Source organism: Hemitrygon akajei, chromosome 9 (genome assembly GCF_048418815.1).
Source record: "Hemitrygon akajei chromosome 9, sHemAka1.3, whole genome shotgun sequence".
Lineage (NCBI taxonomy): Eukaryota > Metazoa > Chordata > Chondrichthyes > Myliobatiformes > Dasyatidae > Hemitrygon > Hemitrygon akajei.
Window position 1 is genome coordinate 172,492,883 of NC_133132.1, and position 144,179 is coordinate 172,637,061.

Genomic DNA, 144,179 nt, shown 5'->3' on the forward strand with positions numbered 1-144,179 from the left:
ATTGAGCCAGAGATAACTCATGTGCATCCTTTGTTTTACTTTTAGCGGGGTACACACCACATGACATGGTGGCGGGACATAATGACGTTTGCCATTGATATACTTTTACATATAACCTGTAATGGATTACATAAACAACAAAGAATTCTTAATCAAACAACATATTTACAATATTACTCTAATATTACTGAAATATTGAATACGCAACAATTAGGCTATTGTTAAGCAGGCGGTAGGTGGTGGGGTGGATATACGTTTCTACAAAAGGAGGTGTAAGAAACTCCTTCCCTCCGTTAGCCTAGAGGTCACCTTTGGGCAAGGTGTAGCACCTGCTTAGCCCCATCCCCCCCAATCAGGGTCACTTGGAGCCATGGGGGCAGGTGGTGGATGCTCGTATGAGCAGCCGGTGCATATCACAAGTCCTGGTTATGCAACCATTGACGCCAGGCAGACAATCTCAGAAGAGTTTCAATAATGGTTGGAGTTACCCATCTTGTAAAGACACTGCCCAGAAAAAGACAATGGAAAACCATTAGAATTTGCCAAGAACAATCATGGTCATACAATACAGCTCATAATGATGATGATGATAAATCGATGGATTACTGGGTGGTGTGACTCGTTGGGCCTGAAGGCCCTGTTCCACACTACATCTCTAAATAAATAAAATAACTTGCATTTAGAAGAAGCAATGAAGTTGTTTTTACAAGTAAGATTCCCACTGGATATAAAACAAGATGGATGGTAATTTAAAATCAGGCCACGACCCTTAACTGGCATAAAGAATCATCAAACCTTAGTATGTCAATGAAAACAGGGTAGCAGTTAGCATCCTAGTCACAAATGAGAGGAAATCTGCAGACGCTGGAAATCCAAACAAGGACTCAGCAGGCCAGGCAGCATCTGTGGAAAAGAGTATAGTCGACGTTTTGGGCCAAGGCCCTTCATCAGGACTGCATTGATGATTGACACAAACAGCATATTTCACTGCATGTTTTGATGTACATGTGACAAATAAAGCTATTCTGAAAAATAATGAAGAAGCAGGGCCCAATCTGGCCTGTCACCAGAGACAACTTCTTTACATTCACTTTTGCAGTTATTTTCAAAGTGTGTAAACAATTGTATTTCTACATAACTAACATGAGCAAAATGGCAGCTTACAAAAACACAGCAGCTTCTCTGACTCACAAAAATAAAGCTAGTTTTAAATTTTTTGGCAGAGTTTCCACAAGCAGTAAAGCTAATTAACACCTTTACCCACTAACCCACCCCTCTCTCACCACCTGCCATCATTACTTGATCATTTCCTGTCAGTCACCTTACGTACAGACCTTCCTGTGCCTAGTGTCTGTTTAAGGACATACAAGCCATCCATGTATATAAGCTATCTAATGTCCTTATATTTATTGTGTTATTTGTTATTATTATTGTCTGTACATCCTTCCCACAGAATGCTTTTCCCCGGTGTTCCAGTTTCCTCTCACAGTTCAAAGGCATATGGTTTGGTAAAATAATTGGTCATGGTAAATCGTTCCGTGATTAGGTGAGGATTGAATGGGAGGGGTTGCTGGACAGAGTGGCTCAGAGGGCTATCGGGGCCTAGTAGTAGGCAGCCATCAATCTCAGGGGATCATGGGTTTGCGCCCCTGGTGGACTGTGTCCTCTCAGGGTACAAGCCTGGGTGGGAAGATTCGAAGAACTGGTTGTTGCCCATGCAGCGAGTTCCCCCCTCCACGTCACTGATGTAGTCCAAGGGAAGGGAAAATGTTGATACAGCTTGGCACCAGTGTCATCGCAGAGGTTGCCAGGGTGAAGTTGTAAACAACATCCAACTGCCTTAGGGGCCCCAGCTCTGGATTTCTTCCTCGGGGTTTACTCCCGAAGCCTCTCCCGTGAGTGGGTATGGCCGCAAGGCAGCGGAGGTTCAAAATCAGAGCTTTCCTTCTCCAAAGGGGCCTATTTTGTACTGTATCTCTAATGAAAAATGATATTATTGTGGGGGGGGGGGGGGGGTGCTGCATCAGGTCCGGCATAACAATTATTTCATTCTCCTTTACACAGGAAATGACATTAAACAATCCTGACTCTGGAATGTTAAATCTTGAATCAATACCAATACAGTGCTTTGAAGAATGTATACGAAACTCCTACTGACTTATGGTGTCCAGAATACTGAATTACTGCTGGTAGTTTGCAGAGAGCCATTGGCTGGCAGCAGTGTGCAGATTAACTCATGCCTGGCTTCCAAGCAAGGTGGAGATCAAATACCAGTGTATCTGACAAACTGTTGGAGAGACTCAGCCGCTCAGGCAGCATCTGCAGAGGGAAAAAGATTTTATTTTGCTCCAGATTCCAGTATCTGCCATCTCTTACAGTTAGCAATTCCGTGTTGCAGAGCTGGGACAAGTTTGGAACATGTTTCTGCAGAAAAGCACAGAACCAGCCCAGCTGCTATTTGTAATCAACAGATTGACTGATTGCTTCATTGTACAGAAAAGGAGACAATTGGAACTAGATCATAAACACAAGAGACTCTGCAAATGCTGGAAATCCCGAGCAACACACATAAAATGCTGGAGGACCTCAGCAGGTCAAGCAGCATTGATGGAGAGGAACAAAACAGGCGACATTTCGGGTCAAGACCCTTCAATAGGATTGAGAAGGAAGGGAGAAGGCATTGGAATAAAAAGTTTGGAATTGAAACAATATCAGTGGTTAGCTGTGGTCTCATTAAATGGCAGAATAACTAAAAGAGCCGAAACAGCTCACTCCAATCTTAGGTTCCTTCGCTGAGAATTCCCCTTGCAAATACAAAGCATCACTCTCCCAGTCGCCTCCTTTCTCTGCCAGTGCATTATGTGGATCAGATTTCTGAACAGTTTATGACCACTGTCTGACTAATCTTTTCTTGTACTATTTGTTTATTGATTTATCTATTTCGCTCCTTATTTTTTTTGTTTGTTTATTTCTTCCCACAACCTATGGGCTCACTTTCAAGGACTCTTCATCTGATGTTTTCGATATTTATTGCTTATGTTTTATTATTTTTGATATTATTTTGTATTTGTGCAATTTCTTGTCTTTTGCAATTAGTTGTTGGTCTGTCCTGCAGGGTGTGGTCTTTCATTAATTCTATTATATTTCTTTCTATTCATGCCCACAAGAAAATGAATCTCAGGGTAGCATATGGTGACATACATGTACTTCGATAATAAATGTATTGGAACTTTGAAATTTACTTTGAACTTTATTATTTACTGTTTACTTATTTTTATAACTTATGGTAATTTTCATGGTTTGCACAAAATTGCTGCCACAAACCAACAAATCTCATAAAAAATAGAACAGTGATTCCTGATGGGACAGTTATATGTTCTAAGGGATTATTAGGAGAAATAGAAATTGCTGGGGGGGGGGGGGGGGGTGCTAAGTGGCATGAGACCTGACTGATTGTTAGCAGAGCTGGCACTTCCAAAAAAAAGAGGATGAGGCACTTGTGGTGAACTACATATACCTGTCTGGACATGCCCCCCCGCTGACTGCTCCTGTGGCTCCTCCCACAGACCCCTGTATAAAGGCAGTTGGAGGCACTGCTCCCCCCTCAGTCTCCAGGATGTTGTGTGGTCGTTTCTTACAGCTAATAAAAGCCTGTCGTTTGCCTCCCGTCTCCGAGAGTTACTGATGGTGCATCAGCACTGGGACACAGGAAGAACCATGGCTCTGCAGGCGGTGGGCACTCATTGTCACAACGGGGCTGAAACTCGGCAATCTCATCCAACCTCACCAACCAAGCCAACATTATCGGGGATGCTTAAATTAGCAACCAGGGCGCCCAACAATTCTCCCTGACACACAACATGGAACGAGTTCTTACAGTTTATCAGTTGGTAAGTCAAGTACACCCTCTCAACTTTCTTTATAGATCTACGGAAAACGGTGAAATAGAGCCAATCAGTGAATCTACTGACCCCGAGGATCCCTCTTGAGATATTCAAAGTGACCTCGGCTTCAAATGTGTGGTCAAGAACCAGCTTGGGGATAAAGAAAGAGACCTTAAGTGATTGGTCAATTGCACTAAATGGAATAGTATAAAAGTAATTTGCCGAACACCAGCTCTATCTTGAGTGACATTCAGAAATGGAATACTGTACTCTGTAATGAAACCATGAAACCATCAAGATTGCAGGAACACTTCCATAAAACACATCCTGATAAGGCTTTTTATGGTATTACTCAGTTTCAGAAGATGAAAGAAGCATTTGTAAAGAATTGCAAACTCGAATAATTTGCCAAGAAAGCTAAAACTAACCTTGATTGTAGTCTCATTGCTTATAACATTTACAAGATGATATCTCATACAATTGGTGAGAGATTAATACAGTAATGCCTTGCCTATCAGAAGTGCTCACCAGTGTTCTGTAGTTTAAACTCAATTCCTCTGAGTAATAAGAACATAAGAAATCGGAGCAGGATTAGGCCATCTGGCCCGTTGAGCCTTCTCTGCCATCCAATAAGATCATGGCTAATCTGGCCATGGACTCATCTCCACCTACCTGCCTTTTTCCCATAAAGATTAATTCCCCTACTATGCAAAAATCTGTCCAACCTTGTCTTAAATATATTCACTGAGGTAGCCTCCACTGCTTCATCGGTCAGAGAATACCACAGATTCACCACTTTCTGGGAAAAGCAGTTCCTCCTCATCTCCATCCTGAACCTACACCTCTGAATCTTGGGGCTATGTCCCCTTGTTCCAGTCTCATTTATCAATGGAAACAACTTTTCTGCCTCTATCTTATCTATTCCTTTCATAATTTTATGTTTCTATAAGATCTCCTCTCATTCTTCTGAATTCCAGTGAGTCAGTCCCAGGCGACTCAATCTCTCTTCATAGTCTAAGCCCCTCATCTCTGGAATCAACCTGGTGAACCTCTTCTGTACCGCCCCCAAAGCCAGTATATGTTTCCTCAAGCAAGGAGACCAGAACTGCACACAGTACTCCAGGTGCAGCCTCACCAGTACCCTGTACAGTTGTAGCATAACCTCCCTGCTCTTAAATTCAGTCCCTCTAGCAATGAAGGCCAACATCCCATTTGCCTTCTTGATAGCCTGCTGCACCTGCAAACCAACCTTTTCTGATTCCTGCACAAACACTGCCAAGTCCCTCTGCACAGCAACATGCTGCATTTTTTAATTATTTAAATAATAATCTGCTCTTCCATTTTTCCTTCCAAAGTGGATGATCTCACATTTACCAACATTGTATTCCATCTGCCAGACCCTTGCCCACTCACTTAACCTATCTATATTTCTCTGCAGACTCTCTGTACCTTCTGCACAATTTGCTTTTCCACTCAATTAATTGTCATCAGCAAACTTAGATACACTACACTTGGTCTCCTCAGAAGAATCAGAATCAGAATCAGGTTTATTATCACCGGCACGTGACGTGAAATTTGTTCTTCTAGATTGTTAATGTATATCATGAACAGTTGCAGGTCCAGCACTGATCCCTGTGGCACACCGTTCACCACTGATTACCAACCAGTGTAACACCTATGTATCCCAACTCTCTGCTTTCTATCAGTTAACCAATCCTCTATCCATGCTAATACATCACTCCCAACTCTATGTATCCTTATCTTATGGATAAGTCTTTTATGTGGCACCTTATTAAAGGCCTTCTGGAAATCTAAGTAAATAACGTCCATCTGTTCCCCTCTATCCACTGAGTTTGTTATATCCTCAAAGAACTCCAGTAAGTTTGTCAAACAGGACCTGCCTTTGCTGAATCCACGCTGTGTCTGCCTGATGGATCCATTTCTTTCCAGAGGCCTCACTATTTCTTCTTTAATGATAGCTTCAAGCATTTTCCCAATGATAAATGTTAAACTAACTGGCCTATAGTTACCTGCCTTTTGCCTACATCCTTTTTTGAATAGTAGTGTGACATTCACTACCCTCCAATCCTTACCTTCCTGTCTATCCTTCAGTATTACCTGATATCCTTGGATATTTAATTCCCAATCCTCTCCACCCTGCAACCAAGTCTCTGTAGCTCATAGCGTTGATGAAATGAGTGAAGACATAAAGTATCAGAGATACAAAAACAGAATTTTGGATACAACTGGATGAGTCAACTGTGCGAGACGATGGGCATTGCTAATGACATGGTACAGTTTATCAAAAATGCAGAAGTTTATAAAGAGATTCTCCTTTGCAAAAAGTTTTTAAAAAATCAATGGATGATCAATCTACAATGAGCTCAACATATATATTCAAGATTAAAGTATTCTAATTAGGAACATGATCTATCTTGCAACAGATGGAGTACCATATATGACTGGTTGCCATGCTTGATTAGTGTCATTTTTGAAAAAAGAAATTCCAACTCTGTTTGCAATCCATTATGTAATTCATCATCAACATCTCACAGCCTAAAAGCTCAGCCAATGACTTTTTTCAAGCATGCCTCTTGTAATATGTGCTATCAATAAGATTAAAGCTCATCCATTAAATAGCAGAATATTTTACCAGTTATGCCAAGATAATGATGAAGCATTTGAACGCTTGCCTCTTCACACCAAAGTGTGTTGGCTGTCAAAATGCTGCTGCCTAAAATATTTCTTTCATCTTTTTGACGCTGTGGTTGAATTTTTCCTCAAAGTTGACAAGAGCTTGGGAAACAAGATTGAACTTGTTCAACATGGAGATGTGGCACTCCTAGCAATCTGTATGACAAAATGGACATTCTAAAATGTATAACTACAGGTGATAATTTCAATTTAATCCAGACAAAAAGAGTATTGCCAACTTGCATTGGAAAATTGGAAATATAGAAGCAAAACATTGGAAGAAGAATATTCTCACAGTTTCCCTACATGGAAAGTAAGGCACTCTCTTTCAAGAGGAGACTAAGCGTAGTGGATCTAAGTTTGCTGATGACACTAAACTGAGTGGAAAAGCAAATTATGCAGAAGATACGGAGAGTCTACAGATATATATATAGATAAGTGAATAGGCAAAGGTCTGGCAGATGGAGTACAATGTAGGTAAATATGAGGTAATCTGCTTTGGAAAGGAAAATGGAAGAGCAGATTATTATTTAAATGGTAAAACATTGTAGTATGCTGCTGTACAGAGGGACTTGGGAGTGCTTGTGCAGGAATCAGAAAGGTTGGTTTGCAAGTACAGCAGGCTATCAAGAAGGCAAATGGAATGTTGGCCTTCATTGCTAGAGGGACTGAATTTAAGAGCAGGGAGATTATGCTACAACTGTACAGGGTAGTGGTAAAGTCCGCACCTGGAATACAGCGTGAAGTTCTGATCTCCTTGAAGAAGGATATACTGGCTTTAAAGGCAGTTCAGAGGAGATTCATCAGGCTGATTGCAGAATTGAGGGGGTTAGACAATGAGGAGAAATTGAGTCACCTGGGACTGTATTTGCTGGAATTCAGAAGAATGAGAAGAGATCTTATAGAAACTTACAAATTATGGAAGGGATAATTATGATAGAGGCGGGAAAGTTGTTTCCACTGATAGTTGAGAATAGAACGAGGGGACAAAGCCTCAACATTCTGGAGAGTAGATTAGGATGGAGATGAGGAGGAACTGCTTTTTCTAGAGAGTGGTGAATCTGTGGAGTTCTCTGCCCATTGAAGCAATGGAGGCTACCTCAATGAATATATTCAAGACAAGGTTGGATAGATTTTTTCATAGTAGGGGAATTAAGGGTTATGGGGAAAAGGCAGGTAGATGGAGATGAGTCCATGATCAAATTATCCATGATCTTATTGAATGGCAGAGCAGATTCAATGGGCAAGATGGCCTACTCCTGCTCCTATTTCTTATGTTGTTATGTTCTTTCACAGACACTGAATTGTAAGAGTACTGCTTATACCTGCAGTCACTGAAGAAGGATTTTCAGAATCAATTCAAGGATTTGAATGATCTGGAAATTCCATACTGGGTAATTAACCCTTTTTTTTTTGCAAGGTGGAAGAACAGGAAGAGAGCTTACAGGAGGAAATTATTGAAATTCAGAATGATAAAGAAGTAAAAATGCTTTTCAAAAAATGTCAGCTTTTGTGGCTATACTGTCATATGAAGTTTCCTGGTCTTTGGAGAAGAGCCAGACTGCATTGCATTCCCATCCTCCTACCCTGTTGAAAAAGGCTTCCGTGGAGTGAGCCACACACTCAGAAAGAACAGAAACCACTCAGGACGTTGTTACTCAAGGGAACTTAAGACTTTTGCTGCCACACCTTGAACCAGATAGTTCAACTCTTGCTAAAAACCATCAAGCTTAAAGATCACATTGATATCAAAGCCCAGCACACAGGTACTGTGTAAGCTAGGTTTAAAGACAAATAATTTAAAGCAGGATCATTTTTCTCATGTTATCATATGGTAGACATGCTTTTACACGAAGGGGTGCTGGAAAGTATACTGGGCCGAAGAGGGAAGGAGACAAGCATGGAGGAACTTCAGGAGCAGCATTGGCAAGTACAAAAGTGCTTTGGGAGAGGTTTAAGACTAAAAAAAAATTGGGAAACACTAATTATAGAACATAGAAAATTACAGCACACTACAGGCCCTTTGACCCACAATGTTATGCCGAACTTTTAAGATCCTTCCCTTCCACATAGCCGTCAATATTTCCATCAGCATCTATGTGTGTATCTAAGAGACTCTTAAATTTCCCAATTGTATCTGCCTCTAGCACCACCCCCGGCAATGAGTTCCACTTACCCACCACTCTCTGTGTAAAACACTTACCTCTGACATCCCCCATACGTTCATCCACTCATCTTGAAATGATGCCCCCTCATATTAGCCACTCCCACCTCCCCTCGGAAAAGGTCTCTGCCTTTTATCATCTTGTACAGCTCTACAGGGGTGCATGGGAGGGGTAGCACCTCTAGATGGGGGGCTTGTCGCACTCCTTGGAGTGGCTCGTCATCTATTGGTCTCCACCAACGCCCAGCTCTCCCTGTGGCTCCTCATAGCTGTTTGCATGTGACAGCGGCCACACCCCGGGCAACGGCTTCGACAGGCCGGCTAAGCCAGGTGAGGGTGGCCAACTGGTCTGAAACCCTTGGTGAGATAGGAATTTGCTCATCCCAGCATGCGAAGACTGATTCGGCGGATCAGGCGGAGGAAACCCCGGGGGTTCAACGGCTGAGAAGGTGCTGCAGCAGCTCATTGTGGAATGTGTAGGGCGCGGCAGAGCACTTAAGAAGACACGGCCATCCAATGCAGCCAAGGAAGTTGCCAGACATAACGATTCTTCGTGCCACTGGATCCTGATTTCTGAGGCCGAGAGAGTGGGATTGTCTCTGTGCAAGGCTTTTCCACTTTAATATCTTTCATGCACTGGTTACATTGTGTAAAAGGTCGGCTGGTGGTGCAGTGAGATCTGCGCCGGGCTCGAGAATGGAGGTTCCCAAGTTCGGTCCAGTGACAGGCTACCCTGAACGTGCTGTCCATCCGTGCTGGGTTGATGTTGAGCTCACAACTCGGCCTCGTAAAAAACACAGCCACCCTGAACAACGTATGTCTTCCTCGGACGACGAGAAACAACCATTATTATTACTACAGCTCTAACAAGAAGCCTTTCATCCTCCTTCATTGAAAAGAGAAAAGCCCGAGCTCACTCAACCTATCCTCATGAGACATGCTCTCCAATCCAGGCAGCATCCTGGTAACATTTTCTCTGCACTCACTCTAAAGCAGGAGTTCCCAACCTTTTTTATGCCATGGTCCAATACCATTGAGCAAGGAGTCCATGGACCTCAAGTTGGGAACCCCAGCTCTAAAACTTCCACATCATTCCTGTAATAAGGCGATCAGAACGGATCACAATACTCCAAGTGTCCGAAATGTCAGTGAAATTATCTTGATTCTGATGCTGAATCACTTTGTACCTAAGTCTCTGGAACTCAGTGAGGTTACTCCAGATGTTCGGTGGAAGCAGATACTACGAGTAACCAAGTAATATGTACAAAATGCTGGAGGAACTGAGCAAGTTGGACAGCATCTATGGAAAGAAATAAACAATTTACATTTCAGACTGAGACACTTACAGGTGAAGTGCTACTCTGGATTTCCAGCATCTGCGGAATCACTTGTGTGTACAATGGTCCAGATAAATTGGCCCAAACATGAAGCATTCATGTGAGATCTCCTGAGGAGAACTGGTCATTACACCTTGAGCAACAATCTCAGCTAATTCAAAGTTTTAGGAATGTGGGCATCAGTAATCGTGTTATTAAAAAGTTATAATGACTAATTAGCCCCTAATTAGGTTCCAGCTTTTAAACCGGTCTTTTTTATTGAAGCAACATGTTGCTTGTAAGTTTCATCCTTCACCCCCGAAAAATCTCTGAAGATAGAGTCATAGAGAATTACCGCATAGAAACAGGCTCTTTGCTCCATCTAATCCATGCCAAAAGCCATTTAAACTGCCAAACAAATGACCTGCATAGGGACCATAGCCCTCTGTACCCCAACTATCCATGTACCTATCCAAACTTCTCTTAAACATTGAACTCAAGCTTGCATGCACCATTTATGCTGCCAGCTCATTCCACACTCTCACCACCCTCTGAGTGAAGAAGTTTCCCCTCATGTTTCCTTAAACTTCTCACCTTTCACCCTTAACCCATGTCCTCTGGTTGTAGTCTCACCCAGCCTCAGTGGAAAAAGCCTGCTTGCATTTATCCTATCTACACTCCTCATAATTTTGTATACCTCTAGTCTCGGCCCGAAAGGTCGACAGCGCTTCTCCCTATAGATGCTGCCTGGCCTGCTGTGTTCCACCAGCATTCTGTGTGTGTTGTTTAAATCTCCACTCAATGGTTTTGATGATACTACTCAGACTTCTGTTTAACTGCAGTTTCACTTAGAATCAGGGTCACATAACATTTACTAGGCAGAATGAGATCTTTCAGTTAACTGTCTGGGGCAGTTAAACGAAAACTTTCCGGGTTAATTCCAGCTTCTGATGGATCTATTTTGAAGTCTGGCTGTATTCATCTGAATTATATGCAGTGTGGTTCCTTAAGGTTGTCACATCCAGGGGAGGTAGTGGGGATAAGCTCCCACTACCTATTAAATACTCTCAATGGTGTGCATCTCCAATAGCCTCTGACATCCAAGTCCAAATCCAGGCTTCACTGTTGGCTTAGCTACTAAGCCAAGCAGAACCATTTCTGTAACTTACTTTGGGATCAATAAAGTATCTATCCATCTATCTTCTACTGACAAGAGAAGGGGAAAAGGTGGGTCACTTTGGGCAGATAGGACTAATAAGTCACGGCTGGCAGCTCATCTAGGAGAAGGAAAACTCTGATCTCAAACCTCACACTCATGGGGAAGCTTCAGGAGCAAATCCCCAAGGAAAAATATGGAGCTGGAGACGGTCCTATGTTGAGTTCATTGCTGACTGGCAACTCCTGTTGGTGCCAAATTGTATCAATCTCTGCTATTCCTTCGGATTCATCAGCTGCATTGAGAACGGGAGCTATTGTAGGGCCCTGGATTGCATATCACGTAGACGGCTGAGAAACAGTATCCAAGGTCGGCCTCGAGCACTGGAGGGCCTCCATATCCAGTGTTTAGAACCAGAATCAGCGTCAGGTTTATTATCACCGGCGTGTGACGTGAAATTTGTTAACTTAGCAGCAGCAGTTCAATGCAATACATAATCTAGCAGAGAGAAAAAAAAAATAAAACATAATAAATAAACAAGTAAATCAATTATGTACAGTATATTGAATAGGTTATTAAAAATGTGCAAAAACAGAAATACTGTATATTAAAAAAATGAATCGGATGGCAGAGCAGAAGCTGTTCCTGAATCACTGAGTGTGTGCCTTTCTGAGACACCGCTCCCTAAAGATGTCCTGGGTACTTTGTAGACTAGTGCCAAAGATGGAGCTGACTGGATTTACAACCTTCTGCAGTTTCTTTTAGTCCTGTGCAGTAACCCCTCCATACTAGACAGTGATGCAGCCTGTCAGAATGCTCTTCACGGTACAACTATAGAAGTTTATGAGCGTATTTGTTGAGATGCCAAATCGCTTCAAACTCCTAATAAAGTATAGGTTGTGCCTTACGAGCCTGATTGAATTTTTTGAGGATGTGACTAAACACATTGATGAAGGCAGAACAGTACATGTAGAATATATGGATTTCAGCAAGGTATTTGATAAGGTAACCCATGCAAGGCTTATTGAGAAAGTAAGGAGGCATGGGATACAAGGGGACATTGCTTTGTGGATCCAGAACTGGCTTGCCCACAGAAGGCAAAGAATGGTTGTAGATGGGCCATATTCTGCATGGAGTTCGGTGACCAGTGGTGTGCCTCAGGGATCTGATCTGGGATCCTTACTCTTCGTGATTTTTTATAAATGGCCTGGATGAGGAAGTGGAGGGGTAGGTTAGTAAGTTTGCTGATGACACAAATTTTGTAGGTGTTGTGGATAGTGTGGAGGGCTGTCAGAGATTACAAAGGGACATTGATAGGATGCAAAATTGGGCTGAGAGGTGGCAGATGGAGTTCAACCCAAGTAAGTGTGAGGTGGTTCATTTTGGTAGGTCAAATATGATGGCAGAATATAGTATTAATGGTAAGTCTCTTGGTAGTGTGGAGGATCAGAGTGATCTTGGGTTCTGAGTCCATAGGACACTCAAAGCTACAGCGCAGGTTGACTCTGTGGTTGAAAAGGCATATGATGCACTGGCCTTCATCAATCGTGGGATTGTGTTTAACAGCTGAGAGGTAGTGCTGCAGCTATATAGGACCCTGGTCAGACCCCACTTGGAGTACTGTGCTCAGTTCTGGTCACCTCACTACAGGAAGGATGTGGATACTATAGAAAGGATGCAGAGGAGATTTACCAGGATGTTGCCTGGATAGGGGAACATGCCTTATGAGAATAGGTTGAGTGAACTCGGCCTTTTCTCCTTTGGTGATGGAGGATGAGAGGTGACCTGATAAAGGTGTACAAGTTAATGAGAGGCATTGATCGTGTGGATAGTCAAGGGCTTTTCCCCAGGCTGAAGTGGCTAGCACGAGAGGGCATAGTTTTAAGGTGCTTGGAAGTAGGTACAGAGGAGATGTCAGGGGTAAGTTTTTTAACACAGAGAGTGGTGAGTGTGTGAAATGGTCTGCTGGCGACGGTGGTGGAGGTGGAAATGATAGGGTCTATTAAGAGACTCCCGGATGGGTACATGGAGTTTAGAAAAATAGAGGGCTATGGGTAAAGCCTAGGTAGTTCTGAGGTAGGGACATGTTCGGTACAGCTTTATGGGCCGAAGCACTGGTATTATGCCGAAGCAGCATTTAATGGAAAAGGGCCCGGTCGAAGTTTCTGACCGAAACGTCGACTGTATTCTTTTCCATAGATTCTGCCTGACCTGCTGAGTTCCTTCAGCAGCTTGTGTGTGATGCTTGGCTTTCCTGCAGCTGCAGATTTTCTGTTGTTTGTGATTATAACTCGGAAAGCAGCAGAATAGAGTTGAGAGAATTAATACATCCGCCATAATGGAATAGAGGAGCAGATACGATGGAGAACCAGCCTCTTAAAGAGAACTGCAGCTCCATGTCGGTGGTTGTGAAGGATGCGTGTGTGTCCACCCCCGACTGTCCGGTCCCAACCCCGGTGAAGTGGGCGCCGCGCAGCGTCGGACAGGTGCAGGACCAACCCCGGCCACAGGGGGCGCGGTGGAAGGCGCCGGCGGCCGATTGATTGACAGCAGGTGGGCGGCGCCGCCCCTTTCGCGGCTGCGCCAGTTCCTTTGCCCGCCACGTGACCGGATGTTTGTGGCGGCGACCTCAGCAGCAGGTTCGTCTGAGTGCTGACCTTTGCCGACTGAGGAGGTGAGAGTGAACCGGAGGCATGGGGGTGGGGTGAAATGAATCAGCGGGAAAGGGGAGGGGCAGGGCAGGGCAGGGGGTGTGAACCCGAGGGAGGTTGGTAGTGAACCTGAGATAGGGAGGAGGGGGCTAACGGGAGGGCATGGGGAAACGGGGAGTAGGAATAGTGGAAATAGTGGGAAGGTACCAGAGGAGAGCGAGGAGTAAAGGAGGGGGAGCACGGACCGAGGCTGAGTGAAAGAGCGGGGCAGAGTTGAAGAGGAGAGCGTCTAAGGGGAGGGAAGAGTGGTGTGAAAATAAATCCCTTCCCTTAGACGCCCTCCTCTCCAACTCTGCCCCGCTCTTTCGCTCAGCCTCAGTCCGTGCTGGAGCAGTACAGGTAGAGGTGGGGTGTGTGACGCACAGGAGCATTGTGTGTGGGTGGATGGGGTGTAACCTTGGGAACAGTGTGGGTGGGTTGTAACCCTGGGAGCAACGTGGGTTTTGATTGTTAACCTGTGAGTGGGGGATGATTCCCGGCACGTTGCAGTTGGGGAGAAGGACCCTGGAGCTGTGGGAGGTGGGGGGAGATCCGGGTACAGTGCAGAGTATAGAGATGGTGGAGGTTGTTGATCATTTAGTAGTCAAGGGGCTGGAATGATGTTACTTGAGGGACTGGCTGTTGGGTTTCTAAATGGTTGGGGATAGGTGTAGAAACTAAAATTGACATTGTTACATTCAAGATTGGAAGACTGGTGGACAGGAATAATTTCAATTGTGGCAGCAATTGGTTGGTTGAGATTGTTGGTTAAAGTTCAGAATCTTGGTTGGGGTAGTATCAAGGGAAGTTTGGAGCTGGTAGCTCTTTCTGGGGACTGGCATGAGAAGCTGTCAGACTATTAACCTTGGGACTGTTCACTGAGACATCGCTTCAGTCACATGGGTGTGATTTGGGTGGGTAACAGGCTAAGTGCACAGAGGTAAATGCTGCTGACCTCAGATACCACATTGGGTTTTTGTGTACATAACTGAATTCCTTTCTCTCTCTCTCTCTGCGGGATGTGATGAAACTGAGAATGAATAGAGTGCACTTTGGAATCTCTATGCCATGTCCACAAAATTTCTGTTCCTGACCTTAGAAGTGGGCATATTTAATGATAACACAGCACCCAATTGCATTTGGTTTGGTGCATCTGCGAAACCAAACCAACTCATGATTACGTTCAGGCTAGGGCTGATAAAGTCTGCTAAGTAGTAAGTTATATTTACGTCGCAAATACTAGATGTGACCAGCAGAGATGTCGGAGTATGTTTTTCACGCAGAGAGTGGTGAGTGCGTGGAATGGGCTGCCGATGGCGGAGGTGGAAACGATAAGGTCTTTTAAGAGACTTTTGGATAGGTACATGGAGATTAGCAAAATAGAGGGCTATGGGTAAGCCTAGGTAGTTCTAAGGTAAGGACTTGCTTGGCACAGCTTTGTGGGGAAAAGGGGCTGTGTTGTGCTGTAGGTTTTCTATGTTTTTAACCCCATACCTCTGCCTTCTCGCCATAACCTTTGATGCACTGATCAATCAGGAAACTATCAATTTTTGCTTTAAATATATCCACAGTTTTATCCTCCTCAGCTGTCTGTGGCAGAGCACTCCACAGATTCACTACTTTGGATAAAAATAATTCTCATTACCTCTGTTTGAAAGAGTCACCCCTCCATTTTGAGGCTATGTCCCCTAGTTCTGGACACCACCACCATAGAAAACATCCTCTCTACATCCACCTTACATAGTTCTTTCATCGTTTGATAGGTTTCAGTGAGATTCTTCTAAATTCTAGTTAGTACAGGCCCAAAGCTGCCGAACATTCCTCATATGTTAACCCCAGCATTCCTGGAATTATTCTCGTGAACCTCCTCTGGATTCTCTCCCATGACAACACATCCTTTCTGGGCCCAAAACTGTTGACAGTACTGCAAGTGCCGCCTGACTGTCTTACAGAGCCTCAGCATTGTCTCCTTGTCTTTGCATTCTATTCCCCTTGAAATGAACACCAAGATTGTATTTTTTGCCTTCTTTACCACAGATGCAACCTGGAAGTTAACCTTCTAGCAGCCTTACACAAGGTCTTTGATGTCCCTTTCCACCTCTATTGTTCCTTTTACCAAAATGTGTTATTGTACATTTCCCAACGCTTTATTCTATCTGCCACTTTTTTGCCCATTCTTCCAACTTGTCTAAATCCTGCTGCAATCTTATTGCTTCCTCAGCAGTAACTACCCCTCCATTTATCTTTGTATCATCTGCAAACTTTGCATCAATTCCATTATCTAAATCACTGACAAACAATGTGAAAAGTAGCAATCCTAATGCAGACCCCTTGAGGAACACCACTAGTCACAGGCAGCCAACCAGAAAAAGCCCCTCTTATTCTCATTCACTGCCTCCTGTCTGTCAGTTCCTCTGTCCATGCCAGTATTTTTGCTGTAATGCCATGGGATTTTAATCTTGTTAAACAGCCTCCTGTGTGGCACCTTATCAAACACCACCTTTAAATCCAAGTAAATGACATCCACTGCCTCGCCTTTGTCCACCCTGTTTGTTACTTCCTCAAAGAACTCTTAACAGATTTATCGGGCAAGATTTTTCTTTGCAGAAGCCATGTTAACTGTGTCTTATTTTATTATTGGTCTCCAATTAACCTGAAACCTCATCCTTAAAAATGGACTCCAGCACTTTCCCAACCACTGAGTTTAGGCTAACTAGCTTATAATTTCCTTTCTTTTGCCTTCCTCCCTTAAGGAGTGGAGTGACATTTGCAATTTTCCAGTTCTCTGGAACCATGCCAGAATCAAATGATTCTTGGAAGATCATGATCAATGCATCTGTTATCTCTTCAGCAGCTTCTTTCAGAACTCTGGGATGCAGTCCATCTGGTCCAGGTGACTTACCCACCTTAAGACCTTTGAGTTTGCCTAGCACTTTTTCCTCTGTAATTGCAATAGCACTCACTCCTGACACTCAAGGATCTCTGACACACTGCTAGTGTCTTCCACAGCAAAGCTGATGTGAAGTACTTGTACCATTTCTCTGTTCCCATTAATACTTCACCAGCTTCATTTTCTAGTGGTACAATATCAACTCTCACCTCCCTTTTACTCTTTATATAACTGAATAAACTTTTAGTATCCTGCTTTATAATATTGGCTAAAAACTTCTCAATCACTCAACTTCCCACTCACTTTTGCTACCTTTCTTTGGTTTTTATGTCGTCCTTAACTTTCCTTGTCAGCCGCGATTGCCTAGACCTGCCATTTGAGAACTCTTTCTACTCCTGCGCCTTGTAAACTTTTCCCAGAAACTTCAGCCATCTCTGCTCTGCCATCATCCCCACCAGTATCCTCCTCCAATCCACCTGGGCAAGCTCCTCTCTCATGCCTCTGTAGTTGCCTTGACAACAATTGTGATACTGATACATGTGACTTGTGCTTCACCCTCTCAAACTGCAGTATAAATTCAATCATATAATGTTCCTTTACATTAAGCTCCCTAATAAGATCTGGGTTATTACACAACACCCGATCTAAGACAACCTTTCCCTGAGTAGGCTCAAGCACAAGCTGCTCTAAAAAGCCATCTCGTAGGCAATCAATAAATTCCTTCTCTTGCGATCTGACACCAAACCCATTTTCCAAATTCCATTGCATATTGAAGTCCTCCATTACAGTTGTGTTATGATTCTTAGTTCATGCTTTTTCCAGTTATTTTGCAGTCTCAACCCCACATCTTGGCTGCTGTTTGGAGGCCTAATTATGATTCCCATAATGGTTTTATTTTACCCTTGCAGTTTATTAACTCCATCCATAAAGATTCAACATTCTCCGACCCTATGTCACCTCTTTCTCAAGATGTAATTCCATTGCTTACCAGCAGAGCCACACCACAGCCTATGCCTTCCATCTTGTCCTTTTGATACAAAGTATATCCTTTGATGTTAAACTCCCAAATATAACCTTCTTTCAGCCACAACTCAGTGATGCCCACAATGTGATATTGACCAATCTCTAATTGAGATACAAGCTTGTCCATCTTATTCCGAATACTGCGTGCATTTAAATACAGCACCTTCACACCTGCATTCTTCACCCTTATGAATCTTGCCTCTGTTGTATAATTTAACTCTGCTCTGTCTACAATTGTACCCAATCATTGGCTTCTCCTTCCTTATATTCATGTTACACCCATCATCTACCTGTAAACCTGCTGGCTCATCCTCAGCTCTATCCCCCGTCATATTAGTTTAAACAACTCTCAACAGCTCGAGTAAACCTGCCCGCCAGAATATTGGTCCCCCTTGGATTCAAGTGCAACCTGCCCCTTTTGTACAGGTCTCACTTGCCCCAGAAGAGGTCCCAATGATTCAAAAATCTGAATCCCGGCCCCCTTCTTCAATCCTTCAGCCACACATTTGTCTGTCACCTCATTCTATTCCTTTCCTTACTGTTGCGTGACATAGGCAGCAATCCTGAGATTACTACCCTTGAGCTCTTGCTTCTCAGCTTCCTTTCTAATGCCTTGTATTTTTTCAGGACCTCCCATTTTCTGTCCATGCCATTGGTACCAATATGTATCAAGATTTCTGGCTGCTTGCCCTTCCTTTTCAGGATATTGACACGGTCAGAAACATCATGGACCCTGGCACTTGGGAGGCACAGAATCACCTGTTTGTCCTCCTAATGATAGAGTCCCCTGTTCCTGTGATGTTCAGAGTTCTGTCCTCCAGTTTCTGATGCATCTTTGGTGTAGTTGCACTCAGGCCACAGTGTGGCTCATTTTGGCTGTAGAGTTTGTGGTGTCATTCACCTATTTTAATAGGGTTGGTGGTATTTTATGCCAGGCTCCCAGTTGAAAAGTTACTTTTACAACCCTGGGAAGGATATGCTGAGCAAAGTTGATCTTGAGTTAAGGGTGAAAGGTGAAATGTTTAAGGGGAACTTTGTCACTCAGCTAATGACGAGGGTAAAGCAGTGGATGTTGTCTATATGGACTTCAGTAAGGCCTTTGACAATGTTCCGCACCGAAGGTTAGTTAGGAAGGTTCAATGGTTAGGTATTAATATTGAAGTAGTAAAATGGATTCAACAGTGGCTAGATGGGAGATGCCAGAGAGTAGTGGTGGATAACTGTCAGGTTGGAGGCCGGTGACTAGTGGTATGCCTCAGGGATCTGTATTGGGTCCAATGTTGTTTGTCATATACATTAATGATCTGGATGATGGGGTGGTAAATTGGATTAGTAAGTATGCAGATGATACTAATGTAGGTGGCGTTGTGGATAATGAAGTAGGTTTTCAAAGCTTGCAGAGAGATTTAGGCCAGTTAGAAGAGAGGGCTGAACGATGGCAGATGGAGTTTAATGCTGATAAGTGTGAGGTGCTACATTTTGGTAGGAATAATCCAAATAGGACATACATGGTAAATGGTAGGGCATTGAGGAATGCAGTAGAACAGAGTGATCTAGGAATAATGGTGCATAGTTCCCTGAAGGTGGAATCTCATGTGGATAGGGTGGTGAAGAAAGCTTTTGGTATGCTGGCCTTTATAAATCAGAGCATTGAGTATAGGAGTTGGGATGTAATGTTAAAATTGTACAAGGCATTGGTAAAGCCGAATTTGGAGTATTGTGTACAGTTCTGGTTACCGAATTAGAGGAAAGATGTCAACAAAATAGAGAGAATACAGAGGAGATTTACTAGAATGTTACCTGGGTTTCAGCACCTAAGTTACAGGGAAAGGCTGAACAAGTTAGGTCTTTATTCTTTGGAGTGTAGAAGGTTGAGGGGAGACGATAGAGGTATTTAAAATAATGAGGGGGATAGAGTTGATGTGGATAGGCTTTTTCCATTGAGAGTAGGGGAGATTGAAACAGGAGGACATGATTTGAGAGTTAGGGGCAAAAGTTTAGGGAAATTTCTTTACTCAGAGTGGTAGCTGTGTGGAATGAGCTTCCAGTAGAAGTGGTAGAGGCAGGTTTGGTATTGTCATTAAAAGTAAAATTGGATAGGTATATGGACAAGAAAGGAATGGAGGGTTATGGGCTGAGTGCGGGCCAGTGGAACTAGGTGAGTGTAAGCGTCGGCACAGACTAGAAGGGCAGAGATGGCCTGTTTCCGTGCTGTAATTGTTATATGTTATATGACTCAATGATCACAAAATTTAATCAGAAGTTTGTGGATCTGTTTATTCTATTGCAAAATTATTAAGTAGTACGGTTGCTTCTAGTGAAAATGTAGTTTTGTTGATCTTTGTAACACCAAAATTATATTTGTGCTCATTTTAGAGTTTCTTCCAGAAGCAATAATGGATTTCTTTTCTTATGTATAGTTAATAGGTTTGTGTTTGTGTAAAATTATGCAATGTAAACCAACTACCAGTTGGTTAAAGTCCACTTAAAGTCCTATCTTCTAATCAGAATACAGTGGATTCTTGTTAATTGGGAGACATTTTGGCCCAATTAAGCATCTGTCCCAATTAGCCAAGGTTTCATGGAAATAGTTTGTTCATTCGTTATGTACCATGCCGGTGACGTAGGCGATCTTTCCATGACCATTCTTGGTGAATTCTTCCACAGAAGTGGTTTATCATTGCCTTCTTCTGGGTTGTGTCTTTACAGCTTGCCCAAGGGTGATCTGCAGGCTAGTGGAGGGAAGGAGTGCCTTACACCTCCTTTGGTAGAGAGGAAATAGTTAAAAATATATAAAAATGACAAACTATTGTTTAACTGATATAAAATTATGTATTTAAATGAAATTCAGAAAAATTAGAACACTACCAATATTAGATAGATAGATAGATACTTTATTCATCCCCATGGGGAAATTCAACATTTTTTCCAATGTCCCATACACTTGTTTTAGCAAAACTAATTACATACAATACTTAACTCAGTAAAAATATGATATGCATCTAAATCACTCTCTCAAAAAGCATTAATAATAGCTTTTAAAAAGTTCTTAAGTAGTTTACTTAGATACATTAAATACAATCAACCCCGGCACTTTAACATATCTTACTCCTGGCGGTTGAATTGTAAAGCCTAATGGCATTGGGGAGTATTGACCTCTTCATCCTGTCTGAGGAGCATTGCATCGATAGCAACCTGTCGCTGAAACTGCTTCTCTGTCTCTGGATGGTGCTATGTAGAGGATGTTCAGGGTTTTCCATAATTGACCGTAGTAGTATAAAAGTGTATATTAGTTCCTAATAGTTATAGAGAGATAAATTTATCAAGAGTATGCTGCCGTGTTCTTTTGATTGACTGTAAATGAATAAAATTGTGCAGACACCAAGTGTAGATAATACACTGCCTTCAAATAATTCTGTCGATAGTTGCATCCTACAAATCTTCATTTTCATTGCAACATTCAAGTTGATTTTTGATATCTTCAAATTCTTTGTTGTTCCTAACTTGAAGGAGCGAAATCGTTTTATTTTCACTCCTAGCTGTTTCTGGCATCTCCAAGCTTGAATGCTTAAAAGTACAGTGAACAATATGATTCCAAATTGTCTTCCTGTTTATTTCTCGCCAACTATCAGTGATTTAAAAAAAATGCTGTTGCACACTCAACTGACGCTATTTAAAAACTGTTCGCTCTAAGCACCTAGTGTGTAATAACCACACAAGTGCATGCGACTGATGCTAGTTAGAAATCGTTCAGCAGCAGTCTCCTTCAATTAAGTGACATAGTGTTCCAAATCCTGCAAGAAGACCACAATGGGTTTGGAGGCTTACATGCTTCAAGAATCCAAAGAGCTATGTTGGCTGGAGTCAGGGCTTTATGCTGTCACTCCTGCCAAACAGGTCAAAGAGTAGAGGCTTGACTACGAATAGTCCACCTGTTCTCCAAGTTCGGGGCTTCAGCTCAGGGCTAACAACTGGAAAAACAAAGTTGTTCCAGGAAACAGTACATCTGAGTGTGATTGTGTTCCCGAGTCTCCACAAGGGACTTGCATGATAGGCAGTAGTGAAAACTGCGAGGAAACCCTGAGTACCACCAGAGGTGGAGGACCTTCATTGCTGCCCTAAACACTATTTTCTTTCGTTTTTGTTCTTTATGAATTGTCCCAAATCAGCGGCTGCTCTGATTAACCAATGTCCCAATTAACTGGAATCCGCTGGACTTGTTTTAACTCCTCCTCCCTTTACTGTGGTTAGTTTCCACTTTGTTTCCAATAACAGATTCTTCATAATCTCTTCACACTCACAGTTGTCCATTTCATTCACATTCCCTGTGTTTTCTGAAAAGGCGTTCAATTTTGGGGCAAGAGAAGAAATGAACTTAAATTTATTTTTGTTTCATTGCAGGTTGTAAACCCATGAAATACATTTGCAGAGAGGCCATTTTAACTTGGATGTGATTTCTCCACTTTCAACCTCCACAAGCTTTAGCATGCATTCAAACAAATGCAGCATTAAACATTTCCAACATTGAACCTTCAAGAAGGTTTGTAAGAGGTAACTGGTAATCACTATGTTTTTAAGTGTACTGGAACTAATCATCAGGAAATAATCTATTCAAAAACCAGAACTTCATGTCATGTGTCTCAGTACAGCAAAACAGTTGCTTTGTTTCTTTAATAACTGGCTTTGGAGACAAAATACAAATTTTATAGATTTTCAGAAATATCTATATTTTTAATGTAATCATCAGAAAATTCCTCTTCCATTCCCTGATCTGTTGCTTGGTTTAAGAACTAATTTTTGTTCACCTATAAACCGATCCCTTAAAGTGCTTGTGAAACTCCAAGAAAGGTCATTTCTTTCCCTGTCATTTTTTCATGAACTCAATATATACTCGTGGATTTCATCAAAATTTGGAGCATGTCATCATGGCTAGATTTCGGAGGAAAATGTGGATCACCTTACTGCTCTTTCTTTTATTTGTTTTTGGTGTCATGATGGGCTTGAAGACCCTGAGACCTGAGGGCGCTGGATTTATAGATGGTGTAGGACTTGAACTATTGCCACAAATTCAACATCGAGCTGCAGTCAATAATTGGAAAGCAAATATCCCCAGTACTGAAAAGTCAGCGGAAAGTGGCCCTCTTCCTCGTCGTTCAAATATGGATGGACGGCAGCACGCGACTCGCAGTCCTGTGTCTGATGAAAAACGTGACCAGTTTCCTGCAGTGAATTATGATCTACATGCATTTTATTACTCGTGGTATGGTAATCAACAGATTGATGGTAAATACATACACTGGAATCATCCATTAGTTCCCCACTGGGATCCTAAAATAGCAAGCAGCTATCCCAAAGGAAGGCATAATCCTCCTGACGACATTAGCTCCAATTTCTATCCTGAATTAGGACCTTATAGTTCCAGGGATCCAGCAGTCCTCGATGAGCACATGAGACAATTTCGAGCGGCGGCAATAGGTAATGTAACTCTTACCATTACAGTTGAGTAATTTGTTGATGTATATATCTTTAATTTAAAGTAACTTATCAGTTCTCTTTCCCCACACTTGCCTTTTTGAATAGCTGGCAGATAAAATGTTGCTCATATTGTGAGAAAAGACAGCTTGTTAGAAAGATTAATATTTGTTGTGCTTCGAACACTGTTGACCAGCCTGCAGGCAAGACCCTATTAAGTGAAAAATAATTGAAAAATGGCAGAAGTAGCTCTGACCTTATTATTTTTGTGCATGGCCCAACTATTGAAATTGACACTTAAGCACAAGAGAACTAGGTAATTACAAAACAAACATCTCTGTACTTTAGAACATTGGAATTGGTTTATTATTATTGCATGTACCAAGATAAAGTGTGAAGCGTGTCTTGCATACTGTTCATACAGATCAAATCATTACACAGTGCATTGAGGTAGAACAAAGTAGCAAAGTGTAACGGCTGCAGGTGCAGGCACAGGGAAACAATAAGGTGCAAGTTCATAATGAGGTGGATTGTGAAATCAAGAATCCAACTTACTGTACAAGGGAACTACTTAATGGTCTTTTAACCATGGTGTACAAGGAAAAAGCAGTAACAGAATGCAGTACATATTGTTATGGTTACAGAGAAAGTGCAGTGGTATTGGGATTGATTTATTATTGTCACATGTACAGTGTCAAATCATTACCCAGTGCAGAGTACACAGAACATAGAAATTTACAGCACATTACAGGCCCTTCGGCCCACAATGTTGTAACCTACTCTGGAAACTGCCCAGAATTTCCCTAGTGCATGGCCCTCTATTTTTCTAAACACCTTGTATCTATCTAAGAGGCTCTTAAAAGACCCTACTGTATCCACTTCCACCACTGCCGACAGCAGTGCATTCCACGGTGTGGAAAAACTTACCCCTGACATCCCCTCGGTAGCTATTTCCAAGCACCTTAAAACTATGCCACCTCGTGAAAACCATTTCATCCCTGGGAGAAATCCTCTGGCTATCCACACGATCAGTCCCCCTCCTCATCTTATCATCTATCGGGTCACCTCTCATCCTCCAAGGAGAAAGGGCCAAGTACACTCAACCTATTCTCATAAGGTATGTCCTCCAATCCAGGCAACATCCTTGTAAATCTCCTCTGCACCCTTTCTACAGTTTCCACGTCCTTCCTGTAGTGAGGTGGCCAGAACTGAAACCAGTACTCCAAGTGGGGTCTGAGCAGGGTCCTATGTAGCTGTAGAAGAGTAAAGTGTAAAAGCTACCAAAAGAGTGGCATGCAGAGTGAAAGACCATAACGAGGCTGATTGTGAGGCCAGGGGTTCACCTTATCGTGCACAAATCTGGTAACAGTGGGATAGAAGCTGTCCTCGAGCTTGGTGGTATGTGTTTTCAGAGTTTTGTATTTCTGCCCGATGGGAGATGGGTGAGTGGAGATTGTGATTATGCTGGCCACTTCCTGGGGCAGCAAGAAGTATAGACAGAGCCCACAGAGAGCAAGGCAGGTTCCTGTGATGCACTAAGCTGTGTCCACAACTCTCAGCAGTTTCCTGTGGTCAGAGAGCTGTTATGTATTCAGTCAGAATGTTTTCTGTGGACATACTGTAAGAACAAAAGAAATAGGAACAGGAGTTGACCATCTTGACCCATCAAACCTGCTCTGCCATTCAATAAGATTGTCTGATTTGGCTGTGGCTAGCTCCACCTACCTGCCTACCTACCTTTTCACCATAACCCTTAATTCACCTGCTATGCAAAAAATGTACTTACCTATGTTTTAATTATATTTAAGTTGGCTTCCATTTCTTCCCCAGCCACAGAATTCCTCTCAGGCAAAAGTAGTTTCTCCTCATCTCTGAACTAAACCTATTCCCCTAAATCCTGAGGCTATATCCACTAGTTATATTCTTTCTTACCAGTGGAAATAAGGTCCCAGACTGTCTTATCAATTTCTTTTGTAATTTTAATGTTTTTTTTATGAGATCCCCTCTCATTTTTCCAGGGAGTATTGTCATAGGCAACTCAATTTCCCCATCAGAATCAGGTTTATTATCACCGGCATGTGACGTGAAATTTGTTTACTTAGCAGCAGCAGCAGGTTAATGCAATACGTAATCCAGAAGAAGAAAAAAAAATAAACAAATAAGTAAACCAATTATAGTATACGATAGGAAATAGTGAAGGGGGATGGAGGCATTACTAGAATTTTAAGAAATCGATGTTCAATCCCCCCTTTCACCATCTCCTATCATAGGAAACATCCTCTCTATATCCACTATATCAAGACCTTTCACTATTTGATAGGTTTCAGTGAGGTCACCCCTCAGTCTTCTGAAATCTAGTGAATACAGGACCAGAGCCATCAAACACTCTTCAAATGACATGCAGTATGATCCTGGAATCATTTTCATGAATATAGATTAAGGAAAAAGATTGGCAACTATCTCAACAACTTGTAGCTGTGTGATATTTAATTTCCGATTTGGAAAAGGGGAGGTGCAACGAGACCTGGGTGTCATTGTATGCCAGTCATTGAAGGTGGGCATGCAGGTACAGCAGGCGGTGAAAAAGGCAAATGGTATGTTGGCATTCATAGAAAAAGGATTTGAGTACAGGAGCAGGGAGGTTCTACTGCAGTTGTACAAGGCCTTGGTGAGACTGCACCTAGAGTATTGTGTGCAGTTTTGGTCCCCTAATCTGAGGAAAGACATTCTTGCCATAGAGGGAGTACAGAGAAGGTTCACCAGATTGGTTCCTGGGATGGCAGGACTTTCATATGAAGAAAGACTGGATCGACTAGGCTTATGCTCACTGGAATTTAGAAGATTGAGGGAGGATCTTATTGAAACGTATAAAATTCTAAAGGGATTGGACAGGCTAGATGCAGGAAGATTGTTTCCGATGTTGGAGAAGTCCAGAACGAGGGGTCACAGTTTAAGGATAAAGGGGAAGCCTTTTAGGACCGAGATGAGGAAAAACTTCTTCACACAGAGAGTGGTGAATCTGTGGAATTCTCTGCCACAGGAAACAGTTGAGGCCGGTTCATTGGCAGTATTTAAGAGGAAGTTAGATGTGGCCCTTGTGGCTAAAGGGTTCGGGGGTATGGAGAGAACGCAGGTACAGGGTTCTGAGTTGGATGATCAGCCATGATCATACTGAATGGCGGTGCAGGCTTGAAGGGCCGAATGGCCTACTCCTGCACCTATTTTCTATGTTTCTATATTGTGTTAGTGAAGCAGCATTGTAGCATAACGGTTAGTACCATGCTTTACAGCACTGGTGATGAGAATTCAATTCCCACCACTGTCTGTAAGGAGTTTGACCTCCCCATTACTGCATGCGTTTCCTCTGTATGTTCCATTTTCTTCCTGCATTCTAAAGGCGTATGGATTTGGGTTAGTAAGTTGTGGGCATGCTGTATTAGAAACACGGTGACACCTGCAGGCTACCCGCAGCACATCTTCAGATTCCTTCCTCTCCAGCCCTTTACATTTTATATCCACCTGGCTTCACCTGTCACCTTCTAGCTTTCCTCCTTCCCCTTGCCCCATCTTTTCATTCTGGTGTCTTCCCCTGTAGTTTCCAGTCCTGCTGAAGAGTGTTGGCCCAAAACATTGACTGTATTAATTTCCATAGATTCTGCCTGACTTGCTGAGTTCCTCCAGCATTTTGTGTGTGTTACTTTCGATCTCCAGTGTCTGCAGACTTCCTTGTGTTTGTGATTTGTCGCATCCTCGGACTGTATTAGTTGTTGACTGTAAAGACATATTTCATTATGTGCTTCCAAATTTTTCTTAAACCCATCACTCCTACTTGGCATCGACAGCCAACAGCAGCTCACAAGTGTCCTCTGTCCTGGGCCAACAGATGGTTGATTGACCCTGTGGCTTCTGACATGTGACAAATAGATTTAATCTTTAATCTTTGGAGAGAATGAGGTGGAGGTTCACATCAGAGAAATCAGTCCAAAGTGTGTCCATGTAATGCATTACAGAAAACTAGCTGAATGTTAGGTTCACTGATCACCCAGAATGCATATACTATGGGTGTTATACATGTTCCCTGACATATCCTTCACATCAAAGTTAAATTGTGCAAGTTGTGGGGAAGAATTCGGAGTTGGAAGTTTCATAACAATGACAAAGTTTTTTTTAGCTTTATTAAAGATGTAATGAGTTCTTGTTTGCTGTGTACATGCTACATTTGCCACTATGTTTTGTGATTCAGTTGTATCATTAACAAAAGCTTGCACTTGATCTCACCCATGGTCTCTCAGTCTCTCCTTTACTCCTTCATTCCTCTGAACCCCCATCTTCCTTCCACCCCACTTTCCCTCAACACTACTCTCTCCTCTACCCATCCAACCCTCTAAACTGCAAGTGCTTAATGGGAATATTAGTGTTTCTTCTTTACATAAACTGAACTGACCTAATGCAGAATTATTTGGTTTACATTATTATTCTTCAATATATTTAGCAGAGCTCCCACTGTGTCTGTTAAAACGGTACTGGTAAGGGTATCAATTCTGTTCCCTGCAACTATGTAGGTGTGTTGGCCCTGTCCTGGTATCCACCTGGATTGTCCGATGATAATGGAGAGCCCACCGACGATCTAGTGCCATTCATTCTGGAAGCTGCACATAAATATCAATTAAAGGTATTTTTAAAATGTATTTTTACACCTTAAGCTGAAAATAAAAGGCTTTATTACCCATGAGGGATGCACCTAGTGTAAAAACTCAAAAGAAGCAGAACTAGTCTTGTAAAACAGTTTGACAATGTAGCTCCAGTGATTTTGATGACTAATTCATGTGGCTACATTGTGTAATCTCATTTCAGTCAAGAAGGTGTCAAGCTGTGGTCTCTGCTGAGATCATACTCAGACCTAGATGGTTTTTAAGTTCATATGGATGGTTTTAGGGACAGAGAGGGGAGGTAGGAGTCAGGTTAATGTTTAAGGAACACTGATGTGGGGAGATAGAGGGAAGAATAGAATTCAGGAAAAGGGATGTAGAGGAGTTAGAGGTCAGGCCTCCACTCCTGAGAATGAAGGGCATCCATGGATGTCGGGTCTGTCGGTTCTGGGATTGGATGTCGGGTCTGTCGGTTCTGGGATTGGATGTCTGGTCGAGCAGTCAGAAGCAAGAGTTTGGCATCCTATCATCAGCTAGACCAGGAGTCCATAAGACTACAGTTAGGCCATTTGGCTCATCAGGTCTGCTCTGCCATTCCATCGTGGCTGATCCCAGATCCCACTCAACTCCATACATCTGCTGTCTCGCCATATCCTTTGAAGCCCTGACCGATCAGGAAACAATCAACTTACACCTTAAATATATGCACAGACTTTCCTCCACTGCAGACTGTGGTAGAGCATTCTACAGATTCACTACACTGTCTAAAACAGAATTCCTCCATACCTCTGTTCTAAAAGGTCACCCCTCAATTTTGAGTTTGTGCCCTCTAGCTCTGGATACCCCTACCACAGTAAACATCCTCTCCACAACCACCCTATCTAGTCCTTTCAACATTCAGTAGGTTTCAGTGAGGTCACCATGCATTCTTCTAAATTCCAGTGAGTACAGGCTCAAAGCTGCCAAAATGCCCCTCACATGTTTACCTCTTCATTCCCGGAATCATCCTCATGAACTTCCTCCGGACTCTCTCCAACGACAACACATCCTTTCTGAGGTATGAGGCCCAAAACTGTTAACAATACTCCAAGTGCAGTCTGACCAGTGTCTTATAAAGCCTCAGCATTATCTCTTTTATATTATATTCTCCTTGAAATAAATGCCAACATTGCATTTGCCTTCTTTACCTCAGATTCGACCTGTAAATTAACCTTCTGGGAGTCTTGCTGATGTTGGTACCATCTCCCCATTTAGATAATAGTCCACACTTGTTTTTTTTTACCAAAATACATTATCATACATTTTCCAACACTATTCAATCTGCCACTTTTTTGCCCATTCTTCCAATTTGTCCAAGTCCTGCTGCTTCCTCAGCATTACCTACCCCTTCACCTAACTTTGTATCATCCACAAACTGTTGCAAAAGCCATTAATTCCATTATCCAATTCACTGACAAACAATGAAATGTAGCAGTCCCAATACTGACCGTTGAGGGGCCCCACTATTCATTGGCAGCCAACTAGAAAAGTCCCCTTTTATTCCCACTCGCTGCCTCCTGCCAGTCAGCCATTCCCCTATCCGTGCCAGTACCTTTCCTGTAACGTTATAGAATTTTAAACATCCTTAAGAATGACACCTTATCATATGCCTCTGAAAATCCAAGTAAATGACATCCACTGCTTCTCCTTTGTCAATCAGAAGTCAGGAAGTTGCTTTGTTGCTTGTTCTGAGTATTGTGGGCATGATATATGATGGTAGTTGTAGGCTACCTTCTGCGCACCCTTTGGTGTGTTGGTTGTTAGCACAAATGATGCATTTCACTCTTTCCATGTACATGAGATAAATAAATGAATCTGAAACATGGTATTTCTGCAGGGCCAATTACACTGGTATGGCTTCCAAGATTTGTTTTGCAGTTTCTGATGAACTGCTGTTTGCTTCCCAACCCACAGAATGCCTCTGATATAGGACACGTTGACAGAGCACTTGCAGGCAAATTTGCAGTTTGGTGATTGGAAGTACAAAAGACAGTGGTGCGAAGTGGGCACCGATTGTGTATCAACAGGATGTTACCTGGGTTTCAGCACTTAAGTTACAGAGAAAGGTTGAACAAGTTAGGTCTCTATTCATTGGAGCGTAGAAGGTTGAGGGGGGATTTGATCGAGGTATTTAAAATGTTGAGAGGGATAGATAGAGTTGACGTGAATAGGCTGTTTCCATTGAGAGTAGGGGAGATTCAAACGAGAGGACATGATTTGAGAGTTAGGGGGCAAAAGTTTAAGGGAAACACGAGGGGGTATTTCTTTACTCAGAGAGTGATAGCTGTGTGGAATGAGCTTCCTGTAGAAGTAGTAGAGGCCAGTTCAGTTGTGTCATTTAAGGTAAAATTGGATAGGTATATTGGCAGGAAAGGAGTGGAGGGTTATGGGCTGAGTGCGGGTAGGTGGGACTAGGTGAGATTAAGAGTTCGGCATGGACTAGGAGGGCCGGAATGGCCTGTTTCCGTGCTGTGATTGTTATATGGTTATAACAGGTCTGACTACAGTGTGCAGGACTGTGGTCCAGAATAATCACTTAATAAAGACATTGATTGATTGTAGAATCTTGAAAGGGTCAATTACTTAAAAATATAAGGATCTTTATGAAGCCAATTTTCCTCCTTTAGTGGACTCTATGGAGTACTCATTTAGTAGATGGAGCCCACTTACATTTTCACTTGTTGATCGTATTCATGTAGTTAAAATGATTATTTTACCAAAATTTTTATATTTATTTCAGAATATTCCTGTTTTTTTGACTAAGACGTTTTTTGATCGGATTGATTCTATTATTCTATCTTTTATTTGGGATAATAAAAGACCAGGAATTAGTAAATGTCATTTACAAAAGTTGAAAAAGGACGGAGGTCTTGCTTTGCCTAATCTAAGAATGTGTTATTGGGCTGTTAATTTGCGATATTGGGGGGATAGGAATGATTGGCCAACTTGGGTAGACCTGGAACTGAGAGCTGTGAAACAGTTTTATTTAACTTCGTTATTAGGAGTTGCTCTGCCTATACAATTAGCTAAAGTTGCTAATTTAAACCTATATCCTGTGGTTAAGCACTCTTTACAAATTTGGCTCCAGTTCCGCAATTTTTTTAATCTTAAAAAATTTAAACTTTGTAGTATAATTTATCGTAATTACTTTTTTAAATCTTCCTGGAGTGATCCAATTTTTTTACTTTGGAAAAATAAAGGTATTAATTCTTTTTTGAATTTATTTAAAGAAGGCAGATTGATGTCTTTTGAACAATTAGTCGATAAATGTTCTCTCTCATAGTCACACTTTTTGCAATACCTTCAAGTTATACATTTTTTACAAAAATATTTAGGTAATTTTCCTTACATAGTGGAGGCTGACTTGTTAGATACTATTATGAATATGAACCCTTCGATGAAAGGTTCTATTGGAAGAATTTATAATTTATTATTACAATGGGATAAGCGTCCTTTACTTAAGATTAAACAAGATTGGGAGAAGGAACTCAATTTGACTTTTATATGGGAGGATTGGATGCGGATTCTGAAGCTGGTTAACTCTTCTTTGATCTGTGCTAGTCATTCACTGATTCAATTTAAAATTGTACATCGTTGCCATTTGACGAAGGAGAGACTTTCTAAAATATTTCCCAATGTTGACAAGTATTGTAATAGATGTAAAACTGAGATAGCTACACTGACACATATGTTCTGGTTATGTTTTATATTAAAACAGTTTTGGAAGTCAGTCTTTTTGACAATTTCTAAAGCACTCAATCAACTTACAATCTAATAAATTGACTGTGCTTTTTGGAATAATTCCTCAAAATATCCATGGTATTTCTGTGTCTGACCAACATTATTACATTATTTGTTACATTGATAGCTAGGAGAGCCATCTTGTTGAAATGGAAAGATATATCAGCTCCTACTTTGTCACAATGGTTCTCTCAAGTGATGTTGTGTCTTAGCTTGGAGAAAATTAGAAGTCGAACCTTTGAACCTTTATTTGATTTTGAGAAGAGATGGGGCTCATTTGCTCATTATTATCATTTAAGTTAACTGATAGATTTCCTCCGCGATCTAAGTGTAAATTTTTTTTATATATATATTTTTCTTTCTTGTTGGCGGTTTGATGTTTATTTTTAGAAGCTTTCTGTATGACGCATGGCGCCAAGATTGTACCTCCAATGAGTTTATTTTTTTTTCTCACTTTTCTTGCTTAGAAGGGTTTTTATTCACAAAAATTTTCAATCTTTAAGATCATTTTTTTTGAGGCATTGTAAGTGTTGCTACTTCGATGTACCTGTTATTTTTGAATAATAATAATAAAAAGATTTGAAAAGAAAGGGTCAATAGATAAACATGTGATAGTGTTAGAATGACTGGAGCTAATATTATACCTCTGTTACTATACAACATACAACAGTAAGATCAATCTAATACAGGGATTCCCAACTTGGGGTCCACAAACCCCTTGGTTATTGTTAAGGTTCCATGGCATAAATGTTGGGAACCCTGATCTAACACTTTTTCCGTTCTTATTTCATCCAAATGTTTCTTAAATTTTCCTAATGTATCTGCCTTCTCCCCCACCTCTGGCAGTGTGTTCCACACCACTGTGTTTAAAAAAATAAAATACCTCTGCCATCCCCCTGCACTTTCCTCCAGTCACCTTAAAATAATGCCTCCTCATATGAGGGAAAAAGTCTATAACCCTCATCATTCGTCCACACTATCACAGCACTATTAACTTTGGTGTCATCTGCGAGCCTTTCGACTTGCCATTTATGAAAATCGCAAAGAGCAGGGGTCCCAGAACAGACTCCTTTGGAACTCCATTGGTCACCCACCTCCAGGCAGAATGCACTACATCTACAACTACCCTCTCTTCTATGAGCAAGCCCATTTTGAATCCATACGGGAAAGTTCCCCTGGAAATCATTATAAATATTTGCTATTAAATATGTAATAGTAAAAAGCACTGAAAGGATCACTGGAGTCTCCCTCCCCCATTGTGACATTTACCAAGAGCGTTGCAGCCAAAGGGCTCAAAGCATTGTTCAAGATTCCTACCACCCAACCCACAATCTTTTTTGCCCATTCCCATCAGGACTAGGACTGCCAGAATGGGTAACAGCTTCTTTCCTTGGGCTGTAAAACTAATGAATATCAATAGGCAATAGACAGTAGGTGCAGGAGTAAGCCATTTGGCCCTTCTAGCCAGCACTGCCATTCACTGTGATCGTGGCTGATCATACACAATCAGTACCCCGTTCCTGCCCTCTCCCCATATCCCTTGACCCCGCTATCTACAAGAGCTCTATCTAACTTTCTCTTGAATGCATCCAGAGTCTTGGCCTCCACTGCCTTCTGGGGCAGAGCATTCCACATAGCCACCACTCTGTGGGTGAAAAAGTTTTTCCGCAGCTCTGTTCTAAATGACCTACCCCTTATTCTTAAACTGTGGCCTCTAGTTCTGGACTCACCCATCAACGAGAACATGTTTCCTGCCTCCAGTGTGTCCAATCCCTTAATAATCATATATGTTTCAATCAGATCCCCTCTCATTCTTCTAAATTCCAGTGTATACAAGCCCAGTCGCTCCAATCTTTCAACATATGACAGTCCTGCCATTCCGGGAATTAACCTTGTGAACCTACGCTGCACTCCCTCAATAGCAAAAATGTCCTTCCACAAATTTGGAGACCAGAACTGCACACAATACTCTAAGTGGGGTCTCACCAGGGCCCTGTACAGCTGCAGAAGGACCTCTTTACTCCTATACTCAATTCCTCTTGTTATAAAGGCCAACATGCCATTAGCTTTCTTCACTGCCTGCTGTACCTGCATGCTTGCTTTCATTGACTGATGTACAAGAACACCTAGATCTCGTTGTACTTCCCCTTTTCCTAACTTGACTCCATTTAGATAGTAATCCGCCTTCCTGTTCTTGCCACCAAATTGGATAACCTCACATTTATCCACATTAAACTGCATCTGCCATACATTTGCCCACTCACCCAACCTGTCCAAGTCACCCTGCATTCTCATAACATCCTCCTGACATTTCACACTGCCACCCAGCTTTGTGTCATCGGCAAATTTGCTAATGTTACTTTTAATCCCTTCATCTAAATATCTAAATATCCTGCCACCACTGCGGTCTCGTCACTAGGGCAGCATGCAGTTTACTGTACTGATACCTGTTTGCTGTTTATTTGTGCTGCGCATTACATGCATTTTGAATTATCTTGTAGACAGTAAGACATAGGAGCAGAATTAGTCCATTCGGCACATCATGCCTGTTCTACCATTTCATCATGGCTAAACCAATCTTCCTCTCAGCCCCAATCTTCTGCCTCCCCCCCCCCCCCCCCCATATCCTTTTATGCCCTGACCAATCAAGAATTTATTGCCCGCTGCCTTAAATAAACATTAAAAGCTTGGCTTCTATAGCTGCCTGTGGCAAAGAATTCCACAGTTTCACCACTCTCTGACTAAAGAAATGCTTCCTCATCTCCATTCTAAAAGGATACCCCTCTATTTTGATGCTGTATCCTGTGGTCTTACACTCTCCCATCACAGGAAACATCCTCTCCATATCCACTCCATCAAGACCTTTCACCATTCGATAACTTTCAGTGAGGTCACCTGTCATCCTTCTGAATTCTAGTGAATACAGACCCAGAGCTATTGAACACTCTTCATATGACAAGCCATTCAATCCTGGAATCATTTTCATGAACCTCCTTTGAACTCTGTCCAGTCTCAGCACATCCTTTCTAAGATGAGGGTCCCAAACCTTCTCACAATACTCCAAGTGAGGCCTGAACATTACCTCCTTGATTTTATATTCTAGTCCTCTTGAAATGACTGCTAACATTTTATTTGCCTTCCTCACCAGACTCAACCTTTAGAGAATCCGGCACAAGGACTCCTAGTCCCTTTGCACTCCAGTTTTTTGTATTTTCTCTCCATTTGAAAATAGTCAGCCCTTTCATTTCTTCTACCAAAGTGCATGACCATACACTTCCCAACACTGTATTCCATCTGCCATTTCTTAGCCCATTCTCCTAATCTAAGTCCTACTGTAGCTTCTCTACGTCCTCAAAACTACCTGCCCCTCCACCTATCTTCGTACGTCTGCAAACTTTGCAACAAAGCCATCAATTCCATGATCCAATGATCCAAATTATGGACATAAGATGTAAAAAGAATTGGTCCCAACACAGACACCTGTTGAACACCACAAGTCACCAGCGGCCAGGAAGAAAAGGCTCCCTTCATTCCCACTTTTGCCTCCTGCCAATCAGCCACTATTTTATCCATGCTGGAATCTTTCCAGTAATACCATGGGCAATCAGCATAACCAGAGACACCACACACCCCGGCCACTCCCTGTTTGACCCGCTTCTGTCCAGCAAAAAGTTCAGGACACTAAAAACCAGAACAAATAGACTGAGGAACAGCTTCTACCCCAGAGCTGTGGCCTCCATCACACCACTCCCACAGAACAATGACTGAAACTGTGAGCACACACAAGGACTCAAATACTTGCACTAATGGCACTTTGTGCATTACTGTGACATTCTGGTGCTGCTGTAAATTATTTTCTGCTACTTATCTATTTAATACCGTTTTTCTATTACTGTCTTGTTTTTATCTACCGCTTTGTTTGATTGCCTGAGAGGAAGCCAAACAGAGTTTCATTGTACCTATGTATAATGACAATAAAGATAATTTAATTCAGTTCAATTCTAGCTTGTTAAGCAGTCTTATGTGTGGCAACTTTTCAAAGGCCTTCTGAAAATCCAATTACAATTCTGAAAATCATATCAACTGATCCTCCTTTGTCTATCCTGTTTGTTACTTCAAAGAATTTCAACAGATTTGTCAGGCAAGATCTTCTCTTTAGGGAACTATGCTGACTACAGCCTATTTTATCATCTCCCTCCAAGTACCTTGAGACGTAATCCTTAATAATCAACTCGAACATCTTCCCAACCACTGAGCTCAGACTAACTGGCCTATAGTTTTCTTTCTTCTGCCTTTCTCCCTTCTTGAAGAGTGGAGTGACATTTGCGACTTTCCAGTCTTCTGGAACCATTCCAGAATCTAGTGATTCTTGAAAGATCAATACTAATACTGCCACAATCTCTTCAGCCACCTCTTTTAAATCTCTGGGTGTCCACCATCTCGTCTGGGTGACTTATCTACCTTCAGACCCTTCAATTTCCCAAGAATCTCTTCTCCAGTTATAGTGACTTCACATACTCAATGCCCCCGGCACCTGGAATTTCTTTCATAACTCTAGCGTCTTCCACAGTGAAGGCTGATGCAAAATGTGTATTCAGTTCATCCGCCATTTCTTTGTGCTCCATTGCTACCTTTTCAGCATCATTTTCCAGCTCTCACCTCTCTTTTACACTTTATGTATCTGAAGAAACTTCTGGTATCTCCTTTAATATTATTGGCTAGCTTACTTTCGTACTCCATCTTTCCCACCTTACCAATTTCTTTAGTTGCCTTCTGATGGTTTTTATAAGCTTCCCAATCCTCTAAGTTCCCACTAATTTTTGCTCTATTATATGCACTCTCTGGCTTTTATTTTGGCTTTGACTTCTCTTGTTAGCCACAGTTGTGTCATTTTTCTTCATTTTATTAACTTTAATTTATTTTATGTTCTGTGTGCAATAGATGTTTTGTGGGTGCACTGTGATCCAGGGAAACAGTGTTTCGTTTAGTTTTATATTTACAGTCAGATGGCAATAAACTTGAACATTTATGTATAGCACTGCTTCAGATATAGCTAAAACTGCTTGAAGTGCTAGCATGAGAGGGCATAGTTTTAAGATGCTTGGAAGTAGGTACAGAAAAGATGTCGGGGTAAGTTTTTACACAGAGAGTGGTGAGTGTGTGGAATGGGCTACTGGCGGCGGTGGTGGAGGTGGATATGATAGAGTCTTTTAAGAGACTCCTGGATGGATACATGGAGCTTAGAAAAATAGAGGGCTATAGGTAAGCCTAGGTAGTTCTAAGGTAAGGACATGTTCGGGACAGCTTTGTGGGCTGAAGGGCCTGTATTGTGCTGTAGGTTTTCTATGTTTCTATGTTCTAATTTGTTTATTGAAGAGAAGCGAAGACCCAAATGCTTTGCCCAGAACATCACTCACTGAATAATGAGCCAGATTATCTAATCTACCAACTGGCAATTATAGCTGTATCTATGGGAATAGAGCAATATTTTTATTTAGAATGTGTGAGTCACCAACCGCGTGACTTCCCTGGATATTTATATTTATTTGGAGAGACAGCGTGGAAAAGGCCCTTTGGGGCAAGTTCAAATTTAATTGTCTTTCAACCATTTGCTTGCTTGTTGCATACACTTATTAGGGTGCATTCTCCAGATACCCTATGAGGTAACCATAGCCTTCAGCCAGGAGCAGATGTCATCAGGTGGTTCCCAACCTTCACAGAGTGTTTCGACCCTTAACCACGACACTCTCCAGTTGGTGGGTCAGTAGTGGTGGCCAAATCACTGCCCATCTGCTCCTGGCTTCCAGCTTCCCTCCTCTCGCCTATTCCAAATCCATCAAGAGGCTCGTTCTGCCTCTTCCCCCATCCTACGAGCTGCTTGTTTTTTGCTCCTTTTGTCCAGGCCAAGAGCTGACAACAACCACCATGCTGATTTGGCTGGGAAACCTCTGCAGCTGATCTCCACAGTGAACAGGGCCTCTTCCCATCCCTCCTCCCATGGCACCATCAGCTCAACCAGAATTATTTTCCGGTCTTCAGTTGACCTCAATACAATGTCCAGACGGAGGGTTGTGTGCACCACCTCCGGGAACTGCAACCTCCTTCCCACATCGACCCTCATCTCCCAGGACCTGGCCGTTAGCAGCAGGTTTGGCTTTGGTTGTTTGGTTACGAAAGGCCTGGCTCCCTCTTTGATGAAGGTGATGGCCTTCCTCAAATCTGTGCCAGCCGTCCTCTTGCATTTCTCTCGCTCTAGTGTGTCAGCATGAGTCAGCAGCACCTTATCATGGCGCCACCTGTACCATCCTTGAATTACAGCTGTTTTACACCTGGACAGTATATGAGCCAGTGTCCCCTTCTGACCACAGAGCTTACAGTTCAGGTCCTCTCTCATCCCCCATGTGTACAGATGTAATGGCGAAGGAAGGGTGTCATACACGGATCGCAAGAGGAAGGAAATATGGAAGGGCTCCAGTCTCCATAACTGCCCATGAGATCTTGCACTTGGGCAGATCCCATTTTGTCCAGGCACCCTTGGACACTTGTTACACTGCCTTTGACATCTGCTTCTCTTCCTCACAGATCTGTACTTCTGTCTGTACCATGTCTCACCTGTTCCTTATGCTTGTGTTTCCCCACTGCTGGAAGTGAACTGAGCCAAGGCCTTGCCGCCCGATGCAGGGGTTGCCGATGATATCTCGCAGCTTCAGAGAACACACTGCCTGCCCTACTGCTGTGTTGGCTGCCCACTTGCGCCCAGATCTGGTTGTAACGCCTGCTTGCTTTACCAGATCGTCATTGGAATCTCTCAAGCTTAATAAGGCTCTGCCTTTAGCCACCTTGAATTCTTCCACGACAGACGACGGGAAGCTGCAGCTGCCGGGATTGAATATAGAGGCTCACTGAAGAGAAGCTTGGGGGAACTCCTAACCATCTCTGCAGGTGCTTCTTGGTTTTCCTCTCAATGCCCTCTACAGCGGTCATGGGGAACTCGTGAAGTGTGAAGAGCCAGAGAAGCCTGGGCAGAAGGCTGTATTGATACAGCCAGGTCTTGAATTTACCGGGAAGTCTGGATTTGTCGAGCTTCTTTAGGTATTCGTCTGTCTGCTTCACAACATTGGTGACATTGGCCCCATCTGTCAGTGAAGTATTAAACCATTCCCCCAAGCATTTTATCGGGTTATCTTCGATGGAAGGGATGACCTCACCCTGGACTTGGAGGCTAAACTTTCTAGTAACTTTGCCCTTTCTGATCACCATACACCTGGACTTCTTGGCCTTGAAGGACATCCTCGTCCAAGTGGCTACATTGTCCAGGGTTTCCAATACCCATCTTGGAGGGTAGTCATGTTTCCTGTCCTGGCTGTTGCCGGTATGTCCGTCCCATTGAGTCTCTCATCTTCCCCCCTCTCGGGAGACTCTGGGGGTATTGCTCTTTGTGTCCAATCGTAGCTTGAGTGGTGCCCTCTTGCGAGTGCTGCCCACAAGGTTGCTAGCCTTGTGAGCCCATGCCAGTCTTTCCTGGAGGTCAGCTGTCTCTCCAGCATCACTGACCTTCCTCAGTTGCCATCCAGTCTTTCCTGGGAGCCACTGGTAAAAACCAGAGATTATTTGTTACATACACCTGTTAGGGTGCATTCTTCAGATACCTTATGAGGTATCCGTAGCCTTCAGCCAGGAGCAGATGTCATCAGGTGGTTCCCAACCTTCACAGAGTGTTTCGACCCTTAACCACGACACTCTCCAGTTGGTGGGCCGGTAGTGGTGGTGTCCATCCGCTCCTGGCTTCCAGCTTCCCTCCTCTCGCCTACTCCAAATCCAACAAGAGGCTCGTTCTGCCTCTTCCCCCATCCTACCAGCTGCTTTTGTTTTTTGCTCCTTTCGTCCAGGCCAAGAGCTGACAACAACCGCCGTGATCTGGCTTTTATTTTGGCTTTGACTTCTCTTGTTAGCCACAGTTGTGTCATTTTTCTTCATTTTATTAACTTTAATAATTTATTGTATGTTGTGTGCAATAGATGTTTTGTGGGTGCACGGTGATCCAGGGAAACAGTGTTTCGTTTAGTTTTATATTTACAGTCAGATGGCAATAAATTTGAACTTTTATGTATAGCACTGCTTCAGATATCGCTAAAACTGCTTGAAATGGCTAGCATGAGAGGGCATAGTTTTAAGGTGCTTGGAAGTAGGTACAGAGGAGGTGTCGGGTAAGTTTTTTTATGCAGAGAGAGGTGAGTGCGTGAAATGGGCTACCGGTGGCGGTGATGGAGGCAGATACAATAGGGTCTTTCCTGGATGGCTACATGGAGCTTAGAAAAATAGAGGGCTACGGGTAAGCCTAGGTAGTTCTAAGGTAAGGACATGTTCGGGACAGTTTTGTGGGCTGAAGGGCCTGTATTGTGCTGTAGGTTTTCTGTGTTTCTATGTTCTAATTTGGTTATTGAAGAGGAAGCGAAGACCCAAATGCTTTGCCCAGAACATCACTCACTGAATAATGAGGCAGATCATCTAATCTACCAACTGGCAATTATAGCTGTATCTGTGGGAATAGAACAATATTTTTATTTAGAAGGTGTGAGTCACCAACCACATGACTTCCCTGGATATTTATATTTATCGGAGAGACAGCGTGGAAAAGGCCCTTTGGGGCAAGTTCAAATTTAATCACTCAGGAATACCCATGAATACAGCAGAGTGAAACAGTGTTACTTCATGCCCAAGGTGCAAAGCATAGTGCCAACAGTCACACACAGCGCAAGGCACCGAGAGCACACGTAAGACAGCATTAAGATACAAATAAATTAATCCAAATCCCTGAGATCGTGAATATTAAGACCATTAGACATAGGAGCAGAGTTAGGTTATTTGGCCTATCAAGTCTGCTCCGCTATTCAATCATGGCTGATTCTTTTATCTCCTCCTTAGCCCCACTCCCTGCCATTCTCCCCATAATCTTTGATGCCGTGTCCAACCAAGAACCTATCAAGCTCTGTATTAAATACACCCAATGACCTGTCCTTCACAGCTGCCACAACTTCCGTAAATTCACCACCCTCTGGCAAAAGGAATTTCACTGCATCTGTGTTTTAAATGGGCAACCCCTCTCGGTAGAGATCGTAAAGAGCACCAAATTTCTTGGTGTTCACCTGACGGAGAATCTCACCTGGTCCCTCAACACCAGCTCCATAGCAAAGAAAGCCCAGCAGCGTCTCTACTTTTTGCGAAGGCTGAGGAAAGTCCATCTCCCACCCCCCATCCTCATCACATTCTACAGAGATTGTATTGAGAGCATCCTGAGCAACTGCATCACTGCCTGGTTCGGAAATTGCACCATCTCAGATCGCAAGACCCTGCAGCGGATAGTGAGGTCAGCTGAGAAGATCATCGGGGTCTCTCTTCCCGCCATCACGGGCGTTTACACTACACGTTGCATCCGCAAAGGAAACAGCATTATGAAGGACCCCATGCATCCCTCATACAATCTCTTCTCCCTCCTGCCATCTGGGAAAAGGCTCCAAAGCATTCGGGCTCTTACGACCAGACTATATAACAGTTTCTTCCCCCAAGCTATCAGACTCCTCAATACCCGAAGCCTGGACTGACTCCTTGCCCTACTGTCCTGTTTATCATTTATTGTAATGTCTGCACTGTTTTTGTGCACTTTACGCAGTCCAGTGTAGGTCTGTAGTCTAGTATAGCTTTCTCTGTGTTTTTTTTATTACGTAGTTGTCTAGTTTTTTGTACTGTGTCATGTAAACCATGGTCCTGAAAAACATTGTCTCATTTTTACTATGCACTGTACCAGCAGTTATGGTCGAAATGACAATAAAAGTTGACTTGACTTGACTCAACTCTCTCCTGAGGCTATACTCTCTTGTCCTAGACTCCCCTACCATTGGAAACATCCTTTCCACATCTAATCTGTCCAGGCCTTTCAACATTGAAAAGGTTTCAATGAGATCCCCCTTTATCCTTCTGAATTCCAGCAAGTACAGACCCAGAGCTATCAAACGTTCCTCGTATGCTGACCCTTTCATTCCCGGATTGTCCTTGTGAACTTACTCTGAACCCTCTTCAATGACAGCATATCTTTTCTTAGATTAGGAGCACAAAATTGTTCCTGATATTCAAGGTGAGGCCTCACCATTGCCTTATAAAGCCTCAGCGTCACATCCTTGTTCTTGTATTCTAGTACACCCTAAATGAATTATAACTTTGCCTTCCTCACCACTGACTCTACCTGCAAGATAGCCTTTAGGCTGTTCTGCACAAGGACTCCCCAAGTCCCTTTGCATCTCAGATTTTTGAATTTTCTCCCCATTTAGAAAATAGTCTGCACATTTATTTATACTGCCGAAGTGCATGACCATGTATTTTCCAACATTATATGTCATTTGTCGCTGTCTTGCCCATTCTTCTAATCTGTCAAAGTCCTTCTGCAGCCTACCTGTTTCCTCAACATTACCAATCTTCATGTCATCTGTAAAATTAGCAATAAAGCCCTTATACAGCATAACAAGGAGCTTTCCCAGCACCAACCCCTGTGGAAGATCGGTAGTCACTGCCATCCAACCAGAAAAGGATCTTTTTAAACCCACATACCTCCTACCAATTAGTCAATGCTCTGATCATGCCAGTAACTTTCCTGTAATACCACACACTCTTAACTTGGTAAGCAACTTCATGTGGCACCTTGTCAAAAGCTTTCTGAAAGTCCAAATATACAACATCCACTACATCCCCTTTATCTATCCTACCCTTCAGGAAACCATGTTGACTTTGTCCTATCTTGTCCTCTGTCACTAAGTACTCCATAAGCTCACCCTTAACAGTTTTCTCCAACATCTTCCCAACCACTGAGGTCAAGCTAACTGGTCTATAATTTCCTTTCTGCTGGCTTCCTCTTTTCTTAAAGAGTGGAGTGTCATTTGCAATTTTCTAGTCCTCTGGCACTATGCCAGAATCCAATGATTTTTGAAAGATCATTACTAATGCCTCCACAAGTTCTGCCACTACCTCTTTCAGAACACCAGGATCATCTGGTCCGGGTGACTTATGTACCTTTAGGTCTTCCAGTTTTTTGAGCACCTTCCCCTTGTAGTCGTAACTGCACTGATTTCTCTTCCCTCACACCCTTCAACATCTGGCACACTGCTAGTGATTTCCACAGTGACGACTGATGCAAAGTACTCATTTAGTTCATCTGCCATTTCTTTGTCCCCCGTTATTATTTCTCCAGCCTTGTTTTCTAGCAGTCCTGTATCCACTCTCATCTCTATTTTTATATGCTTTAAAAAATTATACTATCCACTTTGATATTGTTTGCAAGCTCACTTTCATGTTTCATTTTTTCCCTCCTAATGACTCTTTTTGTTGCTCTCTGTAAATTTGTAAAAGCTTCCCAATCCTCTGTCTTCCACCTACTTTTTGCTTTTACATTAGCTTTGACTTCCCTTGTCAAACATGGTTTTCCATTTGAGTATTTCTTTGTTCTTGGAATATATCTATCCTGCACCTTCCTCATGTTTCCCAGAAACTCAATGCCATTGCTGCTCTGCTGTCATCCCTGCCAGCATCTCCTTCCAATTTACTTTGGCCAATTCTTCTTTCATACCACCATAATTTCCTTTACTCCACTGAAAACTGCTACATCAGACTTTACTTTCTCCCTATGAAATTTCAATTTGAACTCAATCATATTGTAATCATTGCCTCCTAAGGGTCCTTTTACCTTAATCTCCCTAATCACTTCCATTTCATTACATAAAACCCAATCCAGTATAACTGATCATCTAGTAGATTACTTTAAAAAACCATCTCGTAGCCATTCAACAAACTCAGTCTCTTGAAGTCCATTACCAACCTGAATTTCCCAATCAACCTGTATGTTGAAATCTCCCATAACTATCATAACATTGTCCTTTTGACATGCCTTTTCTATTTCCTGTTGTAATCTGTGGTCCACATCCCAGCTACTGTTTGAGGCCTGTATATTTCATTGTCATCAGAATCCTTTTACCTTGCTGTTTCTTAACTCAACCCAAAAAAATTTAACATCTAAAGATCCAATGTCACATCTTTCTACTGATTTGAAGCCATTCTTTACCAGAAGAGTCATGTCACCCTCTCTGCCTACCTTTCTATCCCTCCAATACAACCTTAGACATTTAGCTCCCAACTATAACCATCCTTCAGCTACGACTCAGTAATGAGTACAACATCATACCTGACTACAGGTGCCCCCCCGTTTTTCGAACGTTCGCTTTACGACAACTCAGTTACGAAAGACCTACATTAGTACCTGTTTTCGCTAACCAAAGAGGATTTTCGCTTTTACGAAAAAAAGACGCCTGCTTTATATGTGTGTTTACCCTGAGAAAGACTACAATGACCGTGAAACCTTGTGCGGGCAGTTGTTTGCACATGCGTGTACGTGCCGATTTTTTTTTTCTCCAAATCAATTTTGGCTCACTGTCTTCCCGATTTTGATAAGTGCAACTACACCGTATATAGAATATTTCTGCTTTATATAGGGTGTATATTTATCATATCATTCCTGCTTTTACTATTTATTAGTGTTATTTTAGGTTTTATGTATTATTTGGTTTGATTTGGTAGGTTTTTTTTTGGGTCTGGGAACGCGCAAAAATTTTTCCCGTATAAATTAATGGTAATTGCTATTTCGGTTTATAAACGGTTTCATAGGAACGCTCTACCTTCGGATTGGGGGGGGGAGCCTGTATAAGTAATAATGCAACAGCATCATACACCTTATTTCTTATACCTTGTGCAGTGAGATATAATACTTTGAGTATTATATTTGCTATCCTTTCTGATTCTGCATTTCTAATGCTCTGATACTCACCCTGCTGGCTGCATTTATATCCTTTTGTCCGCCTGCCCTTCCTGACATTCTGACTGTGCACTATATTTGCTTTTTTACCATCCGTCCTACCCTGAGTCCCTTCACTCTGGTTCCCACCTCCTTGTCAAATTAGTTCAAACCCTCCCCAACAGCTCTACCAAACTTACCCATGGGAATATTCGTTCCCCTATGGTTCAGTTGCAACCTGTCACTTTTGACCAGGTCATACCTTCCTCAGAAGAGATCCCAAGAACTTAAGAACCCCTGCATGTGCTTTTCAACCATGCATTAAATGTGATGACAGAATATAGTATCAATGCTAAGACTCATTGGTGAAGGAAGAGCAGTAGATGTAGTGTATATGGATTTCAGCAAGGCATTTGATAAGGTACCCATGCAAGGCTTATTGAGAAAGTAAGGAGGCATGGGATCCAGAACTGGCTTGCTCACAGAAGGCAAAGAATGGTTGTAGACGGGTCATATTCTGCATGGAAGTCGGTGACCAGTGGTGTGCCTCAGGGATCTGTTCTGGGACCCCTACTCTTCCTGATTTTTATAAATGACTTAGATGAGAAAGTGGAGGGATGGGTTAGTAAGTTTCTTGATGACACAAAGGTTGGAGATGTTGTGGATAGTGTGGAGGGCTGTCAGAGGTTACAGAAAGACATTGATAGGATGCAAAACTGGCCTGAGAAATGGCAGATGGAGTTCAACCCAGATAAGTGTGAAGTGGTTCATTTTGGTAGGTCAAATATGATGGCAGAATATAGTATTAACGGTAAGACTCTTGGCAGTGTGGAGGATCAGAGGGATCTTAGTATCTGAGTCCATAGACGCTCAAAGCAGCTGTGTAGGTTGACTCTGTGGTTATGAAGGCATACGGTGTATTGGCCTTCATCAATTGTGGAATTGAGTTTAGGAGCTGAGAGGTAAAGTTGCAGCTATATAGGACCCTGGTCAGTTCCCACTTGGAGTACTGTGCTCAGTTCTGGTCACTTCACTATTCTTCTTTGGCTGTCCATCGATTTTTTTTTGATGATGACTGAAGCCTGGGCAAGGTTGTATGGAAGACCTGCAGTTGCCCATGCTGCAAGTCTCCCCTCTCTATGCCACCGACATTGTCCAAGGGAAGAGCATTAGGACCCATACAGCTTGGCACTGGTGTCGTCGCAGAGCAATGTGTGGCTACGTGCCTTGCTCAAGGACACAACACGCTGCCTCAGTTAAGGCTCGAATTAGCGACCTTCAGATCACTAGATCGACGCCTTAACCACTTAACCACACTATAGGAAGGATGTGGAAACCATAGAAAAGGTGCAGTGAAGATTTACAAGGATTGAGGAGCATGCCTTATGAGAATAGGTTGAGTGAACTCGGTCTTTTCTCCTTGGAGTGACAGAGGATGAGAGCTGACCTGATGGAGGTGTGTATGATGATGAGAGGCATTCATCCTGTGGATAGTCAGAGGTTTTTTCCCAGGGCTGAAATGGCTAGCATGAGAGGGCACAGTTTTAAGGTGCTTGGAAGTAGGTATAGAGGAGATAACAGGTAAGTTTTTTATACAGAGTGGTGAGTGCGTGGAATGGGCTGCCGGCAACGGTGGTGGAGGCAGAAACGATAGGGTCTTTGAAGGGACTCCTGGACAGGTGTATGGAGCTCAGAAAAAATAGAGGGCTATGGGTAACCCGAGGTAATTTCTCAGGTAAGATGTTTGGCACAGCTTTGTGGGCCAAAGGGCTGTATTGTGCTGTAGGTTTTCTATGTTTCTATTAATTAGCCAAATCATCCTGTTTCTACCTCAATGGCACGTGACACAAACAGAAATCCAGAAATTACTGATCCTGTTTCTCAGCTCCTTGCCTTGCTCTCCAAATTCTCTCTTCAGGACCTCATTGCTTTTACTTCCTATATCATTAGTACTGTTATGTACCAAGACATCTGGCTGCTCACCCTCTCCCTTTAAAATATTGCAGCAGTCTTCATTCAAACATGATATAGCTTGTCTTCTGCCAAGCAAACACCAGAGGGCAGCACCAGCCCCGATACGTACACCACCTTCACTCTCAGGTGGAGTGCACCAACTCCCAACTCCTTCCCCGTAGGCGCCTGCAAACGAGCAATACCGCGGCCTGAGAACTAGTCCTCGCCACGACTGAGGCCACACAACTCCCTCCATCATCCACCCCAGCCATTCGCCAACAATTCAGTGAATTGGACTTGCAGCATTCCACATTAACAGTGTCCAGCAGGATTTTGTGATGACATAAAAAGTGAATATCACTTGCACACCAGTTTTGTGCACTGACTCCAAATCTCTGGCGTAGGCAGCAATGGCACGATCTGCACCATCCAGCTCCTTCAGTTTCTCCACCAACAAGCAACTCGCTGATCAAGTAGACCTGCAGTACTTGAAGTTTTTAATGTCCAGCATGATCTTGCAATCATAAAAACTAAGTTTTAAAAAATAAATCTTTTGTTGGCCCCATAGAAGCTGTTGCATTTCAATCCAGCAACCACTGATTTAACCCTAACGTCATCACAGAAAGGTCTACAATGATCTATTAACCAGTATGTCTTTGGACTTTGGGAGGAAACGGACACACTTCAGGGGGAAGACGTGCAGACTCCTGACAGAGGACCCTGGGATTGAACAATGCCCCAAGTGGTGTCCAGAACATCACTACTGTGCTTTTTCTTTAATTTTTAAATCTTTTTATTAATTTTCAAACAGAACATTAAGAAAAAACAACAAATACAGAGAGCTTGAGAGTACATAATTAATAAGGCCGGAATACAATAGACAGTAGGTGCAGGAGTAGGCCATTCGGCCCTTCTAGCCAGCACTGCCATTCACTGTGATCATGGCTGATCATACACAATCAGTACCCCGTTCCTGCCCTCTCTCCATATCCCATGACCCCGCTATCTATAAGAGCTCTATCTAACTCTCTCTTGAATGCATCCAGAGACTTGGCCTCCACTGCCTTCTGGGGCAGAGCATTCCACATATCCACCACTCTCTGGGTGAAAAAGTTTTTCCGCATCTCTGTTTTAAATGGCCTACCCCTTATTCTTAAACTGTGGCCTCTAGTTCTGGACTCACCCATCAGCGGGAACATGCTTCCTGCCTCCAGTGTGTCCAATCCCTTCATAATCTTATATGTTTCAATCAGATCCCCTCTCATCCTTCTAAATTCCAGTGTATACAAGCCCAGTCGCTCCAACCTTTCAACATATGACAGTCCCGCCATTCCGGGAATTAACCTTGTGAACCTATGCTGCACTCCCTCAATAGCAAGAATGTCCTTCCTCAAATTTGGAGACCAAAACTGCACACAATACTCCAGGTGGGGTCTCACCAGGGCCCTGTACAGCTGCAGAAGGACCTCTTTACTCCTATACTCAATTCCTCTTGTTATAAAGGCCAACATGCCATTAGCTTTCTTCACTGCCTGCTGTACCTGCATGCTTGCTTTCATTGACTGATGTACAAGAACACCTAGATCTCATTGTACTTCCCCTTTTCCTAACTTGACTCCATTTAGATAGTAATCTGCCTTCCTGTTCTTGCCACCAAAGTGAATAACCTCACATTTATCCACATTAAACTGCATCTGCCATACATTTGCCCACTCACCCAACCTGTCCAAGTCACCCAGCATTCTCATAACATCCTCCTGACATTTCACACTGCCACCCAGCTTTGTGTCATCGGCAAATTTGCTGATGTTACTTTTAATCCCTTCATCTAAATCATTTATGTATATTGTAAACAGCTGCGGTCCCAGCACCGAACCTTGTGGTACCTCACTGGTCACAGCCTGCTATTCCGAAAGGGACACGTTAATCGCTACTCCTTGTTTCCTGTCAGCCAGCCAATTTTTAATCCATGTCAGTACTCTGCCCCCAATACCATGTGCCCTAATTTTGCTCACTAATCTCCTATGTGGGACTTTTCTGGAAGTCCAGGTACACTACATCCTCTGGCTCTCCCTTGTCCATTTTCATAGTTACATCCTCAAAGAACTCCAGAAAATTAGTCAAGCATGATTTTCCCTTCGTAAATCCATGCTGACTCAGACTGATCCTTCTACTGCTATCCAAATGTGTCGTAATTTCCTCTTTTATAATTGACTCCAGCATCTTTCCCACTACTGACGTCAGGCTAACTGGTCTATAATTCCCTGTTTTCTCTCTCCCTCCTTTCTTGAAAAGTGGGACAACGTTAGCCACCCTCCAATCCGCAGGAACTGATCCTGAATCTATAGAACATTGGAAAATGATTACCAATGCGTCCACGGTTTCTAGAGCCACCTCCTTAAGTACCCTGGGATGCAGACCATCAGGTCCCGGGGACTTATTAGCCTTCAGACCCAACAGTCTATCCAATACCGTTACTTGCCTAATATAAATTTCCTTCAGTTCATCCATTACCCTAGTTCCTTTGGCCACTATTACATCTGGGAAGTTGTTTGTGTCTTTGCTAGTGAAGACAGATCCAAAGTACCTGTTCAACTCATCTGCCATTTCCTTGTTCCCCATAATAAATTCACCCATTTCTGTCTTCAGTGGCCCAATTTTGATCTTAACTATTTTTTTGCTTTTCACAAACCTAAAGAAGCTTACAAATACAAATACTAACAATTGATACCACGGATATAATATAATAACCTCCCAAACTCATACTGTATTTACCAAAACAAAACCCCCCCAAAAAAAAACTAACAGCAACTAACCTAACTAACATGGGCTGTTGTATCATATCAGGTATACACAGTAGTGAAATTAACTCCACACCTCTATCCAAATAACTAAAGATGATAAGAGAAAGTTAGATATAATAGAACTTGATAAAATGAACTTATTCAAACCAAAACATTTATTGAATTGAAACCATATTTGTAATGTATATTTAGCTATAGGGTTAAAAACACAAAATGCTGGCAGAACTCAGCAGGCCAGACAGCATCTATTGGAGGAGGTAGTGACGACATTTCAGGCCGAAACCCTTCATCAGGAGGGATAAATAACTATTATCCACCATTGGTAAGCCAAAAATTGCAGCAATAGGATGAGGTTGCAAATTAATACTCAAAACTATTGAAATGCTACCAAAAATATCTTTCCAGTATTTCTGCAAGCAAGGGCAAGACCAAAACGTGGGTCAAAGAGGTTACTTTTTGAGTGGCATCTATCACAGATCGGATTAACATGGGAATAAAATCGATTAAATTTATCCTTAGATATATGGGCTCTGTGTACCACCTTGAACGTGTTTGGCAATTATAGAAGAGGAGTTAACTAACTGTAAAATTGTAGGTAAAGGAAATTGAAGTTCTTTTTCCCATTCATTCTTAATTTTATCTGATATCCCTGGCTGTATTTTCATGATCATATTATAAATGACGGCTATTAAACCCTTCTGATAGGGATTTAAAACTAATTTTTTTTCCATAATATCAATTGGGTATGAATTTGGAAAGGACTGTAACATATTATTCAAAAAATTTCTAATTTGTAAATATCTAAATAAAGGCTCTAGGCAAATTATATTTATTAGACAACTGTTCAAAGGACATGAAACAATTACCTAAAAATAAGTCACGAAAACATGTTATACCCCCCGTTTTCCATAACACAAAGGCTTGGTCCATAACAGAGGGCTGAAAAAGAAAGTCAGATATAATAGGGCTTGATAAAATGAACTTATTCAAACCAAAACATTTACGGAATTGAAACCATATTCGTAATGTATATTTAACTATTGGCTAGTCATTTGTTTATTCATTTTAGAGAGGACAAAGAGGAGCAAGGACCTTAAGATAGAGACCAATGGAAAACCTTGTACATATTTACACTCCAGATTTACCCATTGTGGGCTTTGTATTGCCACCGAGTCCTGTGCCCAAAATATTAAATACCAGATATTAATCGCCCAATAATAAAGTCTTAGGTTTGGCAAAGCCAAACCACCTTCCTTATTAGACTTCTGTAAATATTTTTTACTTAATCTAGGATTTTTATTCTGTCATACATAGGAAGATATTTTAGAGTCAATAATGTCAAAGAAGGACTTAGAAATAAAAATTGGAAATGCTTGAAATAAGTATAAAAATTTAGGTAGAACTATCATCTTAATAGCATTGATTCGACCAGCCAATGACAGACAATGGGGACCATCTAGTAACGAGTTGCTTAATCTAGTCAATTAAAGGTAAAAAATTAACTTTGAATTAATCCTTATGTTTCTTGGTAATTTTAATACCCAAATAAGTAAAGTTATCTGTAATTACTTTAAATGGTAGATGTTTATAAATTAAAACTTGCGTATTTAATGGGAATAATTCACTCTTATTGAGGTTCAGTGTATAGCAAGAAAAGCTACTAAACTGAGCAAGCAGAGATAAAACAGCAGGAATAGATCTCTCAGGATCAGAGATATATAGTAACAAATCATCGGCGTATAATGATAACTTGTATGTCCCTTCCCCACGGGTAATACCAAAAATGTTAGGTGAATCACAAATAGCAATGGCTAAGGGTTCCAAAGCAATGTCAAATAGTAGAAGACTTAGAGGACAGCCTTGCCTCGTGCCGCGAAACAACTGAAAAAAGGAAGATCTTTGATTATTGGTAAGAACTGAAGCCAAAGGCGAATAACATATTAATTTAATCCACGATATGAATGCCAGACTAAAATTAAAATCCTGAAGCGTACTAAATAAATATGGCCATTCAACTCTGTCAAATGCATTCTCAGCGTCCAAAGAAACAACACATTCTGGGGTTCTAGATGAAGGAGTATAAGCTATATTAATTTCTAATGTTAAAAGATGAATAATGATTTTTAATAAATCTAGTTTGATCCACAGAAATGATTTGAGGTAGTATATTTTCCAATGTAGTGGCTAAAATGTTGGTAAAAATGTTGGAATCCATATTCAGCAAGGATACAGGCCGATATGATGCACATTATATGGTTATTCAATAGGGTCTTTGTCTTTTTTAAGAATTAGAGAAATGGAAGCTTCATAAAAAGATTGTGGTAATTTACCTACAGTTAATGCGTCCTTAAAAATTTTACATAACCAAGGAGAAAGTATAGAAGAAAAAGATTTTAAAAATTCCACAGTGTAACCATCTAGACCAGGGGCTTTACCTGAATTCATTGAAAAAATTGCCTCTTTTATTTCAGCTTCCGTAATGGGTGCATCTAATTGATACACAGTCCTCAGCTGATAACTTTGGAATATTTAAGTTTCCTTAAAAATGTATTCATTATGGAAGAATCGTCAGAAAATTCTGATTGATATAAAGAGTTATAAAATTTTTGAAAGACTTTGTTTAACTCTTTATGATCAACCGTCAGAGTACCATCTTGTTTACGGATCTTAATGATCTGATGTTTAACTGAAGCAGTTTTCATTTGATTAGCCAATAATTTAATAGATTTATCCCCATGTATATGAAACTGAGACCTAGTTTTAATTAATTGATTTTCAATCGAAGAAGATAATAGCAAACTGTGCTCCTTTCGAAGTTTAACACTTTTTATAAAGCTCCTTACTAGGAGTCACAGAGTATGTCTTATCAATTTCTTTAATCTTATCAACCAACATAAGTATTTCACTGTTAATTCGTTTTCTGATTCCAGCAGAGTATGAAATAATTTGTCCACGGATAAATGCTTTAAAGGTGTCCCAAAATATTCCACTAGAAATCTCTTCTGTAGAGTTTGTTGAAAAGAACAAATCAATTTGTTGTCTAATAAAGTTGAGAAAGTCTGAATCCAGAAGTAGAGTTGAACAGCCATGTTTCAACGCTTGAGGATGAATCTGTTGTTTTAATAGATAATTTCAAAGGTGCATGGTCAGGGATAGTAATAGAATCATAGTTACAGTCAACGGCTGTGAGTAAATGATGATCAATAAAGAAATAGTCAATTCTTGAGTAATTATGATAAACAGGAGAGAAATATGAAAATTCTTTATCCTTAGGATGTAAAAATCACCAAATTTCAGAAATTCCAGAATCAACCATAAAGGAGTTAATGAGAGAAGCTGATTTATTCGGAAGAGCCTGGTTAGGCTTAGATCTATCCATCAAGGGATTTAAACAGCAATTAAAATCCCCACTCATCATCAGCATGTACTCATTCAAATTAGGAAGGGATGTAAATAAACACCTAAAAAATTCAGGACAATCAATATTCGGGTCATAACCATTAACCGAAACAACTTTTAGGTTAAAAAGTAAGCCAGTAAGGAGCAAAAATCTACCTTGAGGGTCTGAAATTGTTTCATAATGAATGAAAGAGGTTGAAGAGTCTGTAAAAATAGAAACACCTCTCCCTTTAGCTTGGGAATTCGAATGGTACTGTTTTTCCTTCCAAAACCTAAAAAAACATTGACTATCCCCTTTCCTCACGAGTCTCTTGTGCAAAAATAATATTAGCATTCATTCTATGGAATACTTTAAATATATTTTTCTGTTTAATTGGATGGTTTAGACCATTTGTATTACAAGAGACAAAGTTAATAATCTTATCCATATTGCTAATGTTTATCATAATAAACACACAAAGTTAAACAGAAAGTAAAGTCATGAATCAGGAAGAAGAGAGCAGATTCAAAGAAGAACCGGAAGTTACGACACTTCAGACATTTTGGTAGTTTCAAGTCAGCCCACGAAGGAAAATCTAAGCGAAAAGCAAAAGAAAAAGAGAAACCTCCTCTCCCACCCGCAAAAACCCAAGAAAAAGCCAGAGGAGTGCCAGCAAGCAGACTAATACTAAATTTACCCCCATCTCTCAAGACGGCAGCTCAAAAAAAATGAAATGGCACAAACCACCCATATTTGAAAACAAAGGGTTACTGTAATGAGAAGACTGTAGTAATTAATATTAAAAAAGAGGGCAAATATTAGAAAAGAGGGAAAAAATCTAGACCGTTAGAGCATGAAACAGGGTAGCATTATATTAATATTTCGATAAAACAACAGCGCTCTTGTACAGACACACACAAACGGATGTGACGTGTCCAAGAAATTACGGTCTTATGGGAAGAAGAAACAACATCTTGAAAAAAAGTTTTAAAAAAAACTAAATGCTCCAGCATAAAAGATATAAAAAATAAATTCAAACTAAAAAAATTTAATTAATAACTTTCAAAATCAAAAGATTAATAATTTAAAAAAGAGTCTTGAAAAGAAACCAAAAACGAATGTTTACTTGGACATATAAAAAGTAGTTGCACTATCAATTGATACACACGGATCTTCAAATTATGAAAGGTCTGAGTCTATAAGCTAATTGTTAGCTTTAAAAAAAGAGCAAAAACAAAAAGAAAACTGTTAAAGACAGATAATAAAAATACAATACGTTAATCAGCTCGTAGCAGAAGGATGACGTTCTTTGAGAAACCTTTGGGCATCAGCTGGAGATTTAAACAGCCGGCGAGAATTATCGGGAAGAACGACTCTCAGATGCGCTGGGAATAACAGCGCTTGTTTGAAGCCTTTCTGAAAGAATTCTGACATCACTGATTAAAAGCCATTCTTTCCCTCAAAACTTCAGGACTAAAATCTTCCACGATACGAAATTTGAATTCTTGAAAGTTGATCATGCCCTTCTGTTGGGCAACTCGAATCAGATGATCTTTGATATGAGCATAGTGAAGATGGATGATGATTGGCCTTGGTTTTTCGCCTGGAGCTGGTTTTAAGTGAGAAATGTGATGTGCGCAGTCGATCACTGGAGCGGTATCCAGAACCTTTGAGCCGAACACCTACATTTAGAGAAAAATTCAACAGGATCGCCCTTCTCGACATCTTCCGGGAGCCCGATTATCCACAGGTTCTGTCTTCGAGATCAGTTTTCGAGATCGATAATTTTGGATTTGTAGCATTCCAACACTTGAGAAGTGGAAGACAAATTTTGTTCCAAAGTTTCAATTCTACGATCCCTCTGACAAGCGGCTTCGTTGAAATCTGAAATTCTTGATTGTTGTTGTTGGATTTCCGATGTAAGCGATTGGAGACTTATGTCGACCGTCTTTAAAGTTTCGTCAAGCAGGGAAAATTTTGGGTTAAGTTTTTCCTCCAGTCTCTCATCCAGAAGTTTCCTGATTGCATCCAGAGTTAACGGTTCCTTAGTTGCTTTGGCTTCTTTAGTTTCTCATGCTCTCCCAGCCATTTTAACAAATTAAAAGTAAAACTCAAAAAGTCAAAAAGTATATCTTAAGTATCAACCCCTTTGGTGTAGGTATAAGTAGGTCAGTTAGGGGGTGATTTGCAGGTAAGAGAAGAAAAAAGGATTGGAGCGAAGCCTAATTCAGCTTCATACCATGAGCGCCATCTTGAGAGTCACATCGCTACTGTGCTGAGATCCCATGGAATTCTACATTAATTCAGGTATTTTTGATGTTCCTGAATTCTTGGTCAGAGTTCTCACTGATTTAGATAGGAGAAGATGGAGTGTAGAATCTTCAATTTGAAGTTTTATTGAAATTGATCCACAAAACCTACTTTATTGACATAAGAACAAAACATTTCAATGGGCAAAGCACAAGGCTTCTACTGGCCGTTAGATTGATCCTGCATTGTAAAACCAGATGAGCTGAAGTGTAAATCTTAACAAAAACTGATGACTGTTTCAATCTATTGATAGACACTAAAATAACATTGAAGTTAAATGTCAGCTCTAAAAGGGATTTATGTAACTCAAGCCCAAATGTGCCATTTGAAAAAGTAACTGTGTAGGTAGTAATTTGCTAAGGTTAGTTTTAATTCTTGAATAGTACCAAATAACTTCAGGGAGGACCCTTTTGAAATTCGAATAAATATAGAAATGAGCATTACAGTGTTGACCAAATAGCAAGTCTGAAGGGCGCAAGAGTGCCCTGTCCTATTGAGCGCATGATGCCGAGGCACCTGGTGTATAAGGGAAGGGCTTTGATAGGTATTTAGAGTGGAAGAAATATGACTAATGCTGGACAGCGAGGAATCGGGTTCAGATTTATTTATCAAATGTATTAAGTTCAAATAAATGTTATTATCAAAGTACCATATACATGTAACCATATACAACTCTGAGATTCATTTTCTTTTGGGCATTCACTGCAATTCTATAGAATCCTAACTATAACAGTGGCCGTACGAGGGGCCGTTCAGGGTGATCAACAACAACGGGTCCATGTACGTTCTGGACATTGGGGGGAAAGAGGAGGTTTTCATGGTGGACCGACTCAAACCAGCCCATGTGGACTTGGCTCAGCCGGTCGAGATTCAGGCACTGCAGCGCAGAGGCAGACGGCCAAACAGAGACTGATCCAGACTGTGGACATTGGGGGGTGTATCGCCGGTTCTGGGGGGGGGGGGGGTTATGTGGCGACCCACTTACTGCGCAGGCAAACCGGCTCACAAATAGTCCGCGGGTGGGGAGAGACTTTGGTAATGCACCTCTTGACGTCATTTCCGCCCGGAGAGGACGGGTACTAGGGATTAAAAGCCAGCGCCGCGAAGTTTGAATAAGCTAGTCTCAAAACGACTTAACAACTGCGTGTCATTGTTTCTAGCTCTGTATGTAGTACATCGCTACATTGGTGACCCCGACGGTCCAAACGGGATTTCGACCAAAGATGACTGACTCTTCATCTGTTCACGCAGTTTCACTAAAACTGCCGACTTTCTGGACGCTGTGACCACGTGTGTGGTTTAGCCAAGCAGAAGCCCAGTTCTAGATTTGGCAGATCTCTTCTGATTCCACGCGTTACTATAACGTGGTGAGCTCCCTCGTCCAGGAGACGGCCTCCCAGGTTGTGGATTTCATACAGTCGCCCCCAGAAGAAGGCAAATATGAAGCATTCGAAGTGCTGCTCATTGGGACCTTTTGCCTCTCACGGCGTGAGCGGGGTGCCCGCCTGCTGCACCTAGACGGTTTGGGAGACAGGCCGGCGTCAGCATTGATGAACGAGATGCTGGCCCTGGCTGACAGACACAAGCCCTGCCTCATGTTTGAGCAAGCGTTCCTAGAGCAACTGCCCGAGGACATACATCTGCTGCTGGCCAACGCAGATTTCAGTGACCCCCGGAAGGTGGCAGCCCGGGCAGACGTGCTGTGGAAAGCCAAGAGGGAGAGCGGGGCATCCGTCAAACAGATTACCAAACCACACACCCAACAGCAGACCAGACCAGGCCCGGCAGCGGAACGCACACAACCCAGAGGCAGGAGTGAGGAGGCCAGTGAACAGTGGTGTTTCTACCACCAGCGGTGGGGCACAGAAGCCCGCCATTGTCGACTGCCCTGCAAGGGCCAGGGCCAGCTGCCACTAATGGCTATGACGGCTGGCCACCAGGACAGCCTCTTTTACGTCTGGGACAAACAGTCGGGACGCCACTTCTTGGTTGACACCGGAGCGGAAATCAGCGTCTTAACCCCCGACGGGGTACGACACCCGCAAAAGGAAGCCAGGACCCACCCTGACGGCCACAAATGGCAGCACGATATGGACCTACAGCACCTGCACAGTACAGCTGGAGTTCGGCGCCAGCCGGTTCACGTGGGACTTCACTCTGGCCACGGTGGCCCAACCATTCCTGGGGGCGGACTTCTTGCGAGCTCACAACCTGCTGGTCGACTTGCAAGGGAAAAGACTGGTACATGCCGAGACTTTCCAGATGTTCTCCCTGGGTGAAGCCCAGTTGCCGGCCCCACACCTGGACTCCATCACGCTGTCAGACAACGAATTCACCAGAATCCTGGCGGACTTCCCATCGATTCTGGCACAGCAGTTCACGGCAGCCATGCCCAGACATGGGGTACAGCACCACATCCCGACCCAGGGACCACCCCTCCACGCTCGCGCACGAAAGCTTCCCCCGGACAAGCTCTGCCTGGCGAAGAAGGAGTTCAAGAGGATGGAGGAATTGCGGATCGTACGGAGGTCCGACAGCCCATGGGCCTCCCTCCTGCACGTGGTGCCCAAAGCAGTCGGGGGCTGGAGACCACGTGGCGACTACCGCAGACTGAACGAGGCTACAACTCCAGACCGCTACCCCGTGCCGCACATACAGGACTTTGCAGCAAACCTGCATGGGGCTAGAATCTTTTCCAAAGTAGACCTCGTCCGGGGATACCATCAAATCCCGGTGCACCCTGAAGGCATCCCCAAAACAGCACTCATCACCCTGTTCGGCCTGTTCGAAATCCTCCGAATGCCGTTTGGCCTGAAGAATGCCGCACAGACATTCCAGCGGCTAATGGATGCGGTGGGATGCGACCTGGACTTTGCGTTCATCTATTTGGACGACATCCTCATAGCCAACAGTAGTCATCAGGACCATCTGTCCCACCTCCGCCAGCTCTACTCCCGCCTGAGTGATTTCGGCCTCACGATCAACCCGGCCAAATGCTAGTTTGAACTCGATACCATCGACTTCCTGGGCCACAGGATTACCAAAGACGGGGCAACACCTCTGCCTGCCAAGGTAGACGCGTTCCACCACTTCGCCCGGCCCAACACAGTCAAAGGCCTGCAGGAGTTCGTTGGTATGGTGAACTTCTACCACCGTTTCCTCCCCTCAGCAGCCCGTATCATGTGCCCTTTGTACACCCTGATGTCAGGTAAAGGCAAGGACATTACTTAGGACGAGGAGGCCGCGGCCGCTTTCGTTAAAGCCAAGGAAGCCTTGGCAGATGCCGCGATGCTGGTGCACCCCGGAACGGACGTTCCGACCGCCCTCACAGTGGACACATCCGACACAGCAGTCGGTGGGGTGCTGGAGCAACTCATCGAGGGGCGCTGGCAACCCCGGCGTTCTTCAGCAGGCACCTACGACCACCCGAACTCAAGTACAGTGCCTTCGACCAGGAGCTGTTGTCACTGTATCTGGCATTTCAGGTACTTCTTGGAAGGCAGGCCGTTTGCTGCGTTCTCGGACCACAAACTGTTGACCTTCACATTCATGAAGGTGTCCGATCCCTTGTCAGCCCGCCAGCAGCGACATCTGTCCTACATATCTGAGTACACGACAGACATCCAGCATGTCTCGGGGAAGGACAACGTCATGGCGGACGCACTCTCCAGACCAGCTGTCCGGGCCCTGTCCCTGGGGGTGGACTATGCAGCACTGGTGGAGGCGCAGCAGGCAGACGATGAGATGCCCAGCTACAGGACCGCAGTATCGGGTTTGCAGCTGCAAGACTTCCTCGTAGGCCCAGGTGAGAGGACCCTCCTGTGTGATGTGGCTACTGGCCAACCTCGCCCCATCGTCCCGGCAGCCTGGAGGCGGCGAGTTTTTGACTCCATACACAGCTTGGTGCACCCATCTATCAGGACAACCATCCGGATGGTCTCCAGCAAGTTCGCGTGGCACGGACTTTGCAAACAGGTCAGCGAATGGGACAGAACATGCACGCAGTGCCAAACAGCCAAGGTGCAGTGGTACACTAAAGCCCCGCCGCAGCAGTTCGAACCCACCCATCAGAGGTTCCACCACATTCATGTGGATATCGTGGGGCCCCTACCAGTGTCACGAGGAGCGCAGTACCTCCTAACTATGGTACACCGGTTCACGAGATGGCCAGAGGTGGTCTCGCTCATTGACACATCTGCCGATTCCTGCGCCCGAGCGCTGATTGCAACCTGGGTAGCACGCTTTAGGGTCTTGGCCCACGTGACCTCCGACTGAGGCGCCCATTTCTCCTCCAGCCTGTGGTCGGCTATGGCCAGCCTGTTGGGAACACAGCTACACCACACACAGTCGGACGGACTAGTGGAATGCTTGCACCGTCACTTGAAGTTGGCTCTCATGGCCCGCCTGAGAGGACCTAACTGGGTGATGAGCTTCCCCGGGTCCTGCTTGGAATTCGCACAGCGCCCAAAGAGGATCTGCACGTCTCGTCGGCCGAGTTGGTGTACGGCGCACCCCTGGTCGTCCCAGGAGAGTTCATACCAGCCCCAAGGGGGCAAGAGGAAGAACCCACAGCAGTCCTGGACAGACTACGCGAAAGGCTCGGCAACCTGGCCCCCGTACTGACTTCACAGCACGGACGGTCCCCGACCCATGTACCCAAAGACCTGCAGAACTGTAAGTTTGTGTATGTACGAAGGGGCGCACACCAGGCACCGCTACAGTGGCCGTACGAGGGGCCGTTCAAGGTGATCAACAACAACGGGTCCACGTACGTTCTGGACATTGGGGGGAGAGAGGAGGTTTTCATGGTGGACTGACTCAAACCAGCCCATGTGGATTTGGCGCAGCTGGTCGAGATTCAGGCACCGCGGTGCAGAGGCAGACCTCCCAAACAGAAGCTGATCCAGACTGTGGACATTGGGGGGTGTATCGCTGGTTCGGGGGGGGGGGGGGGGGGGGTTATGTGGCGACCCACTTTCTGCGCAGGCAAACCAGCTCACAAGTAGTCCGCGGGTGGGGAGAGACTTTGGTAATGCACCTCTGACGTCATTTCCGCCCGGAGAGGACGGGTACTAGGGATTAAATGCCAGTGTCGCGAAGTTTGAATAAACTAGTCTCAAAACGACTTACCGACTGCGTGTCGTTGTTTCTAGCACTGTATGTAGTACATCACTACAACAGGATCAATGCAAGATCATCCAGAGTGTAAGAAACTGTGAATGCAAAAATAAATAAATGGCAATAAATAATGGGAACACGAGGTAATAAGATTCTTAAAGTGAAATCATTGGTTATATGAACATTTCAATGATGGAGCAAGTGAGTGTAATTATCCCCTTTTATTCAATAGCCTGATGGTTGAGAGGTAGTAACTGTTCTTAAACCTGGTGGTAGGAGTCCTGAGGCTCTTGTACCTTTTACCTAATGATAACAGTGAGAAGAGAGCATGACCTGGGTGGTGGGGGTCCCTGTATGCTGCTTTCCAATAACAGGATAAATATGTCCCACATAAGTAGTTCTCAAATGGGCAGGGGTAGGCAAACGTGACTGACAAGAAAAATTAAGGACTGCATAAAAGCCAAGGATAGGGCATATAAGGTAGCAAAAGTGAGTGGGAAGTTGGATGATTAGGAAGCTTTTAAAATCCAACAAAAGTTAACTAAATCAGCTAAACGAAGGGAAAAGATGAAATACGAGGGCAAACTAGCCAATAATATAAAGCAGAATATCAAAAGTTATTTTTCAGTTAAGTAAAGAATAAAAGGGAGGTAAGAGTTGATATTGGACCACTGGAAAATGATGCTGGTGAGATAGTAATGGGGGCAAAGTAATGGGTGAACTTAAGGGTAGTTTGCATCAGTCTTCACCCAGGTAAGTGTGAAGTGGTTCATTTTGGTAGATTAAATATGATGGCAGAATATAGTATTAATGGTAAGACTCTTTGCAGGGTGGAGGATCAGAGGAATCTTAGAGTCCATAGATGTTCAAAGCAGCTGTGCATGTTGACTCTGTGGTTAAGAAGGCGTATGGTGTATCAGCCTTCATCATTCGTGGAATTGAGTTTAAGAGCCGAGAGGTAATGTTGCAGCTATATAGGACCCTGGTCAGACTCCACTTGGAGTACTGTGCTCAGTTCTGGTCACCTCACTACAAGAAGGATGTGGAAGCCATAGAAAGGGTGCAGAGAAGATTTACAAGGATGTTGCCTGGATTGGGGAGCATGCCTTATGAGACTAGGTTGAGTGAACTCGGACTTTTCTCCTTGGAGCGACAGAGGATGAGAGGTGACCTGATAGAGGTGTATAAGATGATGAGAGGCATTGATAGTGTGGATAGTCAGAGGCTTTTTCCCAGGGCTGAAATGGTTGCCACAAGAGGACACAGGTTTAAGATGCTGGGGAGTAGGTAGCGAGGAGATGTCAGAGGTAAGTATTTTACTCAAGAGAGTTGTGAGTGCGTGGAATGGGCTGCCAGCAACGGTGGTGGAGGCGGATACGATTGGGTCTTTTAAGAGACTTTTGGATAGGTACATGGAGCTTAGAAAAATAGAGAGCTATGGGTAAGCCTGTCATTTCTAAGATAGGGACATGTTCGGCATGTGGGCTGAAGGGCCTGTATTGTGCTGTAGGTTTTCTAAGTTTTTATGTAGCAGTGTGCTAGAGGTCCATAAGTGTCAGTGAGCAAGAGTGAGTGCCATTGTTATTACAAACGAAAAGGTACTAACCGACTCAAACAAGAGAAAATCTGCAGATGCTGGAAATCCAAGCAACACATGCAAAATGCTGGAGGAACTCAACAAGCCAGGCAGCATTGATGGAAAAGAATATTGTTGATGTTGCAGGCCAACAGCCATCGACAGGATAGGTGATGAAAAGCTGAGGAATAGATTTAAAAGGTGGGCAAGGGGAGAGAGAAAGATGATAAGTGAAACCAGAAGGCAGAGGGATAAAGTAAAGAGCTGGGAAGTTGATAGGTGAAAGAAGCAGAAGGCCAAGGAAGAAAGTAAAGGGGGAGTTGCACCAAAGGGAGGTGATGGGCAGGCAAAGAGATAAGGTGAGAGAAAGGGAAGGGATGGGAAATGAAGGAGAGTGGAGGGAGGGCATTTCTGGAAGTTCGAGAAATTGATGTTCATGCCATCTAGTTGGAGGCTACCCAGTCAGATTATAAGGTGTTGTGCCTCCAACCTGAGTGTGGCCTCATCACTACAGTGAAGGAGCCATGGACAGATGTATCAGAGTAGGAATGGGAAGTGGAATTAAAATGGATGGCCACTGGGAGATCCTGCTTTTTCTCATGGGTAAAGCGTAGGTGCGCGGCGAAGCGGTCTCCCAGTCTACGTCGGGTCTCACTGATAAGCAGGGGGTCACACCCAGACACAGTATATGACTCCAACAGACCCATAGGTGAAGTGTCGCCTCACCTGTTTGAGTGGTAGTAACAGAGGAGGTGTAGGGGCAGGTGCAAGAATAAATGCCAGGAGGGAGATCAGTGGGGAGGAATGAATAGACAAAGGAGTCGCATAGGGAGCGATCCCTGCAGAAAGCAGAGGGGGGGAGAATAACTTGGTGGTGGGTCCTGTTGGAGATGGCAGAAGTTTTGGAAATTACGTGCTGGACGCGGGAAGCTGGTAGATGGTAGGAGAGGACAAGAGGAGCCTTATCCCAGATAGGGTGGTGGGGGATGGGGTTAGAGCAGATGTACATATAATTGAAGAGACAAACTGAAAGGTCTTAAGGTGGATAAGTCACCTGGACCAAATGGACGACATACCAGAATCCTGAGGGAGGTTGCTGAAGAGATAGTGAATGCATTGGTCATGATCTTTCAAGAATCACTTCATCCTGGTGTCGTCCTAGAAGCCCATTCAACAGCACCAGGCTACAGCAGTGAGGTTTCTCACAGGTTGCCAATGCGTGTTTAAAGGAAAGAAGGGACAAGCAGGATGGCCATTGTCGGGAGCAGACCGGTGCTGAGAGTAGCAGTGTCAGGCTTTGACTCAAAGGAGACTTTGGCTCGAAAGAGACATTGGTTCTGGGTAAGCTTCTGTTAAGGTTCCCTTTATTTCCTCTTTACTGTACCTAGTGTAGTAAATGGCTGTTGTGTGTTCTTCATGCTGGATATTGGAGCCCTTGGGAGATCCAGAGTCTCCTGGAGAACTACATCTGTGTGAACTGCATCCAGCTGCAGCTCCCTGAAAACCGTGTTAGGCATCTGGAGCAACAGCTGGATGACATTCGGCTTGTACGGGAGAGTGAGGAGATAATTGATCAAAGTTACAGGGAAGTACCGGTAGTCAACCCGAAGTTGCAGGAGGCAAGTAGCTGGGTGACTGTCAGGAGAAATGGAAGTGTGAATAGCAATTAGCACAGAGCACCACTATAGCCATTCCCCTCAAGAATAAGTATAGCATTTTGGATACAATTATGGGGGATGACCTCGCAGGAGAATGCCACTGAGACTTGGGTATGGTAATGAGCATAGGTCTGTGGTGCAGAAGGGGAAGAGAGGAGTGGTAGTGATAGGGGACTCAATAGTGAGAGGAACAAACGGGAGATTATCTGGATGTGAATGGACACCTGGATGGTATGTTGCCTCCAAGGTTCTAGAATCAGGGTCATCTCAGATCGCATCCACAGCATTTTAGAGAGGAAGGGAGAGAAGCCAGATGTATTGGTACCAATGACATAGGAAGGAAAAGCAAAGAGGTCCTGAAGAGAGAATTTGGAGAGCTAGGCAGAAAGCTGAGGAGCAGGACCTCCAGGGCAGTAATTTCTGGATTGCTACCCTCACGTCAGTGAGGGTAGAAACAGGATGATTTGGCAGATAAATGTGTCGCTGAAAAGCTGATGCAGGGCACAGGACTTCAGGTTCTTAGATCATTAGGATCTCTTCTTGGGGAGGTTTGGCCTTTTCTAAAGTGATGGGTTGCACCTGCACCCAAGGGGAACCAACATTCTCATTGGCAGGTTTGTTGAGCTGTTGGAGGGTTTGAAATAATTTGGCAGGGGGTTGGGAACCAGAGTGAAGGGACTCAGGATAGGACGGATGGTAAAAAAGAAAATATAGCAGGCAGATGATAGGACATAATTGCAGCCAGCAGGGTGAGTGTCAGTGCATAACGGATGCAGAATCAAAAAGTGTAGCAAATACAGTGCTCAAAGTATTATATCTCTATGCATAGAGTATAAGAAATAAGTTGGATGATTTTGTTGTACTATTACAGATTGTTGGGTGTGATGTTGTGGCCATCACTGAATTGTGGCTGAAGGATGGTTGTAGTTGGAAGCTGAATGTCCAAAATTACACGTTGTGTCAGAGGGATAGGGAAGTACGCAAAGGGGGTGGTGTGTCTCTACTGGTAAAGACCATAAGATGATGATAAGACATAGGAGCAGAAATACACCATTTGGCCCAATCGAGTGTATTTTGCCATTCAATCATGGCAATCTTTTTTTTACCCTCCTCAGAATCACTCCTCAGCCTTCTGCCCCTAACCTTCCAAAGAAGAACATACCAAGTTCTGCCTTAAATACACCCAACAACCTGGCCTCCTCGGCTGCCTGTTGTAATAAATTCCACCAATTCACCGCCCTCCAGCGAAAGAAATTTCTCTGCATCTCTGTTTTAAATGTATGGCCTCTCTATCCTGAAGCTGTGCCCTCTTGTCCTAGACTCCCCCACCATAGGAAACATCCTTTCCACTCTGTCTAGGCCTTTCAACATTCAAAAGGTTTCAATGAGATTCCTCCCCCCATCCTAAATTCCAGCGATTACAGACCCAGAGCTATCAAACATTCCTTGTATGATCACCCTTTCATTCTTGGAATCATCCTTGTGAACCTCCTCTGAACACTCTCCAATGAAGGTGAGGACTCGCTAGTGCCTTACAAAGCCTCAGCATCACATCCCTGCTCTTGTATCGTCTGAGTCTCTTGAAATGAATGCCAACATGGCACTTGCCTTGACTCTACCTACAAGTTCATCTTTAAGGTGTCTGCACAAGAATTTCCTCTCCATTTAGATAAGCGTTTGCACATTTATTTACTACCAAAGTGCATGACCATGCATTTTCCAACATTGTATTTCATTTGCTACTTTCTTTCCCATTCTCCGAATCTGTGTAAATCCTTCTGCAGCCTACCTGTTTCCTCAACACTACCTGCCCCTACAGCAATCTTTTGTATCATCTGCAAACTTGGCATCAAAGCAATGCCTTCTATCATCTACAGTCATTGATATACAACGTAAAAATAAGCAGTCCCAACTTCCACCCCTGCAGAACACCACTAGTTATTGGCAGCCAACCAGAAAAGGATTCTTTTATTCCCATTTGCCGCTTCCTACCAATTAGCCAATGCTCTAACCATGCCAGTAGCTTTCTTGTAAAACCATTGACTCTTAACTTGTTAAGCAACCTCATGTGTAGCACCTCATTGAAGGCCTTCTGAAAATCTAAATATACAACATCCACTGCATCCCCTTTGTCTATTCTACTAGTAATCTCTTCAAAGAATTCCAACAGGTTTGTCAGGCAAGATATTCCCTTAAGGAAACCATGCTGACTTTGTCTTATCTTGTCCTGTGACACCAAGTATTCCATCACCTCATCCTTGACAATTGACTCCAACATCTTCCCAATCACAGAAGTCTGGGTAACTGGCCTATAATTTCGTCCTTTCTTAAAGAGTGGATGGTCATTTGCAATCTTCCTGTCCTCTAACAACATGCCAGATTCCAGTGATTCTGGTTTTAAAAAATTCAGATTTCAGGGGTTTTCAGATGAGTGGTACTCAACCTGTACTAGGCTGTCGAGGTGAGTGAGAACTTGAGTGTGCCATTCTGCATCAGGATTGCTCCGCCATTCCTTTGTGGCTGATTTATTATCCCTCTCAACCCCATTCTCCTGCCTTCTCCCTGTAACCTTTGATTCCCTGGCTAATCAAAACCTACCACCTCCACTTTGAATATACCCAATGACTTTGCCTCCACGGCCATCTATGACAATGAGTTCCACAGATTCTACTCCTCTGATCCAAAGGGACGCCCTTGTTTTGTGAGGTTGTGTCCTCTTATCCTAGACTCACCCACTATAGGAAACATACTCTCCACATCCACTCAATCTAGGCATTTCAACATCTGATAGAACAATGAGATCCTCACCTCCCCCATTCTTCTAAGCTCCAGTGAGTACAGGTCCAGAGACAACAAACACTCCTCATGCAGTAACCCTTTAATTCCCAGAATCATTCTTGTGAACCACCTCTGGACCTTCAATGCCAAATTATCAAAGTGCAGTTCCAATTGGTACATGAAAAAGGTGACAGAAATGCAAAATTAAAGGCTTTATTCAGTGCTAATTCAATTCAGATAACAAGCTGGGCGAATTGACATCAGAAATGGAAATAAATGATCATAGCCATTATGGATACCTTGGGGTAACACGAGTAAGGTTGATAAATGAAATCAGCAGAGATAATATTATGGACCCTCCCTGTGTTAATTCTTACCAACATGAAACATGCTTGTTTTCTTTTTCAATTCTGATAGTGTTTTCTCTTCAGATGCTACTGTGTTATTCCAGTGTTTCTTGCTTTTATTTTGGATTTCCAGCGTCTGAAAATTGCTATGAGGTAACAGTAATTATCCTGAAATGATGACTGCCAATGTTTCCGGTATTTTTCTTTTCAAAGGTCACCTTTCACATTGAGCCGTATGAAGGAAGAGAGCATACTTTCCACCGTAATCTGAAATACATCATTCACAAGTAAGTCTTTTACTCAATTTTAATTGAGTATTTACGTCTGAAAAAAAAGCAACTTTTTTGTTGCCATTTTTGTAAATCAAAATCAAAGTTGAGTTTGTTGTCATATGTACATATTTGCATTTGCATATGTGACAATAAATGGTGCAATGAAAAACCTTGTTTACTTGAGCAAGTGGCTTGTATGGTGCCACAGGTTAGCATAAGTGTATTGCAGCACCAGCAGTCTGGGTTCATTTCCTGCAACTGTCCGTAAGGAGCTCGTAACATTCATCCCATGACAGCATGGGTTTCGCCAGGTGCTCTGGTGTCCTCCCACAGTTCAAAGACATATGCGTGTAATTGGGACTGTTGGACCTGTTACCATGCTTTATCTCTAAACTAAATATAATTATAAGTCATATACAACTTTTACAAGTAAACACTTCTAGATGAAATAATGCCAAGCTGTTTAAGTGCAAAATGTTCATAGTGTTGCCAAACCGTAGTGATTAGGGTTTTGCCAATTGGATCAATATCGAATGCTTGAAGGGAAATAGTTCTTCTTGAACTTGTTAGTGTGGTACTTCAGACTTCTGTACCTGCTAGCTGCTGGTGGCTTTGAAAAGATGCCGTGGCCCAGTGGTGTATGTTGTTGCCATCTTGAGACAGTATCTCCTGTAGATTTAAACCAATGGTGACTCTGATTTATTAAGCAGACTCCAAACCTCTCTGCAGCCTCTTGTGTTCTTGCACTTTCAGATTGCTGTATCAGGCCATGGTGCAACTAGTCAGGATACTTACAACTTTGAAGTCCTTTGTGCAAGACTGTTCAAAACATAGTCAGTTCAAGAAAATTACACACATTTTAATTGGACCTCAGCTTTCTTCTGCAGGTGAGAGTCCCAGGTGTCCCCTGTTTCTCACATCACCTACATCTGTGGAGGTTTGTTAGCATGTTTGATGAACTTCGTAAGGAAGTAAAGACACTGCTGTAGCGGGGTGCTACGTGCAGCGCTGAAATTACGACATGGAGTCAATAAACTGCAGTCACAGAATCAGTTTATTTCAAAAACACAGACTTGCTTTAAAGCCTGTCTCCCCCACTCGATACTTCGAGAGGCACGTAACTGAAACCCCTTGAGGCTATCTCCCTTTGTCTCTGGCTCTGGCTAATTGTCAGCCGGTTCGAGTGAGCTAGTAATTGGGTCGCCACATAACCCCCCCCCAGAACTGGCGATACACCCCCCAATGTCCACAGTCTGGGCCGGACCCTGTTTGGGAGGTCGGCCTCTGCGCTGCGGTGCTGAAAACTCGACCAGTTGCGCCAAGTCCACATGGGCCAGTTTGAGTCGGTCCACCGTGAAAACCTCCTCTCTCCCCCCAACGTCCAGCACGAACGTGGACCCGTTGTTTCTGATCACCGTAAACGGCCCCTCGTAGGGCCGTTGCAGCGGTGGCCGATGCCCGCCCCGTCGTACAAGCACAAACTTACAGTTCTGCAGATCTTTGGGTACGCAGGTCGGGTGCTGCCCATGCTGCGAAGTGGGTATGGGGGCCAGGGCACCGAGTCTCTCACGTAGTCTGCCCAGGACCACTGCAGGTTCTTCCTCTCGCCCCCTTGGGGCTGGTATGAACTCCCCGGGAACGACCAGGGGCGCACCGTACACCAACTCGGCCGACGAAGCGTGCAGATCGTCTTAGGGCGCCGTGCGGACGCCGAGTAGGACCCAGGGAAGCTCGTCCGCCCAGTTAGCTCCTCGCAGGCGCGCCATGAGAGCCGACTTCAGGTGGCGGTGGAAACGCTCCACCAGTCCGTTCGACTGTGGGTGGTAGGCAGTGGTGTGGTGCAGCTGAGTCCCCAACAGGTTGTCCATCGCTGACCAGAGGCTGGAGGTGAACTGGGCGCCTCTGTCGGAGGTAATGTGGACCGGGACACCAAAGCGGAACACCCAGGTGGCGATCAGCGCCTGGGCGCAAGATGCGGAGGTGGTGTCGGAGAGTGGGACCGCCTCTGGCCATCTTGTGAACCGGTCCACGATAGTGAGGAGGTGCCGCGCCCCGCGCGACACTGGCAGGGGGCCCACGATATCCACATGAATGTGGTCGAAACGCCGGTGGGTGGGGTGGAACTGCTGCGGCGGGGCCTTGGTGTGTTGCTGCACCTTGGCCGTCTGGCAGTGCAGGCACTTTCTGGCCCAGTCACGGACCTGCTTGCGGAGTCCGTGCCAAACGAACCTGCTGGAGACCATCCGGACGGTAGTGCGGATGGAGGGGTGGGCCAAGTTATGAATGGAGTCGAAAACACATCGTCGCCAAGGTGCCGGGACGACGGGATGGGGCTGGCCGGTGGCGATGTCACAGAGTAGGGTCCTCTCACCTGGGCCTACGGGGAGGTCCTGGAGCTGCAAACCGGAGACTGCGGTTCTGTAACACGGGATCTCCTCATCTGCCAGCTGTGCCTCAGCCAGTGCCTCAAAGTCTGCCCCTTGGGAAAGGGTGTGAATGTTAGGGCAAGAGAGCGCATCCGCCACGACATTGTCCTTACCCGAGACATGCCGGACGTCCGTCGTGTATTCAGAGATGTAGGACATATGGCGCTGCTGGCGGGACGACCAGGGATCGGACACCTTTGTGAATGTAAAGGTAAGCGGTTTGTGGTCCGTGAACGCGGTGAAGGGCCTACCTTCTAAGAAGTACCTGAAATGCCGGATTGCCAGGTATAGCGCCAACAGCTCCCGGTCGAAAGCACTGTATTTGAGCTCGAGTGGCCGCAGGTGTTTGCTGAAAAACACCAGAGGTTGCCAGCGGCCCGCGATGAGCTGCTCCAGTACCCCACCGACTGCCGTATTAGATGCGTCCACTGTGAGGGCGGTAGGGACGTCCATTCTGGGGTGCACTAGCATCGTGGCGTTCGCCAAGGCATCCTTCGTTTGAATGAAAGTGGTGGCGGACACCTCGTCCCAGGTAATGTCCTTGCCTGGACCGGACAGCAAGGCGAACAGGGGGCGCATGATCCGGGCAGCTGAAGGGAGGAAGCGGTGGTAGAAATTGACCATACCTACGAATTCCTGGAGGCCTTTGATCGTGGTGGGTCGGGGGAAATGGCGGACCGCATCTACCTTAGCGGGCAGAGGGGTTGCCCCGTCTGTGGTAATCCTGTGGCCCAGGAAGTCAATGGTGTCGAGCCCGAACTGGCATTTGGCCAGGTTGATCGTTAGACCGTAGTCACTCAGCCGGGCAAAGAGTTGTCGGAGGTGGGACAGATGCTCCTGACGACAGCTGCTGGCTATGAGGATGTCGTCCAAATAGATGAATGCGAGGTCCAGGTCGCGTCCCACAGCGTCCATCAACCGCTGGAACGTCTGTGCTGCATTCTTCAGGCCGAACGGCATGCGGATGAACTCAAAAAGGCCGATCGAGGTGATGAGAGCCGTTTTGGGGACGTCGTCCGGATGCATCGGGATTTGATGGTATCCGCGGATGAGGTCTACCTTGGAGAAGATCCGTACGCCATGCAGGTTTGCTGCAAAGTCCTGAATGTGCGACACAGGGTAGCAGTCCGGTGTTGTAGCCTCGTTCAGCCTGCGGTAGTCGCCGCACGGTCTCCAGCCCCGTCGCCTTGGGCACCATGTGCAGGGGAGAGGCCCATGGGCTGTCGGACCGCCGAATGATCCCCAATTCCTCTTTCCGCTTGAACTCCTCCTTCGCCAGTCGGAGCTTGTCCGGGGGAAGCCGCCGAGCGCGGGCATGGAGGTGTGGTCCCTGGGTCAGGATGTGGTGCTGTACGCCTTGTCGGGGCATGGCTGCCGTGAACTGCGGTGCCAGAACCGATGGGAAATCCGCCAGGACCCTGGTGAAGTCATTGCCGGACAGCGTGATGGAGCCGAGGTGAGAGGCTGGCAACAGGGCTGCACCCAGGGGGAATGTCTGAAAGGTCTCGGTGTGAACCAGTCTCTTCCTGGGCAGGTCGACCAGTAGGCTGTGAGCCCGCAAGAAATCCGCACCCAGAAGCGGTTGGGCTACGGCGGCCAGTGTGAAGTCCCACGTAAACTTGCTGGAGTCGAACCGTAGCTGCACCGGACGGGTGCCATAAGTCTTTATAGTGCTGCCGTTCGCGGCCCGTAGGGGGGGACCCGGCGCCCTGCTGCGGGTGTCGTAACTCGTCGGAGGTAAGACGCTGATCTCGGCACCGGTGTCGACCAAAAACCGGCATCCCGACTGTTTGTCCCAGACATACAGGAGGCTATCCCGATGGCCAGCCGTCGTAGCCATCAGCGACGGCTGGCCCTGGCGTTTCCCGGGAACTGGCAGGGCAGGCGACAACGGCGGGCTTCTGCGCCCCACCGCTGGTGGTAGAAACACCATTGCTTGTTGGGCTCCACACCCCGGCCTCTGGGTTTAGCGGGCTTTGCGGCCGGGCCTGGACTGATTTGCTGCTGGGAGCGTGGCCGGGTGATCTGTGCGATGGACGCCCCACTCACCTCCTTGGCGTTCCACAGCAAGTCCGCCCGGGCTGCCACCTTCCGGGGCTCGCTGAAATCCGCGTTGGACAGCAGCAGGCGTATGTCCTCGGGCAGCTGCTCCAGGAATGCCTGCTCAAACATGAGGCAGGGTGTGTGTCCGTCGGCCAGAGACAACATCTCATTCATTAAAGCTGATGGAGGCCTGTCTCCCAAGCCATCCAGGTGCAGTAAACGGGCAGCTCGCTCGCGGCGGGAGATCCCAAAAATCACTATGAGCAGGGCTTTGAATTCCGTGTACTTGCCATCCGCCGGGGGAGACTGTACGAACTCCGCGACCTGGGCCGCTGTGTCCTGGTCGAGGGAGCTCACCACGTAGTAGTAACGGGTGTCCTCTGAGGTTATTTGCCGAACATGGAATTGGGCTTCTGCTTGCTGAAACTATAGGTGAGGTTGTAGCGTCCAGAAGCTTGGCAGCTTCAAGGAAACCGCATTAACAAACGCAGCGTCTGCCATCTCCGGTCCAAAAAAACGTTTGGACCGTCGGGGTCACCAATTGTAGCGGGGTGCTACGCGCAGCGCTGAAATTACGACACGGAGTCGATAAACTGCAGTCACAGAATCAGTTTATTTCAAAAACACAGTCTTGTAGCGGCGGGCTACGCGCAGCGCTGAAATTACGACACGGAGTCGGTAAACTGCAACCACGGAATAAGTTTATTTACAAACACAGTCTTGCTTAAAAGCCTGTCTCCCCCCACTCGATACTTGGAGAGGCACGTAACTGAAACTCCCTGAGGCTATGTAACTTTGTCTCTGGCTCTGGCTAATTGTCAGCCGGTTTGAGTGTGCTAGTAATTGGGTCGCCACATAACCCCCCCCAGAACCGGCGGTACACCCCCCAATGTCCACAGTCTGGGCCGGGCCCTGTTTGGGAGGTCGGCCTCTGCGCCGCGGTGCCGGAAACTCGACCGGTTGCGCCAAGTCCACGTGGGCCGGTTTGAGTCGGTCCACCGTGAAAACCTCCTCTCTCCCCCCAACGTCCAGCACGAACGTGGACCCGTCGTTTCTGATCACCGTAAACGGCCCCTCGTAGGGCCGTTGCAGCGGTGGCCGATGCCCGCCCCGGCGTACAAACACAAACTTACAGTTCTGCAGATCTTTGGGTACGCAGGTCGAGTGCTGCCCATGCTGCGAAGTGGGCATGGGGGCCAGGGCACCGAGTCTCTCGCGTAGTCTGCCCAGGACCGCTGCGGGTTCTTCCTCTCGCCCCCTTGGGGCTGGTATGAACTCCCCGGGAACGACCAGGGGCGCGCCGTACACCAACTCGGCCGACGAAGCGTGCAGATCGTCTTTGGGCGCCGTGCGGACGCCGAGCAGGACCCAGGGAAGCTCGTCCGCCCAGTTAGCTCCTCGCAGGCGGGCCATGAGAGCCGACTTCAGGTGGCGGTGGAAACGCTCCACCAGTCCGTTCGACTGTGGGTGGTAGGCAGTGGTGTGGTGCAGCTGAGTCCCCAACAGGTTGGCCATCGCTGACCAGAGGCTGGAGGTGAACTGGGCGCCTCTGTCGGAGGTAATGTGGGCCGGGACACCAAAGCGGGACACCCAGGTGGCGATCAGCGCCCGGGCGCAAGATTCGGAGGTGGTGTCGGTGAGCGGGACCGCCACTGGCCATCTTGTGAACCTGTCCACGATAGTCAGGAGGTGCCGCGCCCCGCGTGACACAGGCAGGGGGCCCACGATATCCACATGAATGTGGTTGAAACGCCGGTGGGTGGGGTGGAACTGCTGCGGCGGGGCCTTGGTGTGTCGCTGCACCTTGGCCGTCTGGCAGTGCAGGCACGTTCTGGCCCAGTCACGGACCTGCTTGTGGAGCCCGTGCCAAACGAACCTGCTGGAGACCATCCGGACGGTAGTGCGGATGGAGGGGTGGGCCAAGTTATGAATGGAGTCGAACACGCGTCGTCGCCAAGGTTCCGGGACGACGGGACGGGGCTGGCCGGTGGCGACGTCACAGAGGAGGGTCCTCTCACCTGGGCCTACGGGGAGGTCCTGGAGCTGCAAACCGGAGACTGCGGTTCTGTAACACGGGATCTCCTCATCTGCCAACTGTGCCTCAGCCAGTGCCTCAAAGTCTACCCCTTGGGAAAGGGCGTGAATGTTAGGGCGAGAGAGCGCATCCGCCACGACATTGTCCTTACCCGAGACGTGCCGGACGTCCGTCGTGTATTCAGAGATGTAGGACAGATGGCGCTGCTGGCGGGACGACCAGGGATCGGACACCTTCGTGAATGTAAAGGTAAGCGGTTTGTGGTCCGTGAACGCGGTGAAGGGCCTACCTTCTAAGAAGTACCTGAAATGCCGGATTGCCAGGTATAGCGCCAACAGCTCCCGGTCGAAAGCACTGTACTTGAGCTCGGGTGGCCGCAGGTGTTTGCTGAAAAACGCCAGGGGTTGCCAGCGGCCCGCGATGAGCTGCTCCAGTACCCCACCGACTGCCGTGTTAGAGGCGTCCACCGTGAGGGCGGTAGGGACGTCCATTCTGGGGTGCACTAGCATCGTGGCATTCGCCAAGGCATCCTTCGTTTGAATGAAAGCGGCGGCGGACACCTCGTCCCAGGTAATGTCCTTGCCCGGACCGGACAGCAAGGCGAACAGGGGGCGCATGATCCGGGCAGCTGAAGGGAGGAAGCGGTGGTAGAAATTGACCATACCTACGAATTCCTGGAGGCCTTTGACCGTGGTGGGTCGGGGGAAATGGCGGACCGCGTCTACCTTAGCGGGCAGAGGGGTTGCCCCGTCTTTAGTAATCCTGTGGCCCAGGAAGTCAATGGTGTCGAGCCCGAACTGGCATTTGGCCAGGTTGATCGTTAGACCATAGTCACTCAGCCGGGCAAAGAGCTGTCGGAGGTGGGACAGATGCTCCTGACGACAGCTGCTGGCTATGAGGATGTCGTCCAAATAGATGAATGCGAAGTCCAGGTCGCGTCCCACCGCGTCCATCAACCGCTGGATGTGCGGCACAGGGTAGCGGTCCGGTGTTGTAGCCTCGTTCAGCCTGCGGTAGTCGCCGCACGGTCTCCAGCCCCCTGTCGCCTTGGGCACCATGTGCAGGGGGGAGGCCCATGGGCTGTCGGACCGCCGAATTATCCCCAATTCCTCCATCCGCGTAAACTCCTCCTTCGCCAGTCGGAGCTTGTCCGGGGGAAGCCGCCGAGCGCGGGCATGGAGGGGTGGTCCCTGGGTCGGGATGTGATGCTGTACACCGTGTCGGGGCATGGCTGCCGTGAACTGTGGTGCCAGAACCGATGGGAAATCCGCCAGGACCCTGGTGAAGTCGTTGCCGGACAGCGTGATGGAGCCGAGGTGAGGGGCTGGCAACTGGGCTGCACCCAGGGGGAATGTCTGAAAGGTCTCGGCGTGAACCAGTCTCTTCCTGGGCAGGTCGACCAGTAGGCTGTGAGCCCGCAAGAAATCCGCACCCAGAAGCGGTTGGGCTACGGCGGCCAGTGTGAAGTCCCACGTAAACTTGCTGGAGTCGAGCCGTAGCTGCACCGTACGGGTGCCGTAGGTCCTTACTGTGCTGCCGTTCGCGGCCCGTAGGGGGGGACCTGGCGCCCTGCTGCGGGTGTCGTAACTCGTCGGAGGTAAGACGCTGATCTCGGCACCGGTGTCGACCAAAAACCGGCGTCCCGACTGTTTGTCCCAGACATACAGGAGGCTATCCCGAAGGCCAGCCGTCGTAGCCATCAGCGACGGCTGGCCCTGGCGTTTCCCGTGGAACTGGCAGGGCGGGCGACAGCGGCGGGCATCTGCGCCCCACCGCTGGTGGTAGAAACACCAGTGTTCGTTGGGCTCCACACCCCGGCCTCTGGGTTTAGCGGGCTCTGCGGCCGGGCCTGGACTGGTTTGCTGCTGGGAGCATGGCCTGGTGATCTGTGCGATGGACACCCCACTCACCTTCTTGGCGTTCCACAGCGCGTCCGCCTGGGCTGCCACCTTCCGGGGGTCGCTGAAATCCGCGTCGGACAGCAGCAGGCGTATGTCCTCGGGCAGCTGCTCCAGGAATGCCTGCTCAAACATGAGGCAGGGTTTGTGTCCGCCGGCCAGAGACAACATCTCATTCATCAAAGCCGATGGAGGCCTGTCTCCCAAGCCATCCAGGTGCAGTAAACGGGCAGCTCGCTCGCGGCGGGAGATCCCAAAAATCACTATGAGCAGGGCTTTGAATTCCGTGTACTTGCCGTCTGCCGGGGGAGACTGTACGAACTCTGCGACCTGGGCCGCTGTGTCCTGGTCGAGGGAGCTCACCACGTAGTAGTAACGGGTGTCCTCTGAGGTTATTTGCCGAACATGGAATTGGGCTTCTGCTTGCTGAAACCATAGGTGAGGTTGTAGCGTCCAGAAGCTTGGCAGCTCCAAGGAAACCGCGTTTACAAACGCAGCGTCTGCCATCTCCGGTCCAAAAAAACGGTTGGACCGTCGGGGTCACCAATGTAGCGGCGGGCTACGCGCAGCGCTGAAATTACGACACGGAGTCGGTAAACTGCAACCACGGAATAAGTTTATTTACAAACACAGTCTTGCTTAAAAGCCTGTCTCCCCCACTCGATACTTCGAGAGGCACGTAACTGAAACCCCTTGAGGCTATCTCCCTTTGTCTCTGGCTCTGGCTAATTGTCAGCCGGTTCGAGTGAGCTAGTAATTGGGTCGCCACACTGCCACATTTTCCTTATGATTGCTTCTGTGCTGCTAGGTCATCGGATAAGTTAACAGCCAGGAATTTAAAGCTGCTGACTCTCTCAACCTCTGATCCCACAGTGTAGATTGGCCTTTTCACTCTCCTTCCTCTTCCTGAATTCAATAATCAGTGGTTTATTCTCTTGCTATAATAAAATTAAAGATTTTGTTATGGTCGTCCATGTTTTCTTAGTTGCTTCTCTGGGTTTAGGGATAATCAGTCATGGTTGATGACATAGAGTGGAGCTGGCATAAATAATGAAAAGCACTAAAGAGAAAACTGATGTGGGAAACAGGGGACACCTGGAGATCTCACCTGCAGCAGACGTCAGACCGGTGAGGTCCCACAGACCTTAGCAGTCCAGTTAAAATATGTGCAAGTCTTCTGTCCTGCATATGCACTGAACAGACTTGCACAAAGGACTTCAAAGCATTTTATATGCAGTTTTGTGCCACTTTGCATAGAACGCCACAAAGCACAGTACAGGCCCTTCGGCCCACAGTGTTGTGCTGACCTATATAAGCTAAACCTTCCCTCCACTAGTACTCCATTTTTCTTGTGGTGACACCACTGGGAAGAGGATGTGAAAAGGCTCAGGAGTCTGATAGCAGTGGGGATAAAGCTGTTCTTGAGTCTTGCCATCCAAGCTTTCAAGTTGCTGTATGAAAAGGGAATGGCCAAGGTGGCAGGCCTCCCGGGCAATATTGTTAGCCATCCTGAAACAACACTACGTAACGTTAAGACATAAGATATAGGAGCAGAATTAGGCCATTTGGCTCTTCAAGTATGGTCCATCATTCAATCACAGTGGTTATTTTTTTCAACCCAATACCCCAGGCTTCCTTCTGTAACCCTCAAGCTAGTTAGCGACAGAGCCAGTGAGGAATGGAGAGATGGGTATGCTGCATTTTATTATGTATTTTTATTTAGAGATACGGTACAAAACAGGCCCAATGAGCTGTGTTGTCCAGCAACCCATCTGTTTAATCCTAGCTTAATCACAGGAAGCTCCTAACAAGAGAAGGGGCAAAGATGGATTACTGGCACCATAAAACCAATCATCTCAGACAGATGAGGCTCACCAGCCATGGTTGGCAGCTCATTTAGGAGAAGGAACACTCTGACCTCAAGCCTCTGCTGCCTTGCGGCTGTACGCACTCATGGGGAAGTAACCCCCCCCCCCCCAATGGAAAATTCCAGAGCTGGGGTTTCTAAGGCAGTCCTAAATTGAGTTCGACGCCGACCAGCAATTCCTGTGTCGCTTCTGGTACCACACTCTATCGGTCTCTGCCGTTCCTTTGGGTTCATCAGCTGCGTGGGGGTTGGTGGAGGAACAGTTCCATAATGTACTGCCCTGGTTTATATATCTAGACAGCTGGGATGCAATGTCCATGGTCAACTCTGACTGACGGAGGCCTCCTCCTCCTCCTCCGGTTTGTGCAATGACTTGTGTACTATGTACACAGCTGCACCACGACATCCATGGTCGACCCCGATCACAAGGCAGTTTATAATGACCAATTAATCTACTAGCAAGTACATCTTTGGACTGTGTGACAAAACTAGAGCATTCGAAGGAAACCTACATGGACACAGAGAATGTACAAATCCCTTAGAGGCTGATTCCTGTTTCGTACCCCGCAGAAATAGAAGAATCTGTTGGAGTCTGGTGGTACTCTAACCAAGGATGATTATTAGTAAAATAAGCAAAACAATACCAATAATACAAATATACATATAAAACAGGTTAGCAATAATAAACCTAGAAGTGTAGGAATAATAATAAGCAATAATAAACAAGCTCTATCAATGTCTAGGGGTAAATGAATGGTCATAGAAGAATATAAGCTTCAGTTCAGTTCATGTGTGCTGAGGTAGTTGCGGTTGCTGTATTGTAATTTGTTGGAGAGAGAGAGAGAGATTGAGCAGCTGCAGCCAGCAAACCTTCTGTTGTATTCTGATTCTGTTGTACCGTTGTGGTCATTCGGTTATGACCCCTCCGTCCTCGGCCAGACCGTTCTTCTGTGGTGGACTCGTCACTCTGGCATGAGTGGACATACACACAAGTCCCCACCGACCCTGCCGTCTCACTGTGAGCTTTGTTGACCGATCTCCTGATTCGGTCCTCGAAGCCCCCACCTTCCTGTGGGTGCACAACACTCGGTCAGTGTCCACTGGTGTGTCTGAGGGGTGTCTCCCCACACCTGTCTTTTATCCCCACTGACGGGGTATCAGCCATCCATCAACTCAAAATGACCATGTCCATCAAACTAGGTCACTCCTGCTGTCTCCTTAGGAATGTTAACGAGCAAAGTAATATCCTTGCAGCGAAAGGTAAACAATCCAGGAAGAAGACATAATACATAAATCAACTGTCTCTCTCTCTCTCTTATCTGTAGCAGATGCCTTTACCTCTGTTCTGTATCTCTCTCTCTCATTAGCAGCATAGCAACAGCAATAGTTCATAGTTCTCAAAGTGGGGGGGGGGGGAATGGTTAACTCTGCACCCCATTTCCATCAGGTCTGTTCAGCACTCATAACATTCCAAACTCCCATGTTCCAAGGTACAGTAGCCTCATGATAACTGCTACGCTACTGGGGTATTCCTACAAAAATGCATAACTTCACTGTTTCTGAATGAAATTTCACTGTCTTATTCTGAAACTTGTTCCTTTTTGCCTCACTGAGTTGTACATCCTCAAATTTCATATCATTAAAATCTAATGTAAACAGCAAAGACCCTAATGTAATTCATTGACCTGCCACACTTTACCTCCAGTCTGGGGGGGGGGGGGAGAGGAAAATCTGACCATGTTCTTCATCCCTTTTACCATGATCAAATGGTGGAGTATTCGATGGACCGAATGGCCTTATTCTTCTCCTGTCTCCAATGGTCTTATTCACCCAGTGCTTGGTGGCAGCAGGACAGAAATCCAGACGTGCCAGCCACCCAACAGTGTTTTGATTCGGATTGATTTATCACATATACAGTCCATTCAAACATACAACTGTGTCGTTTGTGTTATCAGCCAACACATGCAAGCATGCGCTGGGAGCAGCCCTTTTCCCACCTTCCCTATCCACCTACTCATACACACAGACCTCCAGGCCTTTGACTTCAGGCCTCCAACTTCAGACTTCACTCAAGGACATGGGTTTGACCTTTGGATCTCGATGCCCAGACTCAACGTGGGCAACTGACTCCAACAATCGGGGTTGTTGGGGCATGACCCTTAGTATCTCCTTCACATACTAGGGACTTGCTGCCCATATGGACCTCTTACCCAGATCCAGAACTCACCAGAGCTGGGGATTGCTGATCTTGTCAGTGCCTGCTGACCCTGTCTCCGAGATCACAAATTTTCGACCATGGATCAATACCACCTAAACTTGAACTCCTGCCCAGACTCTTGTTTACTGCCCTTAACCCTCCCTAAAGCCAACCTGACCCCTAACTCCCACACAGTCCCCAAAACCTTCCCTACGAACCTACAAATAAATAACAGCCTGAGCTACAACGTTGGCGAGTTGCTCATTGGCAGAGAAACTGCAGGAGTGGGCTTGGTGTGAATTGTGCTGCTACCTGCTACAGAGGAGTCAGTCAGCCAAGGCAGTGTACAGTTGAACAGTGGATGATCGTTTTATTAATTTTTCTGGTGGCCCTGTTGGACATTGCTAATATCGAAAACTACAAGTTTGATTCACTGTTTGTTAGTAGACAGCAGGGATGCTGCATAACCTTGGTCCTAGCAAAGATAGGCCTCAAACCACACTATCACCTGCTTGCAGCTGCCCAGGATGGACAAAGTGTTGCATGTGGTGTGGCACTGTGTCCATGCTAGAGTCAGTGCTGCCTCCAGTGTTTGCTCAGCAGAGGAAAACCTGTATTGTGTTTAACTGTAGACTTGCAACGTCCATAGACTCGGGGACATGGACTATATTTTGTGCTATGTGTGACTGTTGGTACTGTGTCAGCACCGTGGCCCTGGGTTAACACTATTCCATTTGGCTGTATTCATGGGTGTTTATGTATGGTTGAATGACAATCAAACTTGAAACTGAACTTAGTTTTCTTTCTTTTCCTTTTCACAGGTATGGATCCCACCCTGCATTTTATAGGCACAAAACTAACTCAGGGAAATCCCTTCCGATGTTCTACATTTATGATTCATATATCACTAGCCCAGGATCTTGGGCCAACCTTTTCTCTGCTTCAGGATCGAGTTCAGTTCGAAACACTCAATACGACGCACTATTCGTTGCCCTTATTGTCGAAGAACAACACAAAAATGACATTTTACAGGGTGGATTTGATGGCATGTATACATACTTTGCAACAAATGGATTCTCTCATGGTTCCTCTCATCAAAACTGGCAAGCAATAAAAGATTTCTGTGACAGCAATAACCTTATGTTTATCCCAAGTGTAGGACCTGGGTATATAGACACGAGCATTAGGGCTTGGAATAACCATAATACAAGAAACCGTGTCAATGGCAAATATTATGAGACTGCTTTAAGTACTGCCCTTCTAATTCGTCCAGAAATAATCACTATAACTTCATTTAACGAGTGGCATGAAGGAACTCAGATTGAGAAAGCTGTTCCCAAGAAGACAAGTCAGGCAGTTTATCTGGACTACCTGCCTCATAAGCCAGACATCTACCTGGAGATAACTCGGAAATGGGCTGAAAAGTTTCACAAAGAGAAAGAACAGTGGCTGATGTGAATGTTTTCAATCTTTCTTTCATAAAGGAATAAAGTGATATTGATCTGTGCAATCAAGAACTAAGATTTTTTTTCAGGTGAGGGGAGGGTTTATAGTGGTGGGAGAATGGAAGTCATTGCTCAATCTTGTAATTTAACAGTGTCAGCCAAGGTCAAAATTCAATGTTCAGTGACTAGATAAAATCATACTCGTACTGAGTTGAGGAAATGCTTGTATTCCTTATAGCATATCTCAGGATATTCCAGAGTGCATGACGTCCAAGTATTCCGAAATAGTGCAGGAAAATGTAGGAATTACTTGGATTATAGCAAGCTGATCCAAACAGCAATGTAGTAGTGACCAAGTAGTCTATTTTAGTAAATCAAGCAAGAGAAAACTATTAACCAGGATATTGCAGATAACTCTGCTTTTTAATCCCATTCCGATATGGCCACCTCTACTGCCACGATGAGGTAACAACACCTTACATTCCATCTGGGTAGCTCCAACCTGATGGCAATAACTTTGATTTCTCAAACTTCCTGTAATTGCCTACTCCCTCCCTCCTCTCCTTCACCATTCCCCATTCTTGTTACCTTCTTTCACCTTATCTCCTTACCTGCCCATCAGCTCCATCTGGTGCTCCCTTCCCTTCCTTCCATGATCTTCTGTCTTCTCCTATAAGATTCTCCCTTCTCCAGCCCTTTATCTCTTTCACCAAACAACTTCCCAGCTCTTCTCCCCACCCCCCTTTCCCCTCTTGCGGTTTCACCTATCATCTGCCAACTTGTACTTCTTCCTCCCCTCCCCCACCTTAAATGTAGCTCCGCCCCCTTCCTTTCCAGTCCTGATGAAGGGTCTCAGCCTGAAACGTCAATTGTTTACTTCTTTCCATAGATGCTGCCTGGTCTGCTGTGTTCCTCCAGCATTTTGTGTGTGTTGCTCTGGATTTCCAGCATCTGCAGGTTTTCTTGTGTTCCTGCTATTTAATAGTTCCATGGGATATTTTGCAAAGGTTCTATGGATGGAAATTAGGATATTTTTACAAAGCGTTATAAACTTAAAAGTTTCTCCAATGAAGTGGTATCATAAAACTAGGTCTAATAGATACCAACAGCCTTCCTTGAGTTACCATTAATATACACTCTTAATTGAGTGTTTGCAAATAGTTCAGCCATTGAGAGCAGGCTACAAGCACTTTTGCCTGTTAATGGTGTAATAATGATCTCAGTAATCCCTCCTACTCAGCACCCAGTTGTTCAGTACATCAGCACAATCCAAGTGTCCACTCTAGACTTCCCTGTATCATTTGATTATTGGTTCATACAACATGACTTTGAGCTATTTGTAAGCACTATCAAATTACTTGAATTATGAACATTTAATTAACAGTTTATTGTGACACTGAATTCCTTTGGGGATGATTAGACTATCAGTCACACAGTTAATATTGGAGAATTTCAGTATGTTTTCAGGGATGTAATGGATTGGGAAAAGAATCATTTAACTTTTGTTACAATGCAGATAATGTTACAGTTTTCTTGTGTTTCTTGTGGACGAGAATTTGAGAAAATGTTTATCTTGTAGTTTCAGCTGGGCAATGGAAACTACATGCCAGCTGCCTTGCATTTCTTAAGATGTTTCTCAAACTTGTAAAACTACTGTATATTGGCATTATTTAAACTTACTGTACTCTACTGTGTGGCTAAAATATAGACTTATAATTGGTAGGGCTACTACATGTGAGATTAACACTTGAAATTTTTCTTGTTATTACTTTTTCACTGTACCTGTGGATTTTCTTCATTTATTTGTTGGTAAAGGATTGATGACTGTCAGATTGTAAACTGAATGGTTCAAGTTGTTTTTTTGTTTAATGATGAATAAGGATATTTTCATCTTGTCTGTTGAATTGAGGTAACAGTGTGTTCTAGCACACCAGCATACATAATTGTCTAAGGGTTGAATCTACTTTTCACAAGGCCCAGTTCTCTGCTGATGTGCTTTAACAGTAAAAGCTACAGTACGTAGTGGTTATATTTTACAATTTAAATTCATTTAGTAAAACTAAAGATAAACACATTTTTTTGTTATTAGATAACCTTTTGTATTAACCTCAATGCCCACATACTGAATTTACTGAATATACACTGAATAAAACATTCTGAACATTTGGAATTATACCTCTACTAATGCATGCCAAAGGACAGCCGTTAATTGCACTTGGGTGAACTAGTTCAGTATAATTTTGTTTTATTTTTTTCCCCCCCAAGTTTCATTTTGAAAGTGTAGTGACTGGAGTGGAACTGTACTGTGGAGTGGAAATTTCTGGTAATTTTCACCTGTAACCTCCAGGTTCTAGGGGCAGACAGTCGCTGCCCCTGCGAAACTGATGAAATCTCATTTGGGCGGATGCTGCATGATGTGTTCCCCTGTTAGAACTCAGTACCACGAAAGATCAGATGGTACACCAGATGCAATTAAACAATTGAGCTTTATAATTCGTAAGTTAGTACAGAAACAAAGAGGAAAAAGGTCCATTTTAATGAAACAGTCTATTGTGCACTTTGGAGCTCACGTATTTCCATCCTTCAATTTTCCGTCCATCGATTTCCTCCGAGTGTCATCAACTCCTGGACCCTCACTCCAAGCCCACTCCATCCTGCAGTCTACCAGCTCGCTCCTCTCAAGTCCTCTTTCTCCCCGACAAAGGACTGCGAATTCCTCCTCTCAGACACACAAAAGAAACAACACGCCTCTCATTGGGCAGCACACATTCCAAAGCCCTCGTTATCTCTAGTCATAACCCAAACACTGCTGCTACAGAGAAACCATTACATTAGCAGTGAAACCTTACAGAGCATTACACACCCTTCCCTTTTCAGTTCCCCACTCTGACTCCCTTACCTCTTATCTGCGCAGTTGCCTATCAGCTTCCCCTGTTGGTCACACTCCTTTCTCCCATGGTTCACTGTCCTCTTATCAGGTTTCTCCTTCTCCAGCCCTTTAGCTTTCCACCTATTACCTCCCAGTTTTTTACTTGCCCCACATGGCTTCACCTATCACCTTCTAGCCTGTATTTCTTCCCCTCCCTTCACTTTATTCGGACATCTTTTCCCTTCCTTTCTAGTCCTGATGAAGGGTCTCGGCCCAAAACGTCGACAGTGCTTCTCCTTATAGATGCTGCCTGACCTGCTGAGTTTCTCCAGTATTTTGAGTGTGTTGCTCTGGAAACGTACCGATCATATTTTGTATTGATGGTTAACATTGAAAGCTTGTGAAATTCCAGTTTATGCTTAACTTTACATAACTATCGTCTGGTATTCCAGTCTTTATAGATGTTTTTGCGGGTTTTAATTATGAGGAAAGGCTCGCGTGTGGGTAGTAAATGTAGTGGAGCTTCAAATATTTTAACACAAGCAAGTACACTTGATCATAAATTATTTCATTTCTATACCATTACTTACAATCCAAGTTATTGTTGGATAAAATATTGCTAAAGTGGTCAGATATGTAAAGAAAAATGTTTATTGTCACGGTATGTGTCAAAGGGGTAAATGCCTTGGGCTTTAGCTTGATAAATCAATTAAAGATTTTCAGAGCGCATCTACATCTCAGATTTAACACCTCAGTCATACTTGTCACCCCTAGCATGTAAATACATTTATAGATTCAACTCCTACTTGTATAATACAAGACCAATCAAAAGATCGTAAAATTTTGTGCTATATTTATGGTGCATGAACCTTTAAAATTCAAAAAATAAAGTTTAATACCACTGCAATTTGATCTTTGTTATTATTTACCAGCACTTGAAGAACTTTGTGTTCAATGTGTACTTTTGAAAAATTGTATATGTTGGGTGGGATTTATTGTCATGAGGTATTTTTTTGACAACAAAGACCTTTGTATCAATTATTCCTGTAGTGCAAAAATAGTGAGCTGGTATTCATGGGTTCTCTTTCTGCTGAGAAATCTGATGGTAATGGAGAAGAAGCTGATCCAAAAATGTTGAGTATGTGTCTTCATACTCCTGTACCTCCTCTCTGATGGTAGTAATGAGAAGAGGGCTTGTCCAAGGCAGTGGATGTCTAACAATGTCACCCATACAGATCAATTTATTACACAGTGCATTGACATGGTACAAGGTGAAACAATAACAGAATGCAGAGTAAAGTAACAGCTGCAGTGAGTGCAGACAATGGGTGTGAAATCAAGCAAGGTACATAGAACACACACAAAATGCTGGAAGAATGCAGCAGGCCAGACAGCTTCTAAAGAAAAGAGCATAGTCAACGTTTCAGGCCAAGAGAACTGAGATCAAGAATCCATTTCATGATATAAGGAAATCGGGCAGTAGTCTACTACAGCAGGATAAATGCTGCCCTTGAGCCTGGTAGGACACGGCTTCACACGTTTGTATTTTCTGCATGATGAAAGAGGGGAGGAGAGAGAAGGACCCAGGTGAGTGGATCTTTGACCATGCTGGCTGCTTCATCAAGGCAGCCAGAAGAGTAGACAGGGTAGGCATAAAGAAGGAAGGTGACCAAATCATTAACAGGGAATCTGTATCTAGCATAGATAGGGTACAAGGGCAAGATCTTTTTGCTAAATCTTAATCCTTCCTGTCTCCACAAGTGCTGTCTGGACTTTTTGTACTATTATTTCAGATTTCCTACTGCAGATTTAGCATTTTGAAATTCAAAGGGAGGTGGTTAGATTTTCATCCACTGGAAGTTGTGTGCATTAACGTTACTCAGAGTATGGTTTGAACTCAAGTCCTGGTTACCACTGAGCCCAACTCATTCTCCGTGGTAGTTCCATTCTTATGCTGTTGATGTACATCATCTACAGAGCCTAATATTGTCAAGACCCGCAATTACCAGCTCTTAGCTTCATCCCACCCCCTCCGGTCTTCTCCTATCATTTCGCATTTCCCCCTCCCCCCACTACTTTGAAATCTCTTAGTATCTTTCCTTTTGGTTAGTCCTGACGAAGGGTCTCAGCCAGAAACGTCGACAGTGCTTCTCCTTATAGATGCTGCCTGGCCTGCTGTGTTCCACCAGCATTTTCTCAGATTCAGATTCAGATTCAGTTTCAGTTTCAGTTTATTGTCATTTAGAAACCACAAATGCAATGCAGTTAAAAAATGAGACAACGTTCCTCCAGAATGATATCACAAAAGCACATGACAAAACAGACTACACCAGAAAATCCACATAACATTTGGCAATTCCCAATCCAGAGTCTGGAGAGGCTGCTGCGTATTAATATCGCGCTACCATCTTAGCGCATACCCCAGAAAGGAGCTCCAATTCCACCAGACAAAACAAGACCAAAAACTAAAGCTACAAGTCCTGCACAAAACCATATAGTTACAACAGTGCAAACAATAGCATAATTGATTAAAAAAACAGACTATGGGCACAGTAAAAATAGTCCAAAGATGTTAAAAGACCATAAGTTCAAAAGAAACCACCACACAGTTTCCACAAGTCCCCAGGGTCCCGACAGACTCACCATCCCACGCCGGCGGCAGAAGGTGCCACAGCACCACCCGACTTAGCCTCGCAGACGCAGCACACACTGAAAGTGACCTGATCGCAGCGAACTCCGAGTCCATCGAACCTCCGAGCCTCCAACCATCCCCTCTGGCACAGCTTCTCCGAGCACCATCCTCTGCTGAGCGTATTAAGGCGCCCCTGCCAACGGCCATCAGCAACGTGACCCCAAGGACTGGGGGCCTGTTCTTCCCAGCAGAGACCCGGACGTCACAGCAGCAGCAGCAATGTAGAAGGTCTTCCTGGAGGTATCCAGATGTTCCTTCGTGCTCCCACGTCCGTTTTTCATCCGATTATGATTGCGCATGGCACCCAGCTTCACGAATAACAGATAATCAGCTCCGGAGTGGCCGCTGCAAGCTGCGTCACGCCACCATCTTGGATCTCAACAATCTCAAATCTTGTGTGTGTTGTCCAGAAATTAAAAGGCGTGTTAAGCTACCAATTCATGGCATGCCAGCAAGCAGATGGTGCAGGCAAGCTTTATGGAATTGCACATGAATGAGCAGTGCTTACACAGCTGAAGGCCTCCCATTGGCCTGCTGATTAAAGGGTATCAGGTAAGCAGCACTGAGGTGGGGTGGATGAAGTTGTGTGGGAAGGAGACAGATTAGGAAGAGGTGAGTTATGGATCAGTGGGGAAATTGAAGTCAATTACTAGGCAAAGGGATCAGAATCTATTGTTGGGAAGGGAGGTTAGGAGGGGCATTAGGGTTAAGGCTGATTGGGCTATTCAGTCTGGCAAGGTGGTGGGTGTGTTCAAGGGGTTGGCAGATCTCTGGTTAGAAGGGTTTCAGAACAAAAACAACAGATCACAGTATAGGCCCTTTGGCACACAATGTGTCAACACTTTTAACCCACTTTAAGATTGATTTAACCTTTTCCTCACACAGAACACTCACTCCATTGTCTTTCACTCATGTACTTATCTACAAGCTGCTAAATGTCCCTAATGTATCTCTCTTAACAGCACCCAAGACCACATGCTTCCCTCACCCAGCACTCTCTGTGTAAAACGGCTACCTCGAACATCCCCTTCATACTTTCTTCCAGTCACCTTAAGTTTATGCCCCCTCATATGAGCCATTTCCCCCAGGGAAAAGGCACTAGATGTCCACTCCATCTGTGCCTCTTATCAAGCCACATCTCATTCCCCTCCATTCCGAAGAGAAAAACCAGAGCTCTCTCAACCCTTCTTCATAAGACATGTTCTCTAAACTAGGCCGTATCCTGATAAATCTCAGCACCCTCTCTAAAGCTTCCACATTCTCCCTATAATGAGTCAGCCAGACTGAACACAATACTCCAAAGTGTGGTCTAACCAGAGTTTTATAGAGATGCAACTCAATCCCCTGACTAATGGAGACTAACACATGATATGCCTTCTTAACCACCATATCAGCTTACACAGTCGCTGAGGGATCTGTGGACATGGAGCCCAAGGTCCATCTGTTCCTCCATACTATTAAGAATCCTATTGGGGAGGATGGGGGTGCGATCATCTTTTAGGGTGTGAGGATAAAGAGATTCCTGGAGCCAGATCTCCCTGGTCAAATGGAAAGACAATGGAAACCATTGGAGTTACTGCTATGACCTGGCGTAGACTGAGTCCATTATGGATAAAGCCCTCCCCACGATTAATTTCTAGAAGGAGTGTGGTCACAGGAAAGCAGCATTCATGATCAAGGATCCCCATCATCGAGAACATTCTCTCTTCTTGCTATTACCATCATGCAGGAGTCTCAGGACTCACACCACCAGGTCAGGAGGCAATTATTACCCCTCAACCATCAGACTCTTGAACCAGGGGAATAACTTCACTCAACTTTACTTCCCCTCCTACACTGATCCCACAACTAATGGACTCACTTAATATTGTTCATTTATTTCTTTTGTATTTGCATAATGTGTTGTCTTTTGCCCATTGGTTGTTTGTCTGTCTTTGCTGTGTGTGGTCTTTCACTCATTCTATTGTGTTTCTTTGTATTTACTGTCAATGCCTGCAAAAGAATTCATCTCAGGGTGTCATATATGCACCTTAATAATAAATTTGCTTTGAAATTTGACTAGATTTGATGGACTAAGTATACCACAGGAAGGAACACAAGATCAGCTCTAATGCACGTGGTCGAGGCTGGCAGTGCATTCAGCAAAATCTCTGAAGTGTTGCTCAATACGTATCGAAGGGCCCAGAGAAAATCAACGTGGTTTTAGAATTTTTATTTGTAAAAACATGCTCCAAGCTAATTCAACTTTTCATCAAACGACTTTCTTACCATCTGAGGTAAATCTTTATTTACATCTACTGATCTGTACTTCTGCAAGTTAGCAATATGCACAATATTTTGAGAGCTGATAATTCCTGTCATTTTGCGCTATAATGGGTGGCTGCTTAGTTACGGTTGTCCTCGGAAATCAACGTGGCCTCATATTTCCTTATGACACAAAACTGAACAGGTCACTCAGCCCATGATCTTGTGCTGATCCTGATGCTAAGTTGTACTAAATAGTCCCCTCGCTATGAATCATCCATAAGTTGTAGGCATGCTGAATTGGCGTCAGACACTTGCAAGCTGCTCCCAGCACATCTTTGAGCTGTATTCACCGTATGCTGCAATATCATAACCAATCTGTCTTTCTTTCTCAAGCGGCCCAATCATGATTTTGATGTCAGAGTCATAGGAACGTACAGCACGGAAAGAGGCCCTTTGGCCATCCATTTAAACTGCCTACCCCCATTCACCTGAACCTGGACCATATCCCTGCCATCCATGTACTCATCCAAACTTTTCCTAAACATTGGCTTGCACCACTTGTTCCACACTCGTGATCCTCTGAGTGGAGAAGTTTCCCCTCATGTTCCCCTTAAACATTTTATCTTTCACCTTTAATCCATAACTTCTGGTTCTTGGCCCATTCTACTTCTGTGAAAAAAGCCTGCTTGCATTTACCTTATCTATACCCCGCATAATTTTGTATGACTATCAAGTCACTTCTCAATCTTCTGAGTTTTAAAGAATATAGTCTCAACCTATTCAATATTTCCCTATAACTCAGGTCCTCCAGACCTGGCAACATCCTTGTAAACTTTATCTGTACTCTCTCATCTGTGTTTACATCTTTCCTGTAGGTAGGTTAGGAAAAACAGAGATATCTACAATAAATATAGGCAGCATTGAGTAAATGAGGTGTTCGAGGTATATAAAGAATGTAAGAAGAATCTTAAGAAAGAAATTAGAAAAGCTAGAAGAAGATGCAAGGTTGCTTTAGCAAGTAAGGTGAAAATAAATCCGAAGGGTTTCTACAGTTATTTTAATAGCAAAAGGATAGGGAGGGATACAATTGGTCCCTTAGCGAATCAGCTATTTGTGGAGCCGAAAGAGATGGGGGAGATTTTGAACAATTTCTTTTCTTCGGTATTCACTAAGGAGAAGGATATTGAATTGTGTAAGGTAAGGGAAACAAGTAGGGAAGTTATGGAAACTATGACAATTAAAGAGGAGGAAGTACTGGTGCTTTTAAGGAATATAAAAGTAGATAAATCTCTGGGTCCTGACAGGATATTCCCTAGGACTTTGAGGGAGGTTAGTGTAGAAATAGCAGGGGCTCTGACAGAAATATTTCAAATGTCATTAGAAACGAGGATGGTGCCGGAGGATTGGCATGGTGCTCATGTGGTTCCATTGTTTAAAAAGGGTTCTAAGAGTAAACCTAGCAATTATAGGCCTGTCAGTTTGACGTCAGTGGTGGGTAAATTAATGGAAAGTATTTTTAAAGATGGTATATATAATTATCTGGATAGACAGGGTCTGATTAGGAACAGTTAAAATGGATTTGTGCGTGGAAGATCATGTTTGACAAATCTTATTGAATTTTTTGAAGATGTTACGAGGAAAGTTGACAAGGGTAAAGCAGTGGATGTTGTCTATATGGACTTCAGTAAGGCCTTTGACAAGGTTCCACACGGAAGGCTAGTTAGGAAGGTTCAATTGTTATTTATTAATATTGAAGTAGTAAAATGGATTCAACAGTGGCTGGATGGGAGATGCCAGAGAGTAGTGGTGGATAACTGTTTGTCAGGTTGAAGGCTGGTGACTAGTGGTGTGCCTCAGGGATCTGTACTGGGTCCAAGTTGTGTGTCATATACATTAATGATCTGGATGATGGGGTGGTAAACTGGATTAGTAAGTATGCAGATGATACTAAGGTAGGTGGCGTTGTGGATAATGAAGTAGGTTTTCAAAGTTTGCAGAGAGATTTAGGTCAGTTAGAACAGTGGGCTGAATGATGGCAGATGGAGTTTAATGCTGATAAGTGTGAGGTGCTACATTTTGGTAGGAATAATCCAAATAGGACATACATGGTAAATGGTAGGGCATTGAAGAATGCAGTAGAACAGAGTGATCTAGGAATAATAGTGCATAGTTCCCTAAAGGTGGAATCTCATGTGGATAGGGTGGTGAAGAAAGCTTTTGTTATGTTGGCCTTTATAAATCAGAGCATTAAGTATAGGAGTTGGGATGTAATGTTAAAATTGTACAAGGCATTGGTAAGGCCAAAATTTGGAGTATTGTGTACAGTTCTGGTCACAAAATTATAAGAAAGATGTCAACAAAATAGAGAGAGTACAGAGAAGATTTACTAGAATGTTACCTGGGTTTCAGCACCTAAGTTACAGAGAAAGGCTGAACAAATTAGGTCTTTATTCTTTGGAGAGTAGAAGGTTGAGGGGGGACTTGATAGAGGTATTTAAAATTATGAGGGGAATAGATCAAGTTGACGTGGATAGGCCTTTTCCATTGAGAGTAGGGGAGATTCAAACGAGGACATGAGTTGAGAGTTAGGGGGCAAAAGTTTAAGGGTAACACGAGGGGGAATTTCTTTACTCAGAGAGTGGTAGCTGTGTGGAACGAGCTTCCAGTAGAAGTGGTAGAGGCAGGTTCGGTATTGTCATTTAATGTAAAACTGGATAGGTGTATGGACAGGAAAGGAATGGAGAGTTATGGGCTGAGTGTGGGTCAGTGGGACTAGGTGAGAGTAAGCATTCAGCATGGACTAGAAGGGCCGAGATGGCCTGTTTCCATGCTGTAATTGTTATATGGTTATATAGGTGACCAAAACTGTACACAGTACTCCAAATTAGGCCTCACCAATATCTTATACAACTTTGACATAACATCTCATCTCCTGTACACAATATATTGAATTTAGGAGGCCAATGCCAAAAGCTTTATGACCCTATCTATCTTTGCTGCAACTTTTAGTAAATTATGGATCTGTATTCCCAGATCTATTTACTCTACCTCAGTCCTCAGTGCCCTACCGTTCACTGTGTAAGTCCTACCCTGGTTGGTCCTACCGAAATGCAATACCTCACACTTGTCTGAATTAAATTCCATCTGCCATTTTTCTGCCCATTTTTCCAACTAGTGTAGATCCTGCTGCAAGCTTTAATAGTCTTCCTCACTGTTCAGTACACCCTCACACTTGGTGTCATCTGCAAATTTGCTGATCCAATTAACCACATTATCATCCAGATCATTGATTTAGTTGATAAACAACATCGAACCCAGCACCGATCCCTGCAGCATTCCACTAGTCGCAGGTCTCCAGTCAGAGAGGCAACCATCTACTACCACTCCCTGGCTTCTCCCACAAAGCCAGTGTCTAATCCAATTTAAAACCTCATTTTGAATGCTGAGTGACTGAACCATCTTGGCCAGCCTCACATGAGGGACCTTGTCAAATGCTTTGCTAAAGTCTATGTGGACAAAATTTTCTGCTTTGTTTTCATCAATTTTCCTGGTAACTTCCTTGAGAAACTGCATAAGATTGGTTAGACAACACACACAAAATGCTGGTGGAATGCAGCAGGCCAGGCAGCATCTATAGGAAAAAGCACAGTCAATGTTTTGGGCTGAGCCCCTTTGTCAGGACTAACTGAAAGAAAAGATAGTAAGAGATTTGGGAGGGAGAGGGGGAGGGGGAAATCTGAAATAATAGGAGAATACAGGAGGGGGAAGGATGAAGCCAAGAGCTGGAAAGTTGATTGGCAAAATGGATACACAGCTAGAGAAGGGAAAGGATCATGGGACAGGTGGCCTAGGGAGAAAGAAATGGGGATGGGAGCACCAGAGGGAGATGGTGAGCAGGCAAGGAGTGATTGTGAGAGGCAGAGAGAGAAAAAAGAGAGAAAAAAGGGGGAATAATAGATAGATAAATATTAAATAAACAAACAAACAAATACATAAATAAACAAATAAATAAATAAGGGATGGGGTAAGAAGGGAAGGAGGGGCATTAACGGAAGTTAGAGAAATCAATGTTCATGCCAACAGGTTAGAGGCTACCCAGACGGAATATAAGGTGTTGTTCCGCCAACCTGAATGTGGCTTCATCTTGACAGTAGAGGAGGCCATGGATAGACATATCAGAATGGGAATGGGACATGGAATTAAAATGTGTGGCCACTGGGAGGATACTGTTTCGCTGAACACCTACGGTCTGTCTGCCAGAGAAAGCAGGATCATTAAATGGAGTGCCAAATTTAACTTCCTGACTGGCCACAAACTTCTTTTTGTTGTAATTCAATTTCGTGCTGTCTTCCTTTTAACTCAGTTTCGAGCTGTTTTTGTTTTAACTCAGCCTCTGTCTTTAGTTTTTCCAACCTGTACTTGAGCTCAAGATCACTGGGTTTACCTTCAAGAAACCTTTCTAGCACCTCAGCCTTAAATACCACCTTAGCTATATAGTACTCAGCTATTTTCCACTGAATCTCTGCCTTTGTCATACCCTTCTTTACTTCTGTAAGGTCCAGCTCTTTAGGAATTTCCAACAACTCATCCTTTTTGGATCAGGGTCTGACTTTGTCAGAAATTCTTCAATTTCCATTGCTGCTGATTTCCACACACAAATAAATCAAAAGGAATTGAGTATATCCCCTTTCCAAATCAAATCGATAATTAATCAATTAATAAGCTCCAAAATCTTATATCCCGGATGAGCCCCCAATTGTTATGTACCCAGCAGCAATGGAATTACACATGGAGTCTGGTTTTGATGTTAAAACCACTATATTTATTAGTAACTACTTGTAATATCGTAACTTAAACAAGGTAAGTCAAAGTTAACAGTGTTATGCAGGTATATATGTGTGTGGCTTCCAAGGTAACAAACTTGGAAACAAAGCTTAGAGTCTTACGAGGGTAAAATAGGAAAGTTCAGTTGTCCACGAAGTGAATGATGGGAGAGAGATATTTGTAATCTAGGGTAAATGTAGAGAAAAGGCGATTACGTTGAGTTCCACAAGTAAACGAATTAACCATTGTCGAAGTTCGTGTCTGTTGAGTTGTTCCAAAGTCCACTTAGAAATATCACCAAAGTGACCTGTCACAGGAATGTCAACTTCAAGTGATTACCACATAACATACCCAGGCAAGGGTTAACTTTGAGTGGTCCCACAGGACATTCCGAAATCCATTTTGGATTTGGTTATACGAAGTGACAGACACACATTCTGGAGCAAACCTTGCACCAACAGATCTTAGTTCCAGGTCCTACTCAAACTATGAGAGTAGCTGCTCTGTCTCTCTCATTCCAACTGACCATTTCTCTCTCTCTCTGTAAAATTCAGAAGTGAGCCGAGAAAGCTGGTGGCTGACATCATAGTTAGTTCCGCCTCACTCAGGCACTCTTAAAGTGACAGTCCACCATGCAAATCCGCAGGCTTGTAACACATGTCCCTATCTCACCAGGGTAGGAGGCCACTGGCCACACTGCCTGTTGAATCGGTGTACCAGGGTGTGGCTGCTGTCACATACAAACAGCTACTTAGAGCCACAGATGAGAGCGGAGTGTCCAGTGGGGGTCAAAGGTGAGTGAGCTGCCCCAGAATGGACCCAGCAAGCCCCTTCACCAGAGGTGCTACCCCTCCCTGGAACACCCCAAACACCCCTGTAGTAGCATTACACTGACTCCTATGCTATTCAGCTCTCCCAATGCTTAATTCTTAACTTGGGTCTATGATTTATTTGTTGTATTAAGTGGATTATTTTGCTACTTGGCATTTAATTAAATTTGATTCACCAGAATGAACAGGTATACACCATGTAATTAGAACGAAGAATGGATTACTTCTTTATCACAAGGTGTTACTAACGTAATTCTGATTTATAAAATTTATTTTTGACTAAAATAAATAGATTGTGAAAGGTTAAAATTTGCAGTTAACAATTGCATTAGCTGGGGTTTGATTCTGCAAACTTGTAAATTGCTCCCTCAAGCTGAGCCAGTTGAATTCAGAAGAATTATGCCCAGGGTTGTTCAGGCAAACCATACAGTTGTGCACACCATGTAAAGCTGACTGACACAAACCTTTGGTTTCAAAGCTCAACAAAAGGTTGTCAGAGCTTCTTGGCTGAGATGCCATGACAATAAATATCTTGCTTACTATTTTTTCTCCTCAAACATTGTTTTGTTCTTTGCCTAATACCACGGGGAATTCAAAATTCAAAGTAAATTTAATATCAGAGTACATACATGTCACCATATACAGCCATGAGATTAATTTTCTTAAGGGCATTCACAGTAAATACAAAGCTACATAATAGTATCAATGAGAAACCGCTCCCAAGGTGAACAAACAAATGTGAAAAAGGCAACAAACTGCAAATATAATAAGGAAATAAACCAAAAAAGCAATAAATATCATGAACATGAGATGAAGAGCACTTGAAAGTGAGAAACATTTCAGTAATGGGGCAAGTGAAGTGAGTGAAGTTATCCCCTCTGGTTCAAGAGCCTGATGGTTGTGAGGTATTTACTGTTCTTGAACTTGGTTGTGTGGGATCTGGTGCTCCTGTACTTTCTTCCTGATGTCAGCTGTGAGAAAAGAGCATAACCTGGATGGTGGAGGTCCTTAATGATGTTTTCTTGCAACAATACTTCTTGTAGATGTACTCAATGGTGGCATTGAAACCTAAAAAAGCCAAGGTCATGATGATCTACACCCCAGAGTACTGAAAGAGGTGGTAAGAATCAATGGATCTTTTTCAGGATGGTAAGTGTTGACTAGTGGGGTACAACAGTGACACAGTAGGCAACATGGTAACATAGCAGTTAGCACAGTCACTTTACAGTGCAGGTTTGAACCAGTTGATTGTGTGAAGCCTCAGCTTTATACAATGTGTACAACCATATAGTTTGCCCGAATAAACTTAGTGAGGTAGTGTTCATGGTTTGGTTCATTGTCTGTTCAGAAATCTGATGATGGTGGGAAAGAAGCTATTTCTGAATTGCTGAGTGTGTGTCTTCAGGCTCCTGTACCTTCTCCCTGATACTAGCAATCAGAAGAGGTTGATGAATGATGGAATTGTAAAAGAGGGATAAAATGAAGTTTGAGATTAGCTCACAGGGAAGCTAAAAGCTGACTAAATGCTTTCATAAATACATGCAGTGAAAAAGATTGGTGAAGGCATCTTATAATCAGAAATATATGAAGAATGGTGAAGATTTGTGAAGAAATATGTGAAGATTGCTGAAGAGATAAGTGTAGATTGGTAGATATGTGAAGATTTGGTGAGGATATTTTAGAGTCAGAAGATGAATGTATTATGGCAACAAAGATATGAATAATATATTGAATGTGCCTTCAGAGAAAAGACACTAATAATTATCCAGAGAAATTAGGCAGCCTTAGATGTCAGTGAATAGGAGGAAGAGAAAGAAATCAATATTAGTAATGAAAAGGTGTTCAGGGAGATGATGGTATTGAAGCCCGGGGTCCAGAAGTCTGTAGACAGAGGAGACTACAGTGACTGGAGTCAGGAGCAAAGTAGAGAGCTCAGCAGCTCAGAGCGAAATCCACTTTGTTGAGTTTCTGTCACCTGGAGTGACAATTCTTCCCCTGTTCTTACCTCTTCTAATGCAATACCTTCCTGTCATGGTGCCATAATATTTCAGGATTGTTTTTGACATTTTCAACACCTTTGGAATTTTGAATAGATGGTCCACTGGATGGAAATGAAAGAGTTTCTTCTGCTGACTGGAGAAATTGCAAACACAATTAAGAATGCTAGAGCTGTCTCTTGCCTTACCATCAGGAGAATTCTCACGTGGCTAAATGGGAGCTTGTCACAAAAGCATCTTGACAGTAATTCCTTGCTTTTGTTTCTTAATTGACTGTCTTCAGAACCTTCTGCATGAGGGCATCAATGGAATGTTTATCCAATTTCAGGCCTTTGATTCTTGATGTGGTTTCTGTGACATGCAAGGAAACAAGCACATAAGTAGAATATAATTGTGAAAATTCGATACTCCTCACTATTCACCAATTCATCCCTAATCCATTTTAAAACATTTATTAACATGTTTCATTCATTTCAATGAGACAAAGGATCTTTCTGTATACAGATGCCCTTCTACTCAAGTTTGATATTGTAAACCCTCAAGACTCCCCTCAAACCCAAGATTTCTGCACAGTTAAAAATACAGTGAAATTTATTTGTGATACGCGTGACCAGAAATGCTTTCTCTCTGTCTGGTGGATTTTATTTCAAACATTTTTTTCTTTCAGTATTCTTTATATATTCTGTCATTCTGAATTTTAGGAACAGTTTATTTCCCTCTGCCATCAGATTTCTGAATGATCCATGAACTCTCACCCTCCCTCTCCCTCCCTCCATCTATCTATCCATCTCTCTCTCTCTCTCTCTCTCTCTCTCTCTCTCTCTCTCTATATATATATATGTATATGTATGTATCTTATTTTACATTTTATATGTTGCACCATACTGCTATCTTAAAGCAACAAATATAACAACATACAGTTAATGATAATTAGCGTGATTCTGAGATTGGTCGTGAATCATAAATAATGCAAATATATTGATGTCAAAATTCAGAGTAAATTTATTATCAACGTACATATATGTCAGCAGATACAGTTCCTATAGCTCTTATTCAAAATAAGAGAAAATAATATAAGCAGTAGATTTAGTATCAAAGAGTCAAAGAAAACAATATAGAAATTTAAATTACAACTCTTTTGCAACACACACAAGATGGTGGAGAAACTCGGCAGATCAGGCAACAGCTATGAAAATGAATGAACAGTCAACGTTTTGGGTTGAGACCCTTCTTCAGGAATGGAAAGGAAAGGAAAAATATCAGAATAAAAAGATGGGGGAAGGGAAGGAAGCTAGCTAGAAGGTGATGGGTGAAGCCAGGTGAGTGGGAAAGGTAAAGGGCTAGAGAGAAAGGAATCTGATAGGAGAGGAGAGTGGACCATAGGAGAAAAGAAGGAGGAGGGGAGGCAGGGGGAGGAGATAGGTAGGTGAGAAGAAGAGTTAAGAGACCAGAGAGGAAAAGACTACAGGAAGGAGAAGTTTATTCATGTCATCAGGTTGGAGGCAACCTACACAGAATATGAGGTGTTTTCCTCAAATCTGAGAGTGGCCTCACCATAGTAAAAGATGCGGCCCAAGTCGGAACCGATGGCCAGCCATTTTACTTCCTATTCCCATTCCCACAGTAGAAGGGAACGCCATGGCCTGACATGTCAGAACAAGAATGTTCCAACATTCTAACCCACCTGACTTCATCTATCTCCTCCTAGTTAGTTTTCCTCTCCCTCCTCCTATTTTTTTTTATTCTGATGTCTTCCCCCTTCCTTTCCAGTCCTGAAGAAGGGTCTCAGCCAGAAACATCCTCTGTTTATTCATCTCCATAGACGCTGCCTGACCTGCTGAGTTCCTCCAGTATTTTGTGTGTGTTGCTCTGAATTCCCAGCATCTGCTGAATCTCTTGTGTCTAAATTTCCTTTAAGATTCTATAGAGTCTGGTGCTGACAAATTGTTTCGTTGGCTCACCTAGATTATTGAATCGAAATTGACAAAAGAAAGTCCAATTAACATCTGGAAATGATACTATGATTCAGATCTGGACAGTCTGCAAAATTTATTTTTCATTTGGGCCCTACTGAAGGGTCTCAGCCTGAAATGTTGACTGTATACTCCTCTCCATAGATGCTGCTTGACCTGCTGAGTTCCTTCACCATTTTGTGTGTTCTTTATTATTTTTCATGCATCTTCTTCTCTCCTTTGTCCCGCACGTAGTCACTGCTTTCAGGGGAATTACACCACGGGTTCAGATGTCAAATCCAATCACTTGCTCAGGGAGTAAACAATAATGAAAAATACAGCAAAATCCTGTTCACCCGTACAACCGAGGGCTTCTGCAATTTGGGCCTCACCAGCACCCCGGCAGGTAAGCAGGACTCCTCTTCGTGGTCTTCCGGAGTGTCCACCAAGAGGGCCTCGGCATCAGGCGTTCCTGGAAATGTGGGGTTTCCCATCACTCTCACTACGTCCGCAGGCCGTAACACGACTGGTTTTGACTGGATGGACCACACAGTCCCTTGTTTATGCTCATCATCCAGCCCAGTGAGGCCACACACTTCCTCAAAAGCAGCTCGGAACACAGGGTGCATGGACAACATTCTCTCTCCTTGCAGGCTCCCACTAGCCTCCTCACAAAAGGAGGGTTGGTCCCCACAAGAATTGAATCTTTGTCATTCTTGACCGGGTCAGGACAAACCAACACTAATGTATCAAGTACCTCAGCTACTCCCACATCTGCCTCCAAAAACTCCAGCTTCAAGGACAAGTAACCATCGTACAGATAGTCATCCATACCAAGGCCCCTGATCTCTCCCGCACTGAGTGGCGTCAATGGTAAATGCGTCAAATACCGATTGTAAAACAAACAGTACAACAGAGTAACCTGAGAGCCGGTGTCGAGTATGACTTGAGCACAACTACCCTCAATCTGGAGCAATACACTGAAGCTTGGCCCCACTAAGCTTTCAGGAATAGGGTTTTTTGCTTTAGGGTGTTTCTTGATATATTGCTGGGACATGTTCCCCCTGAGATGCCAGGCCGTTCCCTCACTGGGTCTCTCCACTTTGGTACCCGGGGGCTTACTCTCTGAGGGGTTTCCCATCATCCCATCATTCATGCTCCCGCCTGAAGTGTCGTTCTTCACCACAGTCATAGCAAACAATACTAGATGCTCCTCTACTGACGGGACCTCGTTCACTTGCAGCCCTCTGTGTAGTCTGACCCCTTAGGGGTCCACCTGCCTATTAGCTCTATCATACTGGGGGGGGGGGGGGGTGCACCAGCTGATAACAACAACCGGGATATCTCAGTCCTCCTCTCTTACTTCTCTGATCAGCTCGTCAAATGGTTGGGGGGAGGGGGTGCGTCTTACGAGATATTCGGAGACCCAAGCGATCATGTTCCGTGAATGGTCACCTTTCAGCATTTGGTCCATTCTGAACTGACTCACCTCAGCCGTTTGAATGTCCCCCTACACCACAAGCAACTCAGCTGCCTCTCTAGGTGGAAAGTTTCTGCCCGTTTTCCTGAAACATGTACTGAATCCCTGTCATAAGCTCCATTGGGCTTCCTGTTGCGCCAAACACATTTTCTAGCACTTGCAGAGGTAGCAAAGGGGTCCTGTACCTTTACAGATCTCACTACATCAGCAGCTGGACCCTCAAACTTTCAGCCAATCGCTGTCTTCTTACATCATCAGCACACTGCCACTCATCCAGCATCTGAGAGGTCTGCTCTGCCCATGTCTCATACTCCTCTTCCCCCTTGGGGGTGGGCTTCACCCCTGTGAACATTCTCAGCTTTTGATAGCTAGTACCCTCAACCTGTGCACTTTGCCATTTATTCACCAGAGAGGTAAGGACTGATACTAACTCAGAATTCTCACTCCTCGCTGGAGAACTCATTAAACTTTCCACATCAGACCACTCCTTTCCCTGCTCTGCAGAAATGACAGCAAACTGTCTTTGAAATTTCTGCCCCCAGCAATGGCACGCACGCCCCAATAGTACCAGGTAGTTCCAATGCCGTTATGTCAGCACTAGTCCGAACTAAAACAAAGTCTTTGCCTGCCATCTGTCAAACTTCCGCTCCATGATCGTAACTGCTCCTACAGCTTTAATGGTAGTCAAAATCCGAATTAACAATTCATCAAGAATACGAATGTCTGCCCAACTCAATACACATGCATTCGTTACCGGTAACCCCGTGGATTGGTATCACAGCTCAACCCTGCAGTATCCATAATCATGTATCATATTCACTTTTTCAAACAATAGTTTAACACAGGCTTAAGCACACAACCCACTGGATCAATGCTCAAGGCAATCACACAGCATCCAACGAAATTGATCCTGGGCGAGCCCCCACAATGAAACCCCCTGGTTTCCTAGGCTGTGTAAGTCTAGGGAAGACACTCTCCGGTCCCGCCAAACTCGTGAGGTTGAGACAGTTCTCCTGCACCAAACCCTGGTTTGTGTGGATGCTACCCTGTTACATCTCAGTGCCAGGAAATAACAGACAGTACACTGCATATGGTTAAAGGAATTATGTTTATGAATCTTATCTTAACTATAGGGTTAGTAAAGAAAAACAAAAAGTAAAGGGCCAATTTTAATTAAAACAGCCAAATGTACACAAGTTGGAGCTCATCTTGAACTTACACGCTGGGCATTTGGCCTGCATGAAAGCCCACACCACCTTCTGAACGTCACTTGCAATCCATCTCAAACAAACGGGTCTCCCACCGGGTCGTATCCTACGACCGGTTCTCCCCAGTGTCTTCTCTCTTCATCTCCCGCCGAACCAAAAACAAAAAACCCCAAGACCAACCTTAGTGTCCCTCACCAGAAAAACCAGCCCTCAGCTCGACCCCCCATAGTAATTGGACGGCACACATTCCTCATCATCCCTTATCTTCAACAATAACCCAAACAGGCTGAAAGCAGAACAGACTGCTCATGCAGAGCTGCTAAATGAAATACATACAGCATAACAGTAAAAATGTAAACCATGGCATTACACCACTCTTTGCCTCCTGCCTATTAGCCACTGCTTTATCCATGCTAGAATCTTTCCTGTAATACCATGGGCTTATAGCTTGTTAAGCCGTTTCTTGTGTGGCACCTTGTCAAAAGCCTTCTGAAAATCCAAGTACACAACCTCAACCGATTCTTCTTTGTCCATACCGCTTGTTAGTTCTTCAAAGAATTTCAACAGATTTCTCAGGCAAGATTCTCTCTTGAGGAAACCATACTGACTGGCCTATTTTATTGTTTGCCTCCAAGCACCCTGAGATGTCATCCTTAATAATCAACTCCAACATCTTCCCAACTACTGAGGTCAGATTAACTGGCCTAGTTTCCCTTTTCGAAGAATGGAGTGACAATTACAATTTTTCAGTCTTCTGGAACCATTTCAGAATCTAATGATACTTGAAAGATCATTACTAATGCCTCTCAGATCTCTTCAGCCACCTCTTTCAGAAGTCTGGGGTGTAGACCATCTGGTCCAGGTGACTTATCTACCTTCAGACCTTTCAGCTTCCCAAGAAGCTGGTTACGGCAACTTCACACACTTCATGCCCTCGACACCTGGAACTTCTATGATACTTCTAGTGTCGTTGACAGTAAATAATGATGCAAAATACTTATTCAGTTCATGTGTCATTTCCTTGTCCCCCATTACGACCTCTGCAGCATTGTTTTCCAATGGTCTATTACCGATTCTCATGTCTCTTTGACACTTTATGGATCTGAAGAAACCTTTGGTATCTTCTTTAATAATATTGGCTAGGTTACTTTCATATTCCATCTTTACCTTCTTAATTACTTTTTTAGTTGCCTTCTGTTGGGTTTTAAAAGCTTCCCAATCTTCTAATTTCCCACTAATTTTTGCTCTATTAAATGCACTCTCTTCGGCTTTTATGTTGGCTTTGACTTCTCTTGTTAGCCATAGTCGTGTCATTTTACCTTTAAAATTCTTCTTCCTCCTTGGGATGTAGATATCCTCTGTCTTCCAAATTGCTTATAGAAATTCCAGCCATTGCTGTTCTATTGTCATTCCTGACAGTGTTCTTTTCCAACCAATTTTGGTCAATTCCTCTCTCATGCCTCTATAATTCCCTTTACTCCACTGTAATGCTGATACATCTGACCTTAGATTTTCCTTCTCAAATTTTAGGGTAAATTTGATTATATTATGATCATTTCCATATAACCATATAACAATTACAGCACGGAAACAGGCCATCTTGGCCCTTCTAGTCCGTGCTGAACGCTTACTCTCACCTACCTGCACTCAGCCCATAACCCTCCATTCCTTTCCTGTCCGTATACCTATCCAATTTTTTTTAAATGACAAAATCGAACCTGCTTCTACCACTTCTACTGGAAGCTCATTCCACACAGCTACCACTCTCTGAGTAAAGCAGTTCCCCGTCGTGTTACCCCTAAACTTTTGCCCCATAACTCTCATCTCATGTCCTCTTGTTTGAATCTCCCCTACTCTCAATGGAAAAAGCCTATCCATGTCAACTCTATCTATCCCCCTCATAATTTTAAATACCTCTATCAAGTCCCCCTCAACCTTCTACGCTCCAAAGAATAAAGACCTAACTTGTTCAACCTTTCCCTGTAACTTAGATACTGATACCCAGGTAACATTCTGGTAAATCTTCTCTGTACTCTCTCTATTTTGTTGACATCTTTCCTATAATTTGGTGACCAGAACTATACACAATACTCCAAATGCCTTGTACAGTTTTAACATTACATCCCAACTCCTATACTCAATGCTCTGATTTATAAAGGCCAACATACCAAAAGCTTTTTTCACCACCCTATCCACATGAGATTCCACTTTCAGGGAACTATGCACCATTATTCCTAGATCACTCTGTTCTACTGCATTCCTCAATGCCCTACCATTTACTATGTATGTCCTATTTGGATTATTCCTACCAAAATGTAGCACCTCACACTTATCAGCATTAAACTCTATCTACCATCTTTCAGCCCACTCTTCTAACTGGCCTAAATCTGTCTGCAAGCTTTGAAAACCTACTTCATTATCCACAACACCACCTACCTTAGTATCATCTGCTTATCCACAACGCCTCCTATCTTAGTATCATCTGCTTATCCACAACGCCACCTACCTAAGTATCATCTTCCCCTAAGAGTTCTTTTACCTTAAGCTCGCTAATCAATTCTGGTTCACTGAGCAACACCCAATCCAGAATAGCTGATCCTCTAGTGTAGGGTTTCTCAACAGAACCCTAAAGTTCTGTCAGAGTTCACTTGAAGAGATCATGACTAAAAAACAACTTTGTGCTGCATGCAATGGTGGTCAGTCACCGAGCAGACCCACTAGCAATCTCAGCCCAGTATGGCAGTGCGCAGTTCGACCATGTTTATTTGTTTGAGTCCATTCTCAGGTTTTGATGCAAGATGGGGAGGCCATTGATAATTGGTGAGTGCTGCATTGAACAGAGGGAAGGACAGTAGGCTGTTGAGTGTGAAGTGCATTTTCTGAGATTTAAATGGACTTGCCAAAATTGGACTGTGATGTCAGCCTTTCCCTTCCAAATTATCTCCCTCAACTTCCCCTTGCACGCTGCTGACAGACTTGTGAGAGTGAACAAACTTCCAGTGTAATAGAAAATTGGAGAGAAATTTTCATTCTAAAGACTGTCGAGTGTGACAATTTTTAAAGAGGAGGTATGAAATGGAAGAAGAGGATTCTAGGCCTAAGCATATGGACAATTCTGATAAGGTTAATGATCTCACTGCACTGTATTCTGATCGTGCACTCCAGATGAGATTTACTGACCTGCTCCTGGACAAGTTCTGAATTTCTATGAAAGAAGAGTATCCTGCCATTCATAGGAAAGCAATGAACAGTTTTCCGTAGTTTTCAACTTCTTACCTGTGTGAGCAAGATTTTTCTTGATTAACAAACATCAAGAGCAAGGATAGAAGTCGTTTCATTTCAACTGAAGGTGAAATCCGTGTACTTATATCAAGTTAGACCCAGAATTGACAAATGAATTATATTTGTGTAACCCCCTGGGAAAGGTTTCATTGCAAATGTAATAGTCTTGCTGTAGAAGCATTACTAATGTGATGGTCTTTCTGTAGCAGCGGTGTTTGGGTAATGACTAGAGATAACGGGGGTTTTGGAAAGTGCACCGTCAAATGAGGGGAGTGTTTTTTCTTGTTGTGTGCCTGACACTGAGGTGAGCTGGGTCTTTTGTTCAGTGGCAGCTGGGGAGAGAAGATGCCAGAAAGGAGAGGTCATAGACACCAGAAAAGAGTGGATTTGCAGTGGGGCTGGGAGTCGATGAAGCCCGGGGAAATTGATGGAGGACCAGCAGAAGTGAAACTATGATCTCCAATTTGTGCACATTACACTGTTTCATTAAAATGGGCCCTTTTCTTTTTGTTTTTCTTTATTAATCCTTTAGTCAAGTTAAGAATTATAAAGCTAAATTGTTTAATTGCATATGGTGTACCGTCTGTTATTTCATGATACTGATTTGTAACAGGGGAACACATCACACAGCATCCACACAAACAGGAGGTTTTGCACCTCAGTCTCACACGGTTGGTGGTGCCAGAGACTGTCTTCCCCAGACCAGCACCGCCAGCCGAACCTGAGGGTTACGTTTGCCTTATGAACTTTTAAAATTTATGGAAGGAAGAGAATAATTTCAGTAAAGGTAAACTAAAGGGTAACTGTTTTTTTCAAGAAAGATTGGCTAAAAATTTATTCTCTACTCAAAATAGCTTTGACAATTATGTCTGGATTATTATATCTACAACTTACTGATCACACTAATAATATACTGTGAACTCTTGATATAATAATTTTAATGCAGGGGTTCCCTGAGACCTGAAAATTATTTCAAGGGTTTCTCCAGGGCAAAAATGATGAGAAAGGCTGCTCTTGTGGGCTCAACTACGAGTTACTTTAAAAAGCCATCTCGTACGTACTCTAGATATTCCCCTCCTGTAATCCAGCACCAGCCTGATTTTCCCAATCTACCTGTATATTGAAATCCCCCATGACTATTGTAACATTGCCCTTTTGGTAATAGCATCCTTATCCAAGTATACAATATACAACCTCGGGATACGTCCTCTTGCAGGCAGCCGCAGAACAAAGAAACACAATAAAAGAAAATGTCCCACACAACAAAGACCATTAAACACCCAGTGTGTGAAAAAATAGATAGTGCAAACAACAAAAAAGAAATAACACAGACAACAGGAACAGCAGAATTACTAAGCTTATTTATTTTTTAAGGATTACAAGCATGAAACAAAGGGATAAGAAACAAGAGGGGAAGGAAGAGATAGGGGAGAGAGGGAGGGAGAGGGGAGGGGGAGGGAGAGTGAGGGAGCGGAAGGGAGGGAGATGGAGGGAGAGGGGGAGAGAGAGAGGGAGAGAGGAGGAGAGTGGGGAGAGAGGGGGAGAGGGGGGTAGAGAGAGGGGAGAGAGGGTGGGGAGGGGGAGAGGGGAGGAGATTCTGAAACAAAAGGACAAAGAGTTCAAGAACAGTTATTACCCTCAACCATCAGGTTCTTGAACATAAGAGGATAATTTCACTTACCCCATCATTGAAATATTCCCACAACCTATGGACTCACTTTCAAGGACGCTTCATCTCATGTTCTTCATATTTCTTGCCATATTTTTTTCTTTTTGCACAATGGTACTCAGCTGCCTTGATTGGTTGAAGTTTCGCATTGATTCTATTGTTTCTTTGCATTTACTGTGAATGCCTGCAAGGAAATTAATCTCAAGGCTCTGTACGGTGAAATATATGCACTTTGATAATAAATATATTTTGAACTTTGAACACACACTATTAGATATGTGGGTTATGACCAAATGAAAAAAATGGCTGGAGTAACTTAGCACTTTTGTGTAAGGGTGTTTATTAGATGTATCAAAAACTTGAATTTTAAATGTTGTATTTCTTACAGTTGTACGATGGAGAGCATTCTAACTGGCTGCATCACCATCTGGAATGGGGAAGAGGCTAATGCACAGATTGAAATAAGCTGCAGAGAGCACGCGTGGGTACTGACTGTCATGCTCCTGATTGTTAATTCCCTATCTTGCCCCTGATCTCCTTTGATTATGCTGTGATTCCAATCATTAATTTCCCATTTAATGCTAATTTGCTTGATGACAGCAGACCTGGTCTCCATCAAGAACTGCAGTTTAAGAACTTGGCATCACAACCACTGGTTGCCAGTTTATTGGTCTATTCCTGTGTGATAACTTGGTTTCCCGACTGCTTAGAACTGTTAGTTCTAAGTTCAGCTCCAGTTTGAGGATATTCCATGAAAACCTGGTCTCCGTGTCAAAACTCCATATCAGAGCTCCCTGTCAAGATTCCTCCTGTTTGCTGTTCAACGTTCACGTCTGTGCCAGCATCCCCAACTCAGTCTCCATGTCTGTGTCCTGCACTTGGGTTCTCCTCAGTCGCTCCGTGCAACAGAATGAACTGGCCATAATGAACCCAGCGGACACAAATCCCTGCAACAAGCCCTCGCCAGCGAGGTCTCCCTACTGGGCCTGCATGATCAGCTGCCCTGGGATGTCATGAAGAACCTCCGTTCCCTGTCAGTGAACGTAAAAAAATGTCAGTGAACAGGTCGACTGAGTGTCTGCTCATCTTAACCCGTCCACTCCGGGAACTCTGTCTGACCAGCCCGGACAGCCTGTAATGGCAACGCCCTATGTGTAGACAACACGACCGCTAAGAGAGCCACACATACCTGAACCAGAACCCTACGCTGGGGATCTGGGGAAGTGCCGGGCTTTCTGCTGCAATGCTCCTTGGTGTTTGAGCAGCAGTCATCCACGTACGTCATGGACAGATCAAAGATTACTTACATCATGGGGTTGTTGCAAGGAAGTGCCTTAGCGTGGGCCACCGTGATTTGGGATAATCAGCTAGATAGACAGATACTTTATTCATCCCCATGGGGAAATTCAACTTTTTTCCAATGTCCCATACACTTGTTGTAGCAAAACTAATTACATACAATACTTAACTCAGTAAAAAATATGATATGCATCTAAATCACTATCTCAAAAAGCATTAATAATAGCTTTTAAAAAGTTCTTAAGTCCTGGCAGTAGAATTGTAAAGCCTAATGGCATTGGGGAGTATTGACCTCTTCATCCTGTCTGAGGAGCATTGCATCGACAGTAACCTGTCGCTGAAACTGCTTCTCTGTCTCTGGATGGTGCTATGTAGAGGATGTTCAGAGTTATCCATAATTGACCGTAGCCTACTCAGCGCCCTTCGCTCAGCTACCGATGTTAAACTCTCCAGTACTTTGCCCACGACAGAGCCCACCTTCCTTACCAGCTTATTAAGACGTGAGGCGTCCCTCTTCTTAATGCTTCCTCCCCAACACGCCACCACAAAGAAGAAGGCGCTCTCCACAACTGACCTATAGAACATCTTCAGCATCTCACTACAGACATTGAATGACGCCAACCTTCTTAGGAAGTACAGTCGACTCTGTGCCTTCCTGCACAAGGCATCTGTGTTGGCAGTCCAGTCTAGCTTCTCGTCTAACTGTACTCCCAGATACTTGTAGGTCTTAACCTGCTCCACACATTCTCCATTAATGATCACTGGCTCCATATGAGGCCTAGATCTCCTAAAGTCCACCACCATCTCCTTGGTCTTGGTGATATTGAGACGCAGGTAGTTTGAGTTGCACCATATCACAAAGTCCTGTATCAGTTTCCTATACTCCTCCTCCTGTCCATTCCTGACACACCCCACTATGGCCGTGTCATCAGCGAACTTCTGCACATGGCAGGACTCCGAGTTATATTGGAAGTCTGATGTGTACAGGGTGAACAGGACCGGAGAGAGTACGGTTCCCTGCGGCGCCCCTGTGCTGCTGACCACCGTGTCAGACCTACAGTCTCCCAACCGCACATACTGAGGTCTATCTGTCAAGTAGTCCACTATCCAATCCACCATGTGAGAGTCTACTCCCATCTCCATCTAGAGAGCTAGAGGCCTTCTCTTCATTCACCACCTTCATCCCAGAAATGAGGAAGATTTTTGACCATCCTGTCCGTGATAGAGTTGTTGCTAAGCATCTACTCACCCTCAATCAGGGCTCACGCAGTGTCGTTGAATACTCTGTGGAGTTCTGGACGATAGCAGCTGTCTTGGGGTGGAATGATGGGGCACACCAGGAGGTATTTCAGCAAGGTCTCTGTGACATGGTGAAGGATGAGTTGATGGCTAAGGAAGACACTAACAGCCTGGATTCAGTGATCTCCCTAGCCACCAGTCTGGACAACCGACTCCAAGAACGTCAAAGAGAGAGGACCAGTTGTCCTACACCTTTGGTTACCCCATGGTATGTTTTACCATCTTCTCCCAGCCCTAGTCTCTCTCTTTCTCCAGCTCCTAGAATAGTTCTTGGTCCGGCCATTTCCACCACCCTGGGAGAGGAACCAATGCAGCTGGGATGGAGCCGTTATTCTCCCACAGAGCGACTCCGGAGATTCAGAGCCGGGGATTGTTTCTATTGTGGTCAGTCTGGCCATTTTCGTGCTACCTGTTCCCATCGGCCAAAAGGGAGGGCTCACCAGTAGAAAGGGGGACCCTGGTGAGTCAGACAACATTCCCTTCTGTCCCCTAATCCCGGATGCAGATCCAAGCTACTGTAAGCTCTCACCAACAGTCCCTGTCTCTGTCCGCCTTGGGGGACTCTGGTGCCGAGGGAAACTTGTTGGATGAGAACTCAGCTTCCCAGGCTGGAATTTCTAGGGAGCCGTTGAGTACCCCTCTGGAAGCCCGGGCACTGGATGGAAGACTTTCGGCCCGAGTCACTCACCGTACGCCACCACTGTCTTTGGTTCTCTCTTGGAATCATCGGGAACAGGTCCAATTTAACCTAATTTCCTCTCCTCAAGCTCCTATAGTTCTTGGGTACCCCTGGTTAAGTCGCCAAAACCCCCACATTGATTGGCCCACTGGGAAGATAGCCAGCTGGAGTCCATTCTGTCACTCCACTCGGCCCTTTCCCCTGTGAAAGCCACCACGACCTCATCTGCTGCTGAACTCCCTGACTTGTACCAGAGAACCTGCAGAGTACCTTGACATGGAACAAGTGTTTAGTAAACAAAGCGCCTTTTCTCTGCCTCCACACCAACCGTGCGATTGTGCTATTGACCTTCTCCCCAGAACTCCTCTACCCACCAGTCGGCTGTACAACTTGTCCCAACCAGAGAGGGAAGCAATGGAGGGTTACATCAGTGAATCTCTCACGGCAGGCATTATCTGACCCTCATCCTCCCCGGTGGGTGCAGGGTTCTTCTTTGTGGGGAAAAAGGTTGGTTCACTACATCCCTGTATCGACTACCGAGGCCTAAATCATATAACTATAAAGAACAAGTATCCACTACCCCTTATAAACTCCACTTTCGAACCACTTCACAGAGCCACCGTCTGGTCAGAATAAGGGAGGGAGACAAGTGGAAAACAGCATTCAATACCCCTCTAGGCCACTTCGAATACCTGGTAATGCCATTCAGGCTCACCAATGCTCCTGCCGTCTTCCAAGCTCTGATTAACGATGTCCTAATAGACTTTATTAACCATTTTGTGTTTGTTTATCTGGATGACATCCTAATCTTCTCCAGAACTTTCCAAGAACACACCCATCATGTCCATCAGGTTCTACAGAGGCTTTGGGAGAACAAATTATTCGTTAAAGTGGAGAAGTGTGAGTTCCATGTCCCCTCAGTCAGCTTCTTAGGGTATATCATCGAGAGCAAGCGAGTGAGAGAGGATCCGGAGAAGATCCAGGTGGTGGCAGAGTGGCGAAGACCCACGACACTCAGGCAACTCCAGCGATTTCTGGGGTTTGCGATTATAGTCAGGTGGCGGTGCCCCTCATCCAACTCACCTCACCTATGACCCCTTTTCACTGGGACCCTGAAGCTGACTCAGCCTTCTCAGAGCTGAAGAGGTATTTCACGTCTGCTCCCATCCTGGTCCAACCAGACCCCTCTTGTCAATTCATTGTGGAGGTCGACACCTCCGACTCTGGGGTGGGAGTGGTCCTCTCCCAGCGTTCAGGCCCTGATCAGAAACTTCATCCCTGTGCCTTCTTTTCTTGCCGGCTGTCCCTCGCTGAACAAAATTACGATGTAGGGAGCCGGGAATTACTGGCGGTCAAACTTGCTTTGGAGGGAGTCAAGGCACTGGCTGGAGTAAGTGGAACATCTGTTTATCATCTGGACCGATCACAAGAACCTTGAATACATCCAAATGCCTGAATTCCCGCCAAGCCCGTTGGGCATTATTTTTTGGCTGGTTCAGGTTTACACTCACCTATCATCCGAGGTCCAAGAACGGGAAGCTCAATGCTCTCTCCTGTCAATACATTTCCGAGGAGGGCCTTCCCAACCCCAAGACCATCCTTCCACCATCCTGTGTGGTGGCTGCCCTCACATGGGAGATCAAGGCCATAGTCAAAGAGGCCCCATGGGCCCAACCTGACCCAGGCAACGGACCTCCAATTGCCTATTTGTGCCCCATTCCATTCGATCTCTGGTTCTCCAGTGGGGGCACACATCTTGTTTTGCTTGCCATCCCGGGATTGATCAGATGCTGACCCTTCTGAAGAAGCACTTCTGGTGGCCCTCCATGGACATTGATACCCGTTCCTTTGTCTCTGCCTGTTCTGTTTGTGTCCGTGGAAAAGCCTCCCACCGACCACCTACTGGATTGCTTCATCCCCTACCTGTTCCTAGCCGTCGTTTGGTGTCACATAGAACTGGATTTTGCTATGGGACTACCCCTTTCACATGGTAACACGGCCGTACTCACCGTGGTGGACCGCTTCTCCAAAGCTGTGCACTTCATAGCCCTTCCCAAACTTCCTACAGCTTGGGAAACAGCCGACCTTCTCGTCCATCAAGTCTTCCGCCTTCACAGGATTCCTTCGGACATTATTTTTGACCGGGGTCCCCAATTCATCTCTCAACTTTGGAGATCTTTTTGTCAAGCCCTTGGTGCCTCAGTAAGTTTGTTGTCCAGCTTTCATCTGCTGACGAATGGTCGAACAAAATGGGCTAATCAGGATTTGGAAGCAGCACTGCGCTGCATAACAGCCAACAACCTGTCATCCTGGAGCACCCATCTCGCTTGGGTGGAGTATGCCTACAACTCCCTGGTCAGCATCATTCCTGTGCCTTCTGTTCAGGCCCATCTCTGCTGGTGCCACAAGATCTGGAAGGATGCACTTGCGGCCCTGCTCCACTCAGCCAACCACAACCGGAGGATTGCCGATCACCATCTGATTCCTGCACCTGATTATCGTCCTGGGCAGAAGGTTTGGCTCTCTTCTAAAGACATCCCCCTCAAGAATGAGCCCAAGAAACTCGCCCCTTGCTTCCTGAGATATTTCGAGATTGAGAGTATTATCAACCCCACAGCGGTCCAACTCAAACTGCCTAGATCTATGCACATCCATCCTACGTTCCACGTTTCCCAATTGAAGCCAGTATCTGTCAGCCCTTTATGCCCTCCGGCCGAACCCCCTCCACCCGGATCATTGACGACCACTCATCGTAGACCGTCCAGCAATTACTGGATGTGCGCTGCCAAGGCAGTGTCTTCCAGTACCTAGTCAACTGGGAAGGATACTGCCCGGAGGAACGTTCCTGGATTCCCCGTTCCTTCATTTTGGACCCTTCCCTCATCCTTGATTTCCATTGGGACCATCCGGACAAGCCTGGTGAATCGCGATTGTCCCGATTGTTAATCCCCTATTTTGCCCCTAATCTCCTTCGATTATGCCTTGATTCTAATCGTTGATTTCCCATTTACTGCTAATTTGCTTGATGACAGCACACCTGGTCTCCACCAAGAACTGCAGTATAAGAACCCTGGCATCACAACCACCGGTTGTCAGTGGTCGTTGGTCTATTCCTGTGTGATAACTTTGTTTCCCGACTACTTAGAACCATTAGTTCTAGGTTCAGCTCCAGTTTCAAGATATTCCATGAAAAATCCGTCTCCATGTCAAGACTCCATATCAGAGTTTCGTGTCAAGATTCCTCCTGTTTGCTGTTCAACGTTCACGTCTACGCCAGCACCCCCAACTCAATCTCCATGTCTGTGTCCTGCACTTGGGTTTTCCTCAGTCGCTCCATGCAACACTAGCCTCTGTAGTATCCAGGACATTTACAAGGAGTGGTACCTCAAAAAGGTGACATCCATCATTAAGAATCCCCAACAGCCTTCTTCTCATTGTTACCATCAGGGAGGAGGTACAAGAGCCTGAAGTCACACACTCACTGATTCAGGAACAGCTTCTTCCCCTCCGCCATCAGAAAGGAGGTACAAGAGCCTGAAGGCACACACTCAGCGATTCAGGAACAGCTTCTTCCCCTCCGCCATCAGGGAGGAGGTACAGGAGCCTGAAGGCATACACTCAGCGATTCAGGAACAGCTTCTTCCCCTCCGCCATCAGGGAGGAGGTACAGGAGCCTGAAGGCACACACTCAGCGATTCAGGAACAGCTTCTTCCCCTCCGCCATCAGGGAGGAGGTACAGGAGCCTGAAGGCATACACTCAGCGATTCAGGAACAGCTAAAGTCTTCATTGTTACTGTAGTGCAGCCACTCCTTGGGCAGGCAGGGATTCATTCTGAGAGCTTGAAGGGAAAGGAAATTCAACTCGTTTCTCTTGAGTGCAAGAGGACAATAACTGATCACAGCAATAATGGCCTGAAAACCAGGGAAATGTCATGTTTTATTAAAGATGCTGAAGGCAGAAATAAATCATTTCTGACATGAGCAATATAATAAGGATTGTGTGCATCCAACAGATTGTGTGTTGATTTTTAAGTCTTTCAAATTTATCAAAGGGCATTATTAATATACATTACATGGAAAGATCTTGTAATCTGCCCGTCGGTGCGGGCAGCGGAGCGGGAGTAAGGAGTGCTTGAGGTCGACAGACGACTGGAGATCGGAGGATCAGCCGTTGTAGGTAGGCCGAGACCCTCGGACCTACCTGGAGAGTACCTGAGGAGGAAGGTAAAACTGCGCAGGCGCGGGTGACGTCAGCGGCGAGCGCGGGGTTTAAAAAGAGGTCCACTTTCAGGAGCGAGCAGTGTCAGTGCGGGCAGCGAAGTGTGCAGGAACAGAGTGCTGGGCTTTGGCTCAGCGGGCTTCGGCGCAAGGGGACTTCGGTGAGAGGAAATCAGTGAGCCTGAGTACGTGCTTGCTGAGGTAAAAAGGTAAGGTCAGTAGGTACTTTTTTCATTTATTCTGACTAATCTGGGATCAGGTAATGGGGGTGACAGTCAGAGCAGTGGTGTGCTCCGTATGCAGTATGTGGGAGGTCAGGGTCAACACAGTTGTTCCTGATGACCACACCTTCAATAGGTGCATCCAGCTGCAGCTCCTATCAGACCAAGTTAGGGAATTGGGGCAGGAGCTGGATGAACTACGGATCATTCGGGAGGCAGAGGCAGAGATAGATAAGAGTTATCGGGAGTTAGTCACACCGAAAAGACAGGAAGTAGACAAATGGGTGACAGTCAAGAGAGGCAGGGGGAGCAGACAGAGAGAGCAGAGCACCCCTGTGGCCGTTCCCATCAACAATAAGTATACCGTTTTGGATACTGTTGGTGGGGATGACCTACCAGGAACAAGTTGCAGTGGTTCTGTCTCTGGCACTGAGGTTGGACCCTCGACTAGGAAGGGGAGGAGGGAAGAGAAGAGAGCGGTAGTGATAGGGGATTCTATAGTCAGGGGGGCGGATAGGAGATTTTGTGGGGAAGATCGGGAGTCTCAGATGGTATGTTGCTTCCCTGGTGCCGGGGTCCGAGACATCTCAGATCGGGTGCAGGTTATTCTCGAGGGGGAGGGCAAGACCAGATGTTGTGGTCCATGTAGGGACCAACCACGTGGGTAGGATGAGTGAGGGGGTCCTGCGTAGGGAGTTCAGGGAGTTAGGTGCGAAGCTGAAGAGCAGGACCTCCAGGGTAACAATCTCAGGATTGCTACCTGTGCCACGTGCGAGTGAGGCAAGGAACAGAAAGATTATACAGATTAATACGTGGCTGAGAGGATGGTGCAGGAGGGAGGGCTTCAGGTTTGTAGATAATTGGGCTTTGTTCCAGGGAAGGTGGGATCTGTTCCGAAGGGACGGTTTACACCTGAACTGGAGCGGTACTAACATTCTTGAAGGGAAGTTTGCTAGTGCTTCTTGGGGGTGGTTAAAACTAAATTTGCAGGGGGCGGGGATCCAGAATGAGAGAGAGGAAAGCGAGATGAAGAATAAAGGACAGGTGGGGACTACACGGTTCCAGAATATTAAGTGTGTAGTAGAGAAAGGAGAGGCGGAACAAGAGATAAGGAGGACACATGTACAGAGAGATGGTCTGACGGAACATGGAGTTAAATGTGCAGAAAAATTAGGTAAATTTAGGAAGGACAACAAAATTCTAGGGGCGTATAGCCTGATGGGAGTTCGGGGAGCTGGGTTAAGCACAATAGGCAGAGATTCAAACAGAGAGAGGAGAAATGGGCTAAAAATTCTATATCTGAATGCACGAAGTGTCAGAAATAAGGCGGATGAGCTTGAAGCTCAGGTGCGAATGGGTAACTATGATGTTGTTGGGATAATGGAGACATGGCTGCAGGGAGATCAGACCTGGGAAATGAATGTACAAGGGTAAACGTGCTATCGTAGGGACAGAAACGTGGGCAGAGGGGGTGGGGTGGCCCTGTTGGTGAGGAATAAGATTCAGTCCTTTGCAAGGGGGGACATAGGATCAGGAGAAGTGGAGTCTGTGTGAATAGAATTGAGGAACAGTAAGGGCAAAAGGACCCTAATATGTGTTGTCTATAGGCCACCAAACAGTAGCATGGATATTGGGTGCAAGTTGAATAGGGAGTTAACATTGGCATGTGGCAAAGGTAATGTCGCAGTAGTTATGGGGGATTTCAAAGTGCAGGCGAACTGGGAGAATCAGGTTGGTGCTGGACCCCAGGATAGGGAGTTTGTAGAGTGCCTACGGGATGCATTCTTGGAACAGCTTGTACGAGAGCCGACCAGGGACAAGACTATTCTGGATTTAGTGTTATGTAATGAACAGGATTTGATAAGCGATCTTGAAGAAAAGGAGCCATTAGGAAGTAGTGATCATAATATGATAAATTTTTATCTGCAATTTGAGAAGGATAAGGGCAGATCGGAGGTGTCAGTTTTGCAGTTGAACAAAGGAGACTATGGAGCCATGAGGGAGGAGCTGGCCAAAGTTAACTGGACGGATATCCTAGCAGAAAAGACAGTGGAACAGCAATGGCAGGTATTCTTGGGAATAATGCACAAGGTGCAAAATCAGTTCATCCCCCGGAGAAGGAAGGATTCAAAGGGGGGAAAGGGGCCACAGTGGTTGACAAAGGAAGTCAGAGATTACATAGCATTAAAAAAAAGGAAGTATGACAGAGCTAAGGTGAGTGGGAGGACAGATGATTGGGAAATTTTTAAGGAACAACAGAACTTAACTAAAAAGGCAATACGGGGAGAAAAAATGAGGTACAAACGCAAGCTAGCCAGGAATATAAAGGAGGATAGCAAAAGCTTTTTTAGGTATGTGAAGAGAAAGAAGATAGTTAAGAACAATGTTGGGCCCTTGAAGAATGAATTGGGTGAAATTGTTATGGGAAACAGAGAAATGGCAGAAGAATTTAATAAGTACTTTAGATCTGTCTTCACTAAGGAAGACACAAGCAATCTCCCAGATGTATGGATGGGCCAAGGACGTAGGGTAACAGAGGAAATGAAACAGATTGACATTAAGAAGTGTTATGACCTCGGCCCCCTCCTTTGTGAGAATCGCAAGAGCCCTAGTCAAGGGGGGGGGGTCCACTGACCCAAGAGAGAAAGAGACGTGCTGAATAGACACAGGAAATGGGAGAGAGAGAGAGACGTGCGGAAAACCACGTTCTCCCGAGAAGCAGAATAAAGGCGACCTTGACTATTGTCTCATGGAGACCACGTGAAAAGCCCTCGGGCAAAGTGGGCTGGTTGAGAGAAAGATCGCATCACCTGCAACCTGATTGACACCTGCGATCCCGTGAAGAAGTATAAAGGAGGGTCTGAGGGGGGGACAACCCTCAGACGCACCAAGGAGACACCAAGGAAGCATGATACTGATTCCCGTGGGAGCGGGAAGCCATTTTGAAGGAAGCCACGTGCGTTAGATTCCAAATTTTGAATCTGTGGCTAGAACCAACGGAAGACTGCTTTTAACTAACAACAGGGAAGCCTGCTCCCCTGATTCCAAGGATTTGCTCTGCAAAGACAACGGGCAAGTGTTTATCCTTTCTAAACCATCTCTCTCTCTCTACAACGTGAAAACCCCAGCGGTTCCCAAAAGGGAAAAGCCTGCAAACTTCCGAGTGACTCTTTATATTTCAATTGGACTCAGTATTACCCCTAGACAACTATAGAGCTTATTTCTGATTGATTATTGTTACACCGGTGTTTTGGATTGAGTTTTGACGATGTATATGATCTGAATGTTTTGTATTAACCATACGTTTGTGCCCTTTTTGAATAAAACGTTTGAAAATAGTAGCATCCGACTCAGCTGATCCCGCTATCTTTGCTGGTAAGTTACCTGGTTACAGGGTTACGTAACAGAAGGAAACGGTGATGAGCAGACTGATGTGACTGAAGGCTGACAAATCCCCAGGTCCAGATGGTCTGCATCCTAGGGTACTAAAGGAGGTGGCCCTGGAAATTGCGGATGCATTGGTAATCATTTTCCAATGTTCCTTAGATTCAGGATCAGTTCCTGAGGATTGGAGAATGGCTAATGTTATCCCACTTTTTAAGAAAGGAGGGAGGGAGAAAACAGAGAACTATCAACCTGTCAGCCTAACATCAGTAGTGGGGAAGATGCTGGAGTCCATTATTAAAGATGAAATAGTGGCATATCTAGATAGCAGTGATAGGATTGGGCCGAGCCAGCATGGATTTACCAAGGGTAAATCATGCTTGACTAATGGAGTTTTTCGAGGATGTAACCAGGAAGTTAGACAAGGGAGATCCAGTGGATGTAGTGTACCTCGATTTTCAGAAGGCATTTGATAAGGTCCCACATAGGAGATTGGTGGGTAAAATCAGAGCTCATGGCATTGGGGGGAAGACATTGACCTGGATAGAAAACTGGTTGGCAGATAGAAAGCAAAGGGTAGCGGTGAATGGGTGTTTCTTGGAATGGCAGGTGGTGACTGGTGGGGTGCCACAGAGCTCGGTATTGGGACCACAGCTGTTTACGATTTACGTCAACGATTTAGATGAAGGCATTGAGAATAACATCAGCAAGTTTGCTGATGATACTAAGCTGGATGGCAGTGTGACATGTGATGAGGATGTTAGGAGAATTCAGGGTGACTTGGATAGGCTGGGTGAGTGGGCAGATACTTGGCAGATGACGTTTAATGTGAATAAGTGTGAGGTTATCCACTTTGGGAGTAAGAACAGGAAAGCAGATTATTATCTGAACGGTGTAAAGTTAGGTAAGGGAGAAATACAAAGAGATCTAGGAGTCCTTGTTCATCAGTCACTGAAGGTGAATGAGCAAGTGCAGCAGGCAGTGAAGAAGGCTAATGGAATGTTGGCCTTTATTACAAAGGGAATTGAGTACAAGAGCAAGGAAATCCTCTTGCATTTGTACAGGGCCCTGGTGAGACCACACCTGGAGTATTGTGTACAGTTTTGGTCTCCAGGCTTAAGGAAGGACATCCTGGCTGTAGAGGAAGTGCAGCGTAGATTCACGAGGTTAATTCCTGGGATGTCCGGACTGTCTTACGCAGAGAGGTTAGAGAGACTGGGCTTGTACACGCTGGAATTAAGGAGATTTAGAGGGGATCTGATTGAAACATATAAGATTATTAAGGGATTGGACAAGATAGAGGCAGGAAATATGTTCCAGATGCTGGAAGAGTCCAGTACCAGAGGGCATGGTTTGAGAATAAGGGGTAGGTCATTTAGGACAGAGTTAAGGAAAAACTTCTTCTCCCAGAGAGTTGTGGGAGTCTGGAATGCACTGCCTCGGAAGGCAGTGGAGGCCAATTCTCTGGATGCTTTCAAGAAGGAGCTAGATAGGTATCTTATGGATGGGGGAAACAAGGGATATGGGGACAAGGCAGGAACTGGGTATTGATAGTAGATGATCAGCCATGATCTCAAAATGGCTGTGCAGGCTCGAAGGGCCGAATGGTCTACTTCTGCACCTATTGTCTATTGGCTATTGTCTTCACTTTCATCAGGAATTTAATTGGTTAATTTTTGCACATTTTAAAATTTTATTTGATATATTTCAGAGTGAAGGTATCTGCCACCATCAATCAGAAATTGTTGTGGGTCATGTTTTGCCTACGGACAGCTTGTGAGAAAAGATGTAATTTGTGATGCTATTTTTGAGAGAAGCAAAGGATTTTGTTGATGTAAAGAAACAGCTATAAGAATTACATCAAAAAAATCAAAATAATCTGTATCCTTTCAGCAGAACAACTATGGATTTGGTAAAGTGGATTGTTTGGTGTGAAGTCATTGAGTGACTGACACAATTTCCCCAAAGTCGACTGAAATGTAACAAAAGATCATGAACATGGAAATTACCGTCAGCTCACATCAGGTCTCCATGATATTCTGCACTTGCTACAAGCATCACATTGGAGGTCGTGTCTCCTATTCCTCTACAAAATGAATAAATAAGTTTAATAACCTGCCAATAACAGTACTCAACTCTAAACCTTCATCAAAGTCCTTGCACATTAACTTTATTTTGGTGCAAGAAAATTAATCCATAAGCTTCATGTAACCATATAACCATATAACAATCACAGCACGGAAAACAGGCCATTCCGGCCCTCCTAGTCCGTGCCGAACTCTTAATCTCACCTAGTCCCACCTACCCGCACTCAGCCCATAACCCTCCACTCCTTTCCTGTCCATATACCTATCCAATTTTACCTTAAATGACACAACTGAACTGGCCTCTACTACTTCTACAGGAAGCTCATTCCACACAGCTATCACTCTCTGAGTAAAGAAATATACTTAGATGCTTTTAAAAAATATTTAATTGATGAAACTGACAACATAACTAAATAACAATTTCTATGCCCTGAAACATGCAGTACTGTTGGAGGGAGAGGTATACACTCAGTAGCCACAGGAGTGGAACCCAGTGTGACCTTCTGCTGTAGCCCATCCACTTCAAGGGTCGATGTGCTATGCATACAGAGACACCCTTTTGCACACCACTGTTGTAACTTCATTGAATTGAATTGACTTTATTTCTTATATCCTTCACATACATGAGGAGTAAAAATCTTTATGTTACGTCTCCGTCTAAATGTGCCATGTGCAATCATAGTCATTTATAATAATTTATAATAAATAGAACAGTCAATGTAACATAGAAATATACTCAGATCAATGTGAGTTAATCAGTCTGATGGCCTGGTGGAAGAAGCTGTCTCAGAGCCTGTTGGTCCTGGCTTTTATGCTGTGGTACTGTTTCCCGAATGATAGCAGCTGGAATAGATTGTGATTAGGGTGACTCGGGTTCCCAATGATCCTTCAGGATTTTTTACCACATCTGTCTTTGTAAATGTCCTGAATCATGGGAAGTTTACAACTATAGATACGCTGGGCTGTCCGCACCACTCTCTGCAGAGTCCGCAATTATGGAAGGTACAGTTCCCATACCAGGCACAGTCAGGATGCTCTCAGTTGTGACCCTGTAGAAAGGTCTTAGGATACGGGGACCCATACCAAACTTACTCAACCGTCTGAGGTGAAAGAGGCACCATTGTGCCTTTTCACCACACGGCTGGTGTACAGACCACGAGGTCCTCGGTGATGTTGTCCTCTCAACTCCAGCTCCATTGACATCGATAAGGATTAGCCCATCTCCATTCCTCCTGTTATCCACAACCAGCCCCTTTGTTTTTGCAACATTGAGGGAGAGGTTGTTTTCTTGACACCATTGTGTCCGAGAAATGACTTATTCCCTGTAGGCCATCTCGTTATTGTTTGAGATAAGGCCAATCAATGTAGTGTCATCAGCAAATTTAATTAGCAGATTAGAACCGTGGATGGTGACACAGTCATGGGCATACAGGGATTAAAGGAGGGGGCCCAGTACACAGCCCTGAGGGACTCCTGTATTGAGAGTCAGAAGGTTGGAAGTGAGGGAGCCCACTCTTACCACCTGCTGGCGATCTGACAGGAAGTCCAGGATCCAGCTGCACAAGGAAGGGTCAAAGCCAAGTTTCCTTGAGCTTCCTGTCGAGCCTGGAATGCTGGGTCTCAGCCCGAAACGTTGACTGCTCATTTCAACGGATGCTGCCCGACCTGCTGAGTTCATCCAGCTTGTTTGTACATGTTGAATGCTGAACTGTAGTCCAAGAACAGCATGAGCATCCCTCTTACCCAGATGTGTAAGGACGGTGTGCAGAGCTGGGGCTATTGCGTCGTCTGTTGATCAGTTGTGTCGGTAGGTGAATGGTAGGGCGTCCAGTCTGGGTGGTAGCAAGCTGCAGATGTAGTCCTTGACCAGCATCTCAAAGCATTTGCTTATTGTTGAAGTGAATGCAACAGGATGCCAGTCATTCAGGCATGTTCCAGAGAGTAACTCAAATAATGTATGGTTATTTCAGTTACTATCACCTTCCTGTCAGCTTGAACCAACCTGGCCATTCCCTTCTGACTTCTATCATTAACAAGGTGTTTACACACTCAGAACTGCAGCTCACTGGATATTTTTTGTTTTTCGCACCATACTCTGAGACTGTTAAGTGTGAAAATCCCAGAAGATCAGTAGCTTCTGAGGTACTCAAACCACCCCATCTGGCACCAACAGTCATTCCACAGTCAAAGTCACTCAGATCATGTTTCTTCCCCAGTCTGATGTCTGATCTGAACAACAACCAAACATCGTGATCATGTCTGCATGCTTTTATGGACCGAATTGCTTCCACACTTAGAGCTAGAAGGGGCCACGAGAAGGCCTTGGTGAGCAGGATTAAGGAAAACCCTAAGGCAGGCTAAAAGTATCTGAAGAACAAGAGGATAAGCCGTGTGAGAACAGGACCAATCAGGTGCGACAGTGGAAATATATGCGTGGAGTTGGAGGAGGTAGTGCAGGTACTTAATGAATACTTTGCTTCAGTATTCACCTGTGAAAAGGACCTTGGCAATTGTGGGGATGACTTACAACAGACTGAAATGCTTGAGTCTATAGACATTAAGAAAGATCATGTGCTGGAGCTGTTGAAAGGTATAAAGTTAGATAAATCTCTGGGACCAGACGAAGTAAGTGTGAGGTGGTTCATTTCAGTATGTCAAATTTGAAGGCAGAATATAATATTAATGGTAAATCTTAGTTAGACCCCAGTTGGAGTACTGTGTTCAGTTCTGGTCATATCACTACAGAAAGGATGTGGATACTATAGAGGGAGTGCAGAGGAGATTTACAAGGGTGTTGCCTGGATTGGGGAACATGCCTTATGAAAATAGGTTGAATGAACTTGGCCGTTTCTCCTTGGAGCGACAGAGGATGAGAGCTCTGGGCTAATGTTCACTGGAATTCAGATGAATGAAGGATGACCTCATTGAATGGTGAAAGGCCTTGATAGAATTGATGTGGAGAGGACATTTCCTATTGGCCTGTAAGTTTGACGTCAGTGGTGGGTAAATTAGTGGAAAGTATTCTTAGAGATGGTATATATAATTATCGGGATAGACAGGGTCTGATTAGGAACAGTCAACATGGATTTGTGCGTGGAAGGTCATGTTTGACAAATCTTATTGAATTTTTGGAAGAGGTTACTAGGAAAGTTGACGAGGGTAAAGCAGTGGATGTTGTCTATATGGACTTCAGTAAGGCCTTTGACAAGGTTCCACACGGAAGGTTAGTTAGGAAGGTTCAATCATTAGGTATTAATATTGAAGTAGTAAAATGGATTCAACAGTGGCTGGATGGGAGATGCCAGAGCGTAGTGGTGGATAACTGTTTGTCAGGTTGGAGGCCGGTGACTAGTGGTGTGCCTCAGGGATCTGTACTGGGTCCAATGTTGTTTGTCACATACATTAATGATCTGGATGATGGGGTGGTAAATTGGATTAGTAAGTATGCAGATGATACTAAGATAGGTAGCATTGTGAATAATGAAGCAGGTTTTTAAAGCTTGCAGAGAGATTTAGGCCAGTTAGAAGAGTGGGCTGAAAGATGGTAGATGGAGTTTAATGCTGATAAGTGTGAGGTGCTACATTTTGGTAGGACTAATCAAAATAGGACATACATGGTAAATGGTAGAGCATTGAAGAATGCAGTAGAACAGAGTGATCTAGGAATAATGGTGCATAGTTCCCTGAAGGTGGAATCTCATGTGGATAGAGTGGTGAAGAAAGCTTTTGGTATGCTGGCCTTTATAAATCGGAGCATTGAGTATAGGAGTTGGGATGTAATGTTAAAATTGTACAAGGCATTGGTGAGGCCAAATTTGGAGTATTGTGTACAGTTTTGGTCACCGAATTATAGGAAAGATGTCAACAAAATAGAGAGTACAGAGGAGATTTACTAGAATGTTAACTGGGTTTCAGCACCTAAGTTACAGAGAAAGGTTGAACAAGTTAGATCTTTATTCTTTGGAGCATAGAAGGTTGAGGGGGGACTTGATAGAGGTATTTAAAATTACGAGGGGGATAGATAGAGTTTACGTGGATAGGCTTTTTCCATTGAGAGTAGGGGAGATTCAAACAAGAGGACATGAGATGAGAGTTATGGGGCAAAAGTTTAGGGGTAACACGACGGGGAACTGCTTTACTCAGAGAGTGGTAGCTGTGTGGAATGAGCTTCCAGTAGAAGTGGTAGAAGTGGGTTCGATTTTGTCATTTAAAAAAAATTGTATATATGTATACGGACAGGAAAGGAATGGAGGGTTATGGGCTGAGTGCAGGTCAGTGGGACTAGGTGAGAGTAAGCGTTCAGCACCGACTAGAAGAGCCAAGATGGCCTGTTTCCGTGCTGTAATTGTTATATGCTATATGGTTATAGTGGGAGAGTCTATGACCAGAGGATACAGCCTTAGAATAGAGGGGTGTCCTTTTGGAACGGAGGTGAGGAGAAATTTCTTTAGCCAGAGAGTGGTGAATCTGTGGAATTATTTGCCACAGGCACCTCTGGAGGCCATGACTTTATGTATATTTAAGGCTATATTTATATTTGGTAGGTTTTAGATTAGTCAGGCGTGAAGGGATATGGGGAAAAGGCAGGAGATTGGGGCTGAAAGTGAAATGGATGAGCCATGATGAAATGGTGGAGCAGACTCGATGGGCCAAATGGCTTAATCCTGGTATAATATTTAAGAATAGATTAGATGGGATGAATGGAAGAATAAATAGAGGGTTATGGGCTGTGTAGGAGGGAACAGTTAGATTGATCGTGGAGTAGGTTTGTACAGGCCAGCACAGCTTTGTGGGCTGAAGGGCCAGTACTGTGTCTTTAGTCCTTAAGCTTCATCAGTTAACAGTGTGAATTGGCAGCTCTGATCTGCTGGCAGTAAACTTGTTCTGGACATCAGGGTAGGTTGGCAGGGGTGGCTGTCATGCAGCGAAGAGCAAATAATCTCTTTGTTCTGACTGCACTGTTTGGTTGGTACCTGCCTAAGGAAGGTCTATAAATTTCTAATCGTAACTCAGGTACAGAATCAGATTTATTTACCACAGGGACAGTCCTGTGCAAAATTCTTAGACACAGATATATAGCAAGGTTGCTTAAGTCCATTGCACAGTACTGTAGTAATTTTATGTTTTGCACTGTACTGCTGCCATGAAAAAATCGAATTTCAGGTCATATGTGAGTGATGATAAACCTGATTCTGATATGGGTCTCTATTGTGGACTGAGAGTGGGAAGTGGGCAGGGAGAGGGAAATTATGGTAGGGAAAAGGGGAAGGGAGAGGGGAGGGAGTGGGAAGCACCAGAGAGACATTCTGTAATAATCAATAAACTAATTGTTTGAAATCAAATGGCCTTCCTGGTGTCTCAGGGCTGGCTATGCCTGTACCCGTGTCCCCCCACCCCCAGCACTCCTTCTCTGCCACTTGTCCCACACCCCTCCTGTGGCATTCCACCCTCACCATTCTCAACATCCTTTGCTCCTGCCAGTTTTACAAGCTCACTCTCCGCTCCATGTTGACAAATATCGTACAATCTTAGTTACCCTAGCTCTTTATATATGCCTAAGATTTTTGCACAGTACTCTAGATCGAAACACAGAGTGAAATAGATATTTGTGCTAATTCGCTGTTGTGGCTTTCTCACATGGTATTTTCCATTTTGTGGTGTTTGTGTTATTCTGCTGACTTACTATGTTTGCGTCAAAATGCCAGGTGACACTCGCGGGCTGCCCCCAGCACACCCCTGGGAAGAGAAGCAAACAAAAGAGAATCAATTATTTATGCGCTAAATCACATGAGTACTAAATTACGTATCAGAAAACCCAAACGGCTGATTGTTGGCTACAGGAGGAGGAAACCTGAGGTTCATGAACCAGCTTCATCAGGGGATCAGAGGAGGAGAGGGTTGGTAACTTTAAATTCTTTGGTGATATCATTTCAAAGGATCTGTCCTGGGTCAGCCACAAGTGCTATTACAAAGAAAGCCTTTACTTTCTTGGAAGTTCGTGTAGATCTGATATATCATCTAAAACTTTGACAAATTTCTAAAGATGCACAGTGGAGTAAATCCTGACTGATTGCATCACACCCTACAATAAACAGTTCCTCATTTTAAAACTTCCTACAATTTTCCTCCAACTTGCCATACCCTCCCATTGTATTCTAGTGGACATTCTTTGATTATTTATAAGAAAAATCACACACTTTTAAGGGTTAGAGATCTTGATCCCAACCAGGGCTTCGGACTAGGTCTTATCAACATCCCTTCTGCCCAAAGTTCAAAGTTCCAAGTAAATTTATTATCAAACTAGATATATGTCACCAAAACTTATCCTGACATTCATTTTCTTTCAGTAGAACAAAGAAGTGCAAGAGAATCAATGAAAAACTACACAGAAACAAAGACTGACAAACAACTGATGTGCAAAAGAAGACAAACTGTGCAAATACAAAACAAACAGACAAATAAATAAATACTGTAGATAATACTGTGAAGTCGCTGAACGTGAGTCCATTAGCTGATTTCCATCATCAGTTCAGAGTAGAAGTGAGTGAAGTTATCTATGCTGGTTCAGGAGCCTGATGGTTGAGGGGCAATAACTTTTCCAGGAGCTGGTAGTACGGGATCAAAGGCTCCTGTACTTCCTTCCCAGTAGCAGCATAGTCCGAATGGTAGGGGCCTTTGATACTTGATGCTGCTTTCTCGTGGCCGTGTCCCTGCAGATGTGCTCAATGGTGTGGATGGTTTTCCCTTTGAGAAACTGAGCTATATGCACCATTTTTGTAGGCTCATGATGCAAACACCACATCTTCATTTCCTTCATCAACCACTGCCTTTTACAATCTGATACAGACAGCTGAATTTTGTTACATCCAGATTAGGATCCAGTTTCCAGCTGTGACAATAGACCTTTGATATCACTGTGTTTTACCAGAACAGCAGCAGATATTTAGCCAAGGTTGGTCTACAGACAATTTTTCATGCAAATGATAAATGTTGTATGGATTATCCAAAGCAATTCCAACTTTTCTTTGGATTTAAATTTTGATTGAAATTTGTTCACATAACCGTTGATTGTGGAAGGATTTGTCCAAGCTACAGACATGGATTAATGTTGTTCATCCAATTCAAAAAACTTTAGATCCATTGGAAGAGATTTACATTTCATCACAACTAATCTTCATTGTACCTAAAGTACATTTTTTATTACTTTTGATTCAGAGGATAAAATTATTTACATTGTTCATTTAAATTCTGAGTTTACTGAATGCAGTTCTACTCATTAAGGACTGTATTGAATTAAATTAAATATATTGAAGAGCATTGAGTGAAATACCCACACTCAAATTTATTAAATTATATCACTAAAATGAAACCTAGGACTAAACTTCTTCCCCATCTTCTCCTCTCCCCATTCTTATTGTGGCTTCTCCTCGAATTAACATTGGTTTCGTTAGTACTGTGCGAGTGACTAAAGATAAAACATTTTGAAGTGGAATAATAAACTAAAGGAACAGTCATTCAGTCCTGGCCTTATGGATTGTATGGAAATCTGCAAAAGGGTTTCTCAGTCTGTGTATAGTTGTCCAGTTTAGAGAAAGCAATATTGCACATGCTAGATATTCAGTCAAAAGCATTACAAGTAAATGTTTGCTTCATCTGGAAGGAGTTAACCCCTTTTCACTCTTGCAGAAGAGAAAGATCTTTTATTACTTGAGTGGCAGTGAAAGTAATCATTCATTGGTAAATCTGGGGAAAACAATGTGCCATATTAATTCTTGTTGCCCGACAGAAAAGGTCATATTCGTCTCAAATGAGATATTTTTAAAAGCCTGCACCTGTCAACATTATAAATGTGTAATTGTCTTAGTCATCTGGGTGAAGAGAAGTTGTTCTCTTGCTGGGATTATTCATTATTCTCTCACTTGGATTATTCATCATAGTTCTCTCTCTGGATTTATTCATTACAGTTCTCTCACGGGATTATTCATTACAGTTCTCTCACAGGATTATTCATCGCAGTTTTCTCACGGGATTATTCATTACAGTTCTCTCACAGGATTATTCATTGCAGTTCTCTCACGGGATTATTCATCGCAATTCTCTCACAGGATTATTCATCGCAGTTCTCTCGCGGGATTATTCATTACAGTTCTCTCACAGGATTATTCATCGCAGTTCTCTCACAGGATTATTCATCGCAGTTCTCTCTCTGGATTTATTCATTACAGTTCTCTTGCGGGATTATTCATTACAGTTCTCTCACAGGATTATTCATTACAGTACTCTCACGGGATTATTCATTACAGTTCTCTCACAGGATTATTCATTACAGTTCTCTCACAGGATTATTCATCGCAGTTCTCTCTCTGGATTTATTCATTGCAGTTCACTTGCGGGATTATTCATTACAGTTCTCTCACAGGATTATTCATTACAGTTCTCTCACAGGATTATTCATCGCAGTTCTCTCTCTGGATTTATTCATTGCAGTTCACTTGCGGGATTATTCATTACAGTTCTCTCACAGGATTATTCATTGCAGTTCTCTCACAGGATTATTCATCGCAGTTCTCTCTCTGGATTTATTCATTGCAGTTCACTTGCGGGATTATTCATCGCAGTTCTCTCGTGGGATTATTCATTACAGTTCTCTCGTAGGGTTATTCATTACAGTTCTCTCACGGGATTATTCATCGCAGTTCTCTCGCCGGATTAGTTATTGCAGTTCTCTCACGGGATTATTCATCGCAGTTCTCTCGCGGGATTATCCATCGCAGTTCTCTCACGGGATTATTCATCGCAGTTCTCTCGTGGGATTATTCATCACAGTTCGCTCGCGGGATTATTCATCGCAGTTCTCTCGTGGGATTATTCATTGCAGTTCTCTCGCGGGATTGTTCATCACAGTTCTCTCGTGGGATTGTTCATCACAGTTCGCTCGCGGGATTATTCATCGCAGTTCTCTCGTGGGATTATTCATCGCAGTTTTCTCACGGGATTATTCATTGCAGTTCTCTCGCGGGATTATTCATTACAGTTCTCTCACAAGATTATTCATCGCAGTTCTCTCGTAGGATTATTCATCGCAGTTCTCTCGTGGGATTATTCATCACAGTTCTCTCGTGTGATTATTCATCGCAATTCTCTCGCGGGATTATTCATCGCAGTTCTCTCTCTGGATTTATTCATTACAGTTCACTTGCGGGATTATTCATTACAGTTCTCTCACAGGATTATTCATTGCAGTTCTCTCACAGGATTATTCATCGCAGTTCTCTCTCTGGATTTATTCATTGCAGTTCACTTGCGGGATTATTCATTACAGTTCTCTCACGGGATTATTCATTACAGTTCTCTCGTAGGATTATTCATCGCAATTCTCTCGCGGGATTATTCATCGCAGTTCTCTCTCTGGATTTATTCATTGCAGTTCTCTCGCGGGATTATTCATTGCAGTTTTCTCACAGGATTATTCATTGCAGTTCTCTCGCGGGATTATTCATTACAGTTCTCTCACAAGATTATTCATCGCAGTTCTCTCGTAGGATTATTCATCACAGTTCTCTCGCGGGATTATTCATTGCAGTTCTCTCGCGGGATTATTCATTGCAGTTCTCTCGCGGGATTATTCATTGCAGTTTTCTCACGGGATTATTCATCGCAGTTCTCTCGTAGGATTATTCATCGCAATTCTCTCGCGGGATTATTCATCGCAGTTCTCTCGCGGGATTATTCATCGCAGTTCTCTCACAAGATTATTCATCGCAGTTCTCTCGTAGGATTATTCATCACAGTTCTCTCGCGGGATTATTCATTGCAGTTCTCTCGCGGGATTATTCATTGCAGTTCTCTCGCGGGATTATTCATTGCAGTTTTCTCACGGGATTATTCATCGCAGTTCTCTCGTAGGATTATTCATCGCAATTCTCTCGCGGGATTATTCATCGCAGTTCTCTCTCTGGATTTATTCATTACAGTTCTCTCGTAGGATTATTCATTGCAGTTCTCTCGCGGGATTATTCATTGCAGTTTTCTCACAGGATTATTCATTGCAGTTCTCTCGCGGGATTATTCATTACAGTTCTCTCACAAGATTATTCATCGCAGTTCTCTCGTAGGATTATTCATCACAGTTCTCTCGCGGGATTATTCATTGCAGTTCTCTCGCGGGATTATTCATCGCAGTTCTCTCGTAGGATTATTCATCGCAATTCTCTCGCGGGATTATTCATCGCAGTTCTCTCGTGGGATTATTCATCGCAGTTCTCTCACAAGATTATTCATCGCAATTCTCTCACGGGATTATTCATCGCAGTTCTCTCGTGGGATTATTCATTACGGTGTTTTATCCTTGAAAAGGACATTAAGCATAGCCGAAGGAGGAAACTTTCTGTACATTAATTTATTAGAATGGAGAAAGCTTTGCAGATCAACACACACAGAATATCAGAGGAGCCACAGTAATGTAGTGGTTGGTGTGATGCTATTGCAATTCATGGTATCAGATAGCCCGCCATCGAGGGCATATATACAGAACGGTACTGGGAAAGCGCCAGTAACATCATGAAGGATCCCACCCACCCTGCTCATGGACTCATTGTCCCAGGCCCTTCAGGGAGGAGGCTACATAGCTTCCATGACAGGACAATCAGACTTAAAAACAGCTACTTTCCCCAGGGAGTAAGGCAGGTCAACATCTCCACCCATTAACTCACCACTACCTTATGTACGGTCTAACATCACTATATCGACATACAGTACAAACAATCTATGTTTATAAGCTATCTTAGGTCTTTACATTCATTGTGTGTTTATCATTATTATTGATATTATTATCATGTTCTTAATCTTTTGTGGGTTTTGTTGTGTGCATGAGATCTGGAGTAATAGCTATTTTGTTCTATTTTACACTTATACACTGGAAATGAAATTAAACAATCTTGGTACTTGAATCTATAAGGAGTTTGTATATTCTCCCCATGACTGTCTTTTGGTTTATGCTCTGGAGTCCAAAGATGTGCAGGTTAGTTGGTTAATTGGTCAGTGTAAATTTTCCTGTGATTAAGTGGCTAGAGTTAAATAGGTGGGTTACTGAACTCCAAATAATAGCCAAGATGTGGGGTTGAGATTGCAAAGGGAGCTGGAAAAGGCATGTAATAAGAGTAATGTCACAATTGTAATGGGGGATTTCAATATGCAAGGGGATTGGGAAAATCAGATTGGTGTGGGATTGCAAGAAAGGAATTTGTTTACCCTACGAGATGGCTTTTTAGAGCAGCTTGTGCTTGATCCTACTCAGGGAAAGTCTATCTGAGATTGGGTGTTGTGTAATAACCCAGATCTTATTAGAGAGCTGAATGTAAAGGATCCCTGAGGAGGCTGTGATCATAATATGATTGAATTCATACTGCAATTTGAGAGGGAGAAGCATAAGTCACATGTATCAGTATCACAATGGAATAAAGGGAATTACAGAGGCAGGAGAGAGGAGCTTGCCCAGATGGATTGGAGGAGGATAGTGGTGGGGATGACAGCAGAACAGAGATGGCTGATGTTTCTGGGAAGTGTTTACAAGCTGCAAAATAGATATGTCCCACAGAAGTTGTTCCCAAATGCAGGGGTAGGCAGCCATGGCTGACAAGGGAAGTTAAGGACTGCATAAAAGCTAAGCAAATATAATGTAGCAAAAGTGAGTGAGAAGTTTGATGATAAGGAAGCTTTTAAGATCCAAAAAATGCAACTAAAAAGCTGTAAGAAGGGAAAATGAAATATGAGGGCAAACTAGCCAATAATATAAAGCAGAATGGCAATTTTTTTTTCAGTTATCTAAAGAGTAAAAAGGGGGTGAGAGCTGATATTGGACCATTGGAAAATGATGCTGGTGAGGTAGTAATGGGGGATAAAGAAATGGCAGATGAACACTCAAAGCTGCTACGCAGGTTGACTCTCTAGGTGTATAAGAGGTGTATAAGATGATGAGAGGCATTGATCATGTGGATAGTCAGAGGCTTTTTCCCAGGGCTGGAATGGCTAGCATGAGAGGGCTAGCTTTAAGGTGCTTGGAAGTAGGTACAGAGGAGATGTCAGGGGTAAGTTTTTTACTCAGAGAGTGGTCAGTGCATGGAATGGGCTGTCAGTGGCAGTGGTGGAGGCGGAAATGATAGGATCTTTTAAGAGACTCCTGGATTGATACATGGAGCTTAGAAAAAGAGAGGGTATGGGTAAGCCTAGGTAGTTCTAAGGTAAGGACATGACATGTGTCGGCACTGCTTTGTGGGCCGAAGGGCCTGTTTTGCGCTGTATGTTTTCTATGTTTCTAACAATGGGTACTTTGCATTAGAAGACACAAGAAGTGTGCCAGAGATCCATGAGTGTCAGGGAGCAGGAATTAGTGTCATTACAAAGGAAAAGTGCCAGGCAAACTGAAAGGTCTTAAGGTGGATAAGTCACCTGGACCAGATGGACTACATCCCAGAGTCCCAAGAGAGGTTGCTGAAGAGATAACGGATGCATTGGTCATGATCTTTCAAGAATTACTTGATTATGGCATAGTCCTCAAGAACTGGAAGAATGCAAAAAGAAAGGAACTTATAGGCCAGCTCGCCTAACCTCAGTGGTTGGGAAAGTGTTGGAGTCTATTATTGAGGATGAGGTTTCAAGATATTTGGAGACTAATGATAAAATAAGTCAAAGTCAGCATGGATTCTGCAAAGGGAAATCTTACCTGACAAATCTGTTAGAGTTCTTTGAGGAAGCAACAAGCAGGGTGGACAAAGGAGAGGCAGTGAATGTCAGTTTTTGGATTTTCAGAAGGAATTTGATAAGGTGCCACACATGAGGCTACTCATGTTGATAAAATCTTATGGTGTTTCAGGAAAGATACTGGCATGGATAAAGGAATGGCTGACAGGCAGGAGGCAGCAAGTAGGAAAACAGGTGGCTTTTCTGGTTGGCTGCCAGTGATTAGTGGTGTTCCTCAGGGGTCAGTATTGGGACTGCTAATTTTCACATTGTTTGTCAGTGATTTTGATAATGAAATTGACAGCGTTATGGCAAAGTTTGCAGATGATACGAAGATATGGTGCCTATAAAAAGTATTCACCCCCCCTCTTGGAAGTTTTCATGTTTTATTGTTTTTACCGCCTTTAATATGACACACCAAATCATCCCTGGTGCAGCAATTGGTTGTAGAAGTCATATAATTAGTTAACTGGAGATCTGTTTTTGGAGACCTGTGTGCAGTCAAGGTTTTCAATTGATTGCAGCAAAAATACATGAGTCAGTGTCCTGGCAAAAACTTCACCATCAAGACAAAAGAACACTCCAAGCAACTCGGTGAAAATGCTGTTGAAAAGCACAAGTCCGGAGATGGATAAAAGAAAATTTCCAAGTCACTGAATATCCCTTAGAGAACAGTTAAATCATTCATCAAGAAATGGAAAGAATATGGTACAGCTGTAACTCTGCTGTCCTCAAAAACTGAGTGATTGAGCAAGAAAGAGACTAGTGAAGGAGGCCACTGAGAGACCCATGACAACTCTGGAGGAGGTACAGGCTTCACTGGCAGAGATGGGAGAGACTATGCATACATCATCTGTTATCTGTCACCACATTTATGGGACTGTGGCAAAGAGAAAACCATTGTTGAAAAAAACTCACATGAAATCTCAGCCACAGTTTGCCAGAAAGTATGTGGGAGACTCTGAAGTTGGCTGGAAGAAGGTTCTATGGTCTGATGAAACCAAAATTGAACTTCTAGGCCATCAGACTAAACGCTTTCTGTAGCATAAGCCAAACACCACACACCCAGTTATTTGGAGGATTACAAATACCTGGGGATGCGAATGGACAATAAACTGGACTGGTCAAAGAACACTGAGGCTGTCTACAAGAAGGGTCAGAGCCGTCTCTACTTCCTGAGGAGACTGAGGTCCTTTAACATCTGCCGGACGATGCTGAGGATGTTCTACGAGTCTGTGGTGGCCAGTGCTATCATGTTTGCTGTTGTGTGCTGGGGCAGCAGGCTGAGGGTAGCAGACACCAACAGAATCAACAAACTCATCCGTAAGGCCAGTGATGTTGTGGGGGTGGAACTGGACTCTCTGACGGCGGTGTCTGAAAAGAGGATGCTGTTCAAGTTGCATGCCATCTTGGACAATGACTCCTATCCACTCCATAATGTACTGGTTAGGCACAGGAGTACATTCAGCCAGAGACTCATTCCACCAAGATGTAACACTGAGCGTCATAGGAAGTCATTCCTACCTGTGGACATCAAACTTTACAACTCCTCCCTCGGAGTGTCAGACACCCTGAGCCAATAGGCTGCTCCTGGACTTATTTCCACTTGGCATGATTAACTTATTATTATTTAATTATTTATGGTTTTATATTGCTATATTTCTACACTATTCTTGGTTGGTGCGGCTGTAACGAAACCCAATTTCCCTCGGGATCAATAAAGTATGTCTGTCTGTCTGTCATCAAAAACACACCAACCCTACCATGAAGCATGGTGGCAGCTGCATCATACTGTGGGGATGTTTCACTTGTGAAGGTAGAGGGTAAAATGAATGCAGCAAAATACAGAGAAATTGTGGAAACCTTATACTGGTTTACAAATAAAGAGCATTTCTTTCAGCCAGAGAGTAGTAAATCCGTGGAATGCTCTGCCACAGACTGCAGTGGAGGTCAATTCCATGGGTATATGGGGTGTAAAAGTGTTATTTTTCTAGTATTTTAACCTTCCTGTGCTTGTTTCTATTTTTATATAATTGTTGATGTACATCTGATTGTTCAATGATTTTTTTCAGTTATTATGGTTTCTATATTTTTCTAGAAACCTTTTGATTTTCAGTAGCAGGGATCTGGCTATTTTATAGGGTGATTGTTATTATCTCCATTCTGAGTCTGAGATGAACACAACTCTGTTTTGCTTTGTATTTCCTTTGTTCTCTCAGCTACTCTTTCATTTTCCGCTCTTGCTCTTGTGACACTGAATAATACAAACATAAACCGTAAATTTTATGCCTGATTCTTGACTTCATGTGATATATTCTGTTACTGTTTAATGTTAACCTCTCATGGTCTCAGAACACATCCTACACAACGAAGAAAGTTCAACACCTCTGATTTTTGAGGAGGCTGAAGAGAGCTGGTCTATGCAAATCTATACTCACAACTTTCTACACATGCGCAGTAGAGAACCCCATATTAAGGTAACTCACTGCCTGGTATAGAAACTGCACTGCAGCAGATAGGAAAACTCTAGACTGATCTACCCAATGCATCACCGACACCAGTCTAGCTACCATCAAGGGAAAACATACAGAAAGCTGCTGGAAAAGAGCCATTAATATCATGAAGGATCCCACCCACTCTGCACATGGACAACTTGTCCCACTCCCATTAGGGAAGAGGGTAAATAGGATCTACGCCAGGACCAACAGACTCGAAATATTTACTTTACCTGAACAGTAAATCTTGTCAACACCTTCACCCACTAACCCACCCCCCATCACTACTTTATTATTCCTTGTCAGAGTCACCCTATGTAGAGACACTGCTGTGGATAGTGTCACTTTATGGACATACAATCAATCTATGTATATAACCTATCTTCTGTGTTTATATTTACTGTGTTCTTTAATTATTGTGTTCTTCATATTTTATATTTTTTGTGCTGCATCAGATCCAGAGTAACAACTATTTCATTCTCCTTACACTGGAATACTGAAAATACAATCAATCTTGAATCTTGAATCCTGCAATGACACAAAACAATTTCCAAGCTGCTGTATCGTTTATGTCCCAGGTTTTACTCAAGCCTAACATGGAAGCTCCTTTGATATAGAACTTCATAAGATAATGTGAAGATTTTCAGAGGAACATTCTTGCCTTGTACACAGGGGTAAAGAAACAGAGGCTGTTTGTCACCATTGGCAGCTTGTTGTCAATTGCCAACATGCTGCTTACCTTCCTTGTCAATCAGAATCAGAATCAAGTTTAATATCACTAACATTACATCATGAAGTTTGTAGATTTGTGCCAGCAATACATAAAATATACAGTAAATTACAATAAGAGAGATATATACTGTGTGGGCACGATATAGCATATATGTATAGCATGCAATAGTGCAAAAAGAGAGCAAAAACAGTGAAATGAAGTAGTGTTCATGGGTTCATTGTCTGTTCAGAACTCTGATAGTAGAGGGCAAGGAGCTGTTCCCAAAACACTGAGTTTGTGTCTTCAGGCTCCTGTACCTCCTTCCTGATGGTAGCAATGAGAAGGGGGCATCCGTGGGCAGTGGTGATCGTTAATGTTGGATGCCACCTTTTTGAGGCATTGCTTTACACTAACTGTTTGTCCTAAAACACTTAAGCAATACTCATAATAGTTTGTTAAGATCCCGTATGTAGATTTTGAGAACAGCTGTCAGGAACCATCCAGGGGATGGACTCAAAATGGTGAACCATCTGCTCTTAGCTCAAACATATTGTTGCTCAGGATGTTAATCTGTTGTCTTGCTGTGGATGTGCCTCGAAGATAATGAACTATTTTAAAGACCCAGACATAACCTTCAAGGAGGTATCATTCATTTCAGTCTCAGAATTGCAGTTTACGGTCTTTTATTGATAATAGACAATAAACAATAGATAATAGGTGCAGAAGTAGACCATTCAGCCCTTCGAGCCTGCACCGCCATTTTGAGATCATGGCTGATCATCTGCTATCAATACCCGGTTCCTGCTTTGTCCCCATATCCCTTGATTCCCCTATCCATAAGATACCTATCTAGCTCCTTCTTGAAAGCATCCAGAGAATTGGCCTCCACTACCTTCCGAGGCAGTGCATTCCAGACCCTCACAACTCTCTGGGAGAAGAAGTTTTTCCTTAACTCTGTCCTAAATGACCTACCCCTTATTCTCAAACCATGCCCTCTGGTACTGGACTCTCCCAGCATCTGGAACATATTTCCTTCCTCTATCTTGTCCAATCCCTTAATAATCTTATGTTGCAATCAGATCCCCTCTCAATCTCCTTAATTCCAGCGTGTACAAGCCCAGTCTCTCTAACCTCTCTGCGTAAGACAGTCCGGACATCCCAGGAATTAACCTTGTGAATCTACGCTGCACTTCCTCTATAGCCAGGATGTCCTTCCTTAACCCTGGAGACCAAAACTGTACACAATACTCCAGGTGTGGTCTCACCAGGGCCCTGTACAAATGCAAAAGGATTTCCTTGCTCTTGTACTCAATTCCCTTTGTAATAAAGGCCACCATTCCATTAGCCTTCTTCACTGCCTGCTGCACTTGCTCATTCACCTTCAGTGACTGATGAACAAGGACTCCTTGATCTCTTTGTATTTCTCCCTTACCCAACTCTACACCGTTCAGATAATAATCTGCTTTCCTGTTCTTACTCCCAAAGTGGATAACCTCACACTTATTCACATTAAACGTCATCTGCCAAGTATCTGCCCACTCACTCAGCCTATCCAAGTCACCCTGAATTCTCCTAACATCCTCATCACATGTCACACTGCCACCCAGCTTAGTATCATCAGCAAAGTTGCTGATGTTATTCTCAATGCCTTCATCTAAATCATTGATGTAAATCGTAAATAGCTGTGGTCCCAATACCGAGCCCTGTGGCACCCCACTAGTCACCACCTGCCATTCCGAGAAACACCCATTCACTGTTATCTTTTGCTTTCTATCTGCCAACCAGTTTTCTATCCATGTCAATGTAATCCCCCCAATGCCATGAGCTCTGATTTTACCCACCAATCTCCTATGTGGGACCTTATTAAATGCCTTCTGAAAATCGAGGTACACTACATCCACTGGATCTCCCTTGTCTAACTTCCTGGTTACATCCTCGAAAAACTCCAATAGATTAGTCAAGCATGATTTGCCCTTGGTAAATCCATGCTGGCTCGGCCCAATCCTATCACTGCTATCTAGATATGCCACTATTTCATCTTTAATAATGGACTCTAGCATCTTCCCCACTACTGATGTTAGGCTGACAGGTCGATAGTTCTCTGTTTTCTCCTGCCCTCCTTTCTTAGAAAGTGGGATAACATTAGCCATTCTCCAATCCTCAGGAACTGATCCTAAATCTAAGGAACATTGGAAAATGATTACCAATGCATCCGCAATTTCCGGGGCCACCTCCTTTAGTACCCTAGGATGCAGACCATCTGGACCTGGGGATTTGTCAGCCTTCAGTCCCATCAGTCTACTCTTCACCGTTTCCTTCCTAATGTCAATCTGTTTCATTTCCTCTGTTACCCTATGTCCTTGGCCCATCCATACATCTGGGAGATTGCTTGTGTCTTCCCTAGTGAAGACAGATCTAAAGTACTTATTAAATTCTTCTGCCATCTCTCTATTTCCCATAATAATTTCACCCAATTCATTCTTCAAGGGCCCAACATTGTTCTTAACTATCTTCTTTCTCTTCACATACCTAAAAAAGCTTTTGCTATCCTCCTTTATAATCCTGGCTAGCTTGCATTCGTACCTCATTTTTTCTTCCCGTATTGCCTTTTTAGTTAAGTTCTGTTGTTCCTTAAAAATTTCCCAATCATCTGTCCTCCCACTCACCTTAGCTCTGTCATATTTCCTTTTTTTTAATGCTATGCAATCTCTGACTTCCTTTGTCAACCACTGTGGCCCCTTTCCCCCCTTTGAATCCTTCCTTCTCCGGGGGATGAACTGATTTTGCACCTTGTGCATTATTCCCAAGAATACTTGCCATTGCTGTTCCACTGTCTTTTCTGCTAGGATATCTGTCCAGTTAACTTTGGCCAGCTCCTCCCTCATGGCTCCATAGTTTCCCCTGTTCAACTGCAACACTGACACCTCTGATCTGCCCTTATCCTTCTCAAATTGCAGATAAAAACTTATGTATCACTTGTACATTTGCTTTAGCTCTTCAAGTCAATGGGGACGAATATCGAATTGTCCTAATTTTGAAATTATGACATTAGAATCAGAATCAGATTTACTGTCACTGAAAATGAAATGATATTTGTTGTTTTATAGACATATGAAAGACATTAGAATCTGTAAATATCAATAAATAAATAAACCGGCCAAATAGGACTTATCAGCTGTGGTTGGCAGTTCATTGGGGAGAAGGAAAACTCTGATCTCAATCCTTCACTTCCTCGTGGCTGTACCCACTCATGGGGAAGACTTTGGGGGTAAACGTCACCAAATAATTCAGAGTTGGAGTCCCCAAGACAGTCCTACATTGAGTTCAACACTGACAGGTAACTCATGCAACACCGCTGGTGCCAAACTGTATCGGTCTTTGCTGTTCCTTTAGATTTATCAGCTGTGTGGAGAAAGGGAGCCTGCGATATGGGTAACAGCTTGCTCTCCATATCATACTGCTCTGGTTTTTGCATCATGTAGACAGCTGGCACGCAATATCCATGGTCAACCCGACCAACATAGAGTCTCAGAGAGAGGGAAGTAGTGGAAAAAATGGAATAATGAAGGAAAAAGAAAAATTAGCTTTACTTATCACATGTCGACCAAAACATCGAAACAGAGAGTGAAATACATCGTCTGCGGCGACAACTAACACTGTCTAAGGATTGTGCCGGGAGCAGTGAGCAAGTGTCACCATCTTCTGGCACCAACAGAGAATGCTGACCCTTTGGAATGTGGGAGGAATCCGGAGCAGCTGGGGAAGACCGAAGTGGTCATGGGGAGAATGTGTCTACTCCTTGCAGACATTGATGGGAATCGAAACCCAATCTTCCAGCTGGCACCTTAAAGCATTACATTAACTGCAGTAGCACTGTACTGACTTCAACAAAGTAGTATACGTTACGTTCAAAACATTAAACTAACTCTAAACTAAGCATTAGTTTAGACTAAACTAACTCTAAACATTAAACTAAGGAAGACATGGGAGTCCAAAGTGCAAGTCTACCTTTGTGTTTTACTTTAAGAGAGGTGTGCATGCACCATGTGGCTGCATCATGCCATATGTAATTCACATACATTTACATATAACCCATCATGAATTATATAAACAGCAAAGAATGCTTAACCATCAATATATTTACAAGATCACTCAAAAATAACTGAAATATTAAATACACAAGAGTGTTTCTGGACCATTCAGGAATATGATGGTAAAGAGGAAGAAACTGTTCTTTAATCCTTGAAGTTGGATCTTCAGGTTCTCTCAATCGACTTTCATCTCGATCATGAAAAGCAGTAAGATCACATAAACTAAAGAATTGAGGAAGTAGATCTAAATACATCAATCTCGGCCTGAAATGTGGACTGTTAATTCCTCTGGATATCCAGCATCATGGTGGGTATGCTATGTTGAGACCAGAATGTGTAGAGATACTTGCAGTCAGCCCCAGTACATCCTTGAGTGCCACACACAAAATGCTGGTGGAACGCAGTAGGCCAGGCAGCATCTATAGGAAGAAGCACAGTTGACGTTTCGGGCTGAGACCCTGATGGGGTCTTGTGAAACGTCGACTGTGCTTCTTCCTATAGATACTGCCTGGCCTACTGCGTTCCACCAGCATTTTGTATGTGTTGCTTGAATTTCCAGCATCTGCAGATTTCCTCATGTTTACATCCTCGAGTGTGTTGGTTGTTAACACAAACGATGCATTTCACTATATGTTTCGATGTACTTGTGATAAATAAATGAACCTGAATTTGATGAGGTCAATGGGTGACTCAAAGTTTTGACCACAGGAGAAGGAGGTCAAACGTGGTGAGGACAAGTGGAAACTTGCACCTGTGGTGTTCAATTTTTAAGAAACACCTCTATAAACACTTGATACATAGAGTCAAGTGTTTATCAAGAGTCATGTTTATCAAGCCCAGCCAAGCGCCTCTTCTCCAGCTGAGGAGGGATTGGACTAAGAGTTGCCAGGAGTCTTGTCAAGGTTTTTTTGAGGAGACTTTGAGAACATTTTTGAATCTTTTCCTTATTCTACTTGGTAATCAGATTGGGATCTGTGAGTAACATGTTCTGTTCAACAAGGCTGAATGCACTTCCGATTTCTTCCTAAACCTCTACATATGTTTCAGAGCAAACTACACTTCTGATTTCTTCCTGAATAGACAATAGGCAGTAGGTGCAGGAGTAGGCCATTCGGCCCTTCTAGCCAGCACCGCCATTCACTGTGATCATGGCTGATCATACACAATCAGTACCCCGTTCCTGCCCTCTCCCCATATCCCTTGACCCCGCTATCTATAAGAGCTATAAGAGCTCTATCTAACTCATGAACCTCTACATATGTTGCACTTGGTGGTCACTTTATTACAAACCTCCTGTTCCCGTTGAAGTCACACTGAGTATATGCTCATAGCATTTTGCTGCTTTAGTCCATCCACTTCAAGGTTCAATATGTTGTGCATTCAGAGATGCTCTTCTGCACACCACTGTTGTAATGCCTGGTTAATTGAGTTACTGTTGCCTTCCTGTCAGCTTGAACCAGTCTGGCCATTATCCTCTGAACTCTCTAATTTTTGCCAACTGAACTGCCTCTCAATGTATTTTTTTTTTGTTTTTCACACCATTCTCTGTAAACTCTAGAGACCGTCGTGCGTGAAAATCCCAGGAGGTCAGCAGTTTCTGACACACTCCAGCTAGTACCAACAATCATAAGACCATAAGACATAGGAGCAAAATTAGGCCATTTGGCCACTTAACTCTGCTCTGCCATTCAATCATGGCTGACCCTTTTTTCTTCTCCTCCTCAACTCCAGTTCCTGGCCTTCTCCCCGTAACCTGTGATGCCATGTCCAATCAAGAACCTATCAATCTCTGCCTTAACTACACCCAATGACCTGGCCTCCATAGCTGCATGTGGCAACAAATTCCACAAATTCACAACCCTTTGGCTAAAGAAATTTCTCCACATTTCTGTTTTGAAAGGGCGCCCCTCTATCCTGAGGCTGTGCCCTCTTGTCCTAGACTCTCCCATCATGGGAAATATCCGTTCCACATCTATTCTGTCTAGGCCTTTCAACATTCAAAAGGTTTCAATGAGATCCCCCCCCCCCCCCACCCCATTCGTTCTGAATTCCAGCGAGTATGGACCCAGAGCCATCAAAAGTTCCTCATATGATAACCCTTTCATTCCTGGAATCATCTTTATTAACCTCCTCTGGACCCTCTCCAATGCCAGCACATCTTTTCTAAGATGAGGAGCCCAAAACTGTTCATAATACTCAAGGTGAGGCCTCACCAGTGCCTTATAAAACCTCAGCATCACATCCCTGCTCTTGTATTCTAGACCTCTTGAAATGAATGCTAACATTGCATTTGCACAGACTCAAACTGCAAGTTAACCTTTTGGGTGTTCTGCACAAGGACTCCCAAGTTCATTTGCATCTCATATTTTTGGATTTTCTCCCCATTTAGAAAATAGTCCATATATTTATTCCTTCTACCAAAGTGCATGACATGCATTTTCCAACATTGTGTTTCATTTGCCACTTTCTTGTTCATTCTCCTAATCTGTCTCAGCTATTCTGTATCCTACCTGTTTCCTCAACACTACCTGCCCCTCCACCAATCTTCATATCATCTGGAAACTTGACAACAAAGCCATCTATTCCATCATCTAAATCATTTATATACAGCATAAAGAGAAGTGGTCCCAATACCAACCCCTGTGGAACACCACAAGTCACTGGCAGCCAACCAGACAAGTAACCTTTTATTCCCACACACTGCCTCCTACCAATCAGCCAATGCTCTAACCAAGCCAGTAACTTTACTATAATACCACGTGCTCTTAACTTAGTAAGCAGCCCCATGTGTGGCACCTTGTCAAAGGCCTTCTGAAAGTCCAAATATACAACAGCCATTTCATCCCCTTTATCTATCCTACTTGTAATCTCCTCAAAGAATTCCAACAGGCTCATCAGGCAGGATTTTTCCTGAAAGAAACCATGCTGACTCTGTACTATCTTGTCCTGTGTCACCAAGTACTCCATCACCTATACCATATAACCATATAACTATTACAGCACGGAAACAGGTGGCCCTCCTAATCCATGCCGAATGCTTACTCTCACCTAGTCCCACCTACCTGCACTCAGCCCATAACCCTCCATTCCTTTCCTGTCCATATACCTATCCAATTTTTTTTTAAATGAACTTGCCTCTACCACTTCTACTGGAAGCTCGTTCTACAAAGCTGCCACTCTCTGACTAAAGAAACCTCATCCTTAACAACTGACTCCAACAGCTTCCCAATCACTGAGGTCAGGCTAACTGGTCTATAGTTTCCTTCTGCTGCCTTCCTCCTTTCATAAAGAGTGGAGTGACATTTGCAATTTTCCAGTATTCTGGCACCATGCTAGAGACCAACAATTTTTGAAAGATCATTTCTAATCCCAGAAGGATTCAACATCTTCTGATCCTATGTCACATCTTTCTGCTGATTTGATGCCATTCTTTACCAGTAGAGCCACACCACCCCCTCTCCCTACCTTCCTATCCCTCTGATATAACATGTAACCTTGGACATCCAGCTCCCAACTACCACCATCCTTCAGCCACAATTCAGTGATGGCTACAACATTGTATCCGACAATCTGTAAATGTGCAACAAGATCATCCACCTTATTTCTTATATTATGCGCATTTAGATACAACACCTTGAGTACTGTATTTGCTATCCTTTCTGATTCTGCATCCCTAATGATTTGATACTCAGCCTGTTGGCTACATCTGTCCCATCACCTGCCTGCTCTTCCTGACAGTCTGACTGCACGCTATCTTTACTTTTTTATCATCCGTCTTATCCTGAGTCCCTTCACTCCGGTTCCTACCTCCCTGACAAATTAGTTTCAATCCTCCCCAACAGCTCTACAAACCTGCCTGCAAGAATATTGGTCTCCCTTGGGTTCAGATGCAACCTGTCACTTTTGTACAGGTCATACCTTCCCCAGAATAGATCCCAGTGATCCAAGAACCTAAAGCCCTGCCCCCTGCACCAGCTGCTCAGCCACACATTTATCTGCCAAATCATCCTGTTTTTATCCTCATTTGGCACATGGCATAGGCACCAATCCAGAAATTACTACCCAAGAGGTTCTGCTTCTCAGCTTTCAGCTAACTCTCTAAATCCTCTTTTCAGGACCTCTTTGCTTTTCCTTCCTATGTCATCGGTACCAATATGTAACAAGACATCTGGCTGCTCCCCCCACCTCCAAAATGCTGTGGATGCAATCTGAGATATCCCTGATCCTGGCACCTGGGAGGTAACTTACCATCCGGGTATCCCGTTCACATCCACAGAATCTCCTGTCTGTTCCCCTCACTATTGAGTTGCCTATCACTACCGCTTGCTTCTTCTCTCTTTTCATTCTGCACCACAGACCCATGCTTAGTGCCTGTAACTTGTTCGCCGTGGAATTCTCCCGGGAGGTCATCCCCCCCACAAAAGTATCCAAAGTGGTATACTTATTTTTGAGGGGAATGGCCACAGGGGTGCTCTGCTCTAGCTGAGCTGCCTATTACCATTTCTCCTGACAGACACCCAGCTACTCACCTCCTGCAACTTCGGGGTGACTACTTCCCTGTAGCTTTGATCAATGATCTCCTCACTCTCCCGTACAAGCCGAAGGTCATCCAGCTGTTCCTCCAGATCCCTAACACGGTCTTCAAAGAGCTGCAGCCGGATGCACTTCACGCAGATGTAGTTCCCCGGGACACTCTGGGTCTCCCAGTTATCCAACATATGACACAAAGAACGCACCACAGTAAGAGAGAAAAAAAGACAGAAAGGAAACCTTAACAGCTACCTTACACAGAGCCGATTTCTCTTCCAAGCAAAAGCCTGTCGCTTCTACTCTTGCCTCTGGCCTATTTCCAACAATGGCCACTTCGCTTATCCCTTCTATACTTTTATTTTATTCACAGAGCTCCATTGACGCTGCTTTTAGGCCCTGTATAATGGACAAACACCCGTGAAGAGCTCTTTTTAAATAATCCCCACCGACCTGCGAGAAGCACCTCTTTGTAGAGCTCTATTGATGCCACTGATATGCCCTGTACAATCATTCCACAGTCAAAGTCACTTAGATCACATTTCTTCCCCATTCTGATGTTTGGTCTGAACAACTGAACCTCTTGACCATGTCTGTATGCTTTTATGCATTGAGTTGCTGCCATATAATTGATTGGTTAGATATTTGCATTAATGAGCAGGTTAATAAAGTGCCATTGTGTGTATATTTCTGTGATTCACATAGAAACTCCTCCTGCTACC

General features: G+C 44.1%; 1 protein-coding gene across 1 annotated transcript; it reads left to right on the forward strand.

Moving 5' to 3' along the window:
* The first annotated feature begins 13,803 nt into the window (after positions 1–13,803).
* Positions 13,804–84,432, forward strand: LOC140733755 (glycoprotein endo-alpha-1,2-mannosidase-like). The gene is made up of 5 exons (XM_073057493.1): positions 13,804–13,888; positions 22,219–23,292; positions 27,852–27,961; positions 66,687–66,760; positions 80,033–84,432. Exons 2-5 carry the CDS (start codon positions 22,692–22,694, stop codon positions 80,667–80,669), a joined length of 1,422 nt encoding a protein of 473 aa, XP_072913594.1. The 5' UTR covers positions 13,804–13,888; positions 22,219–22,691; the 3' UTR covers positions 80,670–84,432.
* Positions 84,433–144,179: the final 59,747 nt, after the last annotated feature.

Bases quoted from the DNA above. Each gene is read 5' to 3' on its own strand.
- LOC140733755 (XM_073057493.1), top strand. From the start codon at position 22,692: ATGAACTCAATATATACTCGTGGATTTCATCAAAATTTGGAGCATGTC. The intron at 27,962-66,686 runs GTATTTTTAAAA...TTCTTTTCAAAG, and splicing joins CACATAAATATCAATTAAAG to GTCACCTTTCACATTGAGCC. The intron at 66,761-80,032 runs GTAAGTCTTTTA...TCCTTTTCACAG, and splicing joins CTGAAATACATCATTCACAA to GTATGGATCCCACCCTGCAT.